This window comes from Canis aureus, chromosome 21, assembly GCF_053574225.1.
Source record: "Canis aureus isolate CA01 chromosome 21, VMU_Caureus_v.1.0, whole genome shotgun sequence".
NCBI classification, from domain to species: Eukaryota; Metazoa; Chordata; class Mammalia; order Carnivora; family Canidae; genus Canis; species Canis aureus.
In genome coordinates this window covers 2325150-2465499 of record NC_135631.1, presented here as the reverse complement: position 1 = coordinate 2465499, position 140350 = coordinate 2325150, and the positions used below count along the sequence as shown (strand labels likewise).

The window sequence follows — 140350 nt, the reverse complement described above, 5'->3', positions numbered from 1 at the left end:
TGTTTCCAGAGGATCTGCCTCCTTTCCCAGAGCCCTTTTCCCCTCAGTGCACAAGTGAGATAAGCTTATTTCATAAAAGCAGAGCCTCAGTGCTACTCAGTGTCAAGAGAGTTGTTCAGCAGGTGAACCGTGAACACCTGCTATGTGCTTGCAGGTAGGCTGCGCACCTGGGGCAGCGAAGGCAAGCCAGGAGAGCTCCGGCCCTCAAGCCCTGGAGAGTGGCAGCGTCACAGGGCCACCGTCCCCAGCTTCACAGTTGCTTCAAGGCTTGGGGCTGGCCAGTCCTGACCTAGAACACTCACCCCTGGCCCTCTGGCCTTTCCGCAGCCACCGCTGGGGCTTTCCCATGCTGTCCATACCACAGGACCATGAGCTCTACTCCCTGGAGTGTCCACACCTATAGCTCCTTCCTCCTCTCATCATTTCCTTACCAGGCACCTCCCGCCCTCTTGAATCCCCCTTCCCTGCTCCTATTTGTTCTGCCTGCGGTTCCATTGAGAGGACCAATGCCAGATGCGTCTTTCCGGAGCTGAGGGTTCTTTTTTTTTTTTTTTTTTTTCAGATTTTATTTATTTATTTGACAGAGAGAGAGAGAAAGAGAGAGCAGAAGCAGGGGGAGTGGCAGGCAGAGGGTGAGGGAGAAGCAGACTTCCTGCTGAGCAGGGAGCCAGACATAGGGCTCCATCCCAGGTCCCAAAGACCATAACCCAAGCTGAAGGCAGATACCAACTGAGCCACCCAGGCACCCCCTGAGCTGAGGGTTCCTGGTGTGTGTTTCTGTGGTCAGACCCCTTTCTCTTCTGCTGCAGATTGCTGAGGCGGCCCTCGCAGACAAGTGATGACAGTAGCTCTCCTGGCTGCTGTGTTGTTCGTCCGGCCTCAGCTGGCCAGAAGCCAGTGGAAGAAGCATTAAGTTCAACGAACTGTCCTGATGGCAACGAGTTAGTGCGGAGAAATGTTGCTTGGCCAGCAGGCGTGGAATTTGGTTGATTGTTTTCATTCTGTTTTGTGATCATTGAGGCTAATTTCAACCAAGCTAAATACAAGCACAGGAAAATTTTATTTGGGAATAAATGTAAATTCATTTAGTTGGAGAAATAAAAACCTCACGCAAATTCATTAAATCTTGGGCAGCCCGGGTGGCTCAGCGGTTTAGCGCCGCCTTCTGCCCAGAGCGTGATCCTGGAGACCCAGGATCGAGTCCCACGTTGGGCTCCCTGCGTGGAGCCTGCTTCTCCCTCTGCCCGTGTCTCTGCCTCTCTCTCTCTCCCTTTCTGTGCCTCTCATGAATAAATAAATAAAATCTTTAAAAAAAATCAAATCTCCTTTAAATTCTTTTAAAGGCACAGTTGGCTCCATTATAGATTGAAGGGTTGTGTGCCCCTAAAATTCATGCTGAAGGCCTAATGTGATGGTTCCTGGAGGTGAGAGGGCTTTGGGAGGTGAGTAGGAACAGATGAGGTGATGGGAATGCCCCCCACCCTTGATGGATTAGCCGCATTCGAAGAAGAAGAGAGACCAGAGTTCTTTTTCACCTCCATGTGAGGACACAGTGAGAAGCGGACCATTTGCAACCCGAGAAGTTTCAACCAGGAACTGAATCTGTCATTACCTTGATCTTGAATTTTTCAGTAGCCAGAGTCGTGAGAAACCAACGTCTGTGCTTTAAGCTCCTGGTCCGTGGTCTGTCCTTACAGTAGCCCGAGCAGGTGCATACAGGCTCCAGCTCCACTGAGATGTACCCTGGCCATTCCCACTTTCCTCTGGTTTCTTCTTGGAGGCTAGTATTCTTATTTTTATTGAGAGAGAGAGAGAGAGAGACAGAGAGAGAGAGAGAGAGAAAACCTGTACACCGGAGGCGGGGGTGGTCGTGGGAAGGGAGTGGGAAGTAGATGAAGGAGAGAGAATCCTAAGCAGGCTGCACATTCAGTCATAGCCTAAAGTGGGGCTGGGGCTCAATCTCACCACCCTGAGGTCATGACCTGAGTGGAAACCAAGAGTGGGAGCCTGACCCACTGAGCCAGAAGGTGCCCCTGGAGGCCTGTGTTCTCCACAGTGTGAGGATACACCAAGGGGAGGGGAGACCCACCTGTGATGCCTAAGAACGGGAACCATGGGCCTGCCAGGGCCTGGGACCTCAGTGGCTTGAACCATGTCTACGAGTTCTGGGCCACGAGCATGAGGCCACCTCAGTGAGGGAAGGTGTCCCATCGTCCCCTTCCTGCCTGCTTGTCTTCCTTCCACGAATGATTGGTCTCTCTCTCTCTGCCTTTATCATCCTCCCCCCCGCCCCCGGCCCTTCTACCCCCAGCGCTCCTGCCTCCTCTCCACGAAGGCTTGCCCTGGCCCCGAGTCTCTGACACTGCACCTCTCCTGCGGCCCCTCCTCTCCCGTCATCTCAGCACCGCCTCTCCCAGCTTCCGGGGAACCTCGGGCCCCCACGTCCAGTCTCTAGGGTGTGGTTGACTCAGTGCCGCACCAGCTCAGACTTCCGATAGGCTGCCGTTGGGTCAGGGGCTGTCAGGAGCCCCGAGGGACGGCTCACACTTGGCCCCAGAGTAAGTTTCCCTGGGAGGGATGTGAGGGTGACAGGCCAGGCTGGCACCCCTGATTACAGGGCAGCTCGGGGTGGGGGGGCGGGTGGAGCCGGTGCCAATCTGGGCCCCTCAAGACTTGCTGGAAGCCTGGGTCTGGACCCAGGGGATCTTCCTTGACTGCAATCAGAGGCTGGAGCTCCCAGATCATTCATAAGATGTGATTTCCCAACCTATTGCTGCTCTTTGGAAAATGTAATATTTGATTCTAACTCTATTTTTGTCATGTCTCAAATGCCCATTTCATTAGAAGGCATCAGGAACATCGAGGGAGAAGCAAGAGGGCTCTGTCCCTCCACCCCCACCCCTTACCTGGCCAGACCCTGAGTCTTTGGGGAGGGCCTACCCTGTGAAGAAAGGGAAGGGACCCTGGCACCTGTGAGGGGCCTGCTGTGGCCACACCAGCAGTTCTGGGAGCGGTACCCTGGCTCCCACTGTGGCACATCAGCTGAGCTGTCACCTGCCTGCACAGCTCTTAGGTTTCAATTAGCCCCCCCGGTGACCATGGAAATGTCTGAATGCCTTCCTGTTAGCTAGCTGCTTCCCCAGACCTCACCCTCAGCTTATAATGAAAGCAAATCTCAGACCAAATTCCATGGCACACGTAGGCATTTATGGAACGAGTGTTCACCAAGGAGCCACAGAGCCAGTCACCAGCCTGCCCTGAGAGCAGAGTGGGGACTAGGACTGCTAGGACTGCGCTCTGTCCTAGCAGTTTGGGCATCAAGGTTCAGGGGCCATTCCTAAAGAAACAGGCTCCGGGCTTCTCTCCCGCACTGTGCTCCTGCAAGGGCGGGGAGGGTCATGGGAAGCAGTCCCGTCACCAATGAGACATCATCTCTCTCCTATTAGGCTCATGATCACGTCTTTAATTTTTCCAAGGATAAACCATTTCCAATACTCAGTGTGCAAGTTAGACCATACCTGGAGATCAGAAATGAAGATAGTTACGTAGCCGATGTCTTTCAGGCAGAGTGCCAGCCTACTGCCCACCCCCCCCACCCCGCTGTAGTTTTCCTATTCGAAGGTCAGCTGTCCCTGGGGGGGTTCTTGGAGAGGAATCTAGCCTCTCTTGTCTTTCAGGCAACAGGAGAATGTGCATAGGGACTGAGGATGACCCTTTTCTGGAAAAGCCTCAAGGAAGGAGGTCCACTAGAGCTGCCCAGAGAGCAAAGCAAACAGAGAGGGTATGGAGAGAGCAGCTGGAGGTGCCAACATTTGCGGTGAGGGTCTGGCCGAGGGGAAGGGCTGAGGAGATCCTCACAATCCTGGTCTCCTGCCTCCTTTCCCGACCAGCCTCTCCCCAAGGGTGGACACAGAGCCCTCTGACTCCCTTGCCTTCCTGAAGCCCCCAGAACAAGACTGACTGACATTCCTGCCATGTAGGATGCAAGGGGTTCTGGGGGGGGGGGAACTGGGGAGCTCATCTTCAAGTCCTCTGCCTCTCTCTTTAGCATCCCTCTTTCCTGACTCCCTACTGCCTCCCCACCCTGACCATGCATTTCAAAGAACACCCTCCCTCCCCCACAACAGCCCTGGTCCCAGGCTACACAACCCTCACACATATCCTTACACCAAGACTTAGCCCTTGCTAAGTCCCAGTTCTTCCAGGTCCTTCCAGGTCCTTCCAGGTCCTGAAAGCCACCACAGGACTACTTTGTACTAAGATACCAACAGCTTCAGAAGAGATTGAAAGCACATGTTGTCTGAGAGACAAAGGCTAACAACCGAATTCACTGTGGCAAATTCCAGGTACCAGGATAGGAGGATAGAAACAGGTGGGGAATAAGGGGACGTTACCCCCACACCCTACAGAGAGAGATGGGAGTGTCTGGTGATAACCTGGGCAGCTGTCTAGTGACCGGCTATGTGAAGTGGCACAATGGCCCTTCCCCACAGCAGAGGGACTGCCTAAGGGCTGCCGGGTGCTCTCAGCACTGCCATCACCCTGCAAGGGGCTCTCCTGAGCATGTCCCCTCACCCTGGGCAGCACAGGGCCATTCCCCTGGAGGATGACTTTGTGGTACATCCAGCTGGCTGGCAGCCCGGAGAGTTCCCTTGTCCTCCTATGTCTCAGCCATTCCAGATCCCAGCCACCTTTAGAAAATTCTCGTGGATGCACACAGAGGAAAACATCAGCCATCCCCGAGGCAGGAGGGGCAGCATGGGGAACTTCCCTATGTCCTGCCAGCGGTTCCACAACTGAGAGTGAGGACAGAGATGCTGTCTTACCAAAGTGACAGAATGCTGTCAAGGGACAATCAGAGTCATGCCACGTGGACTCCAGGGTTCTCGTTTCTCCAGCACTCAGCAGTCTTATTAAACTTTCCTTGAACTGAAACACAGTCTGTGGATATGCATATTCTCTGAAGCAGGTTATAGCCCTAAACAATGTTGTGCTGAGACCAAGGGTTGTCCGGAGGTAGTGCCACAATTTTGTCAGCTTTTCACATGCAGGTCAACTATGGTTTATTAATTATATATATCTTCACGTTTTAGTGGAATTTGATTCATGGAAGTCAGTCTAGAGGGTGGGAGCCTACAACTCGTCCAGCATATGTTAAAACTTTCCAGCAACTCAACACACTTCTAGTGGGCGTTAAACTTTATATTGAGGGCTGCAACTTTATTTCATTTCAAGGTTTTTCTCACAATCGCAGAGAATAATCGTTGTATTTTCCTATGTATTAGTTAAAGTATGAAGCAAACAAGTTTTCATGGAGCACCCACAGTAAGCCAGGCATTGTGATGGATGCTGGGGTCCCAGTGTGACAAGCTCTGACAGGACTACCTCTTGGGGTCCCTGCAGTTCTAACGGAGAGAGGGATATTAGTAAAAGAACCTCACGGATCAGTGTTCCAAGTCTTACCGTGAGAACTGCCATCAAGGGTAGATACAGGGATACGTGAGACTGCAAACAGGGGTGGGACATGGTGGTGCCGGCTACGCATACCCTGGACTGACCATTATGCTGGGACAATTGATCTTGACATGAAATGAGTTCCAGGAAGGGGAGTCACAGATAACAAGAAGTAAGAAAGCCTTTGCGTCTCTGGGCCTTCCATTTGTGCCCACCTTTGTGGAGGGTAGTGTGGCCCTCTGACCACCGTGAGGCAGGCATGGACACTTCTGGAACCCACAAATGGAGGCTGATAGTTCAGCCTGGGGATCAGAGCAGGGCCCCCTTTGGTTGTAAGGAGTGTAAGACACTCTTTTAACCTTCAACCTTCTGATAGCCTTGACTTTTCAGGAAAGTCTTATGACTGGTTGTAGCCTGTTTTCTGTCATGCCGGGGGATTCAGGGACCCACCAGCTTTCACATGCCTGGGAAGGTACAGCCCGGAGGAGGGCAACATCCCTCATCCTCAAGCCAGAGAGGTAGTGGCTGTAGTGACCACCGTGGAGGATGGTCACATGGGGCGGCCATTCAGTAGGGTTGCTGCTGGCAGGGGCAGGCTGAGCAGGCACAAGAACATGGGGACTTGGCACTTCTGAGACCTCCTGGAGAGTTTGCTGGAAGGTAACAGAGGGATATTCAGAGGTGGCTAATTGGTTTTAAAAATTTTATTTTTTTGAGCCATTGTAGCTTCACAGCAGAGTTGAGAAGAAGGTACAGAGAGTTCCTGGACACCCTGTGCTCACTCCATGCACAGCCTCCCCCACTACCTACATCCCTCAGCGGAACATCCACTGTTGTTACAACTGATGACCCCACGTGGACGTGTCATTATCCCTCAAAGTTCACAGTTTCTGTTTGGGTCCACTCTCAGCATTGTACATTCTGTGGGTCTGGACAAATGTGTTATGGGGCCTATGCATCATTATAGTCTCATACAGAGTAGTTTCACTGCCCCAAAATTGAGGTGGTTAATTTTCAGCAAACCAGGGGGAACTTCAAGCCATGCAATTTAGGCATGGAAAGTCAATATATTTCCATCTGGTACTCACAGAGGATGAGGACCAGACTTGGAGTTGACAAAGAAAGCTAAAAGGAGGACTGAGTGAAGGGGGTCCTTGGGAAGATGTTGGGAAATGTACATGTAGGGTCAGGGGTTCAAGCACCAGGTGTTGTGGCTACAGAGGGACAAAATTCAGTTGTTGAGTTTGGTTTTTAGGCACCCCAATAGTAAAAGGAATTTACCTAGACAGCAATGGCTAGTCTAGGTGGACAGATGTAGACAACCCATCAGATACCAGCTAGGCACCAGACATCACGGAGTGTCCTCTCCACATGACCGTACTGAATCCTGATGACATCACTGAGAAATGGATCATTACCCCAATCCCACAGAAGGTGGGACCCAAGCTCGGAGAGTCAAGAGCTCTTCCCAAGGTCACTCAGCTAGAAATTGCTGAGAGAACCCAACAGGTGCCGAATTAATGTTCCTTTCTTCCTTGTTTGCTCATAATCTATAAAAATATAATGGAATTCCTTTCTTTCTTTTTTTTTAATTTTTATTTATTTATGATAGTCGCAGAGAGAGAGAGAGGCAGAGACACAGACAGAGGGAGAAGCAGGCTCCATGCAAGGGGAGCCCGATGTGGGATTCGATCCCGGGTCTCCAGGATCGCGCCCTGGGCCAAAGGCAGGCGCCAAACCGCTGCGTCACCCAGGGATCCCTGGAATTCCTTTCTTAAGATACACTTACTGATTCTTTGGTTTTGATACAATTAGCCCATCCTTCAGCCAGTGAGTGAGGGAAGGGGAGAAACAGAACCAAGGTTGCCTGAGGGCAAGGGTCCAGCAGACAGAAGAGCCATGAGGTGTCTCCATTGATGTGCCCAGATGCAGGATTTGTGGCTCCTTCAGGCTGTCACTGGTTTTGGGATCGCCGCTTTAAAAGAGAATATCCAAGAACAGCAATGAAGCCAATTCCCAGGGTTGCCCCTCCTCCAATCAGGACATTTGTCACCTGAAAGTGAGTAACCCACGGTCAGCATTCACACACACAGCAAGTACAGGCAGATTCTCCCTCTCTTCCAAGGGCCTGGAGGCCACACCCGATTCTCCTTCCCCCTGAGCTGCCAGCCCAGAGTTCTCTCCCAGGGAAGATACTTGCTGAGTCCTCGTGGCCCCATTTCCAGGGAGACCTATATTCTCTTAGTGGTGAAGACCTCTTAGTGGTGGGCTTGTCTGGGCTGATGGGATCCTTTTGTGTGAGTTTGCTGGGTGACCTCATTAGTTCCTGACTCAGACTGGGGAAGGAAGAGGGTTTGTGCTTGGTTTCCTAGGAGAACAGAGCTCTCTCCTGAACCTGGGAACTGCTCTGCTGTCTGGGCTACACCCCCAGGGAGGGAGGGGGATTGGCAGAAGCTGAGGAGAGACCTCTGGACACCATGGCCAAGGGAGCATACTTTGACTTCACTATGCACTGTGAACTGCAGCATGGAAACGTCTACCTCCAGCCCCAGCTCCTCTCTCAACTCCAGACTCCTAGGTCCAACTGCTACTCACCATCGTCACCTGGAGGTCTAAAGGCCACCCATCACCAACTACCTCCAAATTCTTGGTTTCCCTCCGCAAGCCTGGTCCTCCCATCCTCACCCTCATCTCATCCAGAAGCCTCTGTCCACCCAATCACCTGGGCCTGGAGCCCTGCAAGTATTTAAAGAACACAAGTCCCTGGGGATAGTAGTGGAATGGACGAGGAGGTGAAGCCCGGATGGCTGACATCCTGTCTGGCCATTGGGGAGCCCTTGAAGCAAGTGTGAGGTGGCCCAGGAACTGCTCCCAAACTAGGTCACTACTGTGACTCCGGGAAGAGCAAGGAGCTCACCTGTGTCACTTGTCTTGTTCCTCACTGCATCCCCCGCACCCAGCTCTGCCAGGCACAGAGGTGCTCTTTATGAGTTCTTAAATAAATGGCCCAACTAGGAGCAGTAGTGATGCGATACTTTAAATTATTAGGCCTGCTGCTGTACAGCGGTAAGGAGCAGACTCTAGAGAAGGACAGCTGGGGTTGGAATCCTGTCTCTGCCAATAACTAGCTGTGCATTTTGGGGACAACACATGGAAGACTGAAGAGGTGGGAGTGGAGCTGAGCCCCAGATCTTCCATAAATATATCCTTGAGCTCTTACACAGGCTCATGACCTTGAGCATCCCTTGGCTGAGGGCTCTCTGGGGCCTTAGGAGACCTGTTATGCGGTTGGCTTGGCCCTGACTTTTCCCAACACGCTTTAGGAGCATTAGGAGCTGCCTTTAGGGTGGGTATTCAAGCTGCAGGATCCTAGAAGGTCAGACTGGCAGGCCTCCCGAGGTCCTCCATTCAACTCCTCCTCCTACACGTGGGGAAACTGAGGCCCAGGGAGGGAGTGACCTGTCCAACGACCCCCAGTGGATCAAAAGCTGATTGAAGATTTGAGCTCAGACATCTTGATTCCAGCATGTGGGTCATAATGATTCTCCCCTTTCGCTGCCCAGCTTAGACACCCCAGGAGACATTCAGGAGGGAGAGGGATCATCTCAGAGGGCCTTACCTGCCTGCTGTGGGGTTCACCATATCTCAGGTTGGTGACAAAATGCTCACAGTTTCTGCTCAGAAGACTGTATGGCATCTCCTGACCAATCTTCTGCTTTGCAGAGTAGATGATCTCATTCACAGGCCTTGGTGTGTATTTGTGGTCCAAGTGATTGTTGACCCTATAGCGGCAGTTCCCCACCACATCCTCCAGGCGGTCCCGTCTCACCACGGCTCTGTTGCTCAGCACAGAGAAGACGCTGCTGGAGCCGGCCCCAGGGTACTCACCTGGAGTCAGAGATATGGTCATGGTCATGGGGGTGGGTTGCAGGGGAAGGTGAGACAGGGAGAGAAGAGGGGCAGGATGAAAAAGAGGAGCAAGGAGGACACTGCTGGAGTGTCACTGTTTGTCTTTTCACATAGGTGATTGGAGGATTCCTAGATCTTTATTTAACAAGCTGTGAATACTTTTTCAAGTCAGTGAATGTCATGATTGCTTATGGCAATGTCATTGTAATTTCGTCACATGAATATAGATCGTTTATTTGACCAAGCCCTATTATTGAACACTTAGGTCTTTAAAATTTTTGCCATTATGACCAGTGATAGTCAAACATTTACTATTTGTTCATTTTTGTGCGCTTATACATTTCGCAAAGAGAACAAATTTATTTTACTATTGACTGTGTTTCACACACTGCTACTTTCCATGTATTACTTCATCACCTTTTAACTTTCGAGGTACATATTATGTCCATTTGGGTAATCAAAATATGGGTGTTGGGGGTTTCATCTTGAAGATGTGACCTCCAGTGACCCATGAGCTGGATCCCAGCAATCAAAGGCTTCTCATTCCCTTCCTGTCCGTGGAATGGGCATTCTGTTTGACTTCCCTGCCCCTGGATCTATGGGATCCCACTCAATTACGCAGTGGGATATGGATATAGGATCTGCTCAAGCATTGCTCAGGGAGAAACCAACTCTGGTTTCCCTTGCTCAGCTCTTTCCTCCAATTATTCTCAATCTGGTAACAAATATTTTGAAAAATTATATTTCCAACAGCTCTTACTTGGGGGAGTCAGATGGATCACATAACCGCCTCCCACATAGATGGCCCAGTGCTCATAGCCAATGCGGAAAATCTCAATCAGGTCTCCAGGCCTGGGTTCTTGATGAAACTGCAACAGAAAAACCCAAGATGGTGTAGGAAGCCTCTAGGTAACAGTTGAGAGCCCTCCTGGGACCCTGCAGCTTGGCCTGGGGACCCCCTTGCTGATGTTCATCACCTGATGAGAGCCTGGAGTGGGAGGGAACTCCTGGCCTCTGTGAGGTCCTCAGCCTTCTGTCACTTTTAGAGCTTCCCCAAACTGGGGGCTGAAGTCTGGATAAAAGGACCTTGTGGAATAGGAGAGTGGGGATTTGTTCAGTGTGCCCACACTATCATGTATGTATGTGCTTGTGTACATGTGATATGGGCTGCAGTGCAGTAGCACACATGAATATATATGTACGTGTTGTGCATGTGTGTTCTATGTGTGTTGTGTTCTGATTACATGCATATCTGTGTGTGTTGCATATTGTGTGTGTGTGTGTGTGTGTGTGTGTGTGTGTGTGTGCGTGTTGTGGATACTCATAGGCACACCGAGGAGGATGTGAATGTGCACGTTCAGGTTCATTGCACGGCTGCTCCTGAGAGTGTTGACGTGACTCCTTGCATGAAAAACCCTTCACTGAGATTGGGAGCCCCGAACCCATCGTCAGCAGTCGGGCAGGGGAGTCACCACCTTCTCTCCTCTTCTCAGACTGACATTCAGGTCCTCATCCCACCTCTTGGCCCTGGTTGTCCATGGCCACACAGGCACCTGTTCCTCCCTGGACTCTGTCCCCGCCAGCCTCAAGACACCCACCCTCGGAGATGGCAACCTGAGAGGCAGGAGCTGACAGCATCCTAAGGAAACCTGAGACTCTGTGGGGCCAGCTAGCATCTGGACCCATGGGGATGGTCACAGCACGCACATGGAGGGCTTGTGCCCTCCCCCCCAGGCTGCCACGGCTTCTGCTTTGAGAATGTTTCAATTTCTTCCCTTTCTGAGCCAGCTCTCAGCCCACAACCCTCTATCTCTGATTGCAGGCCACCTCATGGGAGACCTGGGGCCTGTGTACCCCGGCCCTCTTCTTTGTGCCAATATCCATCCACCAACGTAGAATCCAGGAGTTTCTCCTTAATTCTCCTCCTCAAACATCTCTCACACTGTGATTCGTTTCAGGGCAGCCCCCAACCCTGTCTCTGAGACCCTTACCCTCTTTTTCCTGTTTTTTTTTTTTTTTTTTTTTTTTTTTACTTTATTCTAGTAATCTCCATACCCAATGTGAGGCTTGAACTCATGACCCTGAGATCAAGGGTCACATGTTTTTCTGACTTAGCCAGCAAGGTGTCCTGACCCTAAGGCCTCTTGACCACAGGCCCCACTCCTATCCTGGCCTCCTGTCCCTTCTCCCCCACATCTGGTCTCCCCAGGACCCACCGTGGCTTTCCCACAGAGCACATCTGGCCTCAGGGCATGGGGCCTGCTCTGTGGGCCACTCACCCTCCCTGCCCTCTGCTCCACAGGCTGCCAGGCTTGCCCTTCTCACCACACAGCTGGCTCCTGCCTCTGCTCCCCTGCACACCTGGCTGTCTCTGCCCCCAGTCCCCTTCCCCACCCGCTCCCTTCCTCTTCTCACCCACACCAGAAAGTCCTCTCTGAGAAGCTGCCATCAGGCCCGCCTGGCTCAGCTGCCCTCTCTGGGTCCCCAGGTCCTGGGGCAGCCACCCCCTCTGCACAGATCATGTTGTGCCGGGACTTCCCCTGCCTGCCTGCACCTCTTCTGGGTTTGGAGCTCCAGTGGGGCGGGATCCTGTGTGGTGCCCCTTGCCTCCTTCCTCTCTGGGAACCAGTGAGTGCCTGGCCTAGAATGGGGGCCAAGGGAATCTCCATGGAAGAGAGGCTGGAGGACCAGCAGGGCTGGGACCCAGGGCCAGGGCCTCCCCTCTCTCAGCCAGGGCACGGCAGGTCCAGGGGTGGCCTCCACGCTGGAATCAAAAGGGGGTTTTGCACTCTGGATTCCACCTGTGATAAGGTCAAGCCCAGACACCACGTGCATAGGAGCTGACAGCAGATCCAATGTGAACTTGGGCCGTGCCTGGATAAGGAGATGGTTGCCCAGGCAACAAAGGCCGCTCCTTCTGGAATGATCTCATTGCCCTGAATTGCCTGAATTCTACTTGTTCCCCTTCAGCTGTACGCCCGCCACCGAGCCCTGCCTAGGCCTGCCTAGGCCTGCCTGGGCTGTGTGGGAATCTGGACACCATAGCGATCAGGAAGGGAGTCCGCGTCAGAAAGCTGAAATTCAAGCCAACTTCACAGGGCAGGCCAAGTGCCATGGAGCAAGAGGGAGAGGAGGACAGAGCCGAGCAGGCGCCGAAGTCCATCTGGAGCCAGGGAGCCAGGCCCAGCGGGGATCCACTCACCTCCCAAGTCCTGGGACCCCCCGCCCTTCACCCACGCCCCAGATGCTTCCCAGCTCAGGAGACAGAGCCCCCTGCCACCACAGCTCCTACCCCCGGAGGCCCTTGGGCCCCGGCTGAGCCAGATGGAGCGAGGAGGCTCCCTGGACCCAAAGCCCTCACAGCCCAGCAGGGGCTTTTAAAGAGGGACTTTTAAACTACAAAGAGTCTTCCAGAACCTCCTTCTGAAGATTTTCCAAACTTTGGAGTTAACTGTGCCCAAGGCCAGGAACCCAGACTGAGGCCTTTATAGGAGGGGGCCCCCCCACCCCTGGAGAGCCCTAGGTAGAAAGTCAGGGATGCTTACCTCAGTCATGGTGCTGTCTGCTGTGTGCTGCTTGTGCACCAACTTTTATTGAAGTTGAAAGTTTTGCTTTCACTTTCCTTTTCGATGCTATGTAAAGCTACTTTTCTTAGTAAAGTAAGCATTAGGCCCAGGGTGGAGCCCAGCACCAGGCTCAAACTCAGGATCCTGAGACCAAGACCTGATCTGAGGCCAACACTCAGATGCTTAACCAACTGAGCCACCCAGGCACCACAGAAACAGTTTTGTTTGTTTGTTTGTTTGTTTTTTAAGATTTTTTATTTATTTACTCATGAGAGACAGAGAGAGAGGCAGAGACACAGGCAGAGAGAGAAGCAGGCTCCATGCAGGGAGCCCGACGCGGGACCCGATTCCAGGACTCCAGGATCACGCCCTGGCCCAAAAGCAGGCACTAAACCGATGAGCCACCCAGGGATCCCCAGAAACAGTTTTTAAAGGGAGACTGAACAGTCACTCTAAATGGAAGGTCTGTGATTACCTACCTCAAAACATAGAATTGCTGTGGCTTGTGATTGTGGGTCCCACCCGCTCATTGCACGACAGGCCAATATGATGAGGGAGACAAAGAGTTGGGACAAGGAAAGCGATTTTATTCGAGAAAGCCCGCTCACTGAGAAGACGGTGGACTCATGTCCTAAAACACCACTGTCCCATCTCCCTGCAGGAAGGGCTTTTAAAGGGGAACAGGAATGAAAAAAGAAACCAGCTACAGTGCCACGAGGGCTAGAGTAATCCACCACATGTCTTCAGTGATCAAGCGTCAGGTTCTTCAAGTTTCCTGAGAAATTTTTTTTTAAAGATTTTATTTATTTATTTATTTATTTATTTATTTATTTATTTATTTATTTTAAATTTTTATTTATTTATGATAGTCACACAGAGAGAGAGAGAGGCAGAGACATAGGCAGAGGGAGAAGCAGGCTCCATGCACTGGGAGCCTGACGTGGGATTTGATCCCGGGTCTCCAGGATCGCGCCCTGGGCCAAAGGCAGGCGCCAAACCGCTGCGCCACCCAGGGATCCCCTAAAGATTTTATTTATTAATGAGAGACACACACACACACACACAGAGACAGCCAGAGACGCAAGGAGAGGGAGGAGCAGGCTCCATGCAGGGAGCCCGACATGGGACTTGATCCCGGATCTTTAGGATTACGCTCTGGACTGAAGGTGGCACTAAACCGCTGAGCCACTGGGGCTGCCCTCCTGAGAAATTTTAAGCAGAATTGATTACTAGCTTATCATGTGCTTATGGGGTGATGTGCAAGAACATGATCATTAGTTTGTTTGTGCAATGTGTTCTGCCTTAATTGAGGATTCCTATGAAACCTAAGGACAGGGCCACCTGGGTGGCTCAGTGGTTGAGTGCCTGCCTTTGGCTCAGGTCGTGATCCTTGGGTCCTGGGATCGAGTCCTGCACAGGGCACCACACAGGGAGACTGCTGCTCCCTCTGCCTATGTTTCTCTGTGTCTCTTCTCATGAATAAATAAGTAAAATCTTTTTTAAAAATGAAATTTAAAAATTTAAAAAAAGCAAAAAAACAAAACCTATAAGGTCAGCTAGTTCCCCAACAGGCTTACAGCGTTCAAACAGGTCTACTGTGGAATGACAAGGGAGGGAGAAATATTCAGGGCAAAATTAAATCAAGATGGAGCTAGTCCTACTAGAGCTTTACAGCCCCTGGAGGCCGTTTCCCTTGGTTCTTTACTTCTCTCACAAATGCCTAAAAGAATTGATTAGGAGTTCTGCTCTAGGAAGATAACTACCACCTACATAACCACACTGTATTATGAACTAGTTATGGTAAATAGGGAGGAACCCAGTTAAGGTCTGTGGGATCAAAGTCCTTTATGTACCACTGTCACTAGGTAGTCCAGGAAATTTGTTTACCAGATATTTACTTTTTCTTTTCTTTCTTTTAAGATTTTATATATTCATTTATGAGACACACACACACACACACACACACACACACACACACAAAGGCAGAGACATAGGCAGAGGGAGAGGCAGGCTCCCTGTGGACACCCCAAGGGGGCATTCGATCCTAGGATCCCGGGATCACGCCCTGAGCTAAAAGCAGATGCTCAACCACTGAGCCACCCAGGTGCCCCAACATTTACTTTTTTATCTTCCTGTGACATGTATGTCTTCTTTCAATCCCAGGCCCTTTCTCCTTAGTTGAGAAGGACATATATACCTCATTTTGCCATGGATACTGCTAGGGCCTTTCCCATTCGAGGTGGTAAGACATCAGAACATAACCTCCCATGACAACTGGAGAGTAGGTGAGGGAAGGCATCTGGGGGAAAAGGGAGGTGGTGCTGGTCGTTGAGGTTGGGGCTGCTCTCTCAGGGAGCAAGAGCAAGCGGTCATCTTGAAGTCTAACACTGAGATAACTTACTCGTGCGATGCTCAGCACATGGTGCAACCTCATCTTAAACCTGTAGCCACCAGGTACCCACTGAGGTCCTACCACGTGCCAAGCACTGCAGTAGGAAGTCAGACATCCATCAGTGAACAACACTGATAAAAATCTATGCCACTGTGGATCATACTTTCTTGTTGGAGAGATGGACAGAAGTATCATAAGGTAGATATTATGTTAGATGGTCAAATGCTGAGAAAAATGGAGAATAGAAAGGGGATAGAGATGATGGGAGGTGCAATTTTAATTTTAGGTCTCCTATGTAGGAAGGAACAGCTTCACTGGACAAGTGACTTTTGAGCAACGCACTCAAGGAGGCAGGAAGTGAACGGAGCAGCCATTGCAAAGGCCCTGTGGCTGCACATGTCTGCCAGGGTTTCTGGATCTGGGAATTGAGTCGCAGGAGAAAACAGCCAAGGGTAACCCGAGCCCTATCTACATGGCGTAGGGTGTTGATTTTTGTTCTGAATTAAGTGGAATCCACTGGCGGGTGGAGCATGACAGTGACATGACTTGTGCTGATTCCTAGACTACCTCTAATTCCTGTATTGAGAATGGCTTTGGAGTACAAGTGGGAGCAACCAAGAGCAGCTGGTTGTATATTGGACAACCAAGTAGCAAGAAGTGATTTGATTCTTGATATATTTTGAACATAGAGTTTGCTAGGCCTGCCGCGGCAAATAACACAGACTAGCTGGCTTAAGTAAGAATATTTTATTTTCTCATGATTCTGGGGGCGAGAGGTTCAAGTCCAGGTGCCAGCAGGGTCTGTTTCTTCTGAGGCTTCTGCCCTTGGCTTGTAGGTGGCTGCTTTCTTCCCGAGTCTTCATATGATCTCCCCTCTGTGTGTGTCTATGTCCTAATCTCTTCTTATAAGGACACCAGTTGGGTTAGGACTCACACATATGATCTCATTTTAATTTAATTACCCCTTAAATACCCTATCTCCAAATATATTGTGTGGTGCTAGAGGTTGGGCTACAACACATGAATTCTGTGGGGACAGATTCAACCTATAACATTTACATTCTGGCAGAGCAAAATAATCCACATTCAGTTTCTACTTTCCTGTCCCTTATGCTGGAAATCAGTTATTTTTCTAAGGAGCCTGATTCCTTTAATAGATAATGGTATGTAGAAAGCAAAATTGGGTCCTTTAAGGAACTTTTCATTTAATCTTGTATCTTGGAGCCAAAAATATCCTGAGGAGAACATTGATCACTCCTCTCTGGAACAGTGTAATACACCCCATCGTCAGGATTTTCCTCTGGGAATTCAGGGTTCTCTCCAACCTGTACCCGTTTCCCCACTGCCAAATATGTTCTGGGATTTGCAGTTACGTAATGGATGAGGAAGAGAGGCTTTTTCTGGTACCATTAATCTTTCAGAGTGTCAGCTCCTAGTGATGAGTGTCCTGAGACTGGAGAGGAATCTGAGGAAGGAAATCCTTATCATGTGGCCAGGGACACAGTGAGCAGGGGGACCATGTTAGGGCCCTGAGGGTCAGTCTGAAAAGAAGGAAGGGGAAATAGCTAATTCTTAATTCTGCTGGGTTATGCCTAATGCTCTGACTCATTGAACGTGCTTGCCCACGCCTATGCACGGAAAGAGAGCAGACCTCCCCCGCACGCATAGTCAACTGAGTACACACACGGTACACACACATATACCTGGGCAAACCCTTCTACTCTGCATCTCTCAGAGGGCATTTCCCTGGGCTCCAGTCTCCTCTTAAACTATGCCATTGGCCCTGCCTGTGTTCACCCCAGGAATACCAGAGCCCGTTTGGGGAAGTTGCGGCTTAGTCTATATATCTTCCTTGTTCTTTATCCCCTGGTCTGTTTATCCAAGACAGCCCAAAGCCTGGAGACTTGATTGCGATTTATTACCCTGGCTATGATCACTAGAGGACTGTCATTGGTGTAGCTTCTCCAGGCAGGGACACATTTTTCTATTTAAACACCAGCCATGAATTTAGAATGGAAACAAACATCTGTATTATGTTCTAATGAGAGCAATTAGCTTGTCCTTGTGGAAATAAAATGCTAGAGACCTTTATTCATTCCAGATCGAACTTATTCTATTTCAGCTGATTTGCATTGTGTGTGTGTGTGTATGTGTAAAGCACACACATCTGTACAGGGAGACATGTACTCCACTCAGAAACACGTTTACAGAAAACACAAGGGTGGGATCCCTGGGTGGCGCAGCGGTTTAGCGCCTGCCTTTGGCCCAGGGCATGATCCTGGAGAGCCGGGATCGAATCCCACGTCGGGCTCCCGGTGCATGGAGCCTGCTTCTCCCTCTGCCTGTGTCTCTGCCTCTCTCTCTCTCTCTCTCTGTGTGACTATCATAAATAAATAAATAAAATTAAAAAAAAAGAAAAAGAAAACACAAGGGTAAGCCAAACACACCCTCTAGACACATGCTCACTCCGGGGACACAATGCATCACACATCCTGGATAAACCCTTGCCTGTGTCCCCATTGGGATCTTTTCCAGTCTCGGTATTGTCAGTCCTTAGCAGCCACTGACAGACAGGGACAGTGGGGAAGGGGCCTCATCTGTGAGGAGGGCTTTTTCTGTCCTGTCCAATGAGGTAGAGAACTGCCCCAGGCTGCTCAGATTTATCTCTGTTTTTCCTATAACTGATATCCAAGCGGAGCCGAATTCCAGAGATCTGATAGAACCGTTATCTTCTGACATAGCCCTGGGTGCTCCATGTGGGAAATGAAAATGTGTCCTGTGTTCCTTGCTCATAATGCAGAATCTGCTCTGCCTGTCACTGGCCATTCACAAAAGATGTTGGTATTTGAAACAGTAGGATTTAGTGCACAGATCGGTTACACAGGAATTGGGAAACTAGATGGTAAAAAGGGGATACCAAAGTAGACTTTTACGATCATAAAACATCCTGAGGTATTGTTATTAATGCTTTTGGCCTTGGTTAGTGTTTATCTGATATTTAAGAAATTCGATGTAGTAACAACCAAACCCAAACTAGATTGTATCTGAGAGACTGGATAAAGCCATTGTACCTTTTATACAGGAAAATCAAGGTTTACAGATACCCAAGGTAAAAGTGATGACTAGGAAGAGGAAAGCTATAAGATATACCATGAAATAATAGAGGTGATATTAGCTCAAAACTAAAATAATGGATCAAAATAGAGAATTCAGAGATAAACCTATGGACACATTGGAACATTCCATACAAAGGTAGATTTTAAAAGGATTGAAATTTGAAAAACAAGATTGAAATCTGAATAACAAAATTTGATGCCACCATGGGCCCTCTGATAAGTCCTGGGACGGCCATCACTTGATTTCTTGATAAGCAAATGATGGTGAGATATATTTCCTCACTGTCGAATCCACTGTAGTTTAGTTTTGTTACTTTTACCTAAAGATGTTCCAGTGAATGCAGTACGTACTTTGGGTTCCAAAGAACCTAACCTAGATCCTACTGGTGCTTTTGCTGTGGACACAGTGCCTTTCACCTGTCACTCTCCAGTCCTTTGTAGCCAAGTACTTCTTGAAAGTTCAGTTTCTGAATGGCCCTGGAAAGAATATCCTTGAGGGAGGTTGGATTCTTTTTTCCCCCATTTTGCTCCCTCACAGTAATGGATGATACCTCCCTGCCATTGCTGTGTGACTTGTCCACGCTCCTCACTGACTTCAGGCCTGGTCATGCGATCTGCTTTGGCCGAAGGGGCCAAAGGAGCACCCAAGTCAGTTTCCTCACCTGAACAGACGTTTTAAACCAGAGTGCGTAGTTAGGCTCCGTTTCTTTAGCTTTGGTGCCTTTTGCCACGAGGAAGACGAAGACGTGTCCCAGCTAGAGGCCGCTCCCTCAGCAGGCTTACCAGAATAAAACCCAGGTGGTGGCGCCTGAACTTGACAAGCCAGACTCAGTGGAGCCCAGAAGAATCTCAGCTGACCCCCACAGACCTCAGGTTATGGGCGGAACCAAGTGTTTGCTATGCTAAGGCCCTGGGTTCTCTGGGTTGTCTGTTAGCACTGCAAAGCGGAGGAAATCCTCAGGTGGGAGTCAGGGATGCTGTGCTGGCTTCAAAAGTAGCCCTCCTTCGGGTCACGGATGGCTGCCCAGGGGCTTCTTTCTCTTCTGCTTCTGTGCGTGAGGGGTCCCCATGTGATTGTACATCACGGCGGCTGCTTGGGCTGCAGGGTTGTGTTCAACGCTTGGTTAGTGAGTAATCGACTCTGAGCATGGCAGAATGAAATCCAAAGTGAGATTCTTGGAGTTCATCTAGAGGGTCAGGCAGGAAGCCAGCAGGTGCCAGACTCTCTCAGCCTCCGCTTCATGAAGTCTACCCAAGTCCTCTCGCTTAGAAGGGAAAATCTACAGTGGGTTGGTGCCCTCAGTCTGCTTTGCTGGTCTTGGGAGGAGTGGGCACCAGCTGCTATTTTGAAAACCTGTGTGAAAATCCTATTATTATATGAAAGCCTTCTTTCCCCGGGAGGGTGGGTGGGAGATGAGGTCTTTGTCAGGTGGCTATCCCCTGTCTGTGTCCACAGGGACTGACTGCATGCCTGTCGTGTTGGGAGGGGGAGGCATGGGGAGTGACATGCAAAGGGAACTGAGTCCTTGTTGTAGAAGCTGTGTCTGTCTGGGCCTTGCTCACACTCAGTGAGCGTCTATGGGGGGAAGTCTTCGGGTTCCGGGAGGCGACCTAATCCCCACCCTGTCCGCCTCTGCTCCTGGCCCGGGCTTGGAGCTTCTCACTCCCCCAACAGCACCTCTGGCCCTCCCCGTCCTCCTATAGTCTTTCCATTCCGGTTCCAGACTATTCTTGCCCAGGAAGGGAAATACCCAGTCCCAGCAGCCCCCTATTTGGTCATTGAAGTTCCCGGCAGGTTCAGTTTCAGGTCAGTTGTGTGCCTCTCAAAGGAGCAAGCTGGCTTTGTACATTATTCCAGGAAATGGACTAATTCCTAGAAGGCTTGTCTTATAATCTGTAAAATGAAAGGCCATCTGGCCTAGCTCTGCAAGGCAGCTGGCTGCTTTCTCATCCAGATAGGAAACATGCTCAGATTTTGTCTCCTATTGAAGTGCCCTGGCTGTGGCCTTCTGTGTTGAGGGATAAAGTGAATAGACCCCTTGTGTTTGCCATCTCTGGGCCTGCCGTGCCCTGGCTGAGAGAGGGGAGGCCCTGGCCCTGGGTCCCAGCCCTGCTGGTCCTCCAGCCTCTCTTCCATGGAGATTCCCTTGGCCCCCATTCTAGGCCAGGCCCTCACTGGTTCCCAGAGAGGAAGGAGGCAAGGGGCACCACACAGGATCCCGCCCCACTGGAGCTCCAAACCCAGAAGAGGTGCAGGCAGGCAGGGGAAGTCCCGGCACAACATGATCTGTGCAGAGGGGGTGGCTGCCCCAGGACCTGGGGACCCAGAGAGGGCAGCTGAGCCAGGCTGGGCCTGATGGCAGCTTCTCAGAGAGGACTTTCTGGTGTGGGTGAGAAGAGGAAGGGAGCGGGTGGGGAAGGGGACTGGGGGCAGAGACAGCCAGGTGTGCAGGGGAGCAGAGGCAGGAGCCAGCTGTGTGGTGAGAAGGGCAAGCCTGGCAGCCTGTGGAGCAGAGGGCAGGGAGGGTGAGTGGCCCACAGAGCAGGCCCCATGCCCTGAGGCCAGATGTGCTCTGTGGGAAAACCACAGTGGGTCCTGGGGAGACCAGATGTGGGGGAGAAGGGACAGGAGGCAGGGGTGCTGGTGAAGAGGCCATGGGCATCATGAAGGCAGGAACGGGGATGCCCTGAACCAAGTCAGAGGATGGGAGATGGACGAGAAGGCAAGTTCAGGGAAACTTTTAGAGTTATCGTTTACTGGACTTGGTGAACGGACACAGGTTGCGGGGGTGTAGGGTGTAGGGAAGTGAGTGTGTGAGAGAGATAGTGGACTTAGGATGGCTCTCATTGGGGTTGGGTACCAGGAATGAGGGGTTGGGATGCGGAATGCTCTTCTCAGCTCAGGAACATAGAAGGAGGAGGAATAGAAAAGGTATTCATTCTTGCAGCTGGGGTGTCCTGGGTGGAATAGTGACAAGAAACGGGGTGTGGAAGTCAGGGCCCTGGGGCAATAGTGGGAGACCCAGCTCAGCCTTTTAACAGACGCAGGGGAAGTCCCAGCATGACATGATTTGTGCAGAGGGAGGTGGACACCCCAGGGACCTGGGGACTCAGAGAGGGGCAAATCACAGTCTGGGAGCCTGGGTTCCTGCCTCTGAACAAGGGCTGATGATGCTTCTTCCTCAGGATGTGTGGTTGGGAGGACTGGCTGGCAGATGTCCACTTTACCCCCTACGGCTGTGTGACCCACCAGATCCTGCTCCCTGGCTCAGGACATCAGTCAAGAGAGAAAGGCATTCGGACGCCGGAGGAGATGAGCAGAGGGGTGCTGATCCGTCTGCAAGGAGGGAAGAGACTCGACATGGACTTCCCAATATTGCCTTGGCCGGGGGTGCTAGGACACATCAGAAAGGTGCTGGAACATGTGGTGTCATGACCACATATGTACAGAAACACGGCCATACAGGCATGGGCATGTGAACACACATCTGAATGAATGTGTTCTCGTAGGACCCTCTCTCCTCTTCCACGACTCAGGGATGGGAGTGCAGGTCATTTTTCCCAGAATCCAGTGTCTGGCATCTGCACAAAGGGAATCCTGTGACAGGGATGGCGGGGCTGGGCATTCCTCTTGCGACAAGTGTTTGCATCTCCCTGGTCTCCCAAACGGCAGACCTGGAAAGCTGGTTGAGATTTTTCAGAGTGGCTGCGACCACAGGGCCATCTATGTGGGAGACGGGAATATGGCCCCTGCAGGCTGGGAAAGATTTTCTGTTTAAAGAGCATCCCTTGGATTTATTTTTTTAAAAAGATTTCATTTACTCATAAGGGACAGAGAGAGAAAGGCAGAGACACAGGCAGAGGGAGAAGCAGGCTCCCTGTAGGGAGCCCGACGTGGGACTCGATCCCAGGACCCGGGACCACACCCTGAGCTGAAGGCAGATGCTCATCCACTGAGCCTTCCAGGTGTTCCCATCCCTTGGGTTTAGAAGCATGAATGTGTTCGCGCATACTGACTTGTAATACTTTGTTCCTTCCTATTGAGCACCTTGAATTCTTTGGAAATAAAAGACTCTGGACCCTTTATTCTCTACAGTATGTGATTTGTTGTACATCAATCGAACTGCATTTTTTGGGTGTCCCAAACAGAACTTATTTACGAAATGGCCTGTACAGTGTCTGCCTGGCTGCACGGAGAAAGCGGGCCCTTCCTAATCTGTGAGCCCTGCTTCTTCCTCCTGGCTCTGCAGCCTCGGAGCAGAGACCTTGGGGGTGCTGCTCCATCTTCCTGAGGCTTGAGAGACAGTTTCCTCAAGGGGGAGGGGAATACTTACCCCTTTGGGATAGGGAAGAAGTGCAATGAGAAGACACACAGAAGAACCACGCGGCGCCTGGCCTGGAGAAGCTCCTTAGGAAAAGCTGCCTCTTTCTGAATCATCGAATGAACAGAGCAGGACACTCCACGATGTTGGATCCTACCTGCGGCGACAGTGTAACAGCGCAGGTGACAGTGCAGAATGCTGATCAGGCAGCGTGGAGCAACCTGCCCTCCTTTCCAGCCCTTTCCTGTGCTGCACCCTGAACCTCCCCCACCCAGAGTCGAGAGTGTGCCTGTCTATGATTCCCAGTAAGTTCTTCACATCCTAAAGCAACCAGCTTAACAGCCCCGGCGTGTGGACGAGGTCATCAGTTCTGTGGAGCAGATTGTTGAATGCAGGGAGTCCACCTGGCTGGAAAGCATTGGTGAGCACTTTGTTATGCATCTGAGATACGGTCCCCGGTCCCCGCAGGTGAGATGCCTTGTGCTCATGCTTGGGGCGGGGTGGGGGTCGGGGTGGGGGGTGCACTGGCAACGTGGGAGAGGGGGCAGCCTATTATTTCTCACATTTCCTGAAAGAGCCACCATTTATTGAGTTCCAACTCAGTTCAAGGCATTTTAAGTAATTTTGACTCATAAATTCACCACCATCCCGCTGGGTTGATATGATTGCCCATATCTCTCCATGGGAACACACTGGATTTGCTCAAAGCCATGACATCCAAGCTCGTGGAGGTAGCAGGATTTGAACTCAGGTTTTTTTGCCTTGGGAGCTGTGTTCAGGAGGATCACTGTTGGAGAGCCCTGAGAACGGTACCGACCAGGAGACAGGAAGAGCTGGTTCCGACTCTGGCACTCCCAGCCCAGCTCTGTGACTTCTGACAAGCTACTTTGCTAGTTTGCCTGGCTTTCCTCCTTACCCCATCTACCTCGCGGGGTTTTTACTGGAATGAACTGCATGGAAAAGTGCTGGAAAACAGAGAGGACTGCTCACATTTGAGCCTCACAGCCCGGTGGGGTGATCAGAGCAATGGCTTACCATCCCCATTCTACACGGGAGCTGAGGCTCAGAGAGGTCACGGGGTCCACCTGAGGCTCATCAGCATAGATTCCGTCACCTTGAGTCTGGCACATTGTCCAGTCTCCCTCTTGCTCGCGCCATGTTTTAGGATCTTGGCTCCCTAATTTGGGGTGTCCCCACGTTCTCTGGCATTGCTACTTTATCTTCCCCTCTACCCTATCCTCCCATAGCCTGGATCCCATTTCTCAAGCCTGGCTCTCAGCTGTCTGGTGGCTAGTCCCTACCAAGGGCTGTGCTGGCCTCACATGAAGCATCTTCTTTCCTGCAGCAATTTCATATGTAAAAGGGTCTGGAAATTTCCAGTCTTCAAGGCCTGAAATAGTCTCAATTCTGGCTGCATGTCAGAATCTCCTGGGAGCTCTTAAAATATTCTGAGGCACAGGCCCCACCCCCAGATACTCTGATTTCATCACTCTGGGGTGGTGACCAGGAAAGAGCATGTTTTAAGAACTCCCCAGATGTCTAGAATGTGTGGTCAGGAAGTGGCTGCGGGTGGAAGTAGCTGATCTTACTTTGAAAGTGTTTGTTTCTTGGTCCAGGAGATTGCTTTGCTATTTCAGTTTAAACTCTACTTTTAACAGAGCGTTGTTAATATTTAAGTAATGAAAGCAAGATTCTTTCTCTAATCATTTCATAAATTAATTGAACTAGCTCTGAGTGATCATCATGTTCTTACTTTCTACATTTTTATTTTTAGTTTCTATTTATTTACGTAATCTCTACATATGGGGTTTGAACTCATGACCCCAACATCAAGAGTTATATGCTCTTCTGACTGAGCCAGCCAGGCCCCTCTCCAGACTAGTCTTTTTATTTAAGTTGGGTTTGCTAAAAAAAAAAAGATCATAGTTGCTAAAAAAAGACCACAGGCCCAAAATGGTGTCACTTAGACTAAGTTCCCAAGCTGGGGCTTAATACCTGCTCATGAATAGTTTAATAAAGCCAGTTTGATCTCCAGATTTCCTTAGTTCAATTTTATTATTTAGCAAAAGTATAAAACTTTTAGAAGAAAACAAAGGATAAATCTTCATTTGGCAAAGAATTCTTAGACATGACGTTAAAAGGACAATCCATACGAGAAAAAATTGATGAATCAGAACCAAAGCTAGACTCCCACTCTGTGGAAGGAGCTGCTTATTAGAGAATGAAAAGCCGAGGTGGGGAGACATTTAAAAAAAAGCCGTGAGGAAGCAGCCCGGGAGCCAGCCTGGCCAAGCCGACCCGGCCCCGTCCTGAGCGCCAGCACCAGGCTTCCGAGGCGCCTGGCTCGTAGGGGGGGCCCGGCTCATCCCCCTCCCTCCCCTCCCCTCCCCTCCCTTTCCTATAGACTAGGCAGGCTGCAGCGTGCAGAAGCTGTTGGGTTCTTTTGTATCAAAATAGCAAAACACCAAAAAAGGAAGTCGAGAGAATCCCACGCTTTACTGTCCAAGCCACACGCAAGCCTTCCCGACACCCTGAAACTGTGTGCCTTGCACCAAGTGGAAAATAAACTCCAAGCAGCCAGTGGCAACAAAACAAAACAAAACCCCACAACAAGATACCCCTACACACCAGTGAGGATGGCTAAAATAAAAAATACTGACAGCAACAAGTACAGAGATGCAGAACACCTGGAAATCTCCCACATTGCTGGTGGGAATGCAGAATGGTACAGTCACTCTTTGAAAACTAGTTTGGCAGTTTCTTATGAAATCAAACATGCATTTATCATATGGTCCAGAAATTCTACTACCAGGTGTTTACCCTAGAGAAATTAAAGGTTATATTCATCAAAGACTTGCATGCAAATATTTTTAGTAGCTCTATTCATGATTGCCAAAATCTGAAAACCACCCCACATGTTCTTCGATGGATCAATAGATAAGCAAATTGTGGTACAATGGAATACTGCTGAGTAAATAAACAGAAATGGGTCCCTAATACATACAGCAAGATTAATCTCAATTTAGATTAACCTCAAAAGGGTTAATGCAGGGGCACCTGGGTGGTTCAATCCTTGGTTTTGGCTTAGGTCATGATCTTGATCATGGGGTCATGAGATCCAGCCCCACATCCCACATTGGGCTCCCCACTCGGCAGGGGGTCTGCTCCCCTCCCCTCCCTCTGCCTACCCTCCGCTCACCCTTGCTCATGCACTCTCTCTCTCAAATAAATAAATTAATCTTTTCTTTTAATTTATTTGAGAAAGAGCGACAGCACTAGTGGTGGGGAGGGAGAGGGAGAAGCAGACTCCCCGCTGAGCAGAGAGCTCGATGCAGGGCTCCATCTCAGGACCCTGAAATCATGTCTGGAGCCAAAGGCAGATGCTTAACTGAGCCATTCAGGCACCTCTCATCTTTTTTTTTTTTTTTAAATAAGGATAATGCAGAATGAAAGAAACTGGATTAAATAGGTCAGATATTATGATTCCATTTATGACATTTTGAAAATCAAAATGTCAGAGTGGAAAACAGATCCTCTGGTTGCTGGGGTTAGGGGTGGGGTGGAGAAGGTATAGTTACAAAGCAGTGATACAAGAGAGTTTTTTGGAGTGATGGGGCTGTTATACATCCTGATTGTGGTGGTGATGGTTACACAAATCCACGTATATATTAAAACTCAGAATTTTACCCATCTCCAAAAGTCAATTTTATTGTTAATAATAAAAAGTGAGGAAAACCACTAGCAGTATAAAATGCAGCTTATAACTTCCAAACCACTATAAGAAAAAAAAGGTGGGGAGGGTGATTAAAGATTTCAGCAATCCAGTAGCAAGCAAGAAAGCTGAAAATATAGGGAAAAAATAGCACAGGACGTGGAAAACACAAAATCTACCTGCACATACCAGGAATCACAGTGGTGGAACCATGGCCCGGCACTTGGCCATCCCACTGGAGCACACTTCCAGCCTTCCTTGCACCCAGAGTGGCCTGTGACCCACTGCTTATGGAGGACATGCGAGTGTACACAGGCCATGCCAATCCCAGGCTGGGGCTTCTGAAAGCAGGTGGGCCTTGTATACATTTTCTAGTTACTTTCTCAGTGACTGAAACCTAGGGTGGTGGTATCCGAGACCCAGCCACCCACACGATGATGATGCCCCAGAAATGGGGTGCCATGGCTGGGACCCTCCCAAAGGTCCATGGGGCTGCTCCACAGACCAGGACCATTTTCTCCAGAACTGTTAGATGAGAAGAAAATGCATGTCTCAATTCTTTAAGCCACTGTACTTTTTTAAAAAAAAGATTTTATTTTGAGAGAGAGAGAAGGGTGTGCTCAAAAGCAGGGGAGGGGCAGAGGGAGAGAGAGAGAGGGAATCTCAGACTCCCTGCTGAGCACGGAGCCCAACATGGGGCTCCATCTCATGACCCTGAGATCACCACCTGAGCTGAAACCAAGAGTTGGACGCTTAACTGGCTGAGCCACCCAGGCGCCCCGAAGCCACTGTACCTTTGAGTGTCCTTGCTAGGCTGTTACACCTGCCCCCTGTGTAGGCCCTAAAGGAGGATGGAGCCAGGTCCCAGGCTCCTGGTGGGTGGAGCCTTTTCACACAGGTTCCTTCCCTCTGCTGTGGGGCCCAAAGCCCCTGCTGACTCAGGTGGTGGTGACAGGCATACCTCTAATCTTTTTTGAAGGGAGGAGAGCTGAGCCGCCTATGGGGTGCTAGGCACCGGCTGGCCCTTCTCTTCCCTGGCGGAGTCCCTGGCTCACTTGTCAGTAGTGGACACAGTAGAGCTGGACGCTGCCACTGATCCGGAGCTCCCGCAGCTGCTCTAGGGCCTGCTGGTGCAGACTGATGGCTCCCAGGCCCTGCCCATTGAGCGCCAGCTTCAGGCCTCCCTCCTGGCATAGGAGCAGCACCTGGAAAGGGCAGCAGGGGCCTGCAGGCTTCCAGACAGACCCTCCACCAGCTGCCTGACACCCCACCCAGTAAGCCCTCCCCTCAGAGGTCACAAAGACCCAAACCACAGGGCACCCAGGGTGGGAAAGAACAGGATGCGGGGCGGGGGGGCGGTGGGCAGCTTGTCATCAGACCACCGTGATCCCAGCCCTGGGCCTCGGTTTCACCATCTGTGCCCGTTGCATTCTCTCCAGCACTGGTTCTCAACTCTGGCTGCACAATGGAGTCATGGGCGTGGGGCACTGGTTTTGTTTTGTTTTTATCTTAAATAACACTAATGCCAGGGGCTGCTCTGATTAATTAAATCCATGTTTTGGAAGTGGGATTGCTGGCACCCACATGGAAGGTTGAGAGCCATGGGGTGGATGTTTCTTCCTCCTGGCAGGCTCTGGCTTCCCAGCCCCACAGTCCTCCTCCCCCTGCCCCAGGATGTCCCCCTGCTCCCCAGGGGAATGCTGCTCTGTGCCCACTGGGGAAGGATGAGGCTACTTGGCTCTGACTGACCTCGAAGAATCGCTGTGGGTAGAAGATGAAGGGGGCTGAGATAAGCTTCTTGCATCCCCAGGGCGAGATCCAGGCCAGAGTTCTGTCTGCGAAGGAAGCCCTAAGCGTCACAGGCACGTGCGCAGCCTCATCACTCAGGCTCAGTGTGAAGCTACGAGAAGGGGCCAGAGAAGGGGCTCCCTGACTTCTCCAAGCTGTGGCTGCTGGATCTTGAGCACCAAGACAGATGTGGGAGTGCAGCTGGAAGATTCAGCAGCTCAGAGGGGTGGGAACACCTGAGCGAGTCCCAGGCACACCTGACAGAGTCCCCACATTGCCACCCACCAGTTAGAGGACCCTGGGAGAGCAAATTACCTTGCCTGAGCCTCGTTTTCCCCTCCTTGGGATGGGGAGAATTATATAAGTAGTAGCTAACATTTATTGGGTGCTATAGGCCAGGTATACTGTGGGGGTTAGAGCTAGTCTATCTGGCTTCAACCCTGCTCTACTGCTTTCTAGTCCTGTGAGCTTGGGGACGTCACTTCATGGCTCTGTGCCTCAGTGTCCTGATCTGTAGTATGGGGAGAGGAGTACCATACCTGCCCCATGAGTTGTGTTGGCTGAGTTAACATGTGTAAAGTGCTAGAACAGCACCTGGTGTAATAAGCACTCAAATCACACCTATTGTTTAACAAATCTTACTGTATAATACAATACCTCTCATTGGTAGGAACAAAAGAGGTCATGTACATGGAGTCTACCAAGTGCCCGGCGCATAGTGGGTGTTTTACGGAGTCCTCCCGGAAATCCAGTGGCTTGAGTTCAGCAGCCCATATAACTGACAAGGGCAAGAAGTCACCTAGCTGGCCCTGTCACTAGTATTAGCTGTGGGGCTTTGGGTTGGGCTGGGAACAATATAGGACCCAGATCTGGGGGCCTTTCTGCTGCCTGGCCCCTGCCCCTCATTTGGCAGCCACATCCTGTTTCCTGTTCTGGGACTTCCAAAGGCACCTTAGAAATCACACTCCTGAAGCTACTGGTGAGTGACGCCTGGGCAGGAAGTGGTTGATAGTGGGGAGACCAGATGGGGCACAGGGCGGGGTGAAGCCAGGAAAAGGTGAGCCTTGGGCCAGCCTTTCAGGGACTCCTGTTGGATCTATTCTAGGAGGACACCCCAGACAGTGGTGAATTCCATGCCCTCCAATTCCTACTCCCTTTGCCCATTTCAAGCCACAGTTGCTTCCAGAAAACAATGGTGACAGCATTTATTGTGGGCTTGCTGAATGCCAGGCACTGTGCTAAGTCCTGATGTTGGTGGCTCCTGGTGGGAGTGATCTGTAGAAATGTCCTGGCTGGTCCATAGTGTTCTTCAACATCCAGGTAAGACCATGTTTCAAAACTGAGGAAGTTTATATGAAAGATGGCTTTGTGCTCCTCTTTTTAAAATAATCAGAAGATCTGGCTCTATGGAAATACTCTTTCCACTTTACCTTCCCAACCCAGGGCTTCACTATTTATGTGATCTGTCTGGCCTCAGAGGGCTTGTGAATTCATGGCTCTTGAGACAGAGCAGTTAAATTACTTGCTGTGTGACCAACCATAACCATTTGACTTTGAGCGAGGAGATGAATGTGGTATCATGTCTCCAAGTTTCTGTGGGGGAGGGTGTATCTCTATCACTGGGAACTTGTCCATTTTCCCTCTAGGACTGAGATGATCTTTCTCCTTTTATTCAGATGGGGAAGCTCAGAAGAGGGGTAGTGACTTCCCCAAGACCGCATGGTTTATAAGAGGCAAAGCAGGAATCCAGCCCTGTCGTGCCTGGCTCTGGAGGTTCATGCTGTCCGGGGCTGTGCTGCATGCCTGCCCCAGAATTCACAGGCTTGTGCAAGAGCATGCAGGGCAAGAGTTTAGTAAGGTCATGATTCTAGGAAAACAAAACTGAAACAGAAAGAAAGGATACAGGGCCTTTCCTTTTCTCTCCTGCCCCTCCACGGAAGTAGTTTTGATCGCTAGCACACTTGTAGAGCACTTATTATGCACCTGCCATAATTCTAAGTATGTGAACCACCCCTGAAGCTGGCAGTATTATTACCTCTTTCTACAGACAAGGAAACTGAGGCACAGAAAGGCAAAGGAACTGCCTTGAAGGGACACAAGGGTAGCAAGTGTCCTCAGCAGAAGTCAAATCCAGGTAATCCGGCCCAGAAAAGACATGAAATCCAGCAGAATTCCAGCAAGAAGGAAAGGAAGGGGGGAAAGAAGGAAGGAGGAGGGAGGGAGAAAAGAAGGAAAAAGAAAAAGTGGCTTGAAGCCCGCAGGTTTGAGGAGTGGAGCAGGAGCGCCCCCTGTAGGAGAGATTAGTGTAGTCCCTGAGTGGCTCCTGACACCGAGACACCCGAATGGGGACCTCCTCTCTGGGGCTGCCTGGCCGTGTCTCCTAAACCACTGCACTGTGTCACCCCAGGAGGCCAAATTCTCTCTCTGGGCCTTTGAAGAACCTTTCCCAGAGCCCCAGCTGGTACCTGCGACGAGAGGCTGGTTGGCCTGATGTACAGACAGGGCAGATACTCCCAGAATTGGGGCTGTTGGGGCCCTGGGGGCACTGGCCACTGACTAAGCACTGAGCACCTTCCCAACCACAAGCTCCACAAAGGAGCAGTGGCGTTGGAGATGAAAAAGGTAATGCTTGTAGTGCTCATGCTCAGCTCCGAGTTGCTTCCCCCCCTTCCATCTGGATACTTACTCCTTTGGCTCTGACAAGACCAGTGCCCGCAGTACGATGACCTGTCCAGGCCAGAGACCCCGAGGAAGAGCACACGAGCAGGGCACCTTCTGTAGGAGGATAGGAGATGACTGAGTGGGGAGGCACACAGGAGTTTGGGGAGGGCTGCTGCCTCTAGGCCTGCAGCCGGGAGATTCAGCTCTGCTCATTTCTTAAACATCTACTGCAGGCCTCAGCTCTCCCTGGCCTTTTGGGGCTCTGAGCCCCTGACATGTCCCCCCCCGCATTGCTGCATCCTGAACCACCTGCTCATTGATCTGCCTCCCCACCAGCCTGCAAGTACCTGGAGGGCTGGGACTAGCTGGTCCCTCTCTCCCAGGGCCTGGCACCAGGCCTGGTACAGAGGAGTAGCAAATAATTGTGTGCAGAATAAGTGGAAAAAAGGGAAGATGAAGCTAGAGCTTCAGCCTGAAGCTGCCTGACCCACCCATGCAGCCTGCAGGTTTCTATAAAGGAACGGGGCAGCTTGACGCTGAGGGCATTTCCCACCAGGTAGGGGTGGGACAACACCCGGGAGGACACCACCACCAGACCCAGAAGGGAGGTCACTCACCAGGCTGGAGCTCTTCAGCAGGAAGGGCTAACAAGGAGAGAAACAGGACATGGAAGCCATGCAGTGCTTGCTCAGTGAGAGAGTTCTCAACATTATTATTAAGAACTGGGGGTACCTGGGTGTTGTCAATCTCAGACAATACAGGCGACTGATTAGAGCCCCAGGGGGGTCCCTCTTGGATCCAGATGGACCCCAGGTCTGGAATAATGGGGAGGAGCTAGACAGATGGTCTGTCATTCACTCATTGTGAATGTGGCCTTGGGCCTCATTGCCCCTCCCTCCTGACAAGCCCACCCCAGCTGCTTCCCCGGGTTGTGAGAAGAGAAGTGTTCCCAGCCGAGTGGGATCTCCTGAGAGGACTCCTGGAGCTCTGGCCATCCTGGGCAGCCAGTGCACCCCATCCATCTTCCCAAGCTGGCCCTGCTGGCTCGGGCTGGGAGAGGCGAATCAAGGCCTGCTGGGGACCAAGAAGGGCTGGCAGTATCCATGGCAACTGCGCAATGAGGGAAGATGGGGCAGCTGGCTTTTGTTAACTTGGGCAGCGGCCCAGTGAGTGGCAGGTCAGGCTGGGGGAGCAGGGATCCCTGGTGGAACCACAGAGGCCAACCTGGCTCCCAAGAGACTCACATATCCAATGGGATACTCGATGCCGCCCTCCGCAAATGGCTGTTGGGAAGGAGAGAAAGCCACACGCGGGATTCAGGAGCACTGCAAGCTCAGGGTCATTATTTGGCTCCCGCCTACCCTGTCTGTCCAGGGGCTGTCCAGGGGGTGGGCAGAGGCTGGCTTTGGCAGCTCCTCATTCTCCCTGTACACCTTGTCAGTGGTTCTCAAACTTGGCATTTGGCAGTGCTGATTCCTGGGCCCCAACTTAGACTTACTGAGTCAGAATGTCTGGTGGCAGGTCCTAGAAATCTGCATTTTTCATAAGCTCCTCGGGGGCGAATGACAGAGCTAGCTGCTGTTTGGGCCTTGTGGCTCCAAGTGTCCAAGTGATCCACCTCCTTGCCGTGGCCTTCGGGTCCCCTTCTGTGGTCAGCTCCTCACCCCCCTCATATCCTGCAACTTGATGGATCCCCTCCCCCTTGGTTATAGCTGGTGTGACAGGGCCTGCCTGGGGCAGAGGGGGTGGTCCTGGGCCCATCCAGACATCAGGGGAAGTCGGGGGCAGTTGCCATTCAGGGAACTCACACTGGCCCCAAGGGAACTCACATTTATGTTCAGGAATCCGATGGCCTCCACCAAGATGTTGCCAAATATGCCCAGAGTGTCCACACGAGACAGCGGGAGCCGATAGTGGTAGTGGAGAAAATGTTGTCCGTTCACACTCACCTGGATAGACAGACAGGCAGACAGACCGACAGACAGCTCAGCTGCACCTGAGCTGATGTACACTGAATCCATACGAACGTGCCTGGCATCGCTGGGCGCTCTTACCTGGAGTGTCCCACATTTACCCGCACACCAACTCTGAGAGACACATTTGACAGACAAGGTACCCAAGGCTTGGTGAGCTTAGGTGACCTTCCCAAGGTTGCAGGGCTGGCCTTAGAACCAAGGTACCTTTCTCTGTCCCTCTGCCCCTGACACCCCACACCATCCCTCTTTTCACCTCTCAGCAGACCTATCAGCAGCGGCAACCACCCTATCCCAGGTGAGGAAATGGAGGTTCAGGTGGCTGTGTGAACCCCTATGCCACAGAACCCTCCCTCCCCTGCTGGCTCTCACCAGCCCCCCTTTTCCCTGGAGAGGTCAAGGTCCTGGCATCTCTCTGGCAGGAGTTCACATCTGGAAAGCCTGGAAGTGGAGTTCTTTCTCCCTGGCCTGGGCCCTCCACCACCATGAGACGGGGAGGACATGAGTACCCACCTTGTGTGCTGTCGTGAGGCCCTAACGAGCTGATATGTAGGGGCTAGAACGGAGCCCAGCGTATTGCAGGCACTCTCGAAGAGCTTGGTATGACTATGGCAGTGGTGCCCTCTCCAGGGCCTAGTGTACCAGGCCATGTGGGCCCCGGGCAGCTTGGAATGGGGCCTGGTGGCTGCTTGGGTTCTTGAGCCCTCCTGGCAATGCCCCTCAACACAATGATGTAGGCAGCTCAGCGGAAGGACGGACACAGGTTCTAGGCAATGATGTCCACCCCTTCTACTCACCTTCATTTCCTCGTTTCCAAAGAGAAAGAGAATGAGGAAGCTGGCTCCTCTCTGCAGGGTCAGGTGGGGCCACCGGGCCTCGGCTTGCCAGCGCCCGTGCTGCAGGGTGTTGCAGATAACGTGGGGCTTGGTGGTGTGGAAGCGAGGGTTGAAGTGGATAGCGATATCGGGCCGGGGATGCAGGCTGCAGCCGCACTGGAAGTCCACCTGGAACCTGGTGAGAGGTGCTCTCAAAAGGCACCCCTGGTCAGAAGCCCCGAGACCCCGAAGGCAGGGAGCAGCCTCCAGCTCGATGCCTCTGGGGCTGAGCTTCAGCAGCGCCATGGAGCACCCCTTACCTGTGTGCATCTTCAGGGACCATTCCCTGGAGCATGACCATCTTGCCTGCACGCAGGCCGCCGAAAATGGTTGTCACATAAGGAACCACCTGAAAAAGGGGAGAAGGCTATCCATAGAGGGTTGGAGAAAGGGTCTTACTAGGGACCCCCATGTCAGGCAGGTGGGTGGGCAGAGAAGAAGAACATTTGATTCTCCTTCCCCAACAGAAAAATGTCCTTATGGGGAAAAATTCGTTTTCTCTGAAATGTTCTCTTGCACCTTCTCCCCTTTCCTGGACCTTCACATGTCAAAGCCACGTTGCCAAATTCAGCTCCATTGGCCCCTTGGAGGACCAGCCTTGCCCCTCTCCCCCGCTCCTTGAGCATAGTCGTGTCCTCAGTGAGACCTGATGTCCACTGGATGCCACCCTGGCTTCCAGAGGCCTGGTATCGAGGTCCTGAGGACTTTTTACTGGCTAGAGCTCAGGATCTGGAAGGGTGGCGGGGGGCAGGAGGCTGGACAAGTTGGGACCCTGATATGAATACTTGGAGAGATACCCAACAGTGGCCTAGCCTACCAGCCTGGGCTCACCTTTCCCCACACAGAAGCTCTGCAGGATTCCTAAAATGCAGTACACGTTTACAACTCGCTGCCTTTTCAGGGCTGCTTCCTGTGCCCTCCCTCTGCCCTGTGAGATCCAACTTGAGTTTCAAGGTTCTCTGACACCTTCTCCAAGCACTGTCCATCACGTGACTGAGTTTTTCCTTCCCTCCCCTGTGTTCCCAGAATGCTTCACTTGCAGCTCTAGCTTGGCCATTGGCCAGCTCACAGGGAGACCAGGGGGCTGGCTGTTTCTGCTGGAGGCACTGGCCACTCAGAGCTGAGGCCCTGTCTTTCCCTTCTGTGCTCCGCACCAGCCCTGGCACAGGTGTTCCACTAGGTGTTTGCAGAACGAATGTGAACTGTCGCAAGCACATGCTGACGTAACACAAGACCCGCTTTCACGTGCCCTCCAGCTGTCAGCAGCCTTTAGAAGCCCGAACCATCTAGAAGGAACTGAGCCCCAACAATGCTGCCCTTCCAGGACCTCGCAGCTTGCAAAGCAAGGAGTGGCTGTAACCTGGGCAGCTGCTTCACCCGTTGCTCAGGCACCTGGGGAGGTGGGCTGTCAGAGGGCCCACAGCATAGCCAGGCTTAGTACCTCAGTCTCCCCCACTTCCCAGGCTCCAGGCCTGGCCTGTGATTACTGAGCTGAGGCAGCTCACCACCCTCCCCCCAAGCCCCCAGGGAGAGGGCCAAGTAAAGAGAAAGTGATAATTAGCATTCATTAACGGGAGCACACAGTGTGCTGGGCGTTCAGCCTTCTGTAAAGCAAGGGCAGACTTCAGAAAATTTGCATGGAAGAAAAAAAAGACAATTTGCATGGGCCCGAGCAGGAGGAAGAAGGGAGGGGACCCCCCACTCAACCTCGAGTTGGAGGTTCCAGCCTGACTTTCTTCCAGGCTGGAGATGAGGCTACCCTGGGTATTCAGGGTGCCCCCGCAACAATTCTCCCTAGAAGCCCCAGATCCTCCGAGCCACCCATCATGCAGTAGAGGCACAGCACTGACCCCAGGCGCTACTACTTTTAAAATATAAGGGCCCTGTGAGCCCAGTCATTCCTACGCAAGTGCACCCCCAGGGAGTCTGGGTCCAGCTGGAGTAGGGGGAGCCTTGGGACCTGGAGATTCCAGACCAGAACGGCTGCTCACCGGATGGAAGACAGGTGGCTGCAAGATGAAGATGTCAGGAAGTGGGTCCAGTTTTTCTCCAGGTGACATGGGAGTGGAGTGCCTCCAACCCAGCCTGCAGATCCAGATTCCTGGAGCCCTGCCCTCACTGGCCTTTCCCAGCCAGGATCTTAGGTGCCAGGGCAGCTCTCTCCCAGCTGTTAGCCTCTCTTGTGCCCAGGTGAGAGGGCAGGTCTGGGCGGCGGTCCACCTCTGGTCCACACCCCAGCTCCAATCCCACCAGCCAGACTGGGGCTGTCAGCAGAAACCCGAGTCCAGGAGCAAGAAGCTTGAACTAAGCAACTGACTGACCAGCCCCCGGTCCCCGTGTGCGTGGGGACCTGAAACACAGAGCTGTTGCAGAGGGAGGGCAGAGGGAGGCTCTTTTAGGGCCTTGTGGGGGTTTGTGATTTCCCTGGGCTCCCTGCGGAGTCCTCCCCAGTCAGAGGCAGGGGTGGGGACACAAGTAGGCAGGTCTCAGGAGAAGCCCCACCCTCAGCTTCTTGGACATCAGCGAATGGCTTCTCGTTCCCTACTCCCCTCCCACCAAGAGGTTCTCATCTCTTCCCCTCCGTCCCACAAACCCTTCCTCCACTTTTCTCTCTTTTGCATGATTTATAGTCCCACGAGGCTCCCTTTCAGCTTCAGCCACAAATGCCAGGGCCCAGCTGCAATCACCAGAAGGGAGGTGGGGGGTGGTGAGAAAGGGGCAGGAGGAGAGACACCCCCCCCACACCTCCCTGAGGCGCAGCAGAGGCAGGGACTGGAGCGCCCGCAGTCTACTCTGCGGTGAAGAAGGCCCAGGTCCAGCTCAGCTTCTGCTCTAACGTGCTGTGCGCCCTGGAACAAGTCACTTGCCTTCTCTGTGACTCCCTTTGCTCATCTCTGTGTAGAGAGGGTGACTCCAAAAGAGTCTGGGGATGGGCCCAGGTATCTGCCTTTTTATTGAGATCCCCCATGATTCTTTGGACTAGAGTGGCTCCAGTTCTGGCTCAGATTCTAGTAAACCCTTCGCTTTAACAGGCAGCACAACCGTTCCACTTTATCCCAATTTGGGAGATGCATGGGCGGCCCTGGGGAAAGACGTCTCAGTGAGCTCCTCTAGTGTGGCTGGCCTGGAAGCTGGCTAGGAATGCCTACTTTGGGCCCAGTCCAGACCAGCTGAAGAGGAATGTCTCTGGGGGCAGGGTCCGGGGAGCTGCATTTTCACGCACTCTCCAGCTGATTCTGATGCATGCTGGTGTTTGAGAGGCACTCACTGAGCTCCAGCAGTGCCATGGAGCACCCCTTACCTGTGTGCATCTTCAGGGACCATTCCCTGGAGCATGACCATCTTGCCTGCACGCAGGCCGCCGAAAATGGTTGTCACATAAGGAACCACATGAAAAAGGGGAGAAGGCTATCCATAGAGGGTTGGAGAAAGGGTCTTACTAGGGACCCCATGTCAGGCAGGTGGGTGGGCAGAGAAGAAGAACAGCAGAGCAAGGAAGTTTGCACAGATCTTGGTGGGTGGGAGGAGCTGGGCTGCTGAAGGTGCTTTGTGCGGTGGAAGTGGGGGGAATTCCATCCGAGGTGTGTTCAGATGGAATGATCTCCACACACACCGTAGGTGAGAAACCAAGATGGAGAATCGGGTTGTTGGGCAAGGCAAGGGGGCCCTGTCTCTGGGAGGCAAGCCTGGGTCCTGGTCCCCGCCTCCCAGTGCCCATCTTTAGGTCTGAGGCAAATATGCCCTCCCCCTCTCCCCAACCCACCCTCAATCTCCCCCTACCCTCAACTCCACCCCAATTGAAGAGAGAGGGTGTCACAGCAAAATAGCATAGACTGGGCTGCTTAAACACAGATGTTCACTTTCTCACTGTTCTGGAGGCTACAAGCCCAAGGTCAAGGTATCTGCAAGGATTTTTTTTTTTTTCTGACACTTGCAGAGGGTTCCCCCTTGATCTGTGTGTTTGGGTCCTAATCTCTTACAAGTAGATCAGTCATATTGAACTCCACCCCTATGAACTCATTTTATCCTAATTACCCTTTTTAAAAAAGGCCTTATATCCGAATATAGTCTCATTCTAGTTACCAGGCGTAAGAATGTGCGTTGTGCTCAGGTCCTGATCCCAAAACCCTGGGATCTTCAGCTCCATGCTCAGCAGGGAGTCTGCTTCTCCCTCCGCCCCTCCCCCTGCTCCTGTGCTCTCTGTCTCACCAATTAATTAATTTTTTTTTTTTTAATGAATGACTGTAAGGAGCCATGGTTTCTGGCTCCTGTCCGGCCGCTGCCAGCAACTTCTGTCTCTTCCCCAGCAGGTATAGAGCCCTGGCCCAAGCACACACTAGGCACATGCTCTTCTAACTGGCCCCAGATCCTCATTGAGGCAAATTTACCTATTTATTTACCAGTAACCAGTTGAGTAACCAAGTGTTAGGTTAGCTCTTCAGGAACTTCCAGTCTAATTGGAAAGAGACGACATACACTGGAGGGGAAAAACCAATAGGACAAAGCCAGCTGCTTTTTATTTATTCTTTTCCCCCCAAAGAGATCAAACCATGTGGATGGAGGTACTGTGAAATGCAGGAAAGAGCAAGCATCCCTCATAACTTCAGTAGGCTTACATAACACTTCTTGTTACTTTTGTGTTTATCCTATGAACCTTCTTCCCTACCCAATGGAACACTAATTTATTGAAGAATCTCAACCAAAAACTTGACATAGCTTGATTTTTTCCCCCCACCTACACACAGCTCTTGACCATGTGGGTTGGCTCTTTCCTGCTGGGTTCCTGTCACTTTCCAATCACTTTTGGTTACTGAAACTCAATACAGTATAGCACCGATCATCAACGTTGGTGACACCACAGAAACAGAAGCAGACCTATTTACTTCCTGATAGAACACATCACTACTAATGGAATCCTCCTGAAGAAAAAGTCACCTAATCTGAATTTGATTGAGTCTCTATATTTAGGTACCAGTGTATAGGAATATAGGGCATGAATGATCATGTTAAACAACAGCAGCAAAATTCAGACTGTGGGAGATTTTACAAGACAAATAACACTGGTTCTTTTTTTTCCCTCTAAATATGGACTACTTCACAAATTTGCATATCATTCTTTTTTTTAATATTTTTAAAAGATTTTATTTATTTATTCATTCATGATAGACATAGAGAGAGAGAGGAGGCAGAGACATAGAGGGAGAAGCAGGCTCCATGCCGGGAGCCTGATGTGGGACTTGATCCTGGGACTCCAGGATCACACCCTGGGCCAAAGGCAGGCTCTGAACCTCTGAGCCACCCAGGGATTCCCTGCATATCATTCTTGCAGAGAGGCCATGCTAATCATTTCTTATCATTCCACTTTTAGTATATGTGCTGCCTAAGCCAGTGAACCCATTTCTTCAATTAAAAAGTTACGAGGAACGGGATGCCTTGTAGTGGGAAAGTTGCCATAGATAACCTGAAAATAAAGTATATGAATCTTTATTTATTTTTATTCTTTTAGAGAGAGTGAGTGAGAGTGAGTGAGCAGGGGAGGGGCAGAGGGAGAGGGAGAGAGAGAATCTTAAGGAAGGAAGCTCTACACCCAGTGTGGAGCCAACACCGGACTTGATCTCACAACCTGAGATCATGACCTGAGCCAAAATCAAGAGTCGAAGGCTTAACTGACTGAGCTAGCCAGGCACCCTGGGAATGGTTACGTTTAAATCAAACATGGATGCTGAAAGTTGAATAGCATATAATTTTCACATGACACAAATACTCTTATTTTGAAAACCATTTAACAATGTACAAAACCAATCTTAGCTCTCAGGCCAAACGAAGACGGTAGTGGGTAGGTGCTGACTCTACTTTAATTGATCTTTCAATGCAATTAGGAGGCACGCCAACTGGTTGCCTCTCTCTGTCTCTCATGAATGAATTAATAAATAAAATCTTAAAAAGAAAAAAAAAAAGAGTTCCAGGCCTAACGGACTGAGCCACCCAGCCAGCCCCGCATGTGTTCTTTTGTATAAGTTACATATTATATATAATCAGCTATATATATAATCATTATATATAAATATAATTATACATATATAATTTAAGGCGTAGAAACAATTTACATAAAAACCTCGAGTCCCTCAAGATTTTATTCTTGAGTGTGCCTCCGCAGGCGCTCCTAATCTGGCATCAAAGCGCTCGTCCTCATCCCCCCCTTTTTTTTTAAAGACTTTATTTATTTATTTATTTATTTATTTATTTATTAATTATTTTTTTTAAATTTATTTATTACAGTTACACAGAGAGAGAGAGAAAGGCAGAGACACAGGCAGAGGGAGAAGCAGGCTCCATGCACCGGGGGCCCGACGTGGGATTCGATCCCGGGTCCCCAGGATCACGCCCTGGGCCAAAGGCAGGCGCTAAACCGCTGCGCCACCCAGGGATCCCTTATTTATTTATTTATTTATTTATTTATTTATTTATTCATTCATTCATTCATTCATTCATTCATTCATAGAGATGCAGAGAGAGCACAAGGCAGAGACACAGGCAGGGGGAGAAGCAGGCTCCACGCAGGGAGCCCGACGCGGGACTCGATCCCGGGTCTCCAGGACCACGCCCCGGGCTGCAGGCGGCGCTAAACCGCGGCGCCACCGGGGCTGCGGGTCCCCCGGACCCTGCACAACCGGCTTCTGCAGCCGCGCGGGACCCGCCACCGCCGCCGTTGGCTGCGCGCTCCGCGTTCCCGGCCAGGCGCCCGCCCGCCCCCCGCAGGGCCTCGCCGCGCTGCGCCCGCGGCCTCCCCCCCCTCCCCCCTCCCTCCTCCCCGGGAGGCCCACGGGGTCCGGCCCGGCGCGGAGCCGCAGAGCGGGATGGGCCTGAGCCCCGCCGCCGGCGCAGAGAGCAGGCCGCGCCCCTCCGGCTTCCCCCGGCCACGCCCCAAACTCGCCCCGCGAGCCGCAGGTACGGGCCGGGCCGGGACCCGCCGCGGGCAGCGGGCTCCTCCCCACGGAGCCCCCCGCCCGGGCTTCTCGGGTCCCCGCGGGCCGTCGGACCCCCCAGAAAAGGCCCCAGAGTTTCCTCGAGGAAACGGATCCACTCCTTCGCGTGGCTGCCCGTGGATCTTGCGAAAAGCCGGTTAACCGGAATGAGTGCCTACTTGGGAAGGATCTTTTTTTTTAAGAGTTTATTTTATTTTATTGGAGTCCAGTTTGCCAGCATATAGCGTATCACCCAGTGCTCATCCCGCCAAGTGTCCCCTCAGTGCCCATCACCCAGGCACCCCCACCCCCGCCCTCCTCCCCTTCCACCACCCCTAGCTCCTTTCCCAGAGTTCGGAGTCTCTCATTTTCTCTCCTTTCCCCTTTATTCCCTTTCACTGTGTTTTATATTCCCCGAATGAATGAGACCATAGAATGTTTGTCCTTCTCTGGTTGACTTACTTCACTCAGCATAATCCCCTCCAGGTCCCTCCATGTAGAAGCAAGTGGTGGGTATTTGTCGTTTCTAATGGCTGAGGAATATTCCATTGTATACAAAGACCACGGCTTCTTGATCCATTCATCTTTCCTTGGACACCGAGGCTCCCTCCACAGTCTGGCTATTGTGGACATTGCTGCTAGAAACATCGGGGTGCAGGTGTCCTGCCATTTCCCTGCATCTGTATCTTTGGGGTAAATCCCCAGCAGTGCAATTGCTGGGTCATAGGGCAGGTCTATTTTTGACTCTTTGAGGAACCTCCACACAGTTCTCCAGAGTGGCTGCACCAGTTCACATTCCCACCAACAGTGCAAGAGGGTTCCCCTTCCTCACATCCTCTCCAACATGTGTGGTTTCCTGCCTTGTTAATTTTCCCCATTCTCACTGGTGTGAGGTGGTATCTCATTGTGGGTTTGATTTGTATTTCCCTGATGGCCAGTGAAGCGGAGCATTTTCTCATGTGCGTGTTGGCCGTGTCTATGTCTTCGTCTGTGAGATTTCTGTTCATGTCTTTTGCCCATTTCATGATAGGATGGTTTGTTTCCTTGCTGTTGAGTTTAATAAGTTCTTTATAGACCTTGGATTCTAGCCCTTTATCTGATAGGTAATTTGCAAATAGCTTCTCCCATCCTGTAGGTTGTCTTTTAGTTTTGTTGACTGTTTTCTTTGGCTGTGCAGAAGCTTTTTATTTTGATTAAGTCCCAATAATTCATTTTTACTTTGGTTTCCCTTGCCTTCATAAATGTATCTTGCAAGAAGTTGCTGTGGCCAAGTTCAAAAAGGGTGTTGCCTCTGTTCTCCACTAGGATTTTGATGGATGGTTGTCTCACATTTAGATCTTTCATCCATTTTGAGTTTATCTTTGTGTCTGGTGCAAAAGAGTGGTCTAGTTTCATTCTTCTGCATGTGGCTGTCCAGTTTTCCCAGCATCATTTATTGAAGAGATTGTCTTTTTTTCCAGCGGATAGTCTTTCCTGCTTTGTTGAATATTACAAGAACCATATGATCCTCTCAATAGATGCAGAGAAAGCATTTGACAAAATACAGCATCCATTTCTGATCAAAACTCTCCAGAGCGTAGGGATAGAGGGAACATTCCTCAGCGTCTTAAAAGCCAGCTATGAAAAGCCCACAGCAAATATCATTCTCAATGGGGAAGCACTGGGAGCCTTTCCCCTAAGATCAGGAACATGACAGGGATGTCCACTCTCACCACTGCTGTTCAACATAGTACTGCAAGTCCTAGCCTCAGCAATCAGGCAACAAAAAGAAATAAAAGGCATTCAAATTGGCAAAGAAGAAGTCAAACTCTCCGTTTGCAGATGACATGATACTGTACATAGAAAACCCAAAACACTCCACCCCAAGATTGCTAGAACTCATATAGCAATTCGGCAGTGTGGCAGGATACAAAATCATGCCCAGAAGTCAGTGGCATTTCTATACACTAACAAGGAGACTGAAGAAAGAGAAATTAAGGAGTCAATCCCATTTACAATTGCACCCAAAAGTATAAGAATATACTAGGAATAAACCTCACCAAAGAGGTAAAGGATCTATACCCTAAAAACTACAGAACACTTCTGAAGGAAATTGAGGAAGACACAGAGATGGAAAAATACTCCATGCTCATGGGTTGGCAGAATTAATATCGTGAAAATGTCAATGCTACCCAGGGCAATGTACACATTCAATGCAATCCCTATCAAAATACCATGGACTTTCTTCAGAGAGTTGGAACAAATCATCTTAAGATTTGTGTGGAATCAGAAAAGACCCCGAATAGCCAGGGGAATATTAAAAAAGAAAACCAGAGCCGGGGGCATCACAAGGCCAGATTTCAGGTTGTACTACAAAGCTGTGGTCATCAAGACAGTGTGGTACTGGCACAAAAACAGACACATAGATCAATGGAACAGAATAGAGAATCCAGGAATGGGCCCTCAACTCTATGGTCAACTAATATTCGACAAAGCGGGAATGATCTTTTGTTGGTAATTTAATCAAAGTGAGCCAGGCGTCCAGCGCCTCTCTGTTTTGGGTGGAAGTGGAAGCAGAGGTAGCGGCTTCCTGACAGGCAGAGTTGACAATGGCTCTGTTGTCAGGCTTAGCCCGCAGATTTCTGGGATCTCACTTCATCCTCTCCCTGATTCTATCTGTGGGAGTTCCAAAGTCTCTCCTTCCCAGGGACACAGACCTCTCTAGCACCCAGTCCCACAGTCCCCTTCATTTACCCAAAAACTGATTGACCAGGCCTCGCACGGTTCTCGACTGGAGCCTGATCCCACCTCTACATGGATGTCAGGGCACTTGCTCCAACTCTCCCTTCACAGATTTTGCTCCCTGTAGGAGGCAGTTGTGACTTAAATAGCATCCTCCCCTTTCCCCCTCAGAAGAATCATCTCAAGCGTTGGTCCAGCTCCCTCCCAAGGAGCTGCAAGAGGGAACCTCAGAACTGAGCAGAAGCAACCAGGATGGGTAAGAGTCTCTGTATGGAAGGACTGGGTCTTAGGGTGGGGAAGTCTTTGAAGAACCCACTTTGATGGTAGGTAGTTCTGTAAAGCAAATCCTGAGGTGGTTTCCACAGGAACCATCCTACCCCTAACCAGTGACAGGAAGGCTGGTGTGCCTCTGATAATATATTACCACCAGAAAAAAAAATTAAAAAAAAAAAATTACCACCAGGCCTGAGGCCCACTGACAGGACCTGCCTTGCAGCAGTTTCTAGCCACAAGACCTCCAGGACCCTGAAAACTGGCGCTTATCACGTGGTCGCTTGATCTCACTAAAGAATGATGTAATCTTCTTGCAAATTTCCTCAATTCACTTTCATTAACAACAGTTTGCTTCTTTTTTAAAATTTTGAGGATCTGAAAGTTCCCCAAAGGGCTATACCCCACCCCCATTCACTATAATTGGGATAAGAGGTAACGTGTGGGAAAAGGCAAAGAAAGTGCCATTTTTTTGGTTGGTAATGCACCAGACGGGTAGGTACGCTCTCTCTCCTTTAACCTTCTTGACAACTCTGTGAGACAAATACTCTCATCTCCATTTTATAATCAAACTGATGTTCAGACACATTCATTTACTAGCTCAAGGTTAGACAGCAAGGATCAGAGCCAGGATTCAAACCCGGGTCTCTTATTTATTTACTTATTTTTAAAGATTTTTATTTTTTTTATTATTTTTTTAATTTATTTTTTTATTGGTGTTCAATTTACTAACATACAGAATAACACCCAGTGCCCGTCACCCATTCAAGATTTTTATTTTTTAAAGTAATCTCCACATCCAATGTAGGGCTTGAACTCACAAACCTGAGACAGAGAATCACACACTCTCACCCATTCAAGATTTTTATTTTTTAAAGTAATCTCCACATCCAATGTAGGGCTTGAACTCACAAACCTGAGACAGAGAATCACACACTCTACCACTCTACCAACTGGACCAGCCGGGCACCCCTAACCCAGGCTGTTTTGACCTCAATATACGATCTCAAAGCATATCCCAAGGTTTCAGTCCTCTCTTACAACATTTTTTTTTAAAACATTTTGTTTCAAGGGACAAAATATACTGATTTCTTTCAGGATACTTGCAGTTATAGTGTTGAGGCTTAATGAGATTTCTCAGAAAGGTGGAGCTAGTTATTGGAAGAAACAGCTCAAGAGTTCAAGGGGGCTTGCCTCTCCCAGTAGGACAGGCAGAGAGAAAGGAGGGAGCAGAGGCCTGTTGCATTTCATTGGAAGCCATTATGTATCGCTACCATTTATTTTTTTAAAGCTATGTACAAGTGTCACTTTGATAAACATGTAAGAGAGATGATCACACACACACAAATCCTGAAAGCTACTCATTTGCTATCATTAGCATTTTAAACAATCATCTGCAGTTATTTTGTATGACAGCTAATGGCATGATCACAGAAATGAGCTTCAGGGAAAATGTTTCCTAGAGTCTCAAAATTGAAAGATATCTTAAAATCGCAAATATGACGTAGAATTGCCACTGATTGTGAAATGGTGATATTTGTTGACTCTGTGATCACAAAATTCGTTTAGGGAGAAGCCCACAGTTAACTTGGAGGCCACAGCCAATCAGAAAAAAACAGAGTCAAACTCAACCCCAAAGCCTGAGAGTGGAGGGAAATTAACCAAGCAAGCTGCTGAGGTGGGTATCACAAGAGCTCTTAGATCTTTTTTTTTTTTTTTTTAAGGTTTCATTTATTTATTCATGAGAGACAGAGAGAGAGAGAGAGAGAGGGAGGCAGAGACACAAGCAGGCTCCCTGCACTGGGAGCCCGACATGGGACTCGATCCCGGGTCTCCAGGATCACGCCCCAGGCCAAAGGCAGGCGTTAAACCGCTGCGCCACCCAGGGATCCCAAGCTCTTAGATCTTTACTGTGCCTCTGACTCCTCTACAGACTGTGTTTTTACTTTATTTAGATTGTGTGGCAGGTTGAAGTGCATATTGATTTGGGATTTGGTTAAGCCTTTAAAATTTTTTGAAAACAGCTTTGTTGAACTCTATTGAGCTTTACTAAGGTATGACTGACATAACTGACATATGATAAGGTGCACATATTTAGAATATGCAGTTGGATATATTGGGTATGGTATTTGTGCACCCATGAAACCATCACCATAATCAAGATAATGAACATCTCCGTAACTCCCCAAATGTTTCTATTTTTTTTAATTTATTTTTATTTATTTATGATAGTCACACACACAGAGAGAGAGAGAGAGGCAGAGACATAGGCAGAGGGAGAAGCAGGCTCCATGCACCGGAGCCCGACGTGGGATTCGATCCCGGGTCTCCAGGATCATGCCCTGGGCCAAAGGCAGGCGCTAAACCGCTGCGCCACCCAGGGATGCCACCCAGGGATCCCTCCCCAAATGTTTCTTTTTGTAAATCCCACCTGTTCTCACTCCCATCCCCAGGCAGCACCGTATTGCTTTTTTGTCACTACACCCTAATTTGCATTTTCTAGAGATTTATGTAAATGGAATCTACTGTTTGTGCTTTTTTTTTTTATCTATCTCCTTTCACATAATTTCATGTAATTATTTAAAGTTTTATCCATGTTGTTGCATGTTATTAATAGTTCATTCCTTTTTATTACTGGATAGTATTCCATTGTATGGATACACCATTGTTTATCCATTCACCCGTTGGTGAGCATTTGGGCTATTCTTGGTTTTTGGCTATTACAAATAAATCTGCTGTGAACGTTTGTGTACAAGTCTTTGTATGGACATAATTTGTCTTTTCTCTTGGGTGAATACCTAGGAATGAAATGGCTAGATCATATGGTAAGTGTATTTTTTTTTAAGGATTTTATTTATTTGAGAGAGAGAGAGTCGGGGTGGGGGAGGGAGAAGCAGATTCGTTGAGCGCGAAGCCCAATGGAGGGCTGGCTCCCAGGACCCTGAGATCATGACCTGAGCTGAAGGCGGACTCTTAATGGACTGAGCCACTCAGGCACCCCTCTTTGCAGTATTCTTTCTTAGTCAGTGGCTTGAGTTTTCATTCTCTTAACAGTATCAAAGGACAAAATTTTAAAATTCTGATGAAGTACAATGGATGGTGGTGATGGTTAAACAAATTTTGTAAATTATACCTCAGAAAAGGAACAGGTGAAAAACCCCCTTTACTTCACCAGGCTGGGGGCACACTGCAACTGCTGAGCAAGTGCAACCCTTTGGAGTGCAGGCTGGGGGCTGGCTGTGGTTTGGGCATGCAGAGTGGGGGTGGGGACGGGGGGGCACCCTCTGGACACCACTGATCGTCCACATGGAAGATGGGCAGAGGGAATCAAGACTCCAGCAGGTGCAGGAGGTGTTTGAGCACTGATTTCTCTGTCCAAAGGGCCCAAAAGGTTACTGCCAGGCCAAGGCTGAAAGATAGATGGGGTTGAAGGGTTCTGGCTCAGTCAGAGCTCCATCAGAAGTTCTTACACCCACACTACGCAACCATCATCCTCCCCTGACCCCTGCCCCAAGCCAGAAACTGCAGGAGAACCCCTTCCTTTATTTTTTTTTAAAGATTTTATTTATTTATTCATGAGAGACAGAGAGAGAGAGAGGCAGAGACACAGGCAGAGGGAGAAACAGGCTCCATGCAGGGAGCCTGACGTGGGACTTGATCCGGGGTCTCCAGGATCACACCCTGGGCTGAAGGCAGGTGCTAAACCGCTGAGCCACCAAGTCTGCCCAGAACCCCTTCTTCTTATAATGCTTAACACAGTGCTCCTTTTCAAGGAGAAAAGCTTAAGAGAGTTCCATCAGATATCACAGAGTTTATCTGGAGGGTACATTTGGGGCCAAGTGGCAATACATCAATAGCTGGCACAGTTAGCCTCTGTGGCCTTAATAATGGGAGTGATAGCGGGGGTTGGGGGGTCCTTTGGTCCTGCCTGTGAAGGGAGCTTCTTGTGGCCTGGATTTCTACAAAGTAATGAAACCCAGTGTCCTCAGGCTGAGCTGTAGCTAATCCCCAACCAAACAGGGTCCTGGAATTCCTTGGTAATGTGCAGTGTCATTATATTACCTTATTCTTCTATCACAGGGCAAACCAAGACCCAGACCTGGAGACCTGATTGAGATTTTTCGAATTGGCTATGAGCACTGGGCCATCTATGTGGAAGATGACTGCGTGGTCCATCTGGCTCCCCCGAGTAAGGGTGGATACTCTATTGAAATATCGATACTGATAATGAAGTTAGTAGAGTAAGAAGAAGTGCATTTAGTTATCTTGTTCCTCAGCTGCTGTCCTTCATTAGCAGTGAAACACTCTGGTGCCTTCCTGGATCTTAACTGCTGGGTGATAGAGCTTGATCTCTGTCTACCAGACACCACCAAGTATCCAGCCCTGAGGGAGATGCAAGTGCACAAAGTGGCCCCATGTTTGCTGAGCCTTGGTGCCCCTCCTCATATTTCTGAGGCTTGCCCAGGAGGGTGCAGATGCCTGCATGTTCCAACTGCCCCCAAATGCTGCTTCCAGCTTCCTGATTGCTTGGGCACCTTCACCCTGATTTGTCTCCCGGCTCTTTCTGCTTGTCCCTGGTTGCTCCTGCCTCCGTGTGGACACAGCCATCCTTTCATTTCTGAAGGTTGCCTAACACAAGGCTGAGATTCAATTGGCAACTAATTAAAATTTAGAGGAGATTTGATGGGAGTGCTTGGTGATAGTGGAAGATAGTAGAAAATAGTGGAGATCTGATGGGAGGGTGTGGTGATAGTAGAAGATAAAAACTCAGTCACAGTGGTCCTTGGGCAAAGGGATCTGGAGATTGGGGGACACCACTGCTTATGCTCTGATGCCTTTGGAATTTATATTCTGTTCAAGTACTGCCCATTCAGAATGAAATTGCAGAAGGGCCTGGGACCAATGGCCTGGGGCCACACCATACTCATGGCTCTCACCCTAGGCTCCATCCTCCTCTTTTCTTGGCCTAGCCTCTTAACTGCAGAGACTGTCTCACGGGGCAGAGCCCCTCTCCTGTGCCCTGCCTACATGCAGAGAAGGTAAAGAATGCTCCACATCACATTCACCCCCACATCTCCTTTCCAGACCAAGTCCAGGAGCCTCTCTCTTACATAACCAAAGAGGTGGCTAATAGTTATGTCTGTACCTTTCCCATCAGATCTTCCTGTAAAAATGAATTCTGTTCCTGAAAGCTGAATTGCTCGCTGCCAGCTTTTGTAAAATCAGCAGATATTCTTCAAATACGTAAGAAAAGAACAAAGGACATTTCTTGTTCTCAGTCAACTTTCGGAGGGGGAGGGTACACACATTTGCTTATCTGCATGGTCAGAGTAGAAAAACAGTCTTGGTTTTGAATTATGACCATCCTGAGTTTGGGCAGGCTCTTGACCCTCTCTAAGCACCTGTCTCCTCTGGGGACTGAACATGTTAATACAACGCCTTTCACGTGGTCCTTTTTTCAAATCTGTGGAACCCTGTTTTTGAATCCCAGTAATTGAGTGAGAGAAAGGCATTGTGGCTCTGGGTGGAAGCTGAGCCGGTCACACCCAGAGCCCTGTCTGCTTGACCTCCCCTGTGCCCAGCTGTGGCTGCACAGGGCATCATGGCATGGAGCCCCAGGCTAGCCCCCACAACCAGGAGCTGATGCTCACACATAAGGGTGTTTAGCACACGTTTCTGAAGACTACTGAAGTCTGGTTAGGGAAGCAAGACTCAAATCCTAGGACTTGGTCACCTCGGTACAACATAGAATGGAATCTTGGGGCTGCACCATAAGGTACTTCTAGAGTTTGATAAGAAAGAGATTGCTGATGGTGGGAGTTGACAGTGGGGAGTGCAGTGCAGGGCAGGAGTCTTCCTGAGAAAATTGGTCCCGAGCAGCCACATCTCCTGGAAATGCTGCCGTCCTATCCGGCAGGCTGATAGCCAAGTGACAGGTGTCTCACTGCTGGGCAGCTCAGTTTCCTCCAACTCTCTGTCCTTGGCCATGCCTTTCATAGATGGTGAGGCCTCGGCCTCGGAGGGAAGTAGCTCAACCAGCATCTTAGAGGGAGCCAGGGCTCGGCCCCAGCTGTCCCTAGCAGCTCTCAAACTTCTGTTCATCTTGGCCTCTAGGTGAGGAGTTTGAGGCCGGCAGCATCACTTCTGTCTTCAGCAACCGGGCTGTCGTGAAATACAGTCGGCTGGAGGATGTGCTGCATGGCTGCTCCTGGAAGATCAACAACAAGCTGGATGGGACGTACCTGCCCCTGCCTGTGGACAAGATTATCCAGCGGACCAAAAAGATGATCAACAAGATAGTACAGTACAGCCTGATTGAAGGGAACTGTGAACACTTTGTCAATGACCTCAGATACGGTGTGGCCAGGAGCCAGCAGGTATGGTACCTTTGCTCTGATGCTGGCTTCTTGCTGAGCTTTCTTGGGGCTTGTGATTCCATCAGTGGTTGGAACAGTGGTTAGTGGTTTCATGCTGTCTGTTGGACTGGTGGGCTTCTACTTCTACAGGACCTGATGGTTCTGGAGGTATTTTTACCTCTGTCATTTATTTATTTATTTATTTATTTATTTATTTATTTATTTATTTATTTATGATAAACATAGAGAGAGAGAGAGGCAGAGACACAGGAGGAGGGAGAAGCAGGCTCCATGCTAGGAGCCTGACGTGGGACTCGATCCCGGGACTCCAGGATTGCGCCCTGGGCCAAAGGCAGGCGCCAAACCGCTGAGCCACCCAGGGATCCCCTATTTTTATCTCTGTTAACAGCTGGAAGAGTGCAAATCCACTGGGCTGTAGAGCAAAGACAGGGTGAAGTGCCAGCTTGGCCATGCTGTCTCCTTGGTCAGACTGCTTTATTTCTGAGACTGTTTGTTCTTGTACAATATGGGGATAAACTGAGGTAGATACTTTATTGCTAAAGTTGCAAACTAGCAGTTGCATGGGGCCCACAGACATGTTTTGCTTGGATGAGCAGTGTTTTGTCTCATTTTTAATTTGAATTACTTGCCAACATTTAAAAATATAGACATTTTATATAAAAAGATCTGAATTCACAGCCTTTCTAGAACAACTAATAGATGACGCCATCAGAGTGGTGTTCCTGCTTGCTGGCATCCCGTGGGGCTGAGTAGTGGCTGCCTCTTTAGATGGGGCATGGTGGGTGGAAATCAGTGTGCCACCTGCCAGCTTCACCCGCTTTACCTCCTTGGCCCGTGCTGCATTTGGGTTTGTGACCCCTCACCACACAGGGTGGTAATGAATCCAATGAGGCACAGCCCATGTGCTTTGAAAAATAGCTCTACGTATCTGTGATAACTAGAGTGGCCCTTATTCATGTTTAATCCTTACTGAAACCCCATGACATGAGCATGGGGTTTATCCTTTTTAATAGATTAAGAAATCAAGATTTTAAAATTATTAATTAATTAATTAATTAATTAATTAATTCATGAAAGATACACGGAGAGAGGCAGAGACACAGGTAGAAGGGAGAAGCAGGCTCTCTGTGGGGAACCCAATGTAGACTTGATCCCAAGACCCTGGGATCATGACCTGAGCCAAAGGCAGATGCTCAACCGCTGAGCCACCCAGGTGTCCCAAGAAGTCAAGAATTAAAAGAGGGACATAATTCTTCTGCCTTTTTTCTATGATTCTTATGTTCCCTCAGGGTATTGGGCTCAGATCCCAATACTGGTCTCTCTACTATTGCTGAGTGAGCATGAACAGGTCACCATCCCCTGTCCCCCTCCAATTTCTGCACCTTTAAACTTTGTACTTCATCCTCTCCTTTCCTGGCTTGTACTTCATTCTCTGGAGGCCTTGCTCCAGTGCAGGCCAGGGCTCGGGGGCTCTGGTGTAAAGGATCTCCAGTCCCATGAGCATTTGTACATGAAAAGAAGACCCCAAGGATCAAATGGACTATGAAGGGGCTTCTAGGTTGTGGGCCAAACTCAGACACTAATTAGCACTGTGATTTCATCCAAGCGAGCTCCCCTCCCTGGCTTTCAAATTTCCCATGTGTGGAATGAGGGCCTCAGTGGCTGTGCCACTCTGAGAACATTTGCCTCTGAACCCTATGCTAGAGGCAGACCCTGGGCTGGATGGCTCTGAGGGAGGCCAGGGGCCAGAAGCTGTGGATTCCCCTGGGGGACAGAGAGGGAGTGCATCTGCCTCAGATGTCCATCTCAGGCCATCCTGATTTCTCTAGGTCTCTTGCAGCTCTAGGATCTTTGGAAATAGAGGATAGCAATAGATCACTTCCCTCTCCAGGCAGGCCAGTTGCAGAAGGGGAGTGGTGCAGTAGGGGTAGGGCAGGGTACACACCTGGGATGGCCCTGAATGTCCTGTGAACCGGTCTGCTTTGCAGGTAGAGCACGCCCTGATGGAAGGAGCTAAGGCTGCAGGAGCAGTCATCTCAGCCGTAGTGGAGAGCATAAGGCCCAAGCCTGTAACTGCCTGAAGGTGCTGGGAACTCCAAGCAGAGGAAGGACTCCTGCCATTAGCATGGACAACATGCCTCCTTGCCTCCCCCTGCCTTCTCTCACCATAACCCTACTCAAGAGAATTGTGAGCTTCTCGGAGAATCTAGAATGTATCCCATTACCCCGCCCCCCAGAAATACATCCAATATGTGTGATCATAGATCCATGGACTCTTGGGGTGAGAAGAACCTAATATTTATTACGCATCCGTTAGGCACTAGGCATGGTGCTAGGCATTTCATCTGCTTGTTTGGTGGGAAGAACCCTGCTTGTTTCTTAGGCTGGCTCTGGTCTGCGATGTTAGAATCCCACCTAAGACATCCCGGAAACCTCTGCTTGAACATTCCCAGTAAGAAGAGCTCTCTTTCAAAAGTTGTTTTTCTTGCACTAGAATGTCTCCAGCTTTTTGCATTCACATGAATCCTGCTCTTTCTGCCCCACAGTGCTGTGGAGGGCGGGGGGGTGGGGGTGGGGGAGGATGCTTAGGAAACTTGGTAGCTTGCTATTCAGGGCCATTTGTCCCCAATCCAAAATCATACACCAGCTTTTTTCTTTGTTGCTTAACCCCACTGCTTTAAAGTATAATCAACATTTACTTTGCTTTTACCTTAGAATTACCAGAAAATTTGACACTGTCATTTTAACTAATTTCAGATGAATATTTAAAACAATTTCTTCAGTGGACTTCTGTGCGAATGAGGGAGAGGAAGGAGTGATTTTTGTGTGTCGACTGCCGTTGTCATGATAGAAGAGCTAAAATTATGACCAGGGACTGTGGGTGCCGAAGAGAGTTGAAGCCACCTGGGAAGGCTAGAGAGGGACTCTCAGAATGACTAGGAGCTGGGAACCATGTGAAGGAGAGTGGGGTGGAACTCCCAAAGCATTTCACATGAGCTCTGTTAGGTCTCCCAGACCTCTGTCATGGTGTCCCATGAGCCTTTCTCCTATTTGGACAAATTAGACACTTTCTGAATCTCTTCCATGTTTCTTCCCCCTTCCATCCTTTTCTTAGCAATCCAAACTTGACCATATCCTCCTATTCCCTAGACTCTGGAGTCTGTCTTCTACCAGCCCTTCCCAATGGCCTCTCTGGTTTGTGTGGCTGTTCTGGGTGTTGGTAGGTAGAACATATGCCCTAATTTCTGTGAATCATGATGAGGATAAAACCCAAATCCCTCCAATCATCTCCCCCTCCCTCTTCCCCCATCCCCAGAATCTGCTGAGTTCCTAATACCACTCCCTTCAGCTCCTTCTTCATTGTGGTCTAGGTTGAGTTTTTCTTTGAAGTAGAATCCAATCACCAGCAATTTATATTTTATAAAATATATTCCTTTTTGTTGTGCCCAAGATTGCGAATCCGAGAAACCACCAAGGAGCCGACACTGATGCAAACACACGAGGGTTGATTTACAAGCTCGAGCTTGGGTCCAAGTTCACCCGACACAGCGGAGCAGGGACTTGGACCCCGAGGTGGGTTACAGCTGGGTTTTTTATGGGCTGGTCTAGGGGATTTTCATAAGGGGTGGAAGAATTTTTTCCATTCCAATATGGGGAAAAGGGTGGGGGAGTTTCTTAAGATCTGATATGGGATTCCCTGCCTAGGACATTCTGCAGTTTCTCCTGTAAAGTTCAGCTCTTATTCTCAGGGGCCTAAGATGGCTGTACTTGTGCTAATGCTAAGCTTGAGGTGGAATGGCCTTGATTTTTCTCGGTCTCCACAATATACAAAAGATTAATTTTTATGTTTGTTTTTAGATAGATTGCTTAAAGTTGGACTCCAAAGTTAAAGCATATCTGAGTTTGCAGCAGTGTGGAGGATGCTTTATAAATGAACACATGTGGATACTTCTGCTTCAAAAGAAAAACTTTTGGAAAAATCACCTGAGGCCACAATACCCTGGTCTTTTCATTTTGATGAAAGATGGCTTCCTTCACCTTCTCCTGAACCCACGAGTAGAATGGGCAGTGAGAACTCCTGAGTTGGAAAGACAAGGCTACTGTAGCTTCTGTTGATTATTCAGAGCCGTGGCTTTCATGTCACAGCAGCGGAACCCACTCTCCAGGCATAACGTCATTGAGCCATTAGATGTATATGGAGCAGCTATGAGCGAAGTGGGGCCCAGAGCTTGGTGCAGGTAGCTGCAGGGGTGGAGGTGGAGGGCGATGTCTTTTGGGCTGGAAGCTTCTCAGATGTGCTCTGCCAACTGTTGATAGGAATAAAATACCAACACTGTTCTATGCACTATTTTAAATGCTTTAGGACCTTCCTTGGCCCCACGGTCCATGTGTTTACTCCCTTCACGGTAGACTCTGTGGCCCCCGAAACAGCTTCCCCATTCGATTCGCTTGATCCAGTGCTTTGAGTGGGTAAATGTTTATAGCAGTAATGTCTCCACTTGGCGACATAAGGAAATTGAGATCAGAAGCTGCTTTATTTTATTTTTTTGAAGAGCTGCTTTATAATGAATTCAGAGATTACTAGGGGAAGAGCATACTTGAGTACATTATGCAAAGATGCATAATGAGGACAATGTGGGGAGGGCCAAAGACTGCATCATCCATAGGGCCCACTGAGCAGAGACAGAGTCCACACATAGTCCTAACAGCGGGCCTTGGCTAGTAGGAGAGTAGTAGTAAGATATTAGTGGGTAGGATGAACTCTTGAAGCTGACCAGTACCACTTTGGGGATGGAAGTGCTCTGCAGGATATAGACACTGAGTTGTGTTTACCCACATGCAGTAACTACTCACAGAGCTGAAGCAACAAAATGTATCCTCTTTACAAGAGGTGGAGAAAAACTCAGTCTGAGGAGGGACTGGAAAGTCGCAGGACATCAGAATCTCTTTGGTATGAATCAGCCTTTCAGGATTGGTGTAGCAGAGAGCATCAACTGGACTACTCCTCTCAATGCTGGGCTCAGGAAGTGTGGGGCGGGGGAGGCTCACCCAGCTTTATGAAGGACATATACCCACACTCCAAGCATGAGGACCCTACCCTGGCAGATACATAATGTTAGGAAAAGTGTGGAAAGATATATATATCTTTATATATATATCTTTATATATATATATCTTTAAAATGATTAAATATATATATATATATATCATGATTAATCTGTCATCCTCCAGATATGGGGAAATAATTTCTTAGAGGCTTCTTGAAATCTCTTCCTCTAGATATTCCCAGAGCTGCAAGTAGACTGGCTTAGGAATCTCTTATTTGCAAAGGATGGAAAATTCAACAAAATAACATAAGCGAAGTGAGGAGTTTACTGATTTGAGTAACTGTCAAATCCTGGAGTAGATGAGCTGGATTTTAAGGCTTCATCACATCAGCTTTAAAATAACGTGATGGGCCAGTTGTCCAGAACCATGTGATTATTGTGGATTAAGAAGTGAAGGACTCAGGTCCACCGAAAGAACAAATGACCACAGTACACCTTATCATCTTAGATGATCCTTGCTTGTTTACTTCCAGTAGGACTCAGAACGTGCTCTGATGCACAGAAGCTGATCCTGCTGTCTAGATTCAGGGCTGATATTCCTTAGAGAAGCTTCAAATGTGTGAGTCATGGGTAATGCTTGTTAACAGATTTCCCTCTTAGCTTATGCCATAGAAAATGTGTTTTGGGGTTTACAGTGTTTGTGGTTCCAATTGTGCATTGCAGCAACTCTGTCATTGCAGATCAGGCTCCCTGGACACAAACTCTGAGACAGAGGTTTGCCAGCAGGAAGTTCACTGGGGGAAGATGAGGCAGTAGGATTAGGCAGAGCAAGTCCAGCCGTGGTGCAGTCACAGCAAAGACCTGAGCCAGCCTACCGGGAGCTCGGGAGCTGTGATGGCCCTGTAGGGTTGTCCTGCAGTGAGGCTACAGGGCCCATCCTTTAATAGAGGGCCTCTCTATGTATGGGCTGGTGGCTGCAGGCTGTCAAGGATAAGGGGTGACACTCCCAGAAAGCGTCTCAGTTGAGAGCTGCCAGCAGTCAACACTCCTAGCAGGTGGAAGATTCATCCTGAAGTCTGGGGGGAGCGAGCAGCACACCACACATGTAGGCAACCCACAGAAGTTTCTGCTACACTTAACATTTTCTGGGCCCCCTGATGATTTCTGTGGTTTTTATTCAACAATAAAAAGTTCATCGTGGGGAGGAGATACCCACACCATAGGATACCACATCATTGCCTCCGCACCACATGTCCTGTCCACGCGATTCTGTCGGCAAATACGAAAATGGTTTCTGTTTCAGGGGTGTTTGGATTTTATTGAACACTGGTGTAAGAGCTGCAGGTGAGATTTCCTTAAAGCGAAGTAACGAGGCTGTGCAAAAATATAACTTAGAAAAAAAATGTAACTTTCTATCTGTTTAGATTCCTAGTTCCTCCTGGTGGCAGACAGTATTCAGTCATTTCAGGTTTAAACCGACCCATTTCCAAGCATCTTCTTCTCTTTCTTTTGCCCACGGATGATACGTAAGTGACACGGAAGAGGGTGGCGTCTGGTCTGTTTCCTGTCCCCCACTGCTTGCATCTACCCTGGGCGAACTCTTCTGTTGGGGTTGGACCATGGCTTGCAGAGGACCCTGTGGTTTGTTCGGTTCCCACAGGTGCAGTTCACACTGCTGTCCACTGAGAGGCACCCTCCTCGAGGCTCTGAAACTCCTTCCTGCCAGAGCTGCTGTTCTCTTGGCCTGGTGGCTGCCCAGGGAGGCTTGGGTCCCTCATCATCCCTCCCTTCCCGGGGCGCTGCATCCATACCCTGCTGCTTCCTTAAGTTTGTGGCAGGGGAACATCTAGAGTGCTGTCAAGTGACAAACGCTCTGTTGGGAGTGGTGCACAAGTTCCTTCTACTCCCAGGTCCCCTCTCCTAGGGGGGCAGAACCTAGCACATTTGTCACCGGGAATAGGTCATCTTTTAAGCCCTTCATCCTCTATATGGCAAAATGATTTTCAGTCCTAATCATGAAATAAGCAAATAATATCATAGCCAGACTAGACAGTGAAAAACTTTTAAATTGATTTTTGAATATACAACCAAGCAAGCAAACACAATCGACTAAAATAAAACAACTAATACAAAGTACCACTATTTACTCAATAGTTTTTATGCTACATTGGAATTTGAACCTTATCCTTTGGTTCCAACCTGATATTATATTTTATGTAAATAATTGTCCAGTAAGTAAATTCCAACAAAAGCTACACGCGGCAAAATGGAAACATCAGCAAAAGGTACAATAGAAGCAACTACTGTTATACTGCTTATACAACATTTTGTTTTCTTAATTTGTTCTTTAGTTTTAAAAGAGTTGAGCACCTAAAAAATGATAAGTTCCAGCTGGAAAATGTTATTCAAACGCAGTCAAATATTTCATTACATAAAGTGAATAATTACGCCAAGATAAGAGGTGTGAGCTGGACAAACCAGGATGTACGATCACTGTAGTGCACAAGTGAAGATGTTAAATGAAAGGTGGTGTGTGTGTGTGTGTGTGTGTGTGTGTAGAAAAAATTAGACATCAGTTGTTACTTAAAAATATTATCTTGTTTTGCAAAAAATTGAACGCATAACACTGCTAAATGCCCCAGGCCTTTTAAATACATTTTTGATGACATAGTTCTAGCATTCCATGTATTGTTTTATTTTATTTTTTAAAAGATTTATTTAGAGAGAGAGAGTACAAGGGGGAGGGGCAGAGGGAGAGGGACAAGCAGACTCCCTGCTGAGCACGGAGCTTGATGGGGGGGGGCCCATCCCACCACCCTGAGATCATGATCTGAGCTGAAATCAAGAGTCCATCGCTCAACTGACTTGTGCCCCTTAAAGTCTTTACCTAGTAAGTTCATCCTCTGAGCTTCCTTAGGGATGGTTTTTATTGATTTATATTGTTCCTTTGAATGCGTCATGCTTTCCTGTTTCTTTGTGTCTCTTGTGATTTTTTTTGCTGCAAACCTAACATTTGAATCTTAATATGGTAACATTGGAAGTCAAAATTTCTGCCTTTTCCAGGGGTCAATGTTTGAAAAAGCAAAAAACCAAGAACTGTTACAGAGTGTTTCTGTGATAGATCAGCCCCAGATGGAATCTTAGGCCTAAACAGAAAGAATGGTATATTTCTTATACCATTTTGTTCTCTTCTGAGCCTAACTTTTTGGTTGTCCTCCGAGCCTAACTTCACCTGAGCATAGGAGTGATATCTAAATTTCTCTGTATATATGATTGCTTTTTAAAAGATAAGACTTAAAACAATTTTTTAAGTAATCTCTATAGCCAGTGTGGGGCTCAAATTTACAATCCCGAGATCGAGTCACATGCTCTACTGATTATGCCAGCCAAGTGCCCCTGTGTGGTTGCTTTTGATTGTCCTAGTTCTTAAGTGTAGCTCCCAAAAGGGGGAAAAATGAAAAAAAAAAAGAGACAAGTGTTCTCTCTTTAAATCTCTTGGAAGCTGCTTCAGCCTATGGGGTCTGCAGTGATGGCAACCTTCCTATCTGTGTGTACCTCTGTGATCAGACATAGCAGGTGAATCCAGATCCTGGATGTCTGAAGGACAAGGTCCTTTTTGTACACCCTGGCTCCCACAGCTGTTCCAGGAATGTGGGCACAGCTATGTACCACAGGGACAGGAGTTTGTGGATGTGCCGTGCTGTGCTAGTGGCTAAAATGGACAGAAATTAGCAACAAGTTATCAGCTAAGAATTCATCCTGAAGCTATAAGCTTTGAATAGATAGACTCTCTATTTTTAAAATAGTTACCCGGATAGGTTTTTCCAGTTCTTTTGTTGTCCAGATGAAAAGATGATGGACTCCTGGGGCTTCCTACTCTCCCATCTCCCATGGTGTCACTTCCTACCTAATTCTTCTTCAATCCCAGTGGTACACACTGACAATCTCACGAAGCACAGTACTGGATGCAACATCAAATGCCCATGAAGAACCGTGGGATGCTGCCCTCCAGAAACCTCGGCATCTGTAGACTGGCCACCACTTGTCGAGGTGAATAACAATAGGTTCTGCCTGTTGTTTCCCATGATAGGACCTCAAACATTTCGTTAGGAGGAGGGATATGGCTGGATAAGCCAATAATTTCGGGGATGATTTCTTTGGAACTTCCTTTGTGTCTTTCCCACATTCCTACAGTTTATAGTAGCTATGCTTTTGTTTGGTCTCTCAGAACGCATTTCTCAGATGAAAAACAGAACATGCTTGTTAAGACCGATTGACTTTGCCTTCAAAACCTGAAGTCCACGTGGAAAACTAGAGGTTCTCCAGAAGAGATAATGGGACAGAGGAAAGAAGTTGAGTGTTTGGGAAGGGTAGAAAATGGGGCAGGGTCTGTGGGTTGTGGGGGTCAAGAACACCGTCCCGAGGTCTGGTAGGACCCCAGGGAAGCAGCAGGCCTGTAGCAGAGTGGGAGAGGAGCAGTCACATTCACATGGAAGCCTCCAATTCCAATGCCTTGCAGTGGTGAATGGCAGAGTGGTAGCAACCAAGTGAGTCCAGGGCCAGTATTGACCTGGTGGTCTTTTTGAACAGATTATTGATAATCCCTGGCTTTTTCCCACCCCATCACAGTTCTGCACGTGTCCATGGGATATAGACAATTCTAGCAGGAAAGGATTGTAAAAACAATCCACGGAACCAACCCACTTGCGATTTACTGTCAGTGTGGAGGAAATGAGGACTTAAAATTATGTTGCCCTATAGAAAATAAAACTATACCTGTACTTGCGCATTAAGAAATATACCCTTCCTTCTGTTTAGGCCTATATTTTCATTCCATCTTTGTCTGTGGAGTGCTTACCCCACTGCTTGGAAGTTACTACATGCTCCACAAATGGCTGTTAAATTAGTGAAGACTCATGTTAAACTACTACTACTACTTATTATTATTATTAAAGATTTTATTTATTTGTTTGTCAGAGAGAGAGCACAAGCAGGAAGAGCGGCAGGCAGAGGGAGAGGGAAAAGCGGACTCCCTGCTGAGCAGGAGCCTGCCGTGGGGCTCAATCCCAGGACCCTGGGCTCGTGACCTGAGCTGAAGGCACATGCTTAACCGACTGAGCTGCCCAGGTGCTCCTCATTTCAAAGTTCTTGATAATGATGCCAAGTTGCGTTTCTAGCTGCTTTCTAGCAGGAACTGTTTCATAATTCTGCTATTGATTAATGAATTTCTATTTAACTGCACTCTTGACAATGAGCACATTTTAATTTTTGGTCTTTTGAAAACAAAAGTTGATATTTCATTTTAGTTTGTATGTCTTTAATTTCCAGTGGGTTTATATGGATTTCCATAAATATATTAGCCATGTCACTTTTTTCTTTTGAAAGTTTAATGTTTGGGACACCTGGGTGGCTCAGCGGTTGAGCGTCCGCCTTTGGCTCAGGGAGTGATCCCGAAGTCATGGAATCGAGTCCCACATCGGGCTCCCGGCATGAAGCCTGCTTCTCCCTCTCCCTGTGTCTCTGCCTCTCTCTCTCTCTCTGTGTGTCTCTCATGAATAAATAAGTAAAATCTTTTAAAAAAAAGAAAATTTAGGGATCCTGGGTGGCGCAGCAGTTTAGCGCCTGCTTTTGGCCCAGGGTGTGATCCTGGGGACCTGGGATCAAATCCGACGTCGGGCTCCCGGTGCATGGAGCCTGCTTCTCCCTCTGCCTGTGTCTCTGCCTCTCTCTCTCTCTCTCTGTGACTATCATAAACAAAATAAATAAAAAAGAAAAAAAGAAAAAGAAAAAAAAGAAAATTTAATCTTCTGCCTTTTACTCATTGTCTATTGATTTATTTATAGTCTTTTTTTTTTATTTATTTATAGTCTTTTTTGAGGTAGATATTAAAAGTGTATTTTGAAATTTTTTTTGTCATTTGCTCTTTTATTTTTGACATAATATTTTGAAATTTTACATATTGCTTATTTAAACTTTGACTACAGAAAATTACAAAGAAGAAAGTAAAATATTATCTTGTTTTGCAAAAAAATTGAATACATAACACTGCTAAATGCCCCAGGCCTTTTAAATACATTTTTTGATGATATAGTTCTAGCATTCCAGGTGCTCATTTTTCTCTTGAGTCAGCTCCTAGAATTCTTTATTTTATTTTATTTTAATTTTTATTTATTTATGATAGTCACACACAGAGAGAGAGAGGCAGAGACACAGGCAGAGGGAGAAGCAGGCTCCATGCACCGGGAGCCCGACGTGGGATTCGATCCCGGGTCTCCAGGATCGCGCCCTGGGCCAAAGGCAGGCGCCAAACCGCTGCGCCACCCAGGGATCCCCTAGAATTCTTTAAAACGATGTCACTTTAATGGAAATATCTTCCTCCTTTGCTTTTCTTGGGCCTATCTCCTGGTAAAAATACAGTGTGACTCTATCCCGGGTCCCAGGATGACACCTTGGGCTGAAGGCAGTGCTAAACCGCTGAGCCACCCAGGCTGCCCACCAAGTTTTTTTTTTTTTTTTTTTAATTAAAAAGATTTATTTGAGAGAGCAAGAAAGGGGGGGAGGGGCAGAGGGAATGGGAGAGAGTCCCAAGCCAACCCCATGATAAGCAGGGAGCATGACCTGGGTTGAGATCATGACTGAGTTGAAACTAAGTTAGTTGCTTAATTGACTGAGCCACCTAGATGTCTCAGTAGTCAAGTGTTGTATCGAAAATTATCGTTTATTATTCCATTTAACTTTTTATTAATTAGACTATTTTCTGGTTTAGGCTATGATATCACATTAGTCATTTATTTAAAAATAGTTAGATATGCTATTTTTTGCATAATCCTTTGTTTTGCCCAAAACATATGACAGTATGATTTATACTGTCATAATTACATATTAAGTATTACATCTACTATGGTCTGTTTCTAGACTTCCTTTGATGTAAATGCATCTGTTAGTATTGTCTCCACTGTTGCCGCTATGATAAAGACCAGCATGTGCTACCCCAGATACTAGCCAGCCCCTCCCCCATTCCATGATCCTCTTTTATATTTTTTTAAATTTTAATTCCAGTATAATTAACATACAAAGTTATATTAGTTTCCCATGTACATTACAGTGATTCAGCCATTCTATATATTTATTAAGTGCTCATCCATGATCCTCTTTTTTTTTTTTAAAGATTTTCCTTATTTATTCATGAGAGACACAGAGAGAGGCAGAGACACAGGTAGAGGGAGAAGCAGGCTCCCTGCAGGGGTGATCCTGGGACTCCGGGATCACAACCTGAGCCAAAGTCAGATGCTCAACTACTGAGGCACCCAGGTGCCCCTGGTCCTCTTTTTTAAAATCACTTTGCTTATGATTAAATTCTAGATTAATTTATCGCTATTTTTCAAATTCTTCTTCTTCTTTTTAAGATTTTATTTATTTATTTGAGAGAGAGCATGAGCAAAAAGAGGGGTAGAGGGAGAGGGAGAAGTGGACTCCGTGCTGAGTGGGGAGCCCCACACGGAGCTCAATTCCAGGACCTCAGGATCATAACCTGAGCCAAGGTCAGATGCTTAACTGACTGAGCCACCCTCAAATATTTCTAAAAGTTTGTGGTTTTTCATTGTAATTACTATTCGTTGGGAGAAAAATTATTATTTTTAGTCTTATTCAACATTTCTGTATAGAAGCACACTAGTTATCTGCAAATATTCTAAGTCCTTCTAAAATATTATGGTTTTCTTCACCTTTCTTGTTGTGATTAATTTTAGGTATTTCATTTTATTTTGTTTTATTTTATTTTTTTAATATTTTATTTATTCATGAGCGACAGAGAGAGAGAAGCAGAGACACAGGCAGAGGGAGAAGCAGGCTCCATGCAGGGCACTGCATGTGAGACTCGATCCCGGGACTCCGGGATCATGTCCTGGGCCGAAGGCAGCTGCCCAACCGCTGAGCCACCCGGGTGTCCCAATTATAGGTATTTTATACTTAGCAATTTAGTACCACAAATGTTTAAAAAAATCTTTTTTTTCCTTTTTTATTTATTTTACAAATTTTTCCAGTATTTGGGAGTTATCTGTTTTCTCCATTTTTCTCTTGAGTCAGCTCCTAGAATTCTTTAAAACGATGTAACTTTAATGGAAATATCTTCCTCCTTTACCTCCTGGTAAAATACAATGTGACCAATAAAGTAGCACAAAAATGAAAAGACATCAAATAAGCATATATGTCCTGCATTCTTTAGAACAAGCTAGTTCTTAACCCACCACTTTTGATAAAAACCACCACCCCTGTGCCAAGGGTTTGAGTAAATCTTGTGAAGAAAAAGACCAGGCTCCCAGGGCAGGATCTGGGAAGGCAGCTTGCAGAGTTTTAAACTCTCACCTTTGGATGCCAAGGATCTGGATGACAAAGGGATTTGGAAGTGGCAAAGGTAGTATACAGAAGTTTAAAGTTTAAAGATTCTTCCCAATTCTTGATCATTTAAAAAGCCTGTATTTACTACTCTTTTTCCTCTTTGCTCAACAGTTGCATTCCCAGTGGAAACCTGCTAGTCTGGATCTCATCAGCAGCACAAGGGAGATGTGCCTATCATCTGTGGGAGGGACTCAGGCCCTCTCCTTGATCCCCCTCAGACTCTTCAGGGGCCAGGGCAGTCCTCAGACTCAGACCTTGTGGTAGTTAATTGTATATGTTAATTTGGTTAGGCTGTGTTGTTCAGATGTTAGGTCAAACACCAATCTAGATGTTTCTGTGAAGGTAGTTTTTAGATATTATTAATATATTATATATATATAAATCAGTAGACTTTGGGTAAAACACATCCTCCATAATGTGTGTGGGGGGAGGGATGCAGAGGGGAGTGGAGAGCTCATCTAATCATTTGAAGGCCTTAAAGGAAAAAGAGGAAGAAGGAACTCTGCCTCCAGATGGCCTTCAGACTGAGGAACTCGTCTCTTCTTTCAACTCCTCCCTGAGTCTCCAGGCTGCGGCCTGCTCACAGATTTCAAATGTACCAGCCTCTACAATCTCATTAGCCAATTCCTTCAAATAACTCTCTGTATAGGTACACATCCTACTGGTTCTGTTTCTCTGGAAAATCAGAATCAGATTAATACAGGCCCACAGGAATCAGCGGTCCCAGAGAGTTTCCTGCACTCCCTGGGCTGGAGACTGCCAGGATCTGAGGGATGAGAGCCTGAGAGCCTGGTGTTTAGGTCTGTGCCTGTTTATGAAATACCTTCAGGGTGTGGATCTCGCACAAGGGCACTTAATTTTGGCCTCTTCACCACTCAACCTACAGTGCAGCCTGGGAAGAGAGAGTCTGTGTAGGGAGCCATGGGGAAATGTGAGGCCAGTTTGAGGAGAGATGGGGCTGTAGCTAAACCAAAGGCACTGACCACATAGAAAAGTCTAGGTCTGAGACTGGGGGACGATGGGCTCAACTCATGTTTTGCCTTCTTCATCACAGACCTAGAGCACACAGCTCCCCCCAGGGCCAGCCAGAGGGCTTACTCACTCCTTTTCCGCACCCCGGATGGAGTCAGGCAGAGGCTGATTTCCTGGTTTCAGAAAGGAGAACAAGACCAGTGAGGATGGGGAAGATTCCATACATGATCCAGGCAGGTGGGGAGAATAAACGGGTTAGGATCATCAAGAGAGAAGCCAGGGCTGTTCCAATATTAGCGGCAATTTTCAAGATTCCTATGGCTATTGCTCTTGGGGTACAAACAATAATACAAAAAATATAGTGAATATCCACACATATAATTTGTGATTTATTATTTTGCTTTGATTGTGGGAGATGGCACATCAGCATGTTTAGACACAGGGAAGGTTGATGACATCTTCTTGCCTTGGAAATCTCTCTTATTTGCTAAGAATTTTTTTTTCAAGTTTAATTGTGCATTAAGACACAATTTGATCATTAAAAAAAATACTATTAGCCATAGCGTCTACCCTTTGTGTGATTCAGAAGATCACATGAGATGTTACATTAAGTGACTTAATCTAGTACCTGGCAAAAACTCAACTTTCAACCAAATTTAGGTATAATTTTTGTTATTATTATTGCTATTATAATTGATGCTTTTGATAACCAACTGGCCCTGGTTCTCTTCTCCCAATAACTCAATTCACTGGGAAATTTGTTTTGATCCTGAAGGAGCATCATGAGATTTATGCCTGATTATGGTGGGGATTAGTTCACTTCCATGAGTGGCAGCAGTAGTCACAGTGGCAGAAGAAACTTCTCCCAAAGCTCCTGAAACCACTTGCAGAGTCTGCATTTCTAGAGAGAAGAAGACCAGTGAGACTCAAAACATCTGAGCTGAAAGGATCAGAATCCATCAAATTACAAATGAAAAAGACCTTCCTTGGAGCTGCTTTTGCGTTAGTAAAATACGCTGTAGAGAAAGTGCACAGAAGCAGAACATGTGCGGTGGCTAATGTGCTGAGAAGTGTGACTTACTTACACAGTTTGGTGTGTGGCGAATAAGAGGGTCTGAGTTATTTCATCGACTCTTCCTGTGTATCTGAGACTTGCCAGAAAAGGAGAGAGGAAGCTGAGTCCAGCAGGAGCTGCTTTAATTTATTCTGTCCGGTGTCTTCTCTGCCCTTTATGCAGAAAGCAGGACTGCCCGTGAGCAGTTACTGAGGGCGAAGACTCCTCCATGTCTCTGACTTGAGAACCGAGGAGCTCACACAATGTTGCGGGAGACTAGTACTTAGAAGAGAAAAATAAAATAGCAAGTCCAGGGGGCCTGGGTGGTGCCGACTCCTGATTTCGGCTCAGCTCATTATCTCAGGGTAGTGAGAGGAGCCCCGCAGCAGGCTCTGCGCTGCGCAAGATTCCCTGTCCCTCTGCCCCTCCCTGCAGTTCTCTGTCTCTCAATCCCTAAAAAAGGGGGATCCCTGGGTGGTGCAGCGGTTTGGCACCTGCCTTTGGCCCAGGGCGCGATCCTGGAGACCCGGGATCGAATCCCACGTCGGGCTCCCGGTGCATGGAGCCTGCTTCTCCCTCTGCCTGTGTCTCTGCCTCTGTGTGTGTGTGTGTGTGTGTGTGTGTGTGTGTGTGACTATCATAAATAAATAAAAAATTAAAAAAATCCCTAAAAAAGTAACTGTGTTACAACATGGGCGTGGGCTCTGTTGTAAGATGCAAGCTTGCGGCATTGCTGACATTCAGTGTGAGATGTGGAGTCCCTGATCTGGGATCCTATAAAAAACACATCTGTGCTGGGAGTTAGGTGGAGCGTGGCGATCGCCTTGGTTGCCCATTCGTTACATATAATCATTGCATTTAAAAAGATGTTAGAGAGCCTCTTAACTGCTAAATGCCTTGTTCCTACTATACATTCCTTTTCTTGAAGACAGGAATTTTTATTCTCTTGAGGTCAGGATAACATCCCCAAACCAGAGTTGCAATTATGGTGGCCTGATGGAGTCACGTGAGTGGTTACGTATATACCAGAGAGTAAATGTTCACCGAAGCTGTAAAAAAGAGCCCAGAAGAGGTGACAGTATTGTGTCTTTACGTGGAATCATGCTTATTATATAAAGTGTTACTGGCCAAAATACAAGTGATCAATTGCTGTCCTAGAGAAACTGCACCAGTTTCCAGATACTTCCAGGTTGTGATGAAGGAAACCATATATCTGAGCTGACCTTTGCTCACCTGTGGTTCTCTTCCCAGCAACTTAATGGCAGAAGCTGTACTAAGCCCCCTGTTTCAGGAAATCCTTGGAACACCATCCTCCCTTTCTTTGGGTGTCAGATCATCAGTGATCCACACAAAACCTGAGGAATGCTGAGAAGCCGTTCCTCACCCGTGCTCTTTTCTCACCTTGGGGCACAAATGTGATGGCTAGAATGGATGATTCCTAAAAATCATCTTGTTTACTCCTGGGCCTGGGAGATTCATTGCCAAAAATCCAACACAATTGCCTGGAAGGTTGATGAAGCCAAAGAGAATCTGGAACAGGAAGATGTTTCCCTCCACGTGCTGGAAGTAGAGAGTCCGGCCATAAGTGAGTATGGCAGTTGCAGGTCTATAGTGAACAAAAGAGGAAAGGCAGATGTCATAAGGTCTAAATTCCCTGTTCTAAAAATGATCATTTGAGCTTGGAAGCCAGGGGTTGGTGTTAAAATATAAAGGCATGGTATAATTTGTAGAATATTTGTGTTGATTATATTTTATTTTCTGTATTTTTGAAACTCTGGCACTGGGGCCTTGATCCCGAGAGACTGCCTCTCCTGGGGTCAGCTAATTCATAGAAATAGCAAACACTCCCCTATAAGTGCACCTTTGATACACAAACCACTGACCCAGAGCCCATCTCCTTTATCGAACTCACATACCATGCCAATATTCCCCCTCCCCTCAAGCCCCCTCAGTGCCAGGTTCTGAATGATTAGGGGTCACCACTATAACCCAGAGCCCACCAGAATTCCTCAAACCAATGAATCCTAACCTGACTGAGGGACCTACCCTCTTCTCCTGTTCCCACCACAACCGTAATAAAGATGCTAGGCCAAACTTCCACCTTTGTGCCTCCTGTAGGATCCTGGTGCTCTCCACATGGCCCTGTCTGGTATGTCATGCCTTCTCTTTCTAGGGATCTGTGAATATAAACTCCCTTTATGACAATTGTTTCTAAGTCTGCATGTCTTACCACACCTGATTAAAAATAATCTCTGGGGGATCCCTGGGTGGCTCAGCGGTTTGGCGCCTGCCTTTGGCCCAGGGCACGATCCTGGAGTCCCGGGATCGAGTGCCGCATCAGGCTCCCGGCATGGAGCCTGCTTCTTCCTCCTCCTGTATCTCTGCCTCTCTTTCTCTCTATGTCTATCATAAATAAATAAATAAATAAATCTTTTAAAAAAATAATCTCTGGATACAATTTAAACACAATTCCTTTGCAAGATAGTTATTTAAAAGTTATCATAAAATAATGTTATGAAAATGGAGGTTATAAATATTGTTAAGCTTATTTAGGGTAGGGAGTCTTGTTATGGAGGTTACATAATGGGACCTTCTAGAGTTTCAGAGGTTTTTGCTATATCTTCATCTAGGTGATGGTTATGTATTCACATATGGAAATATTAACTGAGCTGCACTTTACTGTTTGTAATTTTACCTCAAGTGAAATGAAAACAAACAAATGAAGGAACTTAAAGCAAGTTCTTTCCATGACTGAAGATCTCACCATCATCTCCAGTGATGAGCCTTGTAGGGCCATGTGATAAAACTCCTTATTGTGCAATTTCTTTTGTGTTGGTCCTTTCATAATCCATTTGGTACCTCCAAACAGCAATTATCTTGTGCCTTCCTCAAGTTTTATTTCAAATCTGTCTCTAGAGCATGTTGTATCCATTGAAATAACAAACAAAAATATTTCCAGTATTTCAGTGCTCTTCCTGTACTGTACAAAGCCTCACAAAGCACAGGGCACAGATTCTTTTACGCAGGTTGGGTGTGCGGGCTGAGTCACACACAGAAGGTTTTGTGTGTTGCTTCCAGGTCCTCCTGATCTCACAACTTTCAATAACAACAGCAAGAAATCACTTTGTTTTCACAAAATGCTGGCATTGTGAGATTCATAATGGGGGACAAGATAGATGGCTTATTTTTCTGAATATTGGGAAATAAAATACTGGGAAATACAGCCATTAAATGTATATTGATAAGTGTAAAAGTACCATGAAAGGTGAATTGAGGGGCTGTTGGGGACTGAGGGAAATTATATGGTGACAACGACATTTTATTTATTTATTTGTTTGTTTGTTTATTTTAAAGATCTTATTTATTTATTCATGAGAGACACGGAGAGAGAGAGGCAGAGACACAAGCAGAGGGAGAAGCAGGCTCCATGCAGGGAGCCGGACATGGGATTCGATCCTGGGTCTCCAGGATCACGCCCCAGGCCGAAGGCGGTGCTAAACCTCTGAGCAACCGGGGCTGCCCTGACAATGACATTTTAACGTGAGATTTGATTGGGCTGTAGGGCCCCAGAAGAGTTGTGTAGGCTAGAGATTTAGATCAGGATGGGGACTAGATGAAGAGTTACTAGGATTATGATCCAATACTTCATTGATATCAGATGGACATGACAGTTCTGGCAACTGAGCTTGGTTCTCAGTCAGCTGGTCTTAGTAAAAAAATAAATAATAAAAATAAAATTTTAATGTTGACAAATCAAAGTTCACCAAAAAAATAAAATAACAAAATAAAATTTTATTTCAGGAAAGAGGATGATTTCCTGAGAGCCTGTTTTGGTTCTTGCGTTGACCTCTTTCAGAAAAATCTTGGCAAATTGTGCGCCATGAATGAGATGGCTAGAATTAAATCTGAGAATGAGATCAGGGGAGAGCTTGGTGTAGTATGACTTACACTCAGATTTTTATAACCTGGCCTTATACAATGGCTCTGCAACATGCTAGGTATATATCCTGAGGAAAGTAACAGGACGTCTCTAAGCCTCAATTTCCTTGTCACTAAAAAGATGTACAAGAAGGGATGCAAGAATGGTTTCATATCCCCAAACCAATCAGTGTGATACATCAACATTGACAAAGTGAAGGATAAAAACTATATGGTCATCTCAGTAGATGCAGAAAAAGCATTTGACAAAATTCATTCATTCATGATAAAATCTCTGGGCAAACAAATCCACAGGTAACATCTGCTGCATTTCTGTACATTAATAATGAAGTAGCAGAAAGAGAAATTTAAAAAACAACCCATTTACAATTGCACCAAAAAGAATAAAATACGTTGGAATAAGTTTAACAAAGGAAGTGAAAAACCTATACTCTGAAATCTATAGAACATTGATGAAAGAAATTGAAGACAATGTAAACAAATTAATTCACCAAACAAGCATGGGTTTATTTCTAGCTCTCTTTTCTGTTCTATTAATCTATGTATCTATTTTTGTCTTATACTGTTTTGATTACTATATCTTTGTAATATATCTTGAAATCTGAGCTTGTGATTCTTCTAGCTCTGTCCTTTCTCAAGATTGCTTTGACTAGGGGCAGGCACCTGGATGGCCCAGTGGTTGAGCATCTGCCTTCTGCTCAGGTCGTGATCCCAGGGTCCTGGGATCGAGTCCTGCATCAGGCTCCCCACAGGGAGCCTGCTTCTCCCTCTGCCTGTCTCTGCTTCTCTGTGTCTCTCACAAATAAATAAATAAAATCTTTTTAAAAGATTGCTTTGACTATTCAGAGCCTTACTGTTCTAAAAACAGCCTCTATAACATTAGTTGGAAAGGCATGGATTGGTTCTTTTTATTTTTTCTTACACAGAGTGAAACCAATATATACTCTTTAGAATTGTAAATACTTAGTGATTTCTGCCTCTATTGTGGAAAATATGTGTTCAATATTTTCAGCAACAACCTGTTCCTTTCTAATGTTAACCCAAACGATGTTGACACCCACTGAGGACCAGGAAAGTGAAATTGGAAGACCTGTGATCTTATCTTTCATTCCCCTTATGGATACTAAGTAATATAGATGTTAGGTTATGTCTTCCCCATATTCTATATCCAGCTCCCTTGGTTAGGGCATCACCAGCATTCTTCCTTCCATTCTTGTGTGCAGCTTTTCTAGGTTTCTTTAAGTCCTCCTCATGTTCATTGGTGATAATCGGCCACTGAGCAGAATCTGTCACCCACCTACTCAGAGAAGACAGAAGTGCAACCAATTCTCATGTCCCCATTTTTCACATATTTTTTGTCTTGAGATGTGGAGGTGCTCAGAACATACAACCCTAAATATGCTACTCTGGCCTATTGATTATTTTGAGCTGAAGGTACTGGAGAAACAGGAAGAGCTCCAGTCTCTCTCCTTCTACCTAAAAGTAGATCATAAAATTTCCCATGACAAAGATGTCCTTTCTCTGCCAAGAAAAGAACATTCTTATCAGTAGAGACTGGGAGTTCATGCCAAAAAGGACCTGTACAAAATTAATAGAATAACTCATAATAAAATAACTTTTCTGCTTAGTTTTGCCATATATTTTCTACTCATTGTCTCACAAATTACTGCCCCCAGTCCCAGCCCCTTCGTCTTGTCTCATCCTCACAATTTACTATGTGTGTGTGTGTGTGTATGTGTGTGTGTGTGTGTGGGGGGGTAGATTAGCCTTTAGGGGCTAATTGTTTCCTTCAGTCTTCATTTTCCTTCTCTTTCCTTTTTTCCTTTTTCCTTTTTCTTCTCTTTCTCCCTTTATTTTCTTTCTTTTTTCTCTATTTTCCTTCTGAAGACTCCTGTGTACCTGTAAAAATATTAAATAAATTTGTATGTATTTTTCCTGCTAATCTGTTTTATGTCAGTTTAACTCTTAGGCTATCCACAGAATCTAAAAAGTTAGAAGGAAGTTTTCGTCCCCTGCAGATAGATGCCTTTCCTCTCCCATCTAATAACCACCACTGTTCAGTTATAGCAGAAAGTATTTAATCTACTTCTTTATTTTTTAAGATTTTATTTATTTATTCATGAGAGACACAGAGAGAGGCAGAGACATAGGCAGAGGGAGAAGCAGACTCCCTCCGGGGAGCCTGATGCAGAACTCAATCCCAGGACCCCAGGATCACAACCTGAGCCAAAGGTAGATGTTCCACCACTGAGTCACCCAGGTGTCCCTAATCTACTTCTTCTCATACCATAAAATATGAGGATGACTCCTCCATGCAGTGTACCTTCACTGCTTGGAATACAGACTTGGAGTCATATTGGCTCCCCTTTTATTCAGGGGAGGTGACAATTTTAGCAAGTATAAGTACAGTGTGCCTAGTAAAATTTGATTCCAATAAACAGTAAATAACTTTAGTATAACTATGTTCCATGCAATACTTTGGACATAATTATACTAAAATATTATTTGTTCTGCATCAGAAATTTGAATGGTACATCCTGTATGTTATCCAGGTAGCACATAAAAATCCAGAACCTCAAACAAGTAGAAATGTCACACAAACAAAGAATAATTTTCAGAGTAACTATGTGCCATGCAACACTTAAGATATTATTACAAAATATTTGTTATTTGTCTGAAATACACATTTAATGTTGTGTCCAAGATATTACCTAACAACCCTGTCTTTTCAGCTTCTCAAATCACACAGGTTAGTAAAGTACATGCTCAAGTGTTGACCAAGAACCAAACAGAATTCACATATCCTGATTCCATGCATTTTTCATCCCAGGATCTTGTAAGGCTAAGAGAGAGTTTTTATCTTAAAATCAGAAAGATGACAAATAATGGCACAGAAACCACCAGCTGGAGAGTACACCAGCCTCAAATGGCAAGAGCCAAACCTCTTAAGATAAAATGTCTGAAACTGCTGACATAGATCACCAGTCATTCCCATGGCTTGGCATGAGGGCACTGTACATTCTACAACTGAAATAAAACACAAACAAGATTTGAAGTTCAAACAAAAGCGGAATGTCAATGTCAGAGTCAACGCTTGGAAAGCATACAAGGCCAAAGGTGTTGACTTACTGAGCATAACACTATTTGCAAAGATGGTCATGATAGAAAGTCCAGCCAAGAACCACAGTGAGCAGGAAATGAGGAAGGTGAGGTGGTGCAAACACCAAACAAGGAGTAACCTTCTCCCAAACCTGAGGAACAGGTACAGATTAGATTATGGGAATAATAATAGTCTGTGGAAAAAATAAGTGTGGAAAAAAAGGCACACTTTGAAATTTAGGTGAGTTTTATCAAGTGAAACTCCGCACTTGAGACCTTAAAGAATCAACAACAGGTAATTAGCAACATATCTTTCCAGAAGCAACCCTCCTGTTTGTAAAGAGATACTGAGTATAACAAAGTTTCTTCCCCAGTCTATTACCAGTAGATCTTTCATACCAGTTGGAACCAAATAAGACAAGCTACAATGTTGGAAATTTTAGCACATCATAAATATTCCTTGTATGAAAAGATGCATTTAGCACAGGAGAAAGTACACAGTGCCTCGGACATAGTGGATCCATATCCATATCTATACCGGAGTCTCTAGGACCCTGCAAACTAAGGCAAACCATTTCCTTCTGTTACTGATTTCTAGTTTCATACCACTGTGATCAGAAAAGATACCTGAAATGATTTCAATCTTCTGAAATTTTCTAATACTTGTTTTGTGTCCTAACATATGATTTATGCTGGAGAGCATCCCATGTATGCTTGAGAAGAATATATATTCTGCTGCTGATGGGATGTTCTCCATATGTCTATAGGACATTTAGGTCCAGGGGCCCCTGGGTGGCTCAGTGATTGAGCATCTGCCTTTGCTCAGGTCGTGAACCCGGGGTCCTGGGATCAAGTCCCACATCAGGCTCCCCAGAGGGAGCCTGCTTCTCCCCCTGCCTATGTCGCTGCCTCTCTGTGTCTCTTATGAATAAGTAAATAAAATCTTTCTGTTAAAGAACGTTTAGGTCCACTTAATATAAAGTATACTCGAAGTCCAATATTTCCTTATTGATTTTCTACCTGGATGATTGATCCATTGTTGAAAACGGGGTATTTAAATCACCTACTATTATTGGATTCTTCTCTACTCTTCCCATATCTGTTAGTATTTGCTTAATATATTTAGATACTATGATGATTGGTGCATACTTTCCCCTAGTTTTATTGAGATATAACTGACATAAGCACTGTATACATTTAAGGTATATAGCATAAAGACTTGGGTTCCATATATTGTAAAATGATTACCACAATAAATTTAGTTAACAGCAATCATTTCCTGCTCTGTTGTATTGTTGTATTTGGTGCACATCTTTCTAAATGTCTGTAGGTTCTTCCTGGAAACTTTGGCCCATGTGTTCTGCTTATCCAGGAACGGCCATCTAAACTTGGAACCCTGGGGATGGATGTCCAGAGAGCATGGAAGAGGGGGTGTCATCCCTTCCTTGGTACCTTCCCCACTGACCTGCTGATGCTGGATACTGCAATGGAGGAGTACCTGGAGGGGAATGAGATCAACCACCGGAAGAATAAGGAATACAGAGTCATGACTGAGATCATGCTGCTCCAGGTGGCTGCAGATCATTACAACATAGAGCCCAAGCATCCTTTTAGGGCCTGGTTCCAGTCCGGGAAGTAGCTCAGTGAAGAGGAGAGCTACATCCTGTCCTGCCAGCTGGAGCCCCAATCCTAGCTGGCCAGCAGAACTCAAGAACAGGAAGAACTGGCCACAGTCAACCTCAGGGCTGAGCAACAATGGTGCTTAATGGTGTCCATGGGCAACAATGGGCATGGGACCCATGAGTGGTGCTCAACACCACTTCCTTCCATCTCTTTACTTATTTGGAGGACTAATATCTCATCATCTTAAATAGTAAATGGTAGATTAGATTTTTTTATTATATTAAAGTCCTTTTTATTTTAGAGTAAAAAAACCAACAATCATTTCATATAGATACAAAAAAAAAGAAAAAATTTTCTTGCAATGAGAACTTTCAGGATCTACATTCTTAGCAACTTTCAAATATATCAGGCAGCAGTGTTAACTATACTCACAATGTTATATTTATTTATCCCCAGTACTTATTTATCTTATAAATGTAAATAGTTCCTTTAACCACCTTCATTCAATCCCTCCCACTCCCCCATATCTGTAACCACAAATCTAATTTCTTTTCTTATGAGTGATTTGTTTGTCCCACATTAAGTGAGTTCGTACAATATTTGTCTTTCCCTGTCTGACTTATTTCACTTAACATAATGTCCTCAACGTCTGTGTATGTTGTTACAAGATTTCCTTTTTTTTTTTTTTTCTTTTTTATTTCTGGCTGAATGGTATTCCATTCAACTTCTTTATCCATTCACCCATCAAAAACCACTTAAGTTGTTTCCATGTTTTGGCTATTTTAAATAATGCTGCAATAAACATGGGGGTACAGATACCTCTTCAACATAGTGTTTTTGTTTCCTTCAGATATATACCCAGAAATGGAATTTTTGGATTGTATGGTAGTTTTATTTTTATTTTTTTGAGGAACCTCCATGCCAGTTTCCATAGTGGCTGCACCAGTTTACATTCCCACCAATAGTACTGAGAGGTTCCCTTTTCTCTACATTATTACGGGCATTTGTTATTTTTTGCTTTTTGTTTTTGTTTGTTTTTTTTTTTATAATGGCCACTCTAAACAAGCATGAGTTAATTTTGATTTATGTTTCCCCAATGATTAGTGATGTTGAGCACCTTTTCATGTACCTGATGGCCACATTTAATTTTGTAGGAAACCATATAGTTTTGTAAATCTTTCAAGGTGGCCAAAACATTTTGCATCTCCTCCAACAATGAAAGAGAAATTCTGTTGCTCTGCATCCTCACCAGCATTTGGTATTGTTAATGTTCTGGATTTTGGCTTTTCTAATAGGTATGTAGCCGTATCTCATTGTTCTTTTAATTTGCATTTCTGTGATGACCCCTGATATGGAGCATCTTTTCATATGCTTATTTGCCCTGTGTATCTTTGGTGATGTGTCTGTTAAGATTTCAGCTCATTTTAAAATCAGATTGTTTTGTTTTCTTATTCTCAAGTTCTAAAATTTCTTTGTATATTTTTAGCTAATAATTTTTTATCATATAGTTTTTCAAATATTTTCTTCCAGTCTGTGGTCTGTCTTTTCATTCTCTGCCAGTGTCTTTTGCGGAGCAGAAAATTTGAATTTTAATGAAATTCAGCTTATCATTTCTTCCTTTCATGGGTTGATCACACCTTTGGTGCTCTATCTAAAAAGTTATAATCAAACCCAAGTTTGTTAGCTTTTCTCCTATGTCATCTTCCTGTAGTTTGGTAGTGCTGTGTTTTGAGTGCAAGCCATGATTCATTTTTTTATGTTAATTCAATTATCCAACATATAGCACAACATTATTTTCAGATGCAGTTTCAGTAATTCATCAAAATTTGTATGAAACCCAGTGCTCATCACATCACATACCCTCCTTAATGCCCACCACCCAGTTACCCCATCCCTCTACCCACTTCGGCTCCTGCAACCCTCAGTTTGTTTCCCAGAGTTTAGAGCCATGATTCATTTTAAATTCATTTTTGCAAAGGCTCTAAGGTCTCTGTCTATATTTATTTATTTTTGCATGTGTATGTCCAGCTGTTTTAACATCATTTGTTGAAGACTATCTTTGCTCCACAGTATTGCCTTTGCTCTTTTGTCAAAGATCAATTGACTATATTTTTGTGGGTCTATTTCTGGGCATTCTATACTGTTCCATTTATCAATTTGTCTATTTTTTCACCAATATTATGCTGTCTTGATTACTGCAGCTTTGTCAGCTTTTTTTTTTGGAGACCTGTACCCAAGTCTTGAAGTTGGGTACAGGCCTCCAACTTTGTTCTTTCTCTTCCATATTCTGTTGGCAAGTCTGTGTCTTTTGCTTCTCCATATAAACTTTAGAATTAGTTGTTGATATTTACAAAATAATTTGCAAAGATTTGATATTGATGCATTGAATCTAGAGATCAAGTTGGGAAGAACTGACATCTTGAGAGTCCTTTTAATATTGAGTAGGAATAGGGAAGGGCTTTTGTTACAGACATTATGCAGAGTCCCCAGTAAACAGTTTCTACTCTGACAGTGAGCATGGCTCATTTCCTTCTCTTTACCCCAATTATTTACTGCTTCTATGATCCTAAAGGAGGCCAGGCAGATAATAATCTGGATGACATTGTACACGACTCAAGGTCAGTATCTCACATCAGGGTTCATAATAAATTTTTCATTATCATCAAAAGGCTTAGATGCATTACCAATGATTTCCTTTCTCCAAACTCTGATATGTAGCCTCTCTCCAGTCAGGAATATGTAGAGTAACCGTAAAGTTTTCATCTCCATTCAGATACTTTTGACACCAAAAGGGGTTGTTATTAATAATTAGGCAAATGGAATTGCTGGTCAGTCAAGGAATAAAGGAATTTGGGCTATTGCAGTAGATACGCAAAGGGAAAGAATTTAAGGAACCAATGCTGAATAGGTTTGTCTAGGCTTAGACGTGTGTTTAATTGGCACACAACCGTGATCACCAAGGTGGTTGTCTGAGTGTAGAAGCCCATGTCTACACTCTGAGTCATCCTCATCAGGGTGTTTTAAAACTTGTTTCTACAAGGGCATTAGCATGGGCCTTGACTCAGCAATGGAGTGAAGGTGGGGTCTGGCTTGTTTGAGAGATTTAAATCATGAAAACTTTCATTGCTTTGCTTATATTTAAACATTTAGATATTCAACATTTTAAAGAAATGACAAAAGCATGAGACTTCACATTTTTAAATGTTGGATGAAAGAGATATATTCATCTGCTGTTGGGTGAATTGTTCTATGTCTATTAAGTTCACTTGTTCTAGAGCGCGGTTACATTCCAATATTTTTTTTGTTTATTTTCTGTCTGGCTGACCTATCCATTGTTGATAGTGGGTTATTGAAATCTCCTCTAGTTATTGTATTGTTACCTGTTTCTCCCTTAAGATCTATTATTAATTGCTTAATATATTTCAATGCTTGGCTGTTAGGAGCATATATATTTATGATTATTATATCTTCTTGATGTATTGGTACCCTTGATATTATATCATAACCTTTTTTTGGGTCTTTTTTTACCCTTTTTTGGCTTGAAGTCTGTTTTGTCTGATGTAAGTATGGTTACACCTGCCTTCTCTTTTCCACTTGCTCAGAATATAGTCTTCCACTCTTTCACTTTCCTGCAGGCAGTATATATTCAGGTGTTGTTTTTGAAATCCATTTAGCTACTCTGTACCTTTTGTTTTGTGAGTTCAATCCATTTACATGTAGGCTAATTATCAATAGGTAAGAATTTACTACTGCTATTTCATCTTTTGCCTTCTGGTTATTTTGTCTCTCCATTGTTTCTTTTTCTTGTTTTTGTTTACCTTTGTAAGTTCGTAGTTTTCCATGGTGATTTGCTCAGTATTCCCTTCTTTTATGTTTTGTATCTCTGCTCTAGATTTTTGCTTTGTGGTTACGAAGTCTACATAAAACATCTCATAAAATATTCCTTTTTCTGCTGATAGCAATTTATCTTCATTCTTCTGTCAGGTTTCCTTCTTTTTACCCTTCCTCTTTTATATTTTTGATGTCATGATTATATCTTTTTTTTTTTTTTTTTTTTTTTTGAGAGGCATAAGGGTAGAGGGAGAGAGAGAATCTTAAACGGATTCCATGCCCAGCATGGAGCCTAATACTGGGTTTGATGACCCTGAGATCACAACCCACGCTGAGAACAAGAGCCTGACACTTAACTGACTGAGCCAAACATCCCACGATTATCTCTTTTTATGCTGTTATTTTGTTATCAAGTTGTAGTAGCTATAGTTGTTCTTTATAAGATTTTAAAATTACTTATTCATGAGAGACATAGGCAGAGACACAGATGGAGGGAGAAACAGGCTCTCACAGGGAGCCTGATACAGGACTCAGTCCCAGGGCCCCAGGATCAAGACCTGAGCCAAAGACAGACACTCAACCACTGAGCCACCCAGGCATCCCAGTTGTTCTTAATGCTCTTTTCCTTTAAACTTTATGCTGTAGTTAAGACTGGAATATATTGTTCTTAGAAAGAGCTACAGTGTTCTAATTCTGACTATCACTATAATCAGAGTTTTGTGTACTTTTGTCTTTTTATTTTGGCTTGAAGAGCCCTTTTCAATCTTTCTTGTAAGGCAAGTCTAGTGACTTCCCTCAGCTTATGTTTGTCTGAGAAAGATTTTATTTCTCCTTCATATCTGAAGGATAACTTTGCCAGAGAGAGTATTCTTGGATGGTGGCTGTTATCTTCTAATATTTTGAATATGTCATTCCACTCTTCCTGGCCTATAGGGTTTCTGCTGAGAAATCCACTGATTGCCTAATGATGTTGCCTTTGTAGATAACTGTCTCTTTTCCCCTGGCTGCCTTTAAAATTGTTTTTAAATCATAGACTTTTGACAGTTTTAATATAATGTCTTGGAAATCTTTCTGTTGAGATAATAGTTATTAGTTTAGTCTATTAGTTTCATGGATTTGTATATCCAGTTCCTTCTCCAAGTTCGTGAAGTTTGCAGCTGTTATTCCTTTAGATATGGTCTCTGCTCCCTTTCTCTCTCTTTTTTCCTTCTGGGATTCCCATTATTCTTATGTTGACCTTTCTTTTTCTTTCTTTCTTTCTTTCTTTCTTTCTTTCTTTCTTTCTTTCTTTCTTTCTTTTTATGTTGACTTTTCTGATGAAGCTGGATTGTCTCAAAGGATTTCTTCACTTAAAAAATCTTAATTCTCTCTCCTTTTCCACCTGAATCATTTCTATATTTATATCTTCAAGCATGCTAATTCTCTCTTCCATATGATATGCTCTATTTCTTTTTTTTTTAATTTTTATTTATTTATGATAGGCACACAGTGAGAGAGAGAGAGGCAGAGACACAGGCAGAGGGAGAAGCAGGCTCCATGCACCGGGAGCCCGACGTGGGACTCGATCCCGGGTCTCCAGGATCGCGCCCTGGGCCAAAGGCAGGCGCTAAACTGCTGCACCACCCAGGGATCCCGATATGCTCTATTTCTAATGCATTCTAATGCACTCTTCATCTTGTTTATTGAGTTCTTCAGCTCCAGAATTTTTCCCCCAGAATTTCAATCTCTTTGTTAAAGTACTCTCTTTGTGTCTGTTAATTTTATTCCCTTTATTCCTGAGATCATTGTATTGACTGAGTTTCTTGTAGCTTGCTGAATGTCTTCATAATAGCTATATTAAATTATTATTGATTAGATTGCAATATTCCATGCTTTGGGGCTCAGTTGCTGGAAAACTGTCATTGTCTTTTTGTGGTATCATATTGTTGCGATTTTTCATGGTGCTTGATGGAAAGTGCCTCTGCTGTGGCATTTGAAGTAGCAAGTACCTTTCTTATTTAGGCAAGGTTTTGTTTACTTTGATACAGTTCAATAGGTTGACAAATAAAAGCCTTCCTTTTGTTTTTCAGGTGGCACTATAGCACATGTTTTAGTTTCTCTTACTAGAGGTGACTCTCTGCTAAGGTTGGGAGTACAGCCTTTTTTTTTTTTTAAAGGGAGCCTTCTTCTCCCTCTCCCTCTGCCTGTGTCTCTGCCTCTCTTTCTGTATCTCTCATGAATAAATAAAATCTTAAAAAAATAAGAATTGTTAAATAACCATGTTATATACCTGAAACTAATATAACATATCAACAATACTTCTTTCTTAAAAGATTTATTCACTTTTATATTTTGGAGGAAGGGCAGAAGGAAAGAATCTCAAGCAAATTCCATGTTGAGCATGGAGTCCAATATGGGGCTCCATCTCATGATCTTGAGCTGAAATCTAGAGTCAGAAGCTTAACAAACTGAGCCACTCAGGTGCCCCAATTTTAGTGGATCCTTATTGTGTGGGTCTCAGCATATTTATAGTAATGGCATTATCTCCCATCACTGGGGCACTTGCCTGGCCCCATATTACTTGTGGAAAGCACCCCCCCCACCCCCGACATTTCCTTGACAGGGGCCAATATTGTGGCCAGACTGGACCTTGTGGTTCTTACTATGATTGCAGGATGCACCTAGGTCTTCTCTAGGAACAGAAGCCATTCTTATCAGAAGAAAAATTTTCGTTTCTTTTTTCTTTTTAATTTAAATTCAATTAGCTAACAATAGTAAGAAGAAATATTTTAAAGAGGAAAGGTTATTTGAGAACCAGGCCTATGAAAAAGCTTTAACATCTTCTCAACAAATGTTAGTGAAAAGTTTAAGCTATCTGAGCAGATCACCTTGACTTATTCCATCTGCTAGAAACATGATTTGAATCCAACACTTCTTTTATAAACAAGTGTGTTTTGCACCGTCTTACCTGGATCATGGCTAAAACTTTAAAATGAAAGCTATAAGATATCTCTGTGTCTACATGTATGTCTGTGGATATATGTGTGTGTATTATAAATGCAGGCTTTTTTTTTTTTTTTTTTTTTTCTGTTTCCAGATGTACTTGCAAAATTAGTTTGTAAAGTGCTCTACTTGATAAGAAGAGGGGCATCCAGGGGAAAGGTCACTGTAAACCATGGCCTGATATCAGTAAAGGGCTGGAGCCTGGCAGCCCTCTGGGACATTGAGAAGCTAATTGGTTAGGCAGGCGGGCTCCAAAGCTCCCTTTACCCTAGATCCTGGCAATGGAAGGAGGTGGCTGTGCCCTGTTCCTTTTGGGAGAGGCAGTCCCCAGGAGTGTGGGTCCAGTGGCACAGGGCCCCGGATCCAAGGGTGCCCAAGCAGACAAAGCCGGGGATCCTCCGTGCCCCTCGTACAGGCAGAAGTGGGGAGGGCACAGGAAAGTGAGAATTCTCCTGCTGCTGGACGTCCCACAAGCCTTTCAGATCAGTACACCTGTGCCTGTCCCCAGGAGCATCTAGGCTAGTGCGGACTGGGAGACTATGCTTAGTTACTTGTGGGGAGCTTGACTCCAGAGCTAAAAATCTGGCTGCTGCCATTTTTGTTTTTCTTCTTTGTTTCACCTCATTATTGGGAGAGGCGGGGCCTCTAGGGAACAAAGGCCTCACAGGACAAACAGCTCATACTGAGCCAGCACCCAGCAGGGTGCAGAGCCTTTCTTTTTTTTTTTTTTTTAATTTATTTTTTATTGGTGTTCAATTTACTAACATACAGAATAACCCCCAGTGCCCGTCACCCATTCACTCCCACCCCCCGCCCTCCTCCCCTTCTACCACCCCTAGTTCGTTTCCCAGAGTTAGCAGTCTTTACGTTCTGTCTCCCTTTCTGATATTCCCCACACATTTCTTCCCCCTTCCCTTATATTCCCTTTCACTATTATTTATATTCCCCAAATGAATGAGAACATACAATGTTTGTCCTTCTCCGACTGACTTACTTCACTCAGCATAATACCCTCCAGTTCCATCCACGTTGAAGCAAATGGTGGGTATTTGTCATTTCTAATAGCTGAGTAATATTCCATTGTATACATAAACCACATCTTCTTTATCCATTCATCTTTCGTTGGACACCGAGGCTCCTTCCACAGTTTGGCTATCGTGGCCATTGCTGCTATAAACATCGGGGTGCAGGTGTCCCGGCGTGCAGAGCCTTTCTGCCCAGGCACAAACACCTGGGAATCAGTGCAGCAGGCCCCTCCCCCAGAAGGTCAGCTGGAAGAACAAGGGAAGAGCAAGCTTATTGACCAAGCAGCACTGGAAAGCTCCAGGACTGAGGGGAAATAGTATATAGAACTAAAGGGTCTTTTTTTTCTTTTTCCATTACAACTCGTTTTTATATCAGACTAAAAATAGCCAATATTTTTTCTCTTTTCTCACCTTAACTACAATATTTTACCAGCTCTTCATTTTTAAGTTTTTTCCTTTTTGACTTTCATATTTCTACAATTACATATCTTAGATAAATTTTTCACTTCTGGATTCCCTTCAATGTATTCAATTTAATTTTGGTCAATATACAAGATATAGGTATTTGGTTTTTTTTTGTTTTTTTCTGCCTCATTTTGTTTTACAATGGTGGGAGTTAGTACCTTCTAAAACACAATCAACATACACTCAGAACCAAGTGGAATACCATATTGGTTCATTCTGTGAGATTATATTCTCTCTTCCTTTCCATTCTGCCCCCTTCTTTTATCTTGTTTATGTTTTTGTGGTCAATGTTGGGGCTTTATATAAGTATTGCTGGTTTATATAAATTTGGGATTGAGCATCTTCTAATATACAGAACAAAATACATTCAGAACCAAGAGGATCACTCTCAAGGGTGATCAGGTAAACTACATTCTCTCTCTACTACCACTTCCCCCCTTTTTTCTTTTTTCCTCTTTTCTTTCTTTCTTTTCTTTGATTTTTCTTTTTTCTTCTTCTTTCTTTTTGATTTTTGGCTTTTTATTTTTGCTACCTTGTTTTAAAATTTGTTTTTCACTTTAGTGGTCCTTTTGTTTTATTTTGTTCTGTTCTTCTTCTTTTTTCTTTTATTTTCTGGTCTCTGACCTCTTTGGAATCATCTAGGGTGTATTTTACTTAGGTCATGGTTGATATTTTTGACTCAGCCCACTCATACAGCCACTCTGCACTGGACAAAATGACTAGAAGGAATAATTCACCACAAATGAACCAGAAACAACTCTGCCACAGAGTTACAGAATTTGGATTTCAATACAATGTCAGAAATTCAATTCAGGAGTACAATTATAAAGCTACTGGTGGCTCTGGAAAAAAAGCATAAAGGACTCTAGAGATTTCGTTACTGCAGAATTAAGATCTAATCAGGCTGAAATAAAAAATAGATTAAATGAGATGCAATCCGGGCAGCCCGGGTGGCTCGGTGGTTTAGCGCCACCTTCAGCCCAGGGCATGATCCTGGAGACCCGGGATCAAGTCCCACATTGGGTTCCCTGCATGGAGCCTGCTTCTCCCTCTGCCTGTGTCTCTGCCTCTCTCTCTCCCCTATCTGTGTTTCTCATGAATAAATAAATAAAATCTTTAAAAAAAATAAATAAATGAGATGCAATCCAAACTGGATGTTCTAACTGCTAGGGTTAATGAAATGGAAGAGAGAGTGAGTGACATAGAAGACAAGTTGATGGTAAGGAAGGAAGCTGAGGAAAAAAGAGAAAAGCAATTAGCTCATGAGGAAAGGCTTAGGGAAATAATTAATAACTTGAAAAGGAAGAATATACGTCTAATTGGGATTCCAGAAGAGACTGAGAGAGAGAGAGTGAGAGCGAGAGTGAGAGTGAGAGAGAGAGAGGACCCCAAAGTATATTTGAACAAATTATAGCTGAGAACATCCCGAATCTGGGGAAGAAAACAGGCATTCAGATTCAAGAGATGGAGGGATGCCTGTGTGGCTCAGCGGTTGAGCATCTGCCTTCAGCTCAGGGCATGATCCTGAAGTTCTGGAATTGAGTCCTGCATCGAGCTCCCTGCATGGAGCCTGCTTCTCCCACTGCCTGTGTCTCTTCCTCTCTCTTTCTGTGTCTCTCATGAATAAATAAATAAAATCTTAAAAAAAAAATCCAAAAGATGGAAGACCCCCCTAAAAAAATCAATAAAAACCTTTCAACACCTTGACATTTAATAGTGAACTTGCAAATTTCAAAGATAAAGAGAAAATTCATAAAGTAGCTCAAGACAAGAGATTCTTAACTAATATGAGGGGAATATTAGATTAACAGCAGACCTCTCCACAGAGGCTTGGCAGGCCAAAAGGGCTGGCAGGATATATTCAGAGTACTAAATGATATAAGGACATGCAGCCAAGAATACTTTATCAAGCAAGGCTCTCATTCAGAATAGAAGGAGAGATAAAGAGCTTCCAGGATCGGCAGAAACTGAAAGAATATGTGCCCACCGAACTGGCTCTGCAAGAAATATTAAAGGGGACCCTGTAAAAGAAAGAGGGAACCCAAAGAAAAAGTCCACAAAAACAGGGACTAAATAGGTAATATGATGACACTAAATTCATATCTTTCAATAGTTACTCTGAATGTGAATGAGCTAAATGATCCTATCAAAAGATGCAGGGTATCAGATTGGATAAAAAGCAAGACCCATCTATATACTGTCTACAAGAGACTCATTTTAGGCCTAAGGACACCTCCACCCTGAAAATGAAGGAGTAGAGAACTATTTACCATTCAAATGGTCCTCAAAGAAAGCTGGGGTAGCAATCCTCATATCAGATAAATTAAAGTTTATCCCAAAGACTGTAGTAAGAGATGAAGAGGGACACTATATCATACTTAAGGGTCTATCCAACAAGAAGATCTAACAAACATGAATATTTATGTCCCTAATGTGGGAGCTGCCAAATATATCAATCAACTAATAACCAAAGTAAAGAGATACTTAGATAATAATACACTAATAGAAGGAGACTTCAACATGGCACTTTCAGCAAATGACAGATCTTCTAAGCAGAACATCACCAAAGAAACAAGTGCCTTGAATGATACACTGGATCAAATAGATTTCACAGATGTATACAGAACTTTCCATCCAAACACAATGGAATACACATTCTTCTCAAGGACACATGGAACTTTCTCTGGAACAGGCCACATACTGGGTCGCACATCAGGTCTCAATCGATACCAAAAGATTGGGATTGTCCCCTGCATATTTTCAGACCACAATGCTTTGAAACTAGAACTCAATCACAAGAAGAAATTTGGAAGAGACTCAAACACATGGAGGTTAAAAAGTATCCTACTAAAAGATGAATGGGTCAACCAGTAAATTAGAGAAGAATTCAAAAGATTCATGGAAACTAATTAAAATGAAGACACAACCATTCAAAATCCTTGGGACACAGCAAAAGTGGTTCTAAGAGGGAAATACATTGCAATACAAGACTCCTTCAAGAAATTGGAAAAAAAAACTCAAGTACACAAGCTAACTTCACACCTAAAGGAACTGGAGAAAAAACAGCAAGTAAAGCCTACACCAAGCAGAAGAAGAGATATTAAATAAAGATTTGAGCAGAACTCAATGAAATAGAGACCAGAAGAACCATAGAACAACAGATCAACAAAACCAGGAGTCGGTTCTTTGAAAGTATTAATAAGATAAATCCCTAGCCAGCCTTATTAAAAAGAAGACAGAAAATTAATAAAATCAAATTAATAGGGGGATCCCTGGGTGGCACAGCGGTTTGGCGCCTGCCTTTGGCCCAGGGCGCGATCCTGGAGACCCGGGATCGAATCCCACATCAGGCTCCCGGTGCATGGAGCCTGCTTCTCCCTCTGCCTGTGTCTCTGCCTCTCTCTCTCTCTGTGACTATCATAAATAAATAAAAATTAAAAAAAAATAAAATTAAATTAATAAAATCATGAATGAAAGAGGAGAGATCACAACCAATACCAAGGAAATACAAATGATTTTAGAAGCATATTATGATCAGCTCTATGCCAACAAATTGGGCAATCTAGAAGAAATGGATGCATTTCTGGAAAACCACAAATTACCAAAACTGGAACAGGAAGAAATAGAAAACCTGAACAGGCCAATAACCAGGGAGGAAATGGAAGCAGACATCAAAAACCTCCCAAGACACAAGAGTCCAGGGCCAGATGGCTTCCCTGGGCAATTCTATCAAACGTTTAAAGAAGAAACCATACCTATTCTACTAAAGCTGTTTGGAAAGATAGAAAGAGATGGAGTACTTCCAAAATCATTCTATGAGGCCAGCATCACCTTAATTCCAAAACCAAAGACCTCACCAAAAAGGAGAATTACAAACCAATATCCCTGATGAACATGGATGCAAAAATTCTCAACAAGATACTAGGCAATAGGATACAACAGTACATTAAGAAAATTATTCACCATGACCAAGTAGGATTTATCCCTGGGACACAAGGCTGGTTCAACACTCATAAAACAATCAATGTGATTCATCGTATCAGCAAGAGAAAAACCAAGAACCATATGATCTTCTCAATAGATGTAGAGAAAACTTTTGACAAAATACAGCATCCATTTCTGATTAAAACTCTCCAAAATGTAGGGATAGAGGGAACATTCCTCAATGTTTTAAAAGCCCTTTATAAAAATCCCACAGTGAATATCATTTTCAATGAGGGAAAAACCTGAAACCCTTTCCCCTAAGATCAGGAAGACAACAGGGATGTCCACTTTCACCACTGTTATCAACATAGTACTAGAAGTCCTAGCCTCAGCAATCAGACAAGAAAGAAAGAAAGGGCATTCAAATTGGCAAAGAAGAAGTCAAACTCTCCCTCTTTACAGATGACATGATACTGTACATAGAAAACCCAAAAGACTCCACCCCAAGATTGCTAGAACTCATAAAGCTATTCAGCAATATGGCAGGATACAAAATCAATGCCCAGAAATCAGTTGCATTTCTACACTCTAACAATGAGACTGAAGAAAGAGAAATTAAGGAGTAAATCCCATTTACAATTGCACCCCAAAGCATAAGATACTTAGGAATAAACCTAACCAAAGAGGTAAAGGATCTATACCTAAAAACTACAGAACACTTTTGAAAGAAATTGAGGAAGACACAAAGAGGTGGAAAAATATTCTATGCTTATGGATTGGAAGAATTAATATGGTGAAAATGTCTATGCTACCCAGGGCAATATACATGTTCAATGCAATCCCAAAAAATACCATGACTTTCTCCACAGAGTTGGAACAAATAATCTTAAGATTTGTATTGAATCAGAAAAGACCCCCAATAGCCAGAGGAATATTGAAAAAGAAAACCAGAGCCAGGGGCATTGCAATGCTGGATTTCAAGCTGTACTACAAAGCTGTGATCATCAAGACAGTGTGGTATGGGCACAAAACAGACACATAGGTCAATGGAACAGAATAGAGAATCCAGAAATGGCCCCTCAACTCTATGATCAACTAATATCTGACAAAGAAGGAAAGACTATCCACTGGAAAAAGGACAGTCTCTTCAATAAATGGTGCAGGGAAAATTGGACAGCCACTTGCAGAAGAATGAAACTGGATCATTCTCTTACACCATACACAAAGATAAACTCAAAATGGTTGAAAGATAAATGTGAGACAAGAATCTATCAAAATCCTAGAGAAGAACACAGGCAACACTGATTCAACACTTTTTGAACCTGGCCACAGAAACTTCTTACAAGATACATCTATGAAGGCAAAGGAAACAAAAGCAAAAATGAACTATTGGAACTTCATCAAGATAAAAAGCTTCTGCACAGCAAAAGAAACAGTCAACAAAACTAAAAGAAAACCTACAGAATGGGAGAAGATATTTGCAAATGAGCTATCAGATAAAGGGCTAGTATCCAAGATCTATAAAGAACTTACTAAACTCAACACTGAAGAAACAAAAAACCCAATCATGAAATGGGCAGAAGACATGAGCAGAAATTTCACCAAAGAAAACATACACATGGTCAACAAGCACGTGAGAAAATGCTCTGCATCATTTGCCATCAGGGAAATACAAATCAAAACCACAATTAGATACCATCTCACACCAATAAGAATGGTGAAAATTAACAAGACAGGAAACAACAAATGTTGGAGAGGATGTGAGGAAGGGGGAACCCTCTTGCACTGTTGGTGGGAATGTGAACTGGTGCAGCCACTCTGGAAAACTGTGTGGAGGTTCCTCAAAGAGTTAAAAATAGATCTGCCCTATGACCCAGCAATTGCACTATTTACCCCTTAAGATACTGATGTAGTGGAACATCGGCACACCTGTACCCCAAAGTTTCTAGCAGCAATGTCCACAATAGCCAAACCGTGGAAGGAGCCTTGGTATCCATGGAAAGATGAATGGATCAAGAAGATGTGGTCTATGTATACAATGGAATATTACTCAGCCTTTAGAAACGACAAATACCCACCATTTGCTTTGATGTGGTTGGAACTGGAGGGTATCATGGTGAGTGAAGTAGGTCAATTGGAGAAAGATAATCATCATATGGTTTCACTCATATGGGGAATATAAGAAATAGTGAAAGGGATTATAAGGAGGGGAACTGAGTAGGAAAAATTAGAGAGGGAAACAAACCATGAGAGATTCCTGATTCTGGGACCAAACAAAGGGTAGTGGAAGGGGAGGCCAGTGGGGGGGGTTGGGGTAGCTGGGTGATGGGCACTGAGGAGGGCACTTGATGGGATGAGCACTGGGTGTTATAGTATATGTAAGCAAATTGAACTTAAAACAAATTTAAAAAAGAAATAAGAAAGTAAAATTATGGTCAATTTCTAAGCTAGTACTCAATGTTTTATCTATTTCAATTTTTTAATTTTAAAGTTTGTTAAAATAATGTGACAAACTACTTTTTTTTTAAGGGCTAAAATTTTTCTATATGAGATGATGCATCTTAACTAAATCTAGTGTGGTCATTTTGCAATACATGTAAGGTCAAACCATCATCCTGTATACCTTAAATGTACTCAGTGATGTTTGTCAATTATTTCTCAATAAAATTGGAAAATTGGGATGCCTGGGTGGCTCAGCAGTTGAGCATCTGCCTTTGGCTCAGGGCGTGATCCCAGTTTGGGATTGAGTCCCATGTCAGGCTCCCTGTAGGGAGCCTGCTTCTCCCTCTGCCTGTGTCTCTGCCTCTGTCTGTGTCTCTCATGAGTAAATAAATAAGATCTTTAAAAATAAAATAAAAATTGGAAAATAAAAAAAATAATGTGCTCTACTTAATGGCTGGAAGACAGCACTTACATAAATCAAGTATGTTCTTAGATATGTAGAAACTAACCTAAATATTTTTCTTTTTTTTTTAACCTAAATATTTTTCAAATTCATATGGTCTAGAATAATCTTCAGTAAATAAAAGGTAGTTTACATTTGCAGGTTTAATTAAACTAGGCATTTCTTTAGACCTATCAGCATTAAATATAACGCAGACAAACAATTCTTATTCCACCTAAGTTTACTAAAAGTCACATACACTCCTGTTATTTCTGTTACAAGATTTGTCAGCAAGAAAATAACTTAAGATCAGAGCTGTTTAATGTCTCATGAAATCTTCATGAGTGATCTAAACATACTGTTAAAACAAGTAACAAATTCACTAGCCATGAGATAAAAGATTATAAATGACATTTGCAACAATAATTATGTATTATGGTATGTCTACTTAAAAATAGTTTCCAAATTTTTTTTTGGTTTGAAACTTTGAAGTTATCCTGAGACAAGTTAAATGATAGATATTCATTAAATATCTGAATAATTTCCAAATGAGATAAAATACTGACACATTATCAGACACAAGTTTATTCTTTTTATAAAAAGAATAATTTCCTTTTACAAAAGAACTAAAGATATTTGGGTCTGTTGTTAAACGTATTTTGTGCTACATTGAAAAATTTTCCTCGAAGAAAAATATACTGCCGGAAATTAGGACATGGATTTATAAATCTGCCAACCCACAGAATGCCAGTGTGACAGACAGACCACAATTGCTAACTTTTTTATTTTCACTGGGAATTAAAGATTATAGGCAAACTCTGCTGAGGAGCTGGAGGTTGACCCCCAGTTGCCTCTGCACCTCTCTGCCTGGTCCTGCTCCTGGCCTCAGCCCCAGATGCCCAGCCAGAGCCCACCAACACCCAGATAAATTTTTCAGAACATAAAAAAAGAAAACAGTCATTATCAGAGGTGGAGACATTTAGAAGTTGTTCTTGTGAAGCTTGTACTTCAGAGAGTCAGCTTCATTCCTTGGCCTTCATAGCAGCTTGTTGTCCAGGTTCCTTCTGGATGAAGAAGGACCAGCTCAGCCGTACCCTCTGACAAATGGGAATAATATGTGAGTGTCTCTTAAAAGACCATGAAGATAAAATTCAGGAGGAGTATAAGCAAATCTGCAATACAAAACTAGCAGAACGATATGAATCTTTGGTGAAATTCACACATGATTAAATGATGTGATGATATGGAACAAAGCCAACATGCTGGGTATCCTGGAGCTTCCTTGCATGCCTGGTACCAGGTTTGACCTCCAGAGGTGGCTGCTGTACACTTTTTGCAACTGGTTGGATATATCAGCTCCAACTTTGCATCTTGAGAACACTTAAATGATTCTTCAGGTCCATTTTGTACAACTGGAAAGACCTTAACACTTTCTGCTTGCCAGAAGCGTCTTTCATTTCCGCTCATCCAGGAAACAACTGTGCCCTACTTTGATAGGTTTTTCAAACAAAAATACCCAGAGCAGCAGTTTAACAAAATATAACCACAGTGGCGCTCAACAAATGGCATTACCCTGAGCACAGTTCTGTAAAAAGTATGTGCAAGAGTGTGTGTGTGTATTTTAAGTTATTTACATTGTGCAATTTTTTCTTATTTTGGGGATTTTGAACATAGACAACCACTGTAGCCCCTCCCTGTTGTCACCTCACTATCTTGCCAAAGTATGTGCCTTGAAATCTAGATAGCCCTGATATGAAAGATTTGTGAAAATAACTAACTGGTTGCAATTTTCTGCCAACTGGAGGGGATGGGAGTTAAAAATAAAATTTTGTTGCCCTAAAAAATAAAAATGTGATGTCACACACTCGCACATGTGGACTGATCACTGCTACAGCTGCTCTTATGCCTTTTTTCTTCATTTCTTCTTTGTATCCAAGGTTCTCAGCATACTGCTCGGTAATGGTTATATGCTGAATAAATGATTACTGAGTTAATTAAAGGTTTGCAAAGCTCTTTATGATGACATCATCCAGTGTTTTAAGCATTTCTATAGCATGCCCTGTCATCAATTAATACATTTTTATTTACAAGTCTTTTATTTTAGTTTGAATGGCTTCAAATTCCAGTGGTTTTGTACAATTTTGCATTATTAAGAGACTTTTTTCTTTTGAAAATTATATGCTCCTACCTTTTGACTATTTAATATTGAATTATGTATTCTTTTCATGAATATTTATTAGATATACATATTAATATAGATCCATTTTGAATATTTTTTATTTGTCTTTTGCAATTTTTTTGAGGAGGGAGGAGCAGAGGGAGAGGGAGAATCTTTTTTTTTTTTAAGATTTTATTTATTTATTCATGAGAGACACAGAGAAAGGCAGAGACATAGGCAAAGGAAGAAGCAGGCTTCTTGAGGGGAGCCTGATGTGGGACTCAATCCCAGGACCCCAGGGTCACAACCCAAGCCAAAGGCAGATCCTCAAACCACTGAGCCACTGAAGTGTCCTGGGAGAGGGAGAATCTTAAGCAGTCTCCATGCCTAGCTTGGAGGCCAGTGCGGGACTTGATATCACAACCGATATCAAGACCTGAGCTGAAATCAAGAGTTGGACACTTAACCAACTGAGCCACTCAGGCACCCTGCAATTTATTTTTCATGATTCCTTATAATATTTTAAAATGTTGCATTATCCTTTTTAAACTTAGAATACAGAAACTTACAAAAAAAAAAAAAGAAAAATCTCATAAAGGTACACCACTTGAGGTTAACAGTTTTTATCATTTTAATGAATGTTATTCTAGATGTCTTCTGTCTCTAGGGCTGGTCCAACAGAGGTTTTATTTTTTTAAAGATTTTATTTATTCATTTGAGAGAGAGAGAGAGAGAGAGAGAGAGCATGAGTGGGGGGAGGGACAAGCAGACTCCTCACTGAGCAGGGAGCCCATGTGGGTTGGATCCCAAGACTCCAGGATCATGACCTGAGCGAAGGCAGATGCTTAACTGCCTGAGCCAGCTGGGCGCCCCGCCAACAGAGGTTTTAAATGAGTATTTAGTCTGATCTATTTCTACTTACCTTTCTGGCATTTGATTTACTATTCAGAATATTTTTGTGACCCCAAGATTTTGTAGCCAGGTTTTGTATTGAATAACATGGTTTAATTGTTCTATATATCTTTTTAATCACATGGAGTATTTTTTTAGTTTAGAGAAAGAAGTTAAACTATTAGGCATTTACTTATAAAGTCAGTTAATGGGACTCATTCATCTTTACCATTGATTTACAATGCCCTAATTATAAAATTTATGTGTCATACATGCTACCATATCATTCTGGACTCCTTTGGATTTGTCAATGCATCTGTTATTTGTGTTTTAGGCCTATCACATTTGATTTTAGCATATGCTGCCCCAAACACCTGCCGCACCCTCCCTCCATGAACCTCTTTTTGCTCAATCATCTTGTCTATTATTAATTTGTACATTTGTATATTATGTAATTTGTACATACATTTGGAACTCTTTTTTGAGTTGTCCCAAAAGAATGGAGTTTTGCATTGTAATTACTCTGTCAATTACTCTACCAATTAATTGGAACAGAATCAGTGTTTTTAATGCTATTCTATCCTTTCAACCAGAAACATGCTAGACATCTACAATTTTACACATATTTTACCATGACTCCTTTTAAAATATTATGACTTTTAATTTATAGAATTGTCAAATCACTATGTGGTGCACCTGAAACTAATTTAGCATTATATGTCAATGAGACTTCAGTAATAAAACACATTTTTAAGAATTATGACTTTCCTCAAACTTCTCATGATTAATTGTAGGCATTTTATATATAGTTACTTAGTACTGCAATTGTAAATGGGATCCATGATTCCATTATATCTTTTTATTTTATTTATTTTACAGAGTTTTCCAGTATCTGCGGATGATCCTGATTTTCCTTCCTCTATTTTGCTCTTTGATTAGCAGTTAGTTCCTGGAACTCCTTAAAACTGTGTCACTTTCATGAAGGTATCTTCCTTCTTTGCTTTTCTTGGGCCTTTTCTCCTGGTAAAAATATAATGAGACCAAACAAACCAGCACAAAAATGAGAAGACATCAAATCAGCATACATATCCTGCATTCTTTAGAGCAAGCTGATTCTTGATCCACCAGTTTTGACAAAAACCATGACCCCTGCCCCAAGGATTTGAGTGCATTTTGGAAAGACAGCTTCTGTAGTTTCAACTCTCACCTTTGGAGGCCAAGGGATCTGGATGCCAAAGGGATTTGGAAGAGACAAGGGCAGTATACAAAAGTTTAAAAACCCTTTCTAATTCTTGATCATTTAAAAATACCTATATTTTATTTTTTTTTCCTTTTTTCTTTTTGAGTAGGCAGGCTTGAACTCATGACCCTGGGATCAAGACCTGAGCTGAGATCAAGAGTCTGATGTTTAACCAACTGAGCCATCCATGCACCCTATTTTTCTTTCTCTTTCTTTCTCTCTTTCCTTATCTCTTTTAAGTAGGCTTCAAGCCCAAAAATTACCTATATTTTAAATTGGGTATTCTTCAGTATTCTAGAAGGATAAGCAAACCCCAAAAGAAATATGTACCACATGTACTATATATCTCAAAATGTGTTTTCAAGAGCATCTGAAATTTTGTTTATACATGTATCTTGATCATTTATGAAGCTACTATGATCTGTAAGTCAAGAAAATTCATTGTCTTACCATTTTTAAAAAATCAAAAATTAAGACATCTGTAATAAAATTTCAAAGTTAGACATTAAAATGTATGTGAAAGAACAAAGAAACAAACTCTTCCTAACATTCTTAATATAGAGAAATTGTTTTACTCGCTCTCTGTTTTCCATTTAACCTTATGGGCAAAAGACTTTGAACTTCATAACATAAGAACTATTAAAGTGAAAATGTCAAGTAAAAAGGAAGTCCTACATCAGAGAAAAGACTGAACAATTATGCCCTCAACCTTTAAAGGTTTTAAAACCTGCCCAGAAATCCACCTCAGTATGTGAAGTTTCCCTCTGCCTTCTCCTCTGATTAAGTTTGTTATTTGTTTGAATGCACCATCATTCAAAATCATAAAATTTCTTGTTCTGTGTAAAACAGACAAACCAAATTATATTTACTCTTCCTTTCCCTCTTTTCTCAACAGTTGCATCCCAGTGGAAACCAGCTGGTCTGGATCTCACCGACAGCCCAACAGGACTCTTCCCCTAAGATGCACTGTCATCTGTGGGAGGGGCTCAGATCATCTCCCTGATCTGGCTCAGATTCTTCAGGGGCCAGGGCAGTCCTCAGAGCTTCATGCATTCCCAGGCTGGTGGCTGCCGGGGTCTGAAGGATGAGAGTCTGGTGTCTGGATCTTTGAATGTCTGTGAAATACCTTCAGGGCATGTTTGTCACATTAAGATACCTAATTTTGGTCCCTACAGCACTAAACCTACTGCTGCAGGCTGGGCAGAGCTAATCTGTGTGATCTAGGGAGCCTGAGGTCCATGTGAGGAGAGATGGTGGTAGCTAAACCAAAGGCATTGACAACATGGAATATGTTTAGGTCTAAATCTTTCCCTGGGAGAGGCAGCTGGCTGGTTCAGTTGGTAGGGCAGGCAACTTAGTCTTGGGGTCATGAGTTCAAGCCCCACATTTGACTTATAGCTTACTTAAAAAAATTCATATATCTTTCCCAGGGGACAATGACCCTGAAGTGTCTTGCCTTACTCATCACGGCCTAGAGCAGACCTTAGGGGCAGCCAGGAGATTTACTCACTCCTTTTCCACGTCCTGGATGGAGTCAGGCAGAGGCTGATTCCTGGTTTCAGGAAGGAGGAGTACAACAAGACAAGCGAGGATGGGGAAGGCTCCATACATGATCCAGGGCAGGTGGGGAGAATAAATGGTTAGGATCATCAAGAGGGGAGCCAGCGCTGCTCCAATACTACCAGCAAGTCCCAGGATTCCCATAGCTGTTGCCCTTGGAGTGTAAACAATAGAAAAATAATTCGGTATAAATCCATGTAGGTAAATTTGTGATTTATTATTTTGCTTCGATTATGGGAGATACCACAACAGTATTTAGATACACGAAGTTTGATGAAATACTCTTACATTTCAAATATGCTCTTTTATTTGCTGGCAATTATTTTCAAGTGCACAGGTGCATTAAGACATACTTTTGTTATTTAAAAAATACTCTTATCCATAGCACCTACCATTGAGTGGTTCTGTAGATTAAGTGAGGTGATACAGTAAAAAACAACACAGTGCCTTGCCAAAGTCAGATTTTTGGCTGTGATTTTTGTTACTATTAATACTATTATAATTGATGCTTTTGATAACTTTGATAACTAATCAGTGTTCTTCCCACTATAAATGCTAGTTAGCTGGAAAAGGTCTATTTTGGCCCTGCTATAGAGCTTCCATGCAATTTGTACCTGATTACAGTAGGAAGTAGCTCATTTCCATGGGCAGAAGAACACATGACAGCTGCAGAAGAAACACCTACTCCCAAAGTTGACAAAATAACACGCAGGGTCTGCATTTCTGGAGAGGAAGACCAGTGAGACTCAAGACATCGGAACTAAAGGAATCACCATCCACTAAATTATAAGTGAAAAAGACACAACTGGAGATGTTTTCACGTGTTACATACATTGCAGAAAAAGTGCACAGAGGCAGAGACTGTGTAGTGACTAGTGGCTGAGAAATACAACTTATCTGTTGGTTACAACTTAAACAGAATAAAAAACCCAGGCCATTTCATTACCTCTCCCTTTTATATCAGAGATTTGCCAAAGATGGAGGAGAAGGGAATGTAGTTTGCTTTCATATATTCTGTCCAGTGTCTCCTCTACCCTTCATGTATAAAGCAGGACTCACATATGACAATTACCAAGGGATTTAAAACTCACTGATGTCCTTGAGAAGTTTAAAACCTAGGTGCACACACGATATTGAGTTGGGGCTGGTACCACAGCAGAGAGTAATAAGAGAACAGAAGTCTTATGTTATGGATAAGCTGGAGAGCAGCTTGATCTAGAGTAATGTTTGAAGATTTAAGAATAAAGATCCGAATAAAGGGAAAAATTATTGGGCTTTGGAAACCTCTGAAAGGAAGTTTCAGAGGGTCAGTTTCCTACTCAATTTAAAAAAATCTCACAGGAGTGTTAGAACATTGGGGTAAGCTCTGTGGTAAAGCAGCAAATGTGCATCATTGCTGACATCCAAGATGAGAGCAGAGCAACCTGGGATCCTCTAAGATGCACAGCTATCCTGGGAATTAGGTGAAGCACGAGAACCACCTCGGTTCCCCTATTCATTGCATATGATCATTTAATTTCATAAAATTGATTCTAAGAGGGGCTTTAACTGCTTCACTCTTTGTTCCTATTGTATACTCCTCTGCTTGAAGACAAGATATTTTTATTACCTTGAAATCAAAAGGTCTTCCCTAAGCCAGGATTACAGTTATGGTGACCTAATACAAGAGACACGAGTGGACATCAGGGAGTAAATTGTCACTGACAGTGTAATAACAAGAAAGCAACCAGAGAAAGTGGCAGTATTGTGTCCTTGTATGAGATACAATTATCATATATTGGACACAATACTGTCATTTACAATTACAAGCATGATTGGTCAACATCAAAATGGCAAGTGATCGATTGCTTGCCTAGAGAAACTTTTAGGAAGAAATGGCACCAGATGTTTCTCAGATGTGATGAGGACTGCCACATGTCTGAACCAACTTTTACTGACCTTTGACTCTTTCCTAGCCACTCAATAGTAGAATCTATCCTGAATCCTCAAATTGATTTTGGGGAATCATCAGAACCATATTCTCCCTTTCCTTGTGTGAATCCAGTCTCTGAGTCCCCAAGTCCCTGAGATATTTCCTTTCTTCAACCTGTGCTCTTTTCTCACCTTCAGGCAGAAATGTGGTGGTCAGAATGGAGATTCCAAGTACGGACATGAAAAGCATCTGGCTTACTCGACGGCCCATATGATTCAGTGCCAAGAATGCAATGTAACTGGCGGGGAGATTGACCATGCCAAAGATAACCTGGAACAGGAAAACATTGCTCCCCATGTGCTGGAGATGGAGAATCAGGCCAAAAAAGGGCATGTAGCTTGCAAATCTATGGTGAACAAAGGAAGAAAGACAGATGTCATAATGTTTAGACCCTAAGTTCCACAAATGACAGTCATAAGTGTCAAAGTGTCATCAAACAGCCAGTGCTTGGTGTCCAAGTACAAAAGGCATGGTCTGGGGGATCCCTGGGTGGCGCAGCGGTTTGGCGCCTGCCTTTGGCCCAGGGTGCGATCCTAGAGACCCAGGATCGAGTCCCACGTCGGGCTCCCGGTGCATGGAGCCTGCTTCTCCCTCTGCCTCTCACTCTCTCTCTCTGTGTGCGACTATCGTAAATAAATAAATTAAAAAAAAAAAAAGGCATGGTCTGTTTTGTAGAATATTCTACATGGTGATGCTTTAAAAACTGTCATTAAATATTGCATAATGATGGCGGTCACAATTATTACTTTTTTTGGTGGGTGGGGTGTATTGTACTTAAGAATACATAATGAAAAAAAAAAAAAAAGAATACATAATGAAGCCCTCGAGTTCTACAGTTTTTTCTATATCCTGATTTGGGTGATGATTGCATATCTACATATGTAAATATTCATTGAATTATATATGTGAGTGCACGTTAAAAATTTTTTTAAAAATTTATTTAAGTAATCTCTACACCCAACGTGGTGCTCAACTCGCAATCCTGAGAGCAAGTGGCACACACTCTTCTGACTAAGACAGCCAGGTGCCCTAACTGTTTGTAATTTTATCTTAATTGAAGTGGAAATAAACAAGTGAAGAAACTTAAAGCTAAAATCTCTACTGTGATTGAAGTCCACAGCCTCAGTTTTCAGATGCTGAGCCTGGTGGTGTGATATAATAAACAAAACTCATTGTACAATGAGTTCTGGGTCAGTCCTGTAACTGAAGAATGCAATTATCTTTATGGCTTCTTCATGTTTTATCTCCAAATCTATCCCCACAACATGTATCCTTTGATATGAATAGATTAATGTCTCCAATATTTTCATTTTCTTCATGCACGGTGTAAAGCCTACCTCACAAAGGATGCAAAATAGATCCTTCTGCGCAGGATAGGTGTGCGGAACAAGTCACGCACAGAAAGTTTTTTCTGTGCTGCCTCCAGCTCCTCTTGCATGGTGGATCTCAAAACCTTCAATGACAATCACAATAAGAAATTGTTCAATTGTCACACAATGTGAGCATTAGGAGGTCCCCCAGAGAGGATAAGCTATATAACTTGCTGTTGTATTTAGTGGGAAATTGAAACAGCAAAGATACAATGATATGTGACAGGTGGATTAGGGAGTTAAAGGAGCCTCAGGAAAATTATGTAGCAACAAGGACTTTTAAAAATACCTTATTTTATTTAAATCCAATTAGTTAACATATAGTGTCTCATTAGTTTCAAATGTACAGCCCAGTAAATCATCAGTTGCCTAGAACACCCAGTGTTCATCACATCATGTGCCCTCCTTAATGCCCATCACCCATCACCTCCTTAATGCCACATCCCCTTGTCTCTATCCCCTTCAGCAACCCTCAGATTGTTTCCTAGAATTAAGAGTTGCTCAGTTTTTCTCCCTCTCTGATTTCTTCTATTTAGTTTTTCCTTCCTTTCCCTATGATCCTCGGTGCTATTTCTTATAATCCATATATGAGTGAAATAATATAATTGTCTTTCTCTGATTGACTATTTTGCTCAACATAATACCCTCCAGTTCCATCCATGTCAATGTAAATGGTAAGATTTCATTCTTTTAATGACTGAGTAATATTCCATTGTATATATACACCACATCTTCTTTAGCCATTCATCTTTAGCCATAGACACATGGACATATGGGCTTTTTCCATAGTTTGACTATTGTAGATATTGTGGTGGTAAACATTGGGGTGTAGTGTCCCTTCAGATCACTAAATTCATATCTTTGGGGTAAATACCTAGTAATACAAGGGATAGAGGGAACATACCTCAATATCATAAAAGCCATATACTAAAAGACTACAGTGAGTATCATTTTCAATGAGGAAAAACTGAGAGCTTTCCCCCTAAGGTCAGGAACATGACAAGCATGTCCACTCTCACCACTGTTGTTCAACACAGTACTAGAAGTCCTAGCCTCAGCAATCAGACAAAAAGAAATAAAATACATCCAAATTGGTAAAGAAGTCAAAATCTTTCTCGTTGCAGATGACATGATACTTTATGTGGAAAATTCAAAAGACTCCACCCAAAAATTGCTAGATCTCATACAGTAATTCAGCAGCATGGCAGGATATAAAATCAATGCACAAAAATCAGTTGGATCTCAATACACTAACAATGAGACAGAAAGAAGAGAAATTAAGGAATCTATTCCATTTACAATTGCACCAAAAATGATACATACTTAGGAATAAATCTAACCAAAGAGGTAAAGGATCTGTACTCTGACTCATGAAATAAATTGAGGAAGACACAAAGAAATGGATTGGAAGAATTAATGTTGTTAAAATGCCTATATTATCCAGAGAAACCTACACATTCAATGCAATCCCTATCAAAATACCATCAACATTTTTCACAGAGCTGGAACAAACAATCCTAAAATTTATATGAAACCAGAAAAGATTCCAAATAGCCAGAGGAATATTGAAAAAGAAAACCAAAGCTAGTGACATCACAATTCCAGACTTAAAGCTGTATTACAAAATTGTAGTCATCAAGACAGTATGGTACCGGCCCCAAAACAGACACAAAGATAAATGGAATGGAATAGAGAACCCAGAAGTGGACTTTCAACTCTATGGTGATCTCATCTTTGACAAAGCAGGAAACAATATCCAATGGAAAAAATACAGTCTCTTCAACAAATGATGTTGGGAAAATTGGATAGCCACATGTAGAAGAATGAAACTGGACCACTTTGTTACACTATACACAAAGATAAACTCAAAATGGATGAAAGACCTAAATGTGAGACAAGAATCCATCAAAATCCTAGAGGAGAACGTAAGCAGTAACCTCTTTGACCTCAGCTGCAGCAACTTCTTGCTAGATATGTCTCCAAAGGCAAGGGAAACAAAAGCCAAAATGAACTATTGGGGCTCCAACAAGATAAAATGCTTTTGCACAGCAAAGGAAATAGTCAACAAAGCTAAAGGCACCTACAAAATGTGAGAAGATATTTGCAAATGACGTATCAGATAAAGGGTTAGTATCCAAGATGTATAAAGAACGTATCAAACTCAATACCCAAAATACAAAAAATCCAGTCAAGAAATGGGCAGAAGACATGAACAGACATTTCTCCAAAGAAGACATACAAATGGCCAACAGATACCTGAAAAAATATTCAATATCACTTGGCATCAGGGAAATACAAATCAAAACCACAATGAAAAAAAAACAAAAAAACAAAACAAAACAAAACAAAAAAACAAAACCACAATGAGATATCACCCTACAATCAGAATGGCTGAAACAAACAACTCAGGAAACAACAAATGTTGGCAAGGATGCGAAGAAAGAGGATCCCTCTTACACTGGTGGTGGGAATGCAAGCTGGTGCAGCCACTCTGGGAAACAGTATGGAGCTTTCTCAAAAAGTTAAAAATAGAGCTACCCTATGACCCAGCAACAAGGTCTTTTTAAACACAAGATCTGAGTGGGTTGCAGGGCATCAGAAGGGTATGTATGTTAGATATTCAGATCAGGAAGGGAACCAAATGTGAGTTCCTTGGATTATGGTCCAAAACTCCATTTATGCTAGATGTGCATGAAAGACCTAGAAACTAAGTTTGGTCCTCAGCTGGCTCTCCTTTGCAGAGAAACTGTTTATCTCAGGAAAAATGACATTTCCTGAGAGTCTTTATTTTGGTTCTTCATTCAGTCTCCTTGAGGGAAATCTTGTTATATTGTGCCTCCATGAATGAAATGCCTAGAATTAAATATGAGGATGAGACCAGGGTGGGATCTTGGTGTAGAATAATTTATACCCTAGCTGATTATAATCTAGAGTTACTTAATGGTTCTGCAACATGGTAGGTATACACTTTGCAGAAGGTGATTAAGTATTTCTAAACCCCAATTTCTCTGTCATGAAGAAAAAGAAAAGGGAGAAGAAGGGGGGGAGGAGAATAAATAGGTGGAGAAAAATAATAACACTTTTTAAATGAGGACTTTCTAGCCTTACACGAGGTTGAAAATACGGAGATGGAATTATATCCAGCATATCTCGGATACTTACCTATTTATTGGTTATTCCAGTAATATTGACTTAATTCTCATCCCACCTCTACAAATGAAACAATACCATGAAATCTATTGGAAAAATTCCATGGTAAAGGACTTTAGAGAGCTGTAAGACCACCTAAGTGAGGCCCTACTGGATCAGAATGTCTTTTTCAGTTGCAGAGCTAGCTCAAGCAGCAAAATGCTGGGCTTACCGCTTTTGGAAGAGAAGAGTCATGATAACATCTCTTTTCTGCATCTATCCCCAGAAACCCATGATCATGGGCCATTGTCATAGCAGTATTCTAAGAAAAGGCTCCAAGAATACCTTAAACTTGGGCCAGTTGAGGGCTGCCATGCTGGTGAGACTGGCCTCAAATCACATCCAGTATCGGAGTAAATGTTTGGGAGACACTGAGGTTATTTCACCTTGGCCATTCATTTTTGCTAAGCAAGCAGACATGTGAGTAGCATTTCCAGAAAAAGTTAGGGAGGTGATGCCAGGTCATTAATGGGAACACAAGGAGCTCCTTCTACCGGGTAAAATTCTTATTCAAGGAAGAGGAGGCCTATATTCAAATGGGAGCCTGCTGGATCTTTGCTTTTTTAAATGCATCTTTTCTCTCTGTCCTTTGGAAGGGATAAAAAAACCTCAAAGAACTATTTGTAGTACCAATCATAACACCATGCTGGGTAAAATGCATGAAACAGCCTATTGGTGTCCTGGAATGGGCATGTACAAATTCACAAAAACCCTTTGTTAAATGGTTCGTTTGTAAAGTAGTTGCTATGTTGGTGGCTTTTACTGGCAATGGTGGTAGTATTCATACTACAGAAATTGATAATCACCACAAATTTGAGATATGTGGATATTTTCCCCCTCCTATAATGTTAGGTGCTAAACATTTACTAGCACACTACTGGCTTGGCCCCTTTGCAGTCATTTGGATTGCTCTCATCATATGCCTACTTGATTTAAACCTGGTTAGTTCTACCCTAACCTGTAAGGCCTATTTCAAATACAACTAATTTCAAGTAGCATTCAGTTCCTGCATGTCTGCAATCTGGCTTATGTCTTCCTCCTTGGTATTCACATTCCACCCTTGCTTTACTTCAAAGAGGTTTTATCAAGCCTGTAACCTGGCCTGTCTGTTCATGAACCTGGCCGTGGACATACCTGCAGACCCTGTCAAATGGTCCACAAATCCATGGACCCAGACAGCAGTCCTACTGATGAACCCTGCTAACTGGCATACCCATAATCTCCAGCCAAGATGACTAGTGAAGGGCTTTTCCTGCCAAAGCCAGATTGTGAAAACTAGAAGAGGTGACTGCTTCTTCAAATGCACAAACACCAGTACAAGGCTATGAAGAATTATTGGGGTGAGGGAGAATTGATAAATGAGCTGGTTTTTTTTTTAAAGGATGAACAAAATTAACAAACTTTTAGCTAGACTGACCATGGAAAAAAAAGGAGAGAAAATTCAAAATCAGAAATGAAAGAGAAGACATTACAATGGATGCCAAAGAAATGAAAAAGATCACAAGGACAAAGTGGACAACTGAGAAGAAATAGATAAATTCCTAGAAACATACACACAAAACTGAATCAAGAATATATAGAAAACCTGAAGAGACCAAAGACAAATAAGATTAAAACCGTAATGAAAAAATATCCCAGAGGAAATATTTGCAAATGGCATATCTGAAAAAGTATTAGTATCTAATCTATAAAGAACTTAGTAAACTGAACACCCAAAAACACAAATAATCCAGTTAAGAAATGGACAAAAGACATTTTTCCAAAAATGACACCCTTGGCTAACAGACACATGAAAAGATGCTCAACATCACTCATCATCAGGGAAATACAAATCAGAACCATGATGAGATACCACTTCACACCTTTCAGAATGGCTAAAATTAATAACACAGGAGACAACAGATGTTGGTGAGGATATGGAGAAGGGGAACCCTCTTGCATTGTTGGCAGGAACGCAAACTGGTGCAGTGACTCAGGAAAACAGTATGGATAGTCCTCAAAAAGCTAAAAATAGGGGATCCCTGGGTGGCTCAGCAGTTTGGCACCTGCCTTCGGCCCGGGGTGTGATCAGGGTCCCTGCATCCGGCTCCCTGCATGGAGCCTGCTTCTCCCTCTGCCTGTGTCTCTACCTCTCTCTCTTTCTCTGTGTCTCTCATGAATAAATAAATAAAATATTTTTTTAAAAAAGCTAAAAATAGAAGTACCCGAAAATTCAGCAATTGCACTACTAGGTATTTATCCAAAGGATGCAAAAACACACATTCAGAGAAGTACATGCACCCTGTTGTTTATAGCAGCATTATCAACAATAGGTAAACTATGGAAAGAGCCCCAAAACCCATCAACTGATGAATGGATAAAGATGTGATATATATATATATATATCTCACATATATATAATGGAATATTAGCCATCAAAAAGAAATGAAAATCCATCAAAAAGAAATGAAAATCCATCAAAAGAATGAAATCTTGCCATTTGCAATGATGTGGATGGAGCTAGAGTGTATTATGCTAAGCAAATAAGTCAATCAGAGAAAGACAAATACCATATGATTTAAAAAAAAATTTTTATTGGAGTTCAATTTGCCAACATATAGCGTAACAGCCAGTGCTCATCCCATCAAGTGCCCCCCTCAGTGCCCATCACCCAGTCACCCCAACCCCCTGCCCGCCTCCCTTTCCACCACCCCTTGTTTGTTTCCCAGAGTTAGGTGTTTCTCATGTTCTGTCACCCTCTCTGATATTTCCCACTCATTTTCTCTCCTTTCCCTTTATTCCCTTTCACTAATTTTTATATTCCCCAAATGAATGAGACCATATAATGTTTGTTCTTCTCCGATTGACTTATTTCACTCAGCATAATACCCTCCAGTTCCATCCACGTCGAAGCAAATGGTGGGTATTTGTCATTTCAAAAGGCTGAGTAATACTCCATTGTATACATAGACCACATCTTCTCTATCCATTCACATATGATTTTACTCATATGTGGAATTTAAGAAACAATGGATGAACATTTGAGAAGGGGAAACAAAACATGGGAGATTTTTAACTATACAGAACAAACAGAGTTCATGGAGGGAGGTGGGATAGATGGGTATTAAGGAGGGTACTATGATGAGCACTGGCTGTTATATGTAAATGATGAACTACTGAACTCTACTCCTGAAACCAATATTGAACTGTATGTTAACCAACTAGAATTTAAAAAGAAAATAAAGTAGCCCAGAAATAAAAGCCTAATACCAGATGGCTTCTCAGGTGAGTTCTATCCTATCAAACATTTAAATTATGAACACTGATCCTTCTCAAACTTTCCCAAAAAACAGAGTAAGAGGAAGCACTAACAAATTTGTTTTATGAAGGCAGTATGACTCTGATACCAAAGTCAGACAAAAACATCATAAGAAAAGAAATAGGCCAATATCCCTGGTGAACAAAGGTGAAAAAATTATCAACCACGTATTAGTAACCAACTTCAACAGCACACTGTCTACCATGACTCAGTGGGATTTACTCCTGGAATGCAAGGATAATTCAACATAAGCAAATTTAAAAAGTGATGCCCCACATCAACAGAATGAAGGTAGAAACCATATGATCATCTCAATAGATGTAAAAAAGCATCTGACAGGATTCAACACACATCCATGATTTTAAAAACTGTTAAGAAATACGGTATTAAAGGAACTTATCTTAAAAGCCATATATGAAAAGCCCCCAGGCAAGAGTATACTCCATGGTGGAAAACTGAAAGCTTTTCTTCTAAGATCTGGAACTAGACAAGAATGATACTTTAATTTAACATAGGATTGGAAAGTCCTAGCAGAACAATCAGATAAGAAAAAGAAATAGAAGGCATCAAAATCCAAAAGGAAGAAGTAAAATTATCTCTGTTGGCAGATGACATGATCTTATATGTAGAAAACCCTAAAGAAGCCTCCAAAATATTGTTAGAATTAATAAATGAATTCAGTAAAGCTTTAGAATACAGAATCAAAATAGAGAAATTAGTTGCATTGTTATATACCAGCAACGAACTATCTGAAAATGAAATTAAAGAAACAATCCTGCTGGGGTACCTGGGTGGCTGTCAGTTAAGCATCTAATTCTTGGTCTCAGCTCGAGTCTTGATCTCAGGGTTGAGAATTCAGGCACCACAATGTGCTAGAAGTTCGAAAAACTAAGTGACATACCTATAACAAAAGTTTTGTTCTCCTGCACTTACTTATCACTAAGAGATGCATTACCTATAGAATTTTGCTTACCAATAAAATTTTGGTGATCAATAAAAAAAAAAGAGAGAATTCAGGCCCCACACTGGGCCCCATGCTGGGGATGGAGCCTATTTTTAAAAATTTGGTTTACAATAGCTTCAAAAACAATAAGGTCCTTAAGGAATAAACTTAGCAAAGGAATAAAAGACTCGTATACTGAAAATTATAAGCACTGAAGAAAGAAATTAAAGCAGACACATAAAAAAAAAGGAAAGATATCCTATGTTCATGGACTAAAAGAATTACTAGTGTTAAAATACCCATAGAACCCCAATGATCTATAGATTTAATATAATCTCTATAAAAATCTAAATGGCATTCTTTACAGAAATGGGGAAAAAACAATCCTGAATTGATGGAAAGGCTTTCAAATAGGCAGGATTCAGGAATCTCCAAAGCACTAGGGAGCAGGAAGGCCAGAAAGAGTCTTGTGGTAGGAATGGCCAGATATAGTTACTCGCCTCCTGGATAAATCACCTTTAACCAACTTTCACTTCTGTCCCTCAACTCACATTCCTGGAGCATCTATTGGCCTTGATCTTAAGACATGCTTGAAAAAAATCTTCCCCCATGCCTAGGAAAAGACAGCGCCTGACTGATGGTTCCACCAGACTGTATCCAATGGGAAAGAGGTGATTCATTCCCTAAAAGAAAACTAGGTTGCAATTAGGAAGTACAAATGGACAGCTCAAAATCAACAATGGCCACTAAAGGCTGTCAGCATCACACCACAAAAAGCTTCGTGGGACATATTGAAGGACACTGACTTTTATCCTAAATGCAAGAGGAAACCTGTAGAGGATGTTAAGCAGGAGCAGCAGGGGTGCTTTTCAGAACCAGGCTTATGTTTCTAAAATATCCTCTGGCTGTTTCCTTTGTGTTTTTTTTCCCCCCTAAAGATGTATTTATTTATTTTAGAGAGAGAGAGACAGAGAGCATGCACAAGTGTGGGGAGGGGCACAGAGGGAGAGAATCTCCAGCAGATTCCTCACTGAGCATGGAGCCTGATGTGGGGCTGGATCTCAGGACCCTGAGATCACAACCTAGGCCAAAACCAAGAGTTGGATGCTTAGCCAAATGAGCCACCCAGGTGCTCCACTCTGACTACTTTCTGAGCAAGGGATGAGAATGAGGCAACAGTGGAGGTGGGAAAGAAGCTAGGCCAGAGAGAAGGAGGATGTGGAGTGTAATGGTAGCAGTAGAGTTGAGAAATGGTTGTATGGATTCAAAATATATTGATGAATATTGTCTATGAATATATATGACTGTCTCCAATCATCTACATTGGAGAATATATATATATGTATATATTCATATACATATATGTATATATACACAGATAAATATATAATATATGGACACATATATATACATATAGAACATACATATTCATTTATGTATTGGTGTTATTCTTTCTACAGTCTTAATATTTTAAAAATTTTGATTTTTATTTTCCTCACAAGTGATTCACATTTGTGAATGTTATAAATCATCAAATACTTTTTTTAATCATCAAATCCTTTGCAGAATGAAGCATCAAATAAATATTTTTAAAATAAAAAAAAAAGAAGAAAACTAATCTGGAGTTCCAGTCCAGGGTGGCAACATAGGAAGACCCTGAACTCGCCTCCTCCATAGGACACACTGATCTATACTTACTCATGGAGAAAGTCATCCTGAAGAACTGAGGGCTGACTGAACAGCTTCTACTCAAGAAAAGATAGAAAGACCACACAGAAAATGGCAAGAGAGATGGAGATACAATAACAAAGGGACCCCCACCTTGGACGCTATAAACTGCAGTGAGACTGAGCAGACTTGTCTTCCCTGGGGCACAGGGGGAAAAAAGCCAATTTAAAAGAGCATGCGAGGGTTGCCTGGGTGGCTCAGTTGGTTGAGGGTCTGCCTTTGGCTCAGGTCATGATCTCAGGGTCCTGGGATTGAGCCCCACATCAGGCTCCCTGCTCAGCAGGGAGTCTGCTTCTCCCTCTCCTTCTGCTCCTGCCCCTGCTCTCTCTCTCTCTCTCAAATAAATCAATAAATAAAATATTTTTAAAAATTCTAAAAAGAGCACATGAAATATAAAAAGTAAGCCCTACAACTCTGCCAAATGGTAGGAGAGCTGCTGGAACTCCTTCCAGTCAGAGTTAAAGAACACAAGAACTGAAATGAAAAAGACACTATAGGGAATCAACAAAAGATTGGAGGATGCAGAAGAACATATTAGTGATCTGGAAAATATCCAAAGCTTGAGTGAAAACACCCAAGCTGAACAGCAAAAATTAAAAAAGAATTTTTAAAAATGAGGATATCTTATGGGATCTCTTGAATAGCATCAAGCAAATAAATATCCACATGATAGGGATCCCAGAAAAGGAGAGAGAGGAAGGAGCAGAAAACTTATATGAAGAAATAATAGCTGAGAAATTCCCTACCCTACAGAAGGAAACACTCATCTAAGTTTAGGAAACACAGAGAGCCCCAAATACAATGAACTCAAGGAATTCCACACCATGATACATAATAATTAAAATGCCAAAGATTAAAGATAGTCAATTTTAAAAGCAGCAAGAGAGAATCTACTAGTTACGGGACAGGGAAATCCCATAAGATTATGAGGTGATTTTTCATCAGAAACTTCGAAGGCCTGGGGCACCTAGGTGGCTCAGTGGTTGAGCATCTGCCTTTGGCTCAGGTCCTGATCCTGGGATCCTGGAATGGAGTCCCACATCACAGGAAGCCTGCTTCTCCCTCTTCCAATGTCTCTGCCTCTCCTTCTCTGTGTCTATCATGAATAAATAAATAAAATCTTCAAAAAAAAGAAAAGAAAAGAAACTTTGCAGGCCAGAAGGGAGTGACATGATAGATTCAAAGTGCTGAAAGGAAAAAAAAAAACCTACAACCAAGAATACTTTAATCAGCAAGATTACCATTCAGAATGGAAGGAGAGATAGAGTTTTAAAAGTTCATCACCACTAAGCCACCTGGGTGGCATACTTGGTTAAGCACCTGATTTTTGGTTTTCGTTCAGGTCATGATCACAGGGTCATAATTGAGCCCCACATGGAACTCTGCTCAGCACAGAGTCTGCTTAAGATTCTCTTTCCCTCTCCCTCTGCCCCTCCCCCTCTGTGCATGCATGTACTCTCTCTCTCAAATAAATAAATAAATAAATACATCTTTAAAAGAATGAAAGTTCACCACCACTGAACTAGCCTTGTGAGAAATGTTAAAGAGACTTCTTTAGGTAGAAAAGAAAAGGATATAATTAGAAGTGAGAAAATTTGGGATGCCTGGGTGGCTCAGCAGTTGAGTGTCTGCCTTTGGCCCAGGGCATGACCCGGGGGTCCCGGGATTGAGTCCCACATCCGGCTCCCTGCATGGAGCCTGCTTCTCCCTCTGCCTGTGTCTCTGCCTCTCTCTTTCTCTCTCTGTGTCTCTCATGAATAAATAAATAAAATCTTTAAAAAAATAGAAGTGAGAAAATTCTGGAAGGAAAAATATTTCATGAGTAAAAGCAAACATACAGTAAAGGTAGTGTTTACCATTTAAATGTAAATGGTCTAAATGTTCCAATCAAAAGACATGAGGTGGCAGAATGGATTAAAAAACAAGACCCAGGGATCCCTGGGTGGCACAGCGGTTTGGTGCCTGCCTTTGGCCCAGGGCGCGATCCTGGAGACCCGGGATCGAATCTCACATCGGGCTCCCAGTGCATGGAGCCTGCTTCTCTCTCTGCTTCTCTCTCTCTCTCTCTCTCTCTCTGTGACTATCATAAATTTAAAAAAAAACAAAACAAACAAACAAAAAACAAAAACAAAAACAAAACAAGACCCAAAGGGATCCCTGGGTGGCTCAGCGGTTTAGTGCCTGCCTTCTGTCTGGGGTGTGATCCCCGGATTGGGTCCCGCGTCGGGCTCCCTGCATGGAGCCTGCTTCTCCCTCTGCCTATGTCTCTGCCTCTCTCTCTCTCTGTCTCTCATGAAAAAATAAATAAAATCTTAAAAAAAAAAAAAAAAGACCCATCCGTATGCTGTCTATAAGAGGCTCACTTCAGACCTAAGGACACATACAAACGGAAAGTGAAAGGATGGAAAAAGATATTCCATGCAAATTGAAAGAAAAATAAAAGCTCGGGTAGCAATACTCATATCAGACAAAATAGACTTTAAAACATAGACTGTAGGGGCGCCTGGGTGGCGTGGTGATTGAGCATCTGCCTTTGGCTTAAGTCATGATCCCAGGATCCTGGGGTTGAGTCCCATATCAGGCTCCCTGCAGGGAGCCTACTTCTCCCTCTGTCTCTGTCTCTGTCTCTGTCTCTGTCTCTGTCTCTGTCTCTCTCTGTGTTTTTCATGAATAAACAAAAACTTTTTTTTTAAAGTCTGTAACAAAAGACAGAGAAGGACGTTACCTAATGATAAAAGGAACAGTTCAATAAAAAGATGTAACATGGTGGAAATGTAAATTGGTGCAGAAAACAGCAAGGAGCTTCCTCAAAATTAAAAATAGAGAGGTATACCTGGGTGGCTCAGTCAGCTGAGCATCCCACTCTTAATTTCAACTCAGATCATGATCTCAGGGTCCTGAGATCCAGCCCAGAGTTGGGTTCTATATTCAGCAGAGAGTCTGCTTGAGGATTTCTCTCCCCCTCCCTCTGACTCTGCCCCTGCCCCCACTCACATGTGCACACTCTCTCTAAAATAAATAAATAAATCTTTTTAAAAAATTAAAAATTGAAATACCATGTGATCCAGTAATTTCACTACTAGATATTTACCCAAGAAAAACAAAAACACTAATTCAAAAAAATATATGCACCCCTATGTTTATTGCAGCATTATTTACAATAGCCAAGATATGGAAGCAACATAAATGTCCACTGACAGATAAATGGATAAAGAAGATATGGTATGTGTATAATATATATGTATGTATATAAAGTATATATGTGTGTGTATATATATAATGGAATATTACTCATCCATATAAAAAAGAGTGAGATCTTGCCATTTGTGGCAAAATGGGTGGATCTATAGGATATTATGGTAAGTGATTCCACTTATATGTGGAATCTAAAAAACAAAACAAAAAGCAGAAACAGATCAATAAATACATAGAACAAACATGGTTACCAGAGGGGTGGGAGGTGAGGGGATGGGCAAAATGGATGAAGTGGAGTGGGAGGTATAGGCTTCCAGTTACAGAGTGAAAAATTCATGAAGTAGAAAAGCGTAGCACGGGAATATAGTCAATGGTGTTGTACTAGCATTGCATGGTGACAGATAGTAGCAATACTTGTGGTGAGCACAGTAGAATGTATAAAATTGTTGAATCACTATGTTGTGATGTAATGTTTTGTGTCAATTATTCCTCAAAAAAAGAGAGAAAAGGCAATTCTAAAATTCATACGGAAACACAGAAAACCCTTAACAATCAAAGCATTCTTGAACAGAAACAAAGGGGTAGATGTTGACATGTTTGATACCATGTTCTGGTGTCAAAGTATATTACAAAGCTACAGTCACCAAGAGATGTACTGGTATAAAACCAGACATGTATCCCAATGAAGCAAAACAGCAATAAACTCAGCATATGTGGTCACTTGATCTTGGACACTGGTGCCAGAAATTCACAGTGGGGACAGGGTAGTGTCTTCAATAAAATAGTGTTGTGGAAAACTAGATATTTACATGTAAAAGAATGAACTGAAAACTGATCTTACAGTGTACAAATACTACACTATATATTGCAAATTTGCTATTAGTAGGTCTTATATTAAGTTTTACCACAAAACTAATGAATAAAAAGGGCAGGAGAAATCTTTAGGAGGTGATGGATATGTTTATTGCATGGGTTGTGATGCTGTTTGGTTATATCAGATTCATCAACTTGTATATGTTAAATCTGCACAGCTCTTGTATGTCAATCATACATCAATGAAGTTGGATATTTTTAGATTTTATTTAAGTTCAGATTAGTTAACATATATGTATTATTAGTTTCAGGGGTAGAATTTAGTGGTTCATCACCTGCACAAAGTTGTTTTAAGAAAAATCCTTCAGATGTGCCATTGAACATGTTCAATATTTTATTATTCCTCTTTGACCGTCTAGATCCTAATCTTCTCCTTTTCCAATTAAATAAGGGTAGATGATTTTCCCTCTTTTAGAATTCTTTCCATCCGCCTATCATTCCAAACAGAAAAGCTAACAATATAAATACCACACAATCTGGCAGTACCATTTCTGGTTATATACTCCAAAGAATCATAAACAGGATCTTAAGATATTTGCATATACATGTTCCCTGCAATACTAATCACCATAGCCAAACCAATGAAAACAAACTAAATGTCCATCAGTGGATGAATGGGTAGAGAAATGTGGCATATACATACAACAGAATATTATCCATAAACAGAGGAAATCCTGCTATATGCTACAACAGATGAATCTCAGGGACATTTTGTTAAATAAAATAAGGCAATCACTGGACAAAATACTGCACAATTCCACTTATATGAAGTATATAAAATATTAAAATAATAAAACAATAAATAGAAAGGTGGTTACCAAGGAATAGGGACAAGAGATTTGAGAGATTGCTGTTCAAGGAGTACAGAGTTTTAGTCAAGGAAGATTTACAGATCACTGTACTTAATTATACTGTATTGTACAGTTAAAAATTTAAGAAAATAGATTTCATAATATGTATTAACTTTAAGACATCTTGATTTTTCTCTTATTAATACTAAAGTTTCTTGAAACACATCTGACCTATACTACTATTTAGGATCAAGCACCATGACTGGAATGTTACAATCTTTTAATAAATAATTTATATGTTCATGACATGATATATGGTTTACTTAATGATTCACAGCAATATCTGCCTTCCAGACCCAGGGTAGGGGAAAAAAAGACATCTCTGAGGCATTTCCACTCAGTCATGCTTTTGGAACTTGTAATAAGTAGAATGTAAATTCCACAAAGCAAAGACGTGTACTCTTGTGGCCAATGCCATATTTCCTGTAAGGAACAGTAGTGGCCTGCCCCGGGGAGCACTCAATAAATACCATTAATGAAAGAGTGTACGCCCAAGTTAACATGCTCTATTCTGTGTTGTCACTAAACCTCCCTTCTACTGGTCTTACTGTCCTGGAAAAAGGCCATCAGAATATTAATGGAATAAAAAAAATAAATAAAATAATAAAGTCTTTCTTATTTTTTTAAAAAAGAATATTAATGGAGAGAAATGGATTCACTTTTGTTACTTTCTCTAACAAATATACAATCTTTACAATCGTCAACACTGAGAGCTATCTGATCCTGTTGAGTAAAATTATCTGTGTTCGGCTCCCAGTAACAGGGTATTCTCTCTTTATATTAACCCAGACAATGTGGACAGCCATTGAGAACCAAGACAATGAGGTAAGAAGATCTGTAGCCAGAACTCCATCCCACCCTTTATTCACCTTATTGATACCAATGAGTGCTTATGTCATGTCACATGTTCCCTACATCCCATAACCAGCTCCTTTTCCTGCTCACCTCCATGGTGAGGGCTTCTCCAGCATTCTTCCTTCCATTCCTGTGTGCAGCTTTTCTAAGTACCCTTAAGCCCTCCTCAGGTTTGTTGGTGATAATCAGCCACCGAGCAGACTCTGCCAGCCACCTGGTCAAAGAAGACAGAGGTGCAGCCAAGTCTTTCACATGCCCATGCTCTTTGTCCTGAAATGCCTCTCTCCTCCCCTCTAATACCTGCCTCTTGTTTTGTTATACCAGAAAATATAAATTTATGCTCTCTTGTACCACTAAAAAACTGGGAGGATGACCTCTCTATGCAGCACATTTTCACGACTGGCAATATAGAGCAGGAGTCATATTGTCCCTTGACTCTTATTCAAGGGACTATTGCCAGGTTTGGCAAATAAAGATAGTGTGCCTAGTTAAATCTGGATTTAGATAAACAGTGAATATGAGTAACTCTTGAGTGAAACTATGTCCCGTGCAATGTTTTGGACCTACTTACACTGAAAAATATTTACTGTTTATTTGAAATTTCACCTGAATGAGACATCCTGTGTTTTATCAGGCTAGCAAATAAAAATACAGAACTCTCAGATAAATAGAAATTTCGCATAAACTATGAATAATTTTTAGTATAGCTATACTCCATGAAATATTTGCAACATTATACCAAAAAGTTTGTTATTGACCTGAAAATCAAATCTAACTGAGTGTCCTTGATATTATCTGGCAACCCTACCTGTTCAGCTTCTTGAATTGTACATAGGACACTTATTAGGAGAACATGTGCTCAAGTGTTACCTAAGAACCAAACAGAATTCTTAGAACCTGATTCCATGTATCTTGGATCCCAGGATCCTCTAAGACAAAGGAAAAAAGAAAGATTATACCTTGAGAAAAGAAAAAAGACAAATAATGGTACAGAAACCACTAGCTGAAGGGTGTGCCAGTCTCGAATGGCAAAAGCCAGTCCTCCCAGGGCCATCTGTCCCACACAAGCGGCACAGATAGTCATTGCTATTGCCATGGCTTGCAGTCGGGGTTCTGTCCATTCTACAACTGAAAGAAAACACAAACAGGATCTTGACTCCAAAGTTGGAATGTCAAAGTCATGGCTTGGAAAATGTCAAAGATCCAAAGTGTTTACTTACACAACATAGTAGTATTTGTCAAGATGGTCATGGTAGAACAGCCAGCCCAGATGCGGAGCACACAGTAAATGGCGAAGGTGGGAGCAAAGGCTGCGCAGGTGTCAGCAATGGCCAGCTGGAGGAAACACCACCTGAGAATTAACCTCCTCCCCAACCTGAGGAATGGGAACACGTTAGACATGGGAATAGCAATCCGATACAAAAATTACTAAAAGAAGGCACACTTTGAAATTTAGGGCATGTTTTAGTAAGTGAAACTTTGCCCTTGAAACTTCAAAGAATCAACAAGTAGTCAACAGGAGATCGTCCCAGAAGCAGCCTTTCTGTTAGTGAACAGATGCTGAGTATAACAAAGCTTCTTCCCCAGTCTGTTACCAGATCTTTGAGACCAACTGAAGCTGCCCAAGACAGGTTGCAATACTGGAAATTTTATCACATCAGAAATGTCCCTTGTACTAATGCATGCATGTAACTCAATAGAGTCTATGCAGTGTCTAGAACATGAGGGGGCTGCTATGGACCAAGTTGCGTCCTTTCCCCTCCCTCCAATTCCTATATTGACTCTCTAATACCCAGTGAAATGGTATTTGGAGATGGACTTTGAGGGAAGTAATTAGGTTTATATGAGGTCATGAGAGTGGGGTCCTTAGGATGGTGTTAATGTTCTTACAAGAAGAGGCACCAAAGTAAAGAGATTGCTCTCCTTATCTTTCTGCCATGTGAGGCTATACCAAGAAGACAGCTGCCTTTAAGCCAGCTGGTGTTTTAATTTGGCAGCCTGAGCTGACTAAGACAAGATCTAAATCTGTACTTGAGGCTCTGAGGCCATGCAGGTCATAGATAAACTCTATGAAAGGAACATCCAAGGAACAATACATGAAAGTTGCTGATGGGTTGCATTAGAGTCCATCTCTGCTAAATTTGGCTTTATAGGCCTTGAACAACGTTTCCCTGAAATAAGATAGAAGGAAGCCACAGCTCAGAGAGGTTACAGTAAGTTCTCAGAGGAAAGGATTAGGCAAGATGAGCATAAAGAAACAGAAAAGGAGAGGATCCCTGGGTGGCTCAGCGGTTTGGTGTCTGCCTTTGGCCCAGGGCGCGATCCTGGAGTCCCGGAATCGAGTCCCACGTCAGGCTCCCTGCGTGGAGCCTGCTTCTCCCTCTGCCTATGTCTCTGCTTCTCTCTCTCTCTCTATGTCTATCATGAATAAATAAATAAATAAATCTTTAAAATAAGAAACAGAAAAGGAGAAGGTATTTTTATTTTATTTTATTTTATTTTATTTTATTTTATCTATTTGAGAGAGAAGAGTGAAAGAGCAAGCAGAGGCAGAGGGAGATGGAGGGGGAGCCAGAGAAGTAGACTCCCCACTTGGCTCCTCCTTCCTTTCTAAAAATATCTTCTCCAGGGACGCCTGGGTGGCTCAGCGGTTGGGAGTCTGCCTTTGGCTCAGGGCAGGATCCCGGGCTCCTGGGATCGAGTCCCACATCGGGCTCCCTGCATGGAGCCTGCTCCTCCCTCTGCCTGTGTCTCTGCCTCTCTCTGTCTCTCATTAACAAATAAATAAAATCTTAAAAAAAAAAATCTTCTCCAGGTGTCTGGGTGGCTCAGTCAATTATGTCTACCTTTGGCTCAGGTCATGATCCCCGAACCCCCGGATCAAACACCACATTGGGCTCCCTGCTCAATGGGGAGACTGCTTCTCCTCATACCGTGCTTGTGTGTTCTCTCTCTCAAATAAATAAACAAAATAAAAATCTTTAAAATATAGTGATATTTAGAGTGGCAGGCATTTGGTAACAATCTGGTTGTCCATCACCAAAAAATGGATTAGATGCATTGTAATGGATCTTCTACTGTGGAGCACCATGCAGCAATTAGAAGAATGAACTAAAAGTACACATAGGAATATGTATATACCTCAAAACCATAGCAGTGGGTGTACAAAAGAAAAATAATGAGATAATAATACATTTACATAAATATGTGCATTAAAATATATGTAAACCAAACAATGTCATTTCTTTTGTAAAAACACATATCAATTTAAAGAAACATAGTCAATGCATTATATTGATCCCTATTGGGAAGAAGGAAATGGGATTGGGGCATCCGGAAAAAAATGAAACAAAAACATACATACATGAAAGGAATTTATGGCCAAATTAATGAGGACACTGTCTCATGAAATGAGTATGATAATTCAACCCCATCAGTGGTTTGATATTCAAAGGAAGAGAAATTTGTGCTGTGCAAAATATAAAGACTATTGTTTTATCGGTTATTAATTATGCAGTTTGGCTCTATGTTCACCATTGCTTTTTTTTTTTTTTTTCCAGATGCAGAGGAAGATTACTCTTCCCAGCCTTATATTTAAGTTAGAGCCACTTGTCTGCACTCTGACCATGGACTAAAGACAGAAGTGGCCAAGACCACTTCCAGGCCTGTCCATATAAGGTCCACTTGGGTCCTGCTCATTTTTTCTGACAATATGGCTGGAAACAAAAAACATGCATATTAAAAAGTTATACAATGGATGTGTGGTTCCCTGAGCCACTGCCTAGAGGATGAGGGCCACATGACCCACACCAAACTGAGGACAGTGAGAATCATGATTTTATTAAAATCACCAATTACGATTCTTGGGTTCTTACAGTAACTAGCTACCTTGGCTAACAAGTTAATGTTTGAATAATTGTGTTTGATGAAGAGAACTAGGAAAGATTTATATGTACTTCTTTTTTGGTATAGGTTTCTCAAATTTATTTGAAAAAATATTTTATTTAATGGGCACCTGGGTGGCTCAGTCAATTAGGTGTCCTACTTTTGATTTTGGCTCAGGTTGTGATCTCAGAGTCCTGAGATCAAGCCCTGAGTCACGGTCCATGCTAGGTGTGGAACCTGCTTAAGATTCTCTTTCTTCCTCTTCCTTTGCCTACCCCAACTCTGTCTAAAAAGATTTTTTTAATTTGAAAATAAAACGTGATGTAGAGCTGTAAACATGTGTATAAAGAGATTTCAAAATTACATATACATTTTTATCAATTTTACTGAAAACATATATTTGCGATGGATATAAATATAACAGTGTTGGCTCCCACTCAAGTGGACTTGTTCTTAGCTCTTTATTTTGAAAATTGTCAAATATGAAAGTTTAAATGAATACTTTGATGAACATTGCTATAAATCTCAAGCAGATTCCTCACTAAATAGCATTTTGCTATATTTGCTTTATTTCTTTGCCTGTGCGAACACACACACACACACCCACACAAACTCTTTTCTGTTGAACCATCTGAATGGCAATTACAGACTACATGACACATCACTCCTAATTTTTTTTAGCATACATGTATAAAGAATACAAGTCATTTCTAGGGGTGCCTGGCTCAGTCAGTTAAGCATCTGATTCTTGATTTCGACTCAGCTCGTGATCTCAGGTCTCAAGATCAAGGCCCATGGCGGACTCCATGCTCAGCACAGAATCTGCTGGAGATTCTCTCTCTCCCTCTGCCCCTCTCCCTACTATCTCTCTCTCTCAAATAAACAAAAATATTTTTTTAAAAAAGAATATAAGTAGTTCCTTATATGATTACAATTCTATCATCACACCTAAGAAAACTAACGATAATTCCCTACTAGCTATCAGATGACATTCAAGTTACCAAAAAGGTCCTCCAAAAGTCTTTTTAGATTTTAGTTTTCTTTTTCCCATCTATGCTCTGGTAGTTACACATCCCATATGATTTTTGTGTTTTTGTGAACCTTTCAAAATCTAGAATGATTTCTCCATGTATTTTTCTCATGACATTGCCTTTTGAAGATTCTAGATCAGTATAGAATGTGAATTATGAATGATGTAAAAAGTATTTTTATCTATGTTCTCATTTTTTTACCATAAGCAGATTTTTTTTGACAGAAAATAACAAAAGGTTAAAAAAGTACATATTTGTGTCTTATTTGCTGGTGGCTTTGAGCACCCTTTCAAAATGAGGCAGGAATAGGGAAGGAACATTGTTGCCAATGGGTAAAGAGCCATAAGGAGACAAGTTTGTACTCTATGGTACTGAGAGTACCATTTTTCTTCATCACTTTTCTCCAAACCCTGAAACATAGGTCTTCTCCCTTCTTTTGCAGTCAGGAATAAATAGGGTAAACATAAATTTTTCATCTTCAATAGGGTACTTTTGAGACCAAGAAGGAATGTTATTAACAATTAAACCGAGGGGGAGGAGCAAGATGGCGGAGGAGTAGGGTCTCCAAATCACCTGTCTCCACCAAACTACCTAGAAAACCTTCAAATTATCCTGAAAATCTATGAATTCGGCCTGAGATTCAAAGAGAGACCAGCTGGAATGCAACAGTGAGAAGAGTTCGCGCATCTATCAAGAGTTACAAAATCTGGATTACAATTCAATGTCAGAAAGCCAATTCAGAAGCACTATTATACAGCTACTGGTGGCTCTAGAAAAAAGTATAAAGGACTCAAGAGACTTCATGACTGCAGAATTTAGAGCTAATCAGGCAGAAATTAAAAACCAATTGAATGAGATGCAATCCAAACTAGAAGTCCTAACGACGAGGGTTAACGAGGTGGAAGAACGAGTGAGTGACCTAGAAGACAAGTTGACAGCAAAGAGGGAAACTGAGGAAAAAAGAGACAAACAATTAAAAGACCATGAAGATAGATTAAGGGAAATAAACGACAGCCTGAGGAAGAAAAACCTACGTTTAATTGGGGTTCCCGAGGGCGCCGAAAGGGACAGAGGGCCAGAATATGTATTTGAACAAATTCTAGCTGAAAACTTTCCTAATCTGGGAAGGGAAACAGGCATTCAGATCCAGGAAATAGAGAGATCCCCCCCTAAAATCAATAAAAACCGTTCAACACCTCGACATTTAATTGTGAAGCTTGCAAATTCCAAAGATAAGGAGAAGATCCTTAAAGCAGCAAGAGACAAGAAATCCCTGACTTTTATGGGGAGGAGTATTAGGGTAACAGCAGACCTCTCCACAGAGACCTGGCAGGCCAGAAAGGGCTGGCAGGATATATTCAGGGTCCTAAATGAAAAGAACATGCAACCAAGAATACTTTATCCAGCAAGGCTCTCATTCAAAATGGAAGGAGAGATAAAGAGCTTCCAAGACAGGCAGCAACTAAAAGAATATGTGACCTCCAAACCAGCTCTGCAAGAAATTTTAAGGGGGCCTCTTAAAATTCCCCTTTAAGAAGAAGTTCAGTGGAACAGTCCACAAAAACAAAGACTGAATAGATATCATGATGACACTAAACTCATATCTCTCAATAGTAACTCTGAATGTGAACGGGCTTAATGACCCCATCAAAAGGCGCAGGGTTTCAGACTGGATAAAAAAGCAGGACCCATCTATTTGCTGTCTACAAGAGACTCATTTTAGACAGAAGGACACCTACAGCCTGAAAATAAAAGGTTGGAGAACCATTTACCATTCGAATGGTCCTCAAAAGAAAGCAGGGGTAGCCATCCTTATATCAGATAAACTAAAATTTACCCCAAAGACTGTAGTGAGAGATGAAGAGGGACACTATATCATACTTAAAGGATCTATTCAACAAGAGGACTTAACAATCCTCAATATATATGCTCCAAATGTGGGAGCTGCCAAATATATAAATCAATTATTAACCAAAGTGAAGAAATACTTAGATAATAATACACTTATACTTGGTGACTTCAATCTAGCTCTTTCTATACTCGATAGGTCTTCTAAGCAAAACATCTCCAAAGAAACGAGAGCTTTAAATGATACACTGGACCAGATGGATTTCACAGATATCTACAGAACTTTACATCCAAACTCAACTGAATACACATTCTTCTCAAGCGCACATGGAACTTTCTCCAGAATAGACCACATATTGGGTCACAAATCGGGTCTGAACCGATACCAAAAGATTGGGATTGTCCCCTGCATATTCTCGGACCATAATGCCTTGAAATTAGAACTAAATCACAACAAGAAGTTTGGAAGGACCTCAAACACATGGAGGTTAAGGACCATCCTGCTAAAAGATAAAAGGGTCAACCAGGAAATTAAGGAAGAATTAAAAAGATTCATGGAAACTAATGAGAATGAAGATACAACCGTTCAAAATCTTTGGGATGCAGCAAAAGCAGTCCTAAGGGGGAAATACATCGCAATACAAGCATCCATTCAAAAACTGGAAAGAACTCAAATACAAAAGCTAACCTTACACATAAAGGAGCTAGAGAAAAAACAGCAAATAGATCCTACACCCAAGAGAAGAAGGGAGCTACTAAAGATTCGAGCAGAACTCAACGAAATCGAGACCAGAAGAACTGTGGAACAGATCAACAGAACCAGGAGTTGGTTCTTTGAAAGAATTAATAAGATAGATAAACCATTAGCCAGCCTTATTAAAAAGAAGAGAGAGAAGACTCAAATTAATAAAATCATGAATGAGAAAGGAGAGATCACTACCAACACCAAGGAAATACAAACGATTTTAAAAACATATTATGAACAGCTATACGCCAATAAATTAGGCAATCTAGAAGAAATGGACGCATTCCTGGAAAGCCACAAACTACCAAAACTGGAACAGGAAGAAATAGAAAACCTGAACAGGCCAATAACCAGGGAGGAAATTGAAGCAGTCATCAAAAACCTCCCAAGACACAAGAGTCCAGGGCCAGATGGCTTCCCAGGAGAATTTTATCAAACGTTTAAAGAAGAAATCATACCTATTCTCCTAAAGCTGTTTGGAAAGATAGAAAGAGATGGAGTACTTCCAAATTCGTTCTATGAAGCCAGCATCACCTTAATTCCAAAGCCAGACAAAGACCCCGCCAAAAAGGAGAATTAGAGACCAATATCCCTGATGAACATGGATGCAAAAATTCTCAACAAGATACTGGCCAATAGGATCCAACAGTACATTAAGAAAATTATTCACCATGACCAAGTAGGATTTATCCCTGGGACACAAGGCTGGTTCAACACCCGTAAAACAATCAATGTGATTCATCATATCAGCAAGAGAAAAACCAAGAACCATATGATCCTCTCATTGGATGCAGAGAAAGCATTTGACAAAATACAGCATCCATTCCTGATCAAAACTCTTCAGAGTGTAGGGATAGAGGGAGCATTCCTCGACATCTTAAAAGCCATCTATGAAAAGCCCACAGCAAATATCATTCTCAATGGGGAAGCACTGGGAGCCTTTCCCCTAAGATCAGGAACAAGACAGGGATGTCCACTCTCACCACTGCTATTCAACATAGTACTGGAAGTCCTAGCCTCAGCAATCAGACAACAAAAAGACATTAAAGGCATTCAAATTGGCAAAGAAGAAGTCAAACTCTCCCTCTTCGCCGATGACATGATACTCTACATAGAAAACCCAAAAGTCTCCACCCCAAGATTGCTAGAACTCATACAGCAATTCGGTAGCGTGGCAGGATACAAAATCAATGCCCAGAAGTCAGTGGCATTTCTATACACTAACAATGAGACTGAAGAAAGAGAAATTAAGGAGTCAATCCCATTTACAATTGCACCCAAAAGCATAAGATACCTAGGAATAAACCTCACCAAAGATGTAAAGGATCTATACCCTCAAAACTATAGAACACTTCTGAAAGAAATTGAGGAAGACACAAAGAGATGGAAAAATATTCCATGCTCATGGATTGGCAGAATTAATATTGTGAAAATGTCAATGTTACCCAGGGCAATATACACGTTTAATGCAATCCCTATCAAAATACCATGGACTTTCTTCAGAGAGTTAGAACAAATTATTTTAAGATTTGTGTGGAATCAGAAAAGACCCCGAATAGCCAGGGGAATTTTAAAAAAGAAAACCATATCTGGGGGCATCACAATGCCAGATTTCAGGTTGTACTACAAAGCTGTGGTCATCAAGACAGTGTGGTACTGGCACAAAAACAGACACATAGATCAGTGGAACAGAGTAGAGAATCCAGAAGTGGACCCTGAACTTTATGGGCAACTAATATTCGATAAAGGAGGAAAGACTACCCATTGGAAGAAAGACAGTCTCTTCAATAAATGGTGCTGGGAAAATTGGACATCCACATGCAGAAGAATGAAACTAGACCACTCTCTTTCACCATACACAAAGATAAACTCAAAATGGATGAAAGATCTAAATGTGAGACAAGATTCCATCAAAATCCTAGAGAAGAACACAGGCAACACCCTTTTTGAACTCGGCCATAGTAACTTCTTGCAAGACACATCCACGAAGGCAAAAGAAACAAAAGCAAAAATGAACTATTGGGACTTCATCAAGATAAGAAGCTTTTGCACAGCAAAGGATACAGTCAACAAAACTCAAAGACAACCTACAGAATGGGAGAAGATATTTGCAAATGACATATCAGATAAAGGGCTAGTTTCCAAGATCTATAAAGAACTTATTAAACTCAACACCAAAGAAACAAACAATCCAATCATGAAATGGGCAAAAGACATGAACAGAAATCTCACAGAAGAAGACATAGACATGGCCAACATACACATTAGAAAATGCTCTGCATCACTTGCCATCAGGGAAATACAAATCAAAACCACAATGAGATACCACCTCACACCAGTGAGAATGGGAAAAATTAACAAGGCAGGAAACAACAAATGTTGGAGAGGATGTGGAGAAAAGGGAACCCTCTTACACTGTTGGTGGGAATGTGAACTGGTGCAGCCACTGTGGAAAACTGTGTGGAGGTTCCTCAAACAGTTAAAAATATACCTGCCCTACGACCCAGCAATTGCACTGTTGGGGATTTACCCCAAAGATACAAATGCAATGAAACGCTGGGACACCTGCACCCCGATGTTTCTAGCAGCAATGGCCACGATAGCCAAACTGTGGAAGGAGCCTCGGTGTCCAACGAAAGATGAATGGATAAAGAAGATGTGGTTTATGTATACAATGGAATATTACGCAGCTATTAGAAATGACAAATACCCACCATTTGCTTCAACGTGGATGGAACTGGAGGGTATTATGCTGAGTGAAGTAAGTCAGTCGGAGAAGGACAAACATTATATGTTCTCATTCATTTGGGGAATATAAATAATAGTGAAAGGGAAAATAAGGGAAGGGAGAAGAAATGTGTGGGAAATATCAGAAAGGGAGACAGAACATAAAGACTGCTAACTCTGGGAAACGAACTAGTGGTTGTAGTAGGGGAGGAGGGCGGGGGGTGGGAGTGAATGGGTGACGGGCACTGGGTGTTATTCTGTATGTTAGTAAATTGAACACCAATAAAAAAAAAAAAAAAAAAAGAAATAAATAAAATAGAAAACAGAAAAAAAAAAAAAAAAAAAAAAAAAACAATTAAACCAAAAATGTACCAGCAAATGAGATGATTGGTCTCTAAAAAAAATTAAAAAAATAATAGAAGATGGGGTATTGCATTGGATATTTAAAGGGAAGGGATTCCAGAAACTGATGTTGAATAGGTCTGTCTAAGATCAGACAAATGTACCCTTAGCATAAGAAAATTGTGATCGTGTTGCTAAGGTAGTTATCTTGCTCAAAGCAAGTCAACTATAGACAGAGATCTGACCTGAGGTTGGAGCTTCTATATGAGAAATAGATTTTAGTTTAGTCCAAGGCTTGAAAATTATTTGCTAAAATGGACTCAGTACTACTGATGAGTATAATGGAAAATAGAATCTTCACAACTTAATATTTATAATATTTAAGATATAATTCATAGTATCCTGCTGTGTGATGAACCAAGAAAATGGAATTCCATTCTCTAGACTATGGAAATATTTCAGATCTTCTGCTGAGAGGAGACAAAGTTTGGAACTAACCAACAAGGATTTTAAAGTGGTAATATAACTATTCTCAAAGACATAAATAAACTACAATTTTGACAAATGAAATTCACAGCTTAGAAACAGGTATTCTCAGAGAGATAGCAACACAGGTAAACCAAAGTTATTGAAATTCAGGAGTGAAAAAGTAGTTTCTAATTAAAAAATTCACTGGATAGACTTAACAATCATGTGGACACAAGAGAGAGACTGTTTGAAGACAGATTAATGGAAATTGTGGAAGGCGAAGAACAGAGAGAAATAATGATTTAAGAAAACGAGAAAAGAGCCCAGGAATGCTATTATACCAGGAGGCAGCAAATAGTTCCTGTAAAAAGCCAAATGGTTATCATTTTAGGCTTTATGAAACACATATTCCTATTTTTTCCTCCTTTATTTTTGTGTTTCTTTTTTTAGAGCAATTTTAAGTTGGATGCAACATTGAGCAGAAAATATAGAGATTTCCCATATATCCTGCCCGCATGCATGCACAGAGTCCCCACCTATCAATATCTTGTACCAAAAGAGACTTTGACACAATGAGCCTACAGTGATACATCATTATCCCCCAAAGTCCATAGCTTACATTGAGGTACATTTCACAGGAGATGGGTATTAAGGAGGGCACTTGTTTTGATGAGCACTGGATATTATTATTATTATTATTTTTGTGTGTGTGTGCTAAGGAGTTCTTTTTTTTATTTTTTTATTTTTTATTGGTGTTCAATTTACTAACATACAGAATAACCCCCATGAGCACTGGATATTATATGTAAGTGATGCATCACTAAATTCTACACCTGAAACCAATTTTACCATATATGTTAACTAACTAGAATTTAAATAAAAACCTGAAATCATTTCTTGGTGTCTTCCTCAATTTCTTGCATAACTGTTGTACAGTTTTCAAAGTAGATTCTTTACCTCTTTGGTTATGCTTATTCCTAGGTATTTTATGATTTTTGGTGCAATTGTAAATAAGATCAATTCCTTGATTTCTCTTTCTTCTGCCTCATTGTAAGTATTTAGACATCCAACTGACTTTTGTGTGTTGATTTTATATCCCGTGGCTTTGCTGAACTCCTGTATCAGTTCTAGCAATTTTTTTGTGGAGTCTTTTGAGTTTTCTACATAGAATACCATGTTGTCTGCAAAGAGTGAAAGTTTGACTTCTTTACCAATTTGGATGCCTTTTATTTGTCTTTGTTGTCTGACTGCTGAGGTTAGTGATGACTGGACATTCAAAACATTCCATGGTCATGGGTTGGAAGAACAAATATTATTAAAATGTCTATACTACCCAAAGCAATCTATACTACACATTCAATGCAATTCTTATCAAAACACCATTTACATTTTTCACAGAGCTGAAACAAACAATCCTAAAATTTGTATGGAACCAGAAAAGAACCCAAGTAACCAAGGTAATGTTAAAAAAGAAAACTAAAGCTGGAGACACCACAGTTCCAGACTTCAAGCTATATGATAAAGCTGTAATCATCAAGACAGTGTGGTACTGGCCCAAAAACAGACACATAGATCAGTGGAACAGAATAGAGAACCCAGAAATGGATCTCAATAACTAATCTTTGATAAAACAGTCTCTTCAACAAATGATGTTGAGAAAATTGGATAGCCACATGTAGAAGAATGAAACTGGACCACTTTCTTCCACCATACACAAAAACAAGCTCAAAGTGGATGAAAGACCTAAATGTGAGGCAGGAATCCAACAAAATCGTAGAGGAGAACATATGCAGCAAACTCTTTGACCTTGGCTGCAACAACCTCTTACTAGACACATCTTTAAAGGCAAGGGAAACAAAAGCAAAAATAACTATTGGAACTTCATCAAGATAAAAAGCTTTTGCTCAGCAAAAGAAATTCAACAAACCTAAAAGGCAACCTATAGAATGGGAGAAGATACTCACAAATGATATATCAGATAAAGGGCTAGTTCCAGAATCTATAAAGAATTTATCAAATTCAACACCTCCAAAACAAAAAAAATCCAGCCAAGCAATGGGCAGAAGACGTGAACAGATATTTCTCCAAAGAAGACATACAGATGGCCAACACACACATGAAAAAAATGTTCAATATCACTTGACATCAGGAAAATACAAATCAAAACCACAATAAGATACCACTTCACATTGGTCAGATTGGCTGAAATGAACAAGTCAGTAAATAACAGATGATGGCGAGGATGTGGAGAAAGGGGAACCCTCTTACACTGTTGGTGGGAATGCAAACTGGTATGGCCACTCTGGAAAACAGTATGGAGATTCCTCAAAAAGTTCAAACTGGAACTACCCTATAACCCAGAAATTTCACTTCTAGGTATTTATCCAAAGGGTACAAACATAGTGATTTGAAGGGGCACATGTAAACTGCCATGTTCATAGCAGCAATGTCCACAATAGCCAAAATATGGAAAGAGCCCAGATTTCCATCAACAGATGAATGGGTTTTTTTTAAAGATTTTATTTATTTATTCATGAGAGAGAGAGAGAGAGAGGCAGAGACACAGGCAAAGGGAGAAGCAGGCTCCATGCAGGGAGCCCAATGTGGGACCCGATCCTGGGACTTCAGGATCACACTCTGGGCCGAAGGCAGGCGCTAAACTGCTGAGCCACCCAGGGATCCCCCAGATGAATGGTTAAAGAAGATGTGGTATATATATTTATATATATATATATAATATATATAATATATATATAATAATATATATAATATATATTATAATATATATAATATTACTCAGCCATCAAAAAGAATGAAATCTTGCCATTTGCAAGGATGTGGGTGGAACTAGAGAGTATTATGCTGAGCAAAATAAGTCAGAGAACAATAAATACCACTCACCCATATGTGAAATTTAAGAAACAAAATAGATGAATATAGGAAAAGGGAAAGAAAAATAAACTAAGATAAAAACAGAGAGGATGGCAAACCATAAGAGACCCTTGACTATAAAGAACAAACTGAGGCTTGCTGGAGGAGAGGTCAATGGGGTAACTGGATGATGGGCACTAAGGAGGGCACTTGATGTTGTAATGAGAACTGGGTATTATATGCAACTGACCAATCACTAAGTTCTACCTCTGAAACTAAGATTATACTATATGTTAACTAAGTTGAATTTAAATAAAAAAAATTTTAACTTGAAATTAAAAAAAGAAAGAAAACATAGTTTCTGTACAATGAGCTGCCATAGCAGCTAAAAAAAGAATGAGATGTAGCATTGTTACAATAGTCAAAATGTGGAAACAACCTAAGTGTCCATCAATGGTTGAATGGATAAAGATGTGGCATACACACACACACACACACACACACACACACACACACACACACTCATATACACACACATACAATGGAATACTATTTAGCCACACACAAAAAAAATCTTGCTATTTGCAATTAGATGGATGGACTGTGAGGGTATTATGCTAAGGGGAAGAAGTCTGACAGAGAAAGACAAATACCCTATGATCTCATTCATATGTGGAATCTAAAAAACAAGACAAGGAAACAACAACAACAAAAACCAAGCTTGTAGATACAGAGAACAGAATGGTGGGTGGGGGTGGGTGGGAAAAATGAGTGAAGGAAGTCAAAAGGTATAAACCTCTAACAATAAAATAAGTAAGTCCTGGAAATGTGACTTACGGCATGGAGATTCTGGTTAATAATACTGTATTGCATATTTGAAAATTCCTGAGGATAGATATTAACAGTTCACCTCACAAGAAAAGAAACTTCTGTAACTGTGTTTGGTGACAGATGTTAATGAGACTTATCATGGTGATCATTTCACAATACATACAAATAGCAAATCATTATGCTATACACCTGAAACTAATATAATGCTATATGTTAATTGCCCCTCAATTAAAAATAAATATAAGTACATTTTTAAAAGAAAAAAATTTTTAAGAAACTTCAGAAGTCACTGTACAATTTTGCATACCACCTCACACCAGTGAGAATGGGGAAAATTAACAAGGCAGGAAACAACAAATGTTGGAGAGGATGCGGAGAAAAGGGAACCCTCTTGCATACCTACCAGCAATGAATGAGAATTCCTGTTGTTCCACATTTCCACTGGCATTTATGTTGACAGTGCTTTAGTTTTTTGCATTTTAATAGGTGTGTAGTGGTATCACATTGTTGTTTTAATTTGCAATTCCCTAATACCATATATATGTATGTTTATTTGCTATCTGTATAACTTCTTTGGTGTCTATTTAAGTCTTTTGCTCATTTTTTAATCGGGTTGTTTGTTTTCTTACTGTTGATTTTTAAAGATTTTATTTTATGCAACCCTTTTTGCAAGTATATATATATTTTTTCCTGGTGTGTGACTTGTCTTCTAATTCCCTTGATTTTGTTCCTTTTTCATTGCAGTATAATATGGAAATTTAATTAGCCATTTCACCATATTTAACTAATGCCATTTCCACTGGCATTAGTTACATTCACAATGCTGTGTAACCATCATCACTATCCACTGCCAAAACTTCAAAATCCTCAACAGAAATTGTGTGTCCATTAGGCAATAATGTTCCAGTCCTCTTTTCCCTACCCTCTGATATCTCTATCTTTTTCTCTATGAATCTGCCTATTCTAAATATTTCATATAAGTGAATATAATATTTGTCCTGTTTTATCTTAGTTCACTCTGCATAATGTTTTCATGGTTCATCCATATCTGTAAATATCTGTTTGAGTTTCTTTTTCAATTCTTTTAGTTTTATACCTAGCAATGGAATTGTTAGGCCAAATGGTTTCTCTGCACTTAATTTTTTGAAGAATTTCCAAAATATTTTTCATAGTGGTGGCACCATCTTATCTTCCTGTCAGCAGACTTCAAATTTCTCTACACCCCTGTGAATGCATGTTATTTCCCATCTTGTTTTGTTGTATTATAGCCACTCTAGTAGGTATGAAGTGGTATTTCACTGTGGCTTTGACTTACATTGTTTTCAATATCATGATGTTGAGCATTTTTTTCACGTGCTTATGTACCATTTGTATGCCTTTTTTATTTTTTTATTTTTATTTTTTTAATAAGTTTATTTTTTATTGGTGTTCAATTTACCAACATACAGACTAACACCCAGTGCTCATCCCGTCAAGTGCCCCCCTCAGTGCCCGTCACCCATTCACCCCCACCCCCCCTCCTCCCCTTCCACCACCCCTAGTTCGTTTCCCAGAGTTAGGAGTCTTTATGTTCTGTCTCCCTTTCTGATATTTCCCACACATTTCTTCTCCCTTCCCTTCTATTCCCTTTCACTATTATTTATATTCCCCTAATGAATGAGAACATATAATGTTTGTCCTTCTCCGATTGACTTACTTCACTCAGCATAATACCCTCCAGTTCCATCCACGTTGAAGCAAATGGTGGGTATTTGTCATTTCTAATGGCTGAGTAATATTCCATTGTATGTGGTATATGTATACATAAACCACATCTTCTTTATCCACTCATATTTCGATGGACACCAAGTCTCCCTCCACAGTTTGGCTATTGTGGACATTGCTGCTATAAACATTGGGGTGCAGGTGTCCCAGTGTTTCATTGCATCTGTATCTTTGGGGTAAATCCCCAACAGTGCAATTGCTGGGTGGTAGGGCAGGTCTATTTTTAACTCTTTGAGGAACCTCCACACAGTTTTCCAGATTGGCAGAATTAATATTGTGAAAATGTCAATGTTACCCAGGGCAATTTACACGTTTAATGCAATCCCTATCAAAATACCATGGACTTTCTTCAGAGAGTTAGAACAAATTATTTTAAGATTTGTGTGGAATCAGAAAAGACCCTGAATAGCCAGGGGAATATTGAAAAAGAAAACCAGAGCCTGGGGAATCACATGCCAGATTTCAGGTTGTACTACAAAGCTGTGGTCATCAAGACAGTGTGGTACTGGCACAAAAACAGACACATAGATCAATGGAACAGAATAGAGAACCCAGAAGTGGACCCTGAACTTTATGGTCAACTAATATTCGATAAAGGAGGAAAGACTATCCATTGGAAGAAAGATAGTCTCTTCAATAAATGGTGCTGGGAAAATTGGACATCCACATGCAGAAAAATGAAACTAGACCACTCTCTTGCACCATACACAAAGATAAACTCAAAATGGATGAAAGATCTAAATGTGGGACAAGATTCCATCAAAATCCTAGAGGAGAACACAGGCAACACCCTTTTTGAACTCAGCCACAGTAACTTCTTGCAAGATACATCCACGAAGGCAAAAGAAACAAAACCAAAAATGAACTATTGGGACTTCATCAAGATAAGAAGCTTTTGCACAGCAAAGGATACAGTCAACAAAACTAAAAGACAACCTACAGAATGGGAGAAGATATTTGTATGTCTTTTTTAAAGAAATGTACATTGAAGTCCTTTGTTCATTTAAAAATTGGGGTTTCTTTTTTGTCTTTCTGTTGTTGAGAGTGGAAATTCTTTATATATTCTGAATATTAAGCCCATTTCATTGGTCTATTTGCCTATTTTTATGGCTTATATATAATTTACAAATATTTTCTCTCATTATATAGGTTATCATTTCACTTTCTTGATAAAGTGCTTTGATGTACAAAAGTTTTTAATTTTTTTTCAAAAGTTTTTAATTTTTGATGAAGACCAGTCCATCGATTTTTTTTTGTCACTCATGCTTTTGGTGACATATCAAAGAATTCATTGCCTAACCCAAAGTCATATAGATTCACCCTCGATTTTCTTTGAAGAGCTTTATGGTCTTAGCTCTTGTATTTAAGTAATCAATGTGGGACCCAGGAAATTTAACAAAAATCCCCTACCCTTGGACAAGCAGAGCATGACCAACTCCATTTTGTTCTACACCCGCCACCTCCTGTATCACCCCCACATGACCTGCTTAAGGTGCTTCCCCACCCTAGTCAAGCCGCTGGGCACACCCTAATAGGAAATCGGCTCATAACAATGTAACCCTGCCTTGTGCCCACCAAAACTGCGCGCCAATTCTGACCAAAGTAATAGGCCAGCTCAAACGGATACTATGGGGTAAGATGTAATTCAATTGGCCACCTGCGTGTGGACCAACATGACTGTGTAACTTTCTGCGTATCCCATGGGCCACTGGCCCCTATAAAGCTGCTACGCCTCTTAGTCTCGGGGTCCAAATCCATGCTCCACTGTGTCGGATATACTTGGACCCAAGCTCGAGGTTGTAATAAACCCTCGTGTGTTTGCATCGGTGTCGGCTCCTTGGCGGTTTGTTGGATTCGCAATCCTGGGCACAACAATTAATCCATGTGGTAATATTTACTATGGCTTTAGGTAAGGATCCAACTTTATTATTTTGCATGTGGATATCCAGTTGTCACAGCACCATTTGTTGAAGGGGCTATATTTTACCAACTGAATGATCTTGGCACCCTTTTCAAAAAATGAATCAGCCAGAGTTATATGGTTTTATTTTTTTTTCTGTAAGTGGGTGATTCTGTGTTATGGAACTGTTAGAAACAGACTCTGAACACTTTACAAGCTACATTTGTGGAGGCCGAGCAAAATTAAGGCCATCCCACCTAAAGTTTAGCATCAGTACAAGAACAGCCATCTTAGGCCCCTGGGAATAAGAGCTGAACTTTACGGGAAAAACTGCAGAATGTCCTCAATGTCCTCGACAGGGAATCCCATATCAGAAAGACAACAGCCCAAGCCAGTGGCGGAAAGTCCCATCTTAGAATGAGAACAGAGCTCAATGCCCTTGAAAGCCCCATATCAGAATGTAAACAGAACTTGAGAAATTCTTCCATCCCTTCTGAAAATCCCCTAGACCAGCCTATAAAAAACTCAGCTGTAACCCACTTTGGGTCCAAGTCCCTGCTCCGCTGTGTCGGGTGTACTTGGACGCAAGCTCGAGCTTGTAAATCAACCCTCGTGTGTTTGCATCGGTGTCAGCTCCTCGGTGGTTTCTCGGATTTGCAATCTTGGGCACAACACTTGGGGGCTCATCCCGGATCTGAGAGACCTCCAGGACCCTATCCGGAGGGTTTCATGCCCGGTGAGTGCACTCAACTTTTTCCACCTTTTGCGTGCATATTCTCTGAGAGCTCTAACCTGTAGGAATTCCAATCTGTATTAGGTCGGTATTGGCTTAGGCGGACGCGCTGGTGAGCGGTCGACCGGGGGTCTTGAGGAGACGTCCCTTGCCCCTGCCTGGAGGACGGGGTTCTCATCCTTAAGGAGGACGGGGTCCTCATCTGTATGGAGGACGGAGGTCTTCATCTGTATGGAGGACGCCGTCCTCATCTGTAAGGGGGACAGAGGTCCTCATCTGTATGGAGGACGGGGTCCTCATCTGTAAGGGGGGTGGAGGTCCTCATCTGTATGGAGAAGAGGGTCCTCATCTGTAAGGAGGACAGGGTCCTCATCTGTAAGGGGGACGGAGGTCCTCATCTGTATGGAGGAGAGGGTCCTCATCTGTATGGAGGACGGAGGTCTTCATCTGTATGGAGGACGGGGTCCTCATCTGTAAGGGGGACGGAGGTCCTCATCTGTATGGAGAAGAGGGTCCTCATCTGTAAGGAGGACGCGGGTCCTCATCTGTAAGGGGGACGGAGGTCCTCATCTGTATGGAGGACGGGGTCCTCATCTGTAAGGAGGACGGGGGTTCTCATCTGTATGGAGGACGGGGTCCTCATCTGTATGAAGGATGGGAGTCCTCATCTGTATGGAGGACAGGGTCCTCATCTGTATGAAGGATGGGGGTCCTCATCTGTATGGAGGACGGGGGTGCTCATCTGTATGGAGGACGCGGGTCCTCATCTGTATGGAGGACGCGGGTCCTCATCTGTATGGAGGACAGGGTCCTCATCTGTAAGGAGGATGCAAGTCCTCATCTGTATGGAGGACGCGGTCCTCATCTGTAAGGGGGACGGAGGTCCTCATCTGTATGGAGGACGCGGGTCCTCATCTGTAAGGGGGACGGAGGTCCTCATCTGTATGGAGGACGTGGTCCTCATCTGTATGGAGGAGAGGGTCCTCATCTGTAAGGAGGACGGGGGTGCTCATCTGTATGGAGTACGGGGGTCCTCATCTGTAAGGAGGACGGGGGTCCTCATCTGTAAGGAGGGCCAGCTGCCAGCCCTTTGGATTACTTTCGTCTTGTCTCTGTGGCCGCACTGGAACGTTTGTCTGTTACTGTGTTCTTGTTACCTGTTTGCCCACTGATCTGTGTTGACTGTGCGCTGGTCTGTTTTACTGTGTTCTTGTTAACTGTGCATTTGACTGTGTTATTTGTTAACTGTCATAACTGTCTGTGCCTTGGTGTGGACGGGGGACATAATGGGGCAGACGCAAACCACACCCTTGTCTTTTATGCTCTCCCACTTCTCGGATGTTAGGGAAAGAGCTCGTATTCTGAGCATAGACATACGGAGAGAGAGATTCCAAATTTATTGCATATCAGAATGGCCAACCTTTGACATGGGATGGCCCCGAGAAGGAACTTTTCACCTACCTATTATCTTACAGGTTAAGGCCGTGATCTTCAGGGACAAACCGGATGGCCACCCTGACCAGGTGCCCTACATCCTGGTCTGGCAGGACATGATAGAGAATTCCCCTCCTTGGCTAAAACCATTTTTACTCCCCAAAACGCACAACTCGGCTGAAGGTAAGGAGAGACTCTGGGTCCACCGCCAGACTCTAGGGGCAAGTCTCCAGGTTGCCGCGCAAGCCTACCAATCTGGCCAAGGTATGGTTATGTAAGACAGGGTAAGGACGAGAGTCCCACAGCCTTCTTAGAGAGAATACTAGGAGAGAAGAGCTTGCAGGACTTATAGTAGCAGAAAGAGTCAATAATAATAAAGTCCGGAAGAGCAACAAACCAAACTAAGTGACCAGCAGACCTGAAACCTAGCCAAGATCCTGCTGGCCACAACCATGAACGACCCACAGGAAAGGCGGAGGCACCTCAAGAAGCTGGCTTCAGGGACAGGTAAGGAAGATGGCCCTGGTCCCTGTCGGGAGCGCCCTAAGCAGAACAAAAACCAATGTGCTTACTACAAAGAAGAGGGCCACTGGGTGAAAGACTGTCTTAACAAAAGACCTAAGGCCCCTGCCAAGATCTAGGAGATGGAGGACCTGGACGACTAGGGGAGCCGGGGTTCGGCACCCCTCCCCAAGCCCAGGGTAACTCTCAGAGTGGAGGGGCAACTTGTTGAATTCCTAGTGGACACTGGGGCACAACATTCGGTTTTATTACAACCCCAAGGGAAATTGGCAAACTTCATGGTGGGTGCAAGGGGCCACGGGCACCAAACAGTACTCATGGACTACCCAAAGAACTGTGGACTCGGCATGGGCTGGGTATCCCATTCCTTCATGGTCAGGTCGGGATTTGCTCACCAAGATGGGGGTACAAATTTGTTTCCACCTGAAGGGGCAAAAATCCTAAACAAGGAGGGGCACCCTATTCAGGTGCTTCTCCTGAGTTTAGAAGACGGATATTGTCTCCACCAAACGCCCTCAGCCCCAATGACTGACATTGACCGTTGGCTGCGGGAATTTCCCCAAGCATGGGCAGAAACTGGGGGAATTGGGCTGGCCCAGCATCGACCGGCCATATACATAGAACTAAAGCGGGGGCAGACCCTGTCAGGGTCCGCCAATACCCCATGCTTCTTGCAGCGTGTAGGGGAATCACACCCCACATACGGCAACTACTGGACTCGGGCATATTGAAGCCTTGCCAATCGGCATGGAACACTCCCTTGCTGCCGGTTCGGAAACCACACTCTAACAGTTACTTGGGTGACGTCCGTTCCCAGCACCTTCATTTGATATCCTGTTGGCGGAGGAGGAACAGGACACATGGCCTGCGAAGCACCAGGGACTTGCTACAAACCATAGTGGCTCTAGGATATTGGGCCTCAGCTAAAAAAGCCCAGATCTGCAGAGCAGAGGACAGCACAGACGGTGACCAAGAAACTGCTGGAAGACATCTCACTGAGGTATGGTTTTCCTGTTAAGACTGGATCAGACAACGGCCCAGGATTCGTCTCTAAGGTAACACAGGGAGTGGCACTAGTACTTGGGGCAGATTGGAAATTACATTGTGCACATAGGCCCCAGAGCTCAGGACAGATAGAGAGGATGAGCAGAACATTAGAGGAGACCTTAACTAAATCAGCCCTGGAGACTGGCGGGGACTGGGTGACTCTCCTCCCCTTCGCCCTATATAGGGTGAGGAACTCCCCATATAAGATGGGACTGACTCCCTATGAGGCCATGTTCGATATTCCTCCACCTGTTATCCCCAGTTTAGCAGCAGGTTTCCAAGGTGAACAGCCTCTGGCATGTTGGAACCGATCGAAAGGGAGTCGGGTTCAGATCCCCGAATCCGGAGTGGCGGAGATGGGCGCCGAGGCGTCCAGGGGGGTAACGCAACCGATCTGGAGAAGCAGGCGGGAGCCCCGGGGAGAGCTCTCTTTCCTTTGTGAAGGGCAGGGCGCCCGGGAATGGGCTCGCCCCGAGAGAGGGGCCCGTGCCTTGGAAGCGTCGCGGTTCCGGCGGCGTCGGTGTGGCCTAAGCTGGGGGCCCTCTACGAGACTGGGCCACCCCCGGGCCCCCATCGATACCAGCCAGGTGACTGGGTGTACATGCAGAGACACCGACACCAGACACTTCAACCTCGCTGGAAGGGACCCTACCTCGTGATCCTGACCGCTCCCACCGCTCTCAAGGTCGCAGGATTACTCCCTGGGTCCACTACACCCACACCGGGCCAGCTGCAAGGACTTTGTTAAGACTGTGCCGTTCTCACTTACCCCACTAATGTTGTTTATGCTCTGTCCTCTTCATGCCAGAACCAATCCCCATGAGCCATTTAAAAATGTGCACCCAATTCAGCCTTGCTTTTAAAGTCTTTTAAGGTTTAAAAAGATAGGAGCATCTTAACTGTAGAGAGGCTTTTGCAAGCGGGGGGGGGGGGGGGTTATGTGTTGCCCCAAATGAGGAGTGTTGCTTCTTTACTGACCACTCAGGAATAGTCCGGGAATCTATGGCAAAAGTCAGAAAAGGTTTGGCTAGACGTAAACGGGAACGAAAACAGCAACAAGGTTGGTTTGAATCATGATTTAATCATTCCCACTGGCTCACTCTGAGGCCAACCTAGACCCATGATTGGGTCCTTCCTTAGGTTCCTCTGAGAGGGGGAAATGGGGAGGCCGAGGAAAATTAAGGCCATCCCACCTAAAGTTTAGCATCAGCACAAGTACAGCCATCTTAGGCCCCTGGGAATAAGAGCTGAACTTTACGGGAAAAACTGCAGAATGTCCTCCATGTCCTCAGCAGGGAATCCCATATCAGAAAGACAACAGAGCCCGCGGTAGAAAGTCCCATCTTAGAATGAGAACAGAGCTCAATGCCCTTGAAAGCCCCATATCAGAATGTAAACAGAACTTGAGAAATTCTTCCATCCCTTCTGAAAATCCCCTAGACCAGCCTATAAAAAACCCTGCTGTAACCCACCTCGGGGTCCAAGTCCCTGCTCCGCTGTGTCGGGTGCACTTGGACACAAGCTCCAGCTTGTAAATAAACCCTCGTGTGTTTGCATCGGTGTCGGCTCCTCGGTGGTTTCTCGGATTCGCAATCTTGGGCACAACACATTTACCATCATACCTTTAGAGTTCACATTTTTGAGCTGATATAACAGATGACATTGTGCTGGTAGGCGATAAGGGGAGCCTTATTTCCCATAACCCTCAGAGGAGACATGTTTGGTGCTGGCAATTGGCTGTCTAATTCAGAAATGGTATCGCCAGGCATAGGATACTCCAATTTCTAACATCACAAGTGGTGACAGTAGTTGTCATTAGATTAATTGCGTGGTTGAAAAGATACTTTTAAAGCGCCGTTTTTGCAAAAACAAAAATCAAGGTCACTGGAAAAAGTTTTTTCTCTACATCATCAAGACACTTTGCTACGGACACCACAAGTTTAATAGGAATGCCTACCCATCACACTTGGGAAACGGGACATGATGACTAATCTCTGGAAATACATAAGCATTCAGCTCACAGGGTCCAGGAGGGACTGAACACTCGGTTCTCTGGCCAAAGTCGGCAACACTGTTTTCTGTATCTGTGTCTTCAAATTTTTAATTTGTTAGTTCAACAAAATACCCCAGTGATCCAGAGACACTCACCTGTCTGATAAATGGCCAAATATGATGCCTCCCACCAGCGTTCCAGTCATGAATAAGAATTTGGCCATTGATTTCAGTGACTGAGATTCACATACCAGGTCCCACTGGAAGAGAAGGAAACCAGCAAAGGAGCGCTGCTTAGCAGCTTACAGCCCCTCAGTGGAAACCTGATTGAAACAGCTTAAATGGCTTACAAGTTTCTTTATACCAGGCTCCCTTCTTCTTCTCTAACTTCCTTTTTAAATTTTTTAAATTTATTTTTATTTTTTGCATTAGCTGACTTTATCATTCAGGTATCAGCTTAAGTACAAATCTCAAGGAGGGGCACCTGGGTGGCTCAGTTTTTGAGCATCTGCCTTTGGCTCAGGGAGTGATCCCGCAGTCCTGGGATCAAATCCCACATCAGGATCCCCACAGGGAGCCTGCTTCTCCCTCTGCCTATGTCTCTGCCTCTCTTGTTGTATCTCTCATGAATAAATAAAATCTTTAAAAAGCAAACAAATTCCTTTAGGAGGACTCATTTAAGCCTGTAGGCTATATTAATGGCTTGTTTTATTTCATATGAAGTGATTCTCAACCTTGGCCACAGAATGCAATCATTTGAGAAACTTTAAACATTTACCGCAGATCTCCTATGGCTGCTCAGGGAGCACAGTCTGTGCTTGGAAGTTTTGATCAATATCCCAGATGTTTCTAATTTGCAAGTGTAACATTTTTAATGCATTATGTAAGTCACCTGCTTAAAATTTGGTCTTCTAAGAATAAAAGCCATGTAATTGCAAGGTCACAAGTACCTTTTAGTTCATTAGACTCATTAAATATGTAGATTAGTGGTATTTAATAAAGACATAACAAATGTTTGCTTAAATAATGAAGAATGAACACCTATATAGTGATTAAAGGCTTGAAGCAAGCTCATTATTTGTACTGCCTCTAAACACCCAGACTGTGCTCACAAGAGGTAAACGGAAGCTCTTACCTTAGTCACGATGGTGGAGGGAAAGGAGCTTTGGTCATACACCCAGCCATCCACACAGGGCTCTATGTCCCGCTCACTCATGTTGAAGAAGGTCCCATTCAGGGGAAGGAGCTGCCACTGGGGATGGATGAAGCGACGACATTTCTCTGGCCTCAAGTTTGAGTCCAGTGGGATGGAGATTCTCAGGAGGGCATCTTGGCTGAGAATCCCAGTGCCGTTAGCAGAGACAGTGTCATTGTCGAGGACGTGGACCCAGCAACGGTGACCAGGGCTAGCTGCAGTGAAGTTCTCTAATAGAATATGAGGGTACACTACGAGGTTGGAGATACAAAGGAAAACCATCTGAAGGATCTGGAATCTTCCCAGGGCTCCAACTTGATCCAGGAGGTCCTGAAAGGCCATCAAGGCTGAACAAGTGATCCCTGGTGGAAAGCAAAATGATTTTATTTAGAAAAGTTCAAAGGGAGAAAGGTCTCCATTCACTATGTCACTCCAAGTGTGTGTTGATCCTAACCCCACCTTTGCCTCAATGGGTCCCACCTCAGCTCTGCAGCAGGGTTACGGAAGCTGTTTCTCCAAATTGTTTGAGGATCAGGTGAGTATTCGTTTACTTTAAAGTCACAGAGGAGTATTTTGCTGAGATGCTTCCAGCAGTTGACAACCAGCACTATTTAAAGGTGTACTTTGTGAAAATTCTTATCGTCAGCAGTGCCCTGCAGTGGCACTGGACTTTGATCCCCACATCTGTAAATAAAATAAAATAAACCCACTACATGGAACACAGTTCTTTGCAAATTGTGTTGCTTGTAAGACTCAAAAGTGAACTGTTTTTGATTTTCCTGTGAAAAGTACAGAAGGTTAGTGCTAGGCTTGTTTAGTATTGATTTTTTTTTAAGATTTTATTTATTTATTCATGAGAGACACAGAGGCAGAGACATAGGGAGAGGTAGAAGCAGGCTCCCTGAGGGGAGCCTTATGCGAGACTCCACCTGAGCCAAAGGCAGACGCTCAACCACTGAGCCACCCAGGGGTCCTTAGTACTGAATTTTAGTTAAAAGAGTTAATGCAAATAACCCTGAGTAAACTAAAGCGAGTGAAATATGGTGTAATCCTTCCCTTGTGGAAAGTGACATTCTGCTCCACTTCAAATCAAACTGTGAATTCACACTAAAAATAAGTAACTTGAAATGCAGGCAGAGTAGGTAGTGACAAAGGGCAGAGGCTAAGCCAGTGATAAGCTCCTTAAGAGATTTACTTTCATAGGTTTATTGATTCCTTCAGACAACGTTGGTAAGAGCCTTTTCCATGCTAGGAATACAGCAATGGATAAGACCAAATCTTTCAGGGTCTTATCCTTCAGTGGGTGACAAATGAACATAAATAATGACACTCTGACATAAAACATATACATGACAAATGCACAATGTGCTAAAGAAGAATGGATGAGAAAATGTGGAAACAACCATGCTTATTTACCCAAGTAAGTTGAAAACTTATGTCCACTTAAAACCCTGCCCACAGATGTGCATAGCAGCTTTCTTCATCACGGCCAAAATCTGGTCGCAATGGACATTCCATGGGTGAATGGATAAATAAACTGTGATCCAT

The 140350-nt window shown here is 43.8% G+C and overlaps 5 protein-coding genes and 2 long non-coding RNA genes across 21 annotated transcripts in view; 4 read left to right on the top strand and 3 right to left on the bottom strand.

Annotated features, from left to right (window-relative positions):
- The window catches only part of LOC144292201 (phospholipase A and acyltransferase 3-like), a 5535-nt gene extending 4259 nt beyond the window's left edge, over positions 1 to 1276 (top strand). The window contains exon 3 of the mRNA XM_077862100.1: positions 810 to 1276. Coding sequence (XP_077718226.1) covers positions 810 to 839 — 30 coding nt within the window. The 3' untranslated portion in view covers positions 840 to 1276. The remainder of the gene's footprint in view (positions 1 to 809) is intronic.
- A 4867-nt stretch (positions 1277 to 6143) lies between these two features.
- PLAAT4 (phospholipase A and acyltransferase 4) lies at positions 6144 to 13041 on the bottom strand. Its single transcript, XM_077862097.1, has 4 exons — positions 12909 to 13041; positions 10124 to 10232; positions 9074 to 9342; positions 6144 to 7507 (listed from the first exon to the last, which is right to left on the bottom strand). Exons 1-4 carry the CDS (start codon positions 12915 to 12917, stop codon positions 7409 to 7411), a joined length of 486 nt encoding a protein of 161 aa, XP_077718223.1. The 5' UTR covers positions 12918 to 13041; the 3' UTR covers positions 6144 to 7408.
- Positions 12295 to 23223, top strand: LOC144292202 (uncharacterized). 3 transcript variants are annotated; one of them, XR_013359673.1, is made up of 4 exons: positions 12295 to 13392; positions 15621 to 15773; positions 21624 to 21849; positions 22267 to 23223. It is a non-coding gene; the product is annotated as an uncharacterized LOC144292202 (long non-coding RNA). The 3 variants fall into 3 exon arrangements; XR_013359672.1 differs by having other exon boundaries at positions 21624 to 23223; XR_013359674.1 differs by having other exon boundaries at positions 15608 to 15773; positions 21624 to 23223.
- A 2401-nt stretch (positions 23224 to 25624) lies between these two features.
- On the bottom strand, positions 25625 to 36224 carry LGALS12 (galectin 12). Of its 9 annotated transcripts, none has more exons than XM_077862089.1 (9): positions 35760 to 36224; positions 34029 to 34117; positions 33691 to 33904; positions 32750 to 32869; positions 32165 to 32203; positions 31538 to 31564; positions 30946 to 31034; positions 28221 to 28371; positions 25625 to 27676 (listed from the first exon to the last, which is right to left on the bottom strand). In XM_077862089.1, the coding sequence occupies exons 1-9, from the start codon at positions 35826 to 35828 to the stop codon at positions 27530 to 27532; spliced, it is 945 nt and encodes a 314-aa protein (XP_077718215.1). In that variant the 5' UTR covers positions 35829 to 36224; the 3' UTR covers positions 25625 to 27529. The 9 variants fall into 9 exon arrangements, with proteins under 9 accessions (XP_077718215.1, XP_077718213.1, XP_077718221.1 ...); XM_077862087.1 differs by having other exon boundaries at positions 28221 to 28306; XM_077862095.1 differs by lacking the exon at positions 35760 to 36224 and adding an exon at positions 34600 to 34742 and having other exon boundaries at positions 28221 to 28306.
- A 4334-nt stretch (positions 36225 to 40558) lies between these two features.
- On the top strand, positions 40559 to 52364 carry PLAAT5 (phospholipase A and acyltransferase 5). 2 transcript variants are annotated; one of them, XM_077862085.1, is made up of 6 exons: positions 40559 to 40716; positions 43626 to 43710; positions 45294 to 45402; positions 47805 to 47919; positions 49839 to 50101; positions 52090 to 52364. In XM_077862085.1, the coding sequence occupies exons 1-6, from the start codon at positions 40626 to 40628 to the stop codon at positions 52180 to 52182; spliced, it is 756 nt and encodes a 251-aa protein (XP_077718211.1). In that variant the 5' UTR covers positions 40559 to 40625; the 3' UTR covers positions 52183 to 52364. The 2 variants fall into 2 exon arrangements, with proteins under 2 accessions (XP_077718211.1, XP_077718212.1); XM_077862086.1 differs by having other exon boundaries at positions 40560 to 40716; positions 47805 to 47913.
- Positions 52365 to 93237: 40873 nt separating this feature from the next.
- LOC144292195 (organic anion transporter 7-like) lies at positions 93238 to 139409 on the bottom strand. Of its 4 annotated transcripts, none has more exons than XM_077862082.1 (11): positions 139283 to 139409; positions 138743 to 139164; positions 137764 to 137867; positions 114688 to 114842; positions 114427 to 114595; positions 113558 to 113681; positions 98503 to 98618; positions 97297 to 97511; positions 95808 to 95916; positions 95144 to 95347; positions 93238 to 93413 (listed from the first exon to the last, which is right to left on the bottom strand). In XM_077862082.1, exons 2-11 carry the CDS (start codon positions 139142 to 139144, stop codon positions 93353 to 93355), a joined length of 1659 nt encoding a protein of 552 aa, XP_077718208.1. In that variant the 5' UTR covers positions 139145 to 139164; positions 139283 to 139409; the 3' UTR covers positions 93238 to 93352. The 4 variants fall into 4 exon arrangements, with proteins under 4 accessions (XP_077718208.1, XP_077718206.1, XP_077718209.1 ...); XM_077862080.1 differs by having other exon boundaries at positions 139262 to 139392; XM_077862083.1 differs by lacking the exon at positions 137764 to 137867 and having other exon boundaries at positions 114688 to 114802; positions 139262 to 139392.
- LOC144292197 (uncharacterized) lies at positions 132290 to 137175 on the top strand. The gene is made up of 2 exons (XR_013359670.1): positions 132290 to 132615; positions 134088 to 137175. It is a non-coding gene; the product is annotated as an uncharacterized LOC144292197 (long non-coding RNA).
- Positions 139410 to 140350: the final 941 nt, after the last annotated feature.

What these genes read in the sequence shown, in the direction of transcription:
- PLAAT4 (XM_077862097.1), bottom strand. An exon ending in GATCCATCTGACTCCCCCAA is followed by an intron (nt 9,343 to 10,123) that starts GTAAGAGCTGTT and finishes CTCTGACTCCAG; the next exon opens with GTGAGTACCCTGGGGCCGGC. An exon ending in GTGAACCCCACAGCAGGCAG is followed by an intron (nt 7,508 to 9,073) that starts GTAAGGCCCTCT and finishes ACTCACTTTCAG; the next exon opens with GTGACAAATGTCCTGATTGG.
- LGALS12 (XM_077862087.1), bottom strand. Translation starts at nt 35,828, where the DNA reads ATGTCACCTGGAGAAAAACTGGACCCACTTCCTGACATCTTCATCTTG. An exon ending in TCGGATTCCTGAACATAAAT is followed by an intron (nt 32,204 to 32,749) that starts GTGAGTTCCCTT and finishes CCTTCCCAACAG; the next exon opens with CCATTTGCGGAGGGCGGCAT. An exon ending in GTCTTGTCAGAGCCAAAGGA is followed by an intron (nt 28,307 to 30,945) that starts GTAAGTATCCAG and finishes CTTCCTTCGCAG; the next exon opens with ACAGAACTCTGGCCTGGATC.
- PLAAT5 (XM_077862085.1), top strand. Translation starts at nt 40,626, where the DNA reads ATGGGCCTGAGCCCCGCCGCCGGCGCAGAGAGCAGGCCGCGCCCCTCC. An exon ending in ACTCGCCCCGCGAGCCGCAG is followed by an intron (nt 40,717 to 43,625) that starts GTACGGGCCGGG and finishes TTTCCCCCTCAG; the next exon opens with AAGAATCATCTCAAGCGTTG. An exon ending in TCTGGCTCCCCCGAGTAAGG is followed by an intron (nt 47,920 to 49,838) that starts GTGGATACTCTA and finishes CTTGGCCTCTAG; the next exon opens with GTGAGGAGTTTGAGGCCGGC.
- LOC144292195 (XM_077862082.1), bottom strand. Translation starts at nt 139,144, where the DNA reads ATGGCCTTTCAGGACCTCCTGGATCAAGTTGGAGCCCTGGGAAGATTC. An exon ending in GACAAATACTACTATGTTGT is followed by an intron (nt 114,596 to 114,687) that starts GTAAGTAAACAC and finishes GTTTTCTTTCAG; the next exon opens with TTGTAGAATGGACAGAACCC. An exon ending in TATTTTGCATCCTTTGTGAG is followed by an intron (nt 97,512 to 98,502) that starts GTAGGCTTTACA and finishes TGTTCACCATAG; the next exon opens with ATTTGCAAGCTACATGCCCT.